The sequence below is a fragment of the Pongo pygmaeus genome, chromosome 1, assembly GCF_028885625.2.
Source record: "Pongo pygmaeus isolate AG05252 chromosome 1, NHGRI_mPonPyg2-v2.0_pri, whole genome shotgun sequence".
Classification (NCBI taxonomy): Eukaryota; Metazoa; Chordata; class Mammalia; order Primates; family Hominidae; genus Pongo; species Pongo pygmaeus.
Genome location: NC_072373.2, coordinates 92,458,790 through 92,573,070, shown reverse-complemented (window position 1 = coordinate 92,573,070; position 114,281 = coordinate 92,458,790). Strand labels below are relative to the sequence as shown.

The following is a 114,281-nucleotide window of genomic DNA, read 5'->3' as shown; positions in this document are numbered from 1 at the left end:
TGCTTTTGGGGACTTAGCTAAAAATTCTTTGCCAAAGCTGATGTGGAGAAGGGTATTTCCTAGGTTTTCTTCTAGGATTTTCATAGCTTTGGGTCTTACACTTAAGGCTTTAATCTATATTGAATAGATTTTCATATATAATGAAAGACAAGGGTCCAATCTTATTCTTCTGCGTATGGCTAGCCAGTTATCCCAGCACCATTTATTGAACAGGGAGTACTTTCCCCATTGATTGTTTTTGTTAGCCTTGTCAAAGACCAGGTGGTTGTGGGTGTGTGACTGTATTTCTGAGTTTTCTGTTCCGTTGGTCTATGTGTCTGTTTTTTACAAGTACCATGGTGTTTTGGTTACCGTAGCCTTATTGTATAGTTTGAAGTTGGGGAGTATGAAGCTTCCAGTTTTGTCCTTTTTGCTTAGGATTGCTTTGGCTATTTGGGCTCTTTTTTGGTTCCATATGAATTATAGAATATATTTTTCTAATTCTATGAAGAACAACATTGGTAGTTTGATATGAATAATGTTGAATCTATACATTACTTTGGGCAGTAAAGCCATTTTAATGATATTGATTCTTCCAATCCATAAACACGGAATGTTTTTCCATTTATTTGTATCATCTTTGATTTTTTTCAGCACTGTCTTGTAGCTCTCCTTATAGAGATTTTTTGCCTCCTTGGTTAACTGTATTGCTAGATATTTCATTTTCTTTGTGGCTATTGTAAATGGAGATTGCATTCTTGATTTTACTCTCAACCTAGCCATCATTAGTGTATAGGAATCCTACTGGTTTTTGGACATTGATTTTGTATCTAGAAATCATTTATCAGTTCTAGGAGCCTTTTGGCAGAGTTGAGGGTTTTCTAGGTAGAGGATCATATTATCAACTGAGAGAAATAGTTTGACTTCCTCTCTTCCTATTTGAATACCCTTTATGTCTTTCTCTTGCTTGATTTCTCTGGTTAGAACTTTTAGTACTGTGTTGAATAGGAGTGGTGAGAATAGGCATCACTACTTTGTTCCAGTTCTCAAGAGGAATGGTTCTAGTTTTTTCCTATTCAGTATGATGTTGGCTGTGGGCTTGTCATTGCTCTTACTATTTTGAGATATGTTCCTTTGATGCCTAGTCTGTTGAGAGTTTTCTTTTTAATTATGAAGGGGTGTTGGATTTTATCAAAAGCTTTTTCTGCATCTATTGAAATGATTACATGGTTTTGCTTTTAATTCTATTTATAGGGTGAATCACATGTATTGATTTGCATATGTTGAACCAGCCTTGTGATCCAGGAATAAAGCCTACTTGATGGTGGTGTATTAACTTTTTGATGTGCTGCTAGATTCAGTTTGCTAGTATTTTGTTGAGGATGTTTGCTTCTATGTTCATCAGGAATATTAGTCTGAAGTTTTCCTTTTCGGTTATGTCTCTCCCAGATTTTGATATAAGGGTGATACTGGCTTCATAGGAAGAGTTAGGGAGGAGCCCCTCCTCCTTAATTTTTTGACATAGTTTCAGGAGGATTGATACCAGTCATTGTTCATATGTCTGGTAGAATTCAGCCATGAGTTCCTCTGGTCCAGGGCTTTTTTGTCAATAGGTGTTGTATTACTAATTCAATTTTAGAGCTTTAATTTGTTTATTCAGGGTTTCCATTTTTTCCTGACTCAATCTTGGAAGATTGTGTGTTTCAAGGAATTTGTCAATTTCCCTTAGGTTTTCTAATTTGTGTGCAGAGTTGTTCATAGTATTCTCTGAGTGTGTTTTGTATTTTATGGGATCAGTTGTAATTTCATCTTTGTATTTCTGATTATACTGTTGATATCTTCTCTTTGTTTTTCCTTTGTTAAGCTAGCTAGCAGTCTATAAACTTTGTTTTTCTTTATTTTTATTTTTTTGAAGATCTAACTCTTGGTTTCACTAATCTTTTGTATGAAATTTTGCATTTCAATTTCATTCAGTTTTTTCCAATTTTAATTATTTGTTTTCTTCTGCTAGCTTTGGAGTTGGTTTGTTCTTTTCTCCAGTTCCTTTTGGTACAAACTTAGATTGTTAATTTGAGAGCTTTCTAACTTTTTGATGAAGGCATTTAGTGCTATAAACTTTCCTTTTAACACTGCTTTAACTTCTTCCTAGAGTTTTGGTGAATTGTGTCTCTAGTTTTTTTTTTGTTTGTTTGTTTGTGGGTTTGTTTTGTTTTGTTTTGAGAAGGAGTTCCTCTACCACCCAGGATGGAGTGCAGTGGTGTGATCTCGGCTCACTGTAACTTCTGCCTCCTAGGTTCAAGTGACTAAAGAATATTTTGATTTCTGACTTAATTTTTATATTCACCCAGGAGTTATTCTGGAGCAAGTTGTTTAAGTTCCATGTGTTTGGTTTTTCTGAGTGATCTTCTTGATATGTATTTCTATTTGTATTGTACTGTAGTCTGAGAGTTTACTTGGCATCATTTCAATTTAAAAAAATTGTTGAGACTTGCTTTATGTTCAATCATGTAGCTGATATTGGAATATGTTCCATGTACAGATGAGAAAAATGTATATTCTGTGATTGTTGGGTAGAGTGTTCTGTAGATGTCTACATTAGTCAAGTGTCAAGTTTAAGTCCAGAATTTGTTAGTTTCCTGCCTCAATGATCTGTTTAATGCTGCCAGTGGGGTGTTGAAGTCCCCCACTGTTATGGGCAGCTGTCTAAGTATTTACATAGGCCAAGAAGAAGTTCTTTTATGAATCTGAGTGCTCCATTGTTGGGTGTGTGTATATTTATGATTGGTGTCTTCTCGTTGGATTTTACCCTTTACCATTCTGTAATGGCCTTCTTTGTCCTTCTTAATTTTTATTGGTTTAAAATTTGTTTGATAGAAGAATAACTACTGCTTCTCTTTTTTTTGTTTTCCATTTGCATGGTAGATCTTTCTTCATCCCTTTATTTTGAGTCTATGAGTGTCATTACTTATGAGGCAGGTCTCTTGAAAACAGCTGATGTTTGGGTCTTGTCTTTTTATCTGTCTTGCCACTCTGTCTTTTAAGTTGGGGGAGTTAGCCCATTTACATTCAGAGTTAGTATTGATATTTTGATTCTGTCATCATGTTAGCTGGTTGTTATATAGAGTTGATTGTTTAGTTGCTTTATAGTGCCTGTGGGCTATGTGCTTAAGAGTGCTTTTTCAGTGGTAGGTGCTGTTCTTTTGGTTCCATGTTTAGCACTCCTTTAGAGACCTCTTATATAGCTGGTCTAGTTGAAACAAATTCTCTCAACATTTGCTTGTCTGAGAATGATTTTATTTCTCCTTCACTTATGAAGCTTAGTTTGGCAAGATATGAAATTCTTGATTGGAATTTCTTTTCTTTATTGACATTGAAAAGAGACCCCAATCTCTTCTCACTTGTAAGGTTTCTGCTGAGATGTCTGCTGCTAGCCTGATGAGCTTCCCTCTATGTATGACTTTACCCTTCTCTCTAGCTGCCTTTAACATTTTTTTCTTCTGACAAAAGGCTAATATCCAGAATCTATAAAGAATTTAAAGACATTTACAAGAAAAAAACAAACTAGTCAATCAAAAAGTGGGCAAAGGATTTGAACAGACACTTCTCAAAAGAAGACATCTGTGCAGCCAACAAACATATGAAAAAAAACTCATCATCACTGGTCATTAGAGAAATGCAAATCAAAGCCACAATGAGATACCATCTCATGACAGTTAGAATGACAATCATTAAAAAGTCATGAAACAACAGATGCTGGAGAAGACATGGAGAAATAGGAACGCTTTTACTCTGTTGGTGGGAGTGTAAATTAGTTCAACCATTGTGGAAGACAGTGTGGTGATTCCTCAAGGATCTAGAACCAGAAATACCATTTGACTCAGAAATCCCATTACTGGGTATATACCCAAAGGATTATAAATCATTCTACTATAAAGACACATGCACATGTATGTTTATTGCAGCACTGTTCACAATAGCAAAGACTTGGAACCAACCCAAATACCCATCAATGATAGACTGGATTAAGAAAATGTGACACATATACACCATGGAATACTATGCAGCCATAAAAAATGATGAGTTCATGTCCTTTAGAGTGTCATGGATGAAGCTGAAAACCATCATTCTCAGCAAACTAACACAAGAACAGAAAACCAAACACCACGTGTTCTCACTCATAAGTGGGAGTTGAACAATGAGAGCACATGGGCACAGGGAGGGGAACATCACACACTGGGGCCTGTCAGGGCGTGGGGGTCTAGGGGAGGGATAGCATTAGGAGAAATACCTAAAGTAGATGACGGATTGGTGGGTGCAGCAAACCACCATGGCACGTGTATACCTATGTAACAAACCTGCACGTTCTGTGCACGTACCCTGGAACTTCAAGTATAATTAAAAAAAAAAGATTTTTTTCTTTTGCATTGACCTCGGTGAATCTGATGACTATGTGCCTTGGGGATGGTCATCTTGTATAGTGTCTAGTCAAGGTTCTCTGTATTTCTTGGATTTGCACGTCAATCTCTTTAGCAAGATTAGTGAAATTTTCATGAACTATGTCCTTAAATATATTTTTCAAGTTGCTTATTCTCTCTCCTTCTCTAGCAGGTATGCCAATGAGTCATAGATTTTGGCATCTTTACATAATCTCATATTTCTCAGAGGTTTTGTTCATTTTTATAAATTCTTTTTTCTTTATTTTTGTCTGACTGAATTGGTTCGATGAACTGATCTTTGAGGTCTGGGATTCTTTCCTCAGCATGTTCTATTCTGCTGTAAATACTTCCAATTGTATTATGAAATTCTAGTAGTGAATTTTTAGCTCTAGAAGTTCAGTTTGGCTCTTTCTTAAAGTTACTATTTCTTCTTTCAGCCCTTGGATCATTTTACTGGATTCCTTGGATTTCTTGCATTGAATTTCAACTCATTCCTGAATCTTGATGAGCTTTCTTGTCATTCAGATTCTGAATTCTATGTCTGTCATTTCAGTTATTTCATAATGGTTATGAACCATTGTTGGGAAGCTCCAAGTGAGTGGACTCATTTGGAGGTAAGGAGATGTATTAATCTGTTCTCACATGGCTAATAAAGACACACCTGAGACTAGGCAATTTATAAAGGAAAGAGGTTTAATTAACTCACAGTTCCATGTGGCTGGAGAGGCCCCACTATCATGTCAGAAGGTGAATGAAGAGCAAAGTCATGTCTTATGTGGCAGGAAGCAAAGAGAACATGTGCAGAGAACTCCTTTTTATAAAACCATCAGGTCTCGTGAGACTTATTCACTATGACAAGAACAGCACAGGAAAGACCTGCCTCCATGATTCAATTACCTACCATCAGGTCCCTCCCACAACACATGGGAACTATGGGAGCTACAACTCGAGATGAAATTTGGGTGGGGACACAGCCAAACCATATCAGGGGATATTCTGGCTTTTAGAATTGACAGAGTTCTTGTGCTATTTCTTTCTAATCTGGGAAGGTTGGTGTTCCTTTAACTGTGGTGTAAGTTGGATATAGTCAGTTTGGCTTCATTTCTGGGTGCTTTCATGGGGGCAGGGCTCTGTATAGGATCTTTATGCGTGGTAAAGTCTTGCACTTGGTTTCACAAGTGTATATATAAGCAGGGTAATTTTTGGTCTTGTCATTTGAGCTGCAATTCAGTAGATGGCACAGAGAGTAACGGCTGGCAGCTAGGATAATACCCAGCCACAGGGCTCTTTGGTACTTTCTCATATTCGCAGACATGCTCTGCAGTGGGAGGTGGGGAGAGATCGCTTGCTCACTAAGTACATTCCTGGGCTTTGGGGGAGCCCCCTCTTGTCACTGGCACCATGTGACATTTCTTTTGTTAAGTGTTCCAGGCTGTGTGTGCTCTCTTGGGCAGAGGCCCTGACAGGAAGATAGGCTATACCTTTTCTGAACCAGCCCTGTGAAGGGAGGCATGCCTTATTCCTGACTCAGCCCAGGGACTCATGCATCTTGCCCCTCTCAGTGCTCTGAGAGTGGGAACTCCTCCCCTACTTCAGTTCCAGCCAGAGATCTTGGCTTGGTACTCCTGAGCTGTGCACCACAGCCCTGGGGATGCCAGGACATCCTGCAGCTTGGGGTCAGGCTTCAGCTGCACTGGAGAATCCAATGTGCTCCCAGGTCACTGGAAAATTACTCAGGTGGAGCAGCACACTCAGGCTGGGCTATAGAAGCTGCAGCATACACCCACTACTGTGAGGCGGCTAGTGGGGCATGGCCCCTAGAAGGAGCCACTGGACACAAGGGCTTGCAGAACAAACATACCCTGGTCCCAGAGGGTCACTGGTCTTACTCTCTCCCTGGCTCAGCCATCAGTTGAGGCCATTGCCTGCTGGAGGGTGATGGGGAGCCCAGAGAGATTGGAGCCAATGGCTATGCTCTGCTGGAGTTGCCCAATACACAAAAGCTGCTCCCAGGCTTTGCGACATCTGAAGTCTGTCTCTGCTTCCTGGGGAGATCCCCCTGCCAGTTCACATGTAAATGGGGGACACAAGGCCCCCTGTAACTAGGGACCCAGAGGTCCACGGTGAGAGTGAGCGATCTCTCAGTTCCCCTGCTTATCCATTTCCCAGGAGCCACTGGGGCCAGGAGCTAGCTCTGGTGTTCAGATACCTCACACAGGGTTCCCAGCTTCCTCCTTCAGCATCTGCTTCAGTGTCACCTCTTTATCCACTCGACATTTTCTCTCCATAGATCTGACCAAATTATGCTGATTTACTCAATAATTTGTCCTCTCTCCATGGCAGTGGTGCTTCTTGGCTGAGTCTATTAGAGAATCTTGTCCAAAAACCCAATTGCATATTCTTGAGCAAACTACTTAATCTCCCTATCCCTCAGTTTCCTCAACTATAAATGGGGGAATAACCCATAGAATAATTATAGAGATTTAATAAATATTTGTAAATTGCCTAGCCCCTGGCATATAAGTAGCACAATATAAGTGGTTATTACATAAAATATGCACAATTATTACTCATACTTCAAATTTAGTATAAGAAGTTTCAAAAAGCTGAGAAATGAGGATCTCTAATCAAATAACTTTCAGAGACAGCAATCAGAATTTTAACCACAATGCCTCTTTGCTTAACCATTGTATAATTCCCTCTCCTGACAAAGATAGTTCACCAATGGTAATGACATAGGTGACTGTGGGCTTGGGTTTGATATTTAATTTGCCCAGAAATAATTTAGTATGCTGTACAAACTACATAGAATAACTTTAAAGTTCATCAGAAAAAAATATAATCTAGAATGGTTATAATTATTGTAAATATTCAAATTTTTATATTGAAATGATTCTATACACATAGGAAATTGAAAATAATGTACAGAGAGGCCCTGTGTAAGCTTAATTCAGCATCTTTCTATGAGAACATCTCAAATAACAGTACAGCTCTATCAAAACCAAAAAATTGGTATTGTTACCATCCACAAAATTTTCTTCAAATTTTACACGTTTTTAAAACTCTTGTGTGTGTGTGTAAGTTTGCATGCGTGTGTGTGTGTGTGTGTAGTTTTATGCAATTTTGCCCCATGTGTAGCTTTATGTAATGACCACCATAATGATCAGGAGAAATAACTGTCATCAACAGAGGACTACTCTCTTTTGCTACATGTTCACAGTCATGCTGGCCTTCTTCCACTCTTAATCTCTGGTTTCAACAACTGATCTCTTCTCCATCCCTATAATTGTGTTATTTAAAAATGTTATATTAATGGAAGTATGGAAATAAATGGAAATCAATCTTTTTAAATAGATTTTTTTCACTCAGTACATTCCTTGAGAACCATCTTTGTGTATATCAATAATTTGTTCCTTTCTATTGCTAACATTCCATGGTATCAATGTACCAAAACTTGTTTATTCATTCAGTGAAGGACTTTGAGGTTGTTTCTAGGTTTCAGTTATTACGAATAAAGCTTCTATAAACACACATATACAGATTTTTTATGAGCATAAGTTTTCATTTTCTCTGGGATAAATGCTCACGAGTGTGATTGCTGGTTCTTATGGTATATACATGTTTAAAAAGGAAATGCCAATTGTTTTCCAGAGTGGTTACCATTTTACATTCTCACCAGAAATGAATGAATGATCCAGATTCTTTGTCTCCTTGCCAGTATCCCTTGTATGCCAGCACTGAGAAATCTTATTCATGAGAATAGGTAGATTGGAATAAAATGACTTTTTACTTAAAAAAAATAAAAATTTTACACAATTTTTCTAAGGATCATTAATGTATCTTTATCACTTAAAGACACCTTGGTTTAATCCAAGTATACAGGAAACATTGAGAAAAATAAGAATACCCCAACCTGCTTGACTGTCCTCCTTAGAAGCACACTTAAACAGTGATCTCCTTTAACTGGCCATTGGTCCTGTCCAGTGATGGCTGTAGGTAGGCACCATGGCCATGCCTTCAGTGTTCTGATAGCTGCTGGCTCCAGGGTTAATTGTAGGGATGAGGTTACCCCATTTTTTTGATAATCCCATGGGACATCCCAACTTTCAGTCCTGGATGCTTAGAGAATGTCATATCTCCTTGTTAGGCGACATGATTACCATTTTTCATTTTAGCCATTCTGATAGATGTGTAATGATATCTCATTGTTATTTTAATTTATATTTCTCTAATGGCTAATGTTGAATAACTTTTCATGTGCTTATTATCTATTTTCCATATTTAAATCCTCTTTGGAGAGTGTTCACATTTTGTCCATTTTTAAATTGGATGTTTATTTTTACTGTTGCATTTGATACCTCTTGATAATGTCTAGTTACAAGTCATTTGTTGGATATTGGATACAAATATTTTATCTAAACCTTTAAATTGCTTTTTCATTCTATTAACAGGATCTCTTACAGAGTAAGATTTTTAATTTTGAAGAGATCCAATTCAGTGTCTTTTTCTTTTATAAATGTTTTCTATGTTTTAGTGTCAACTCTAAGACCTCTTTACCTATTCTTATGTCATCCCAAGTATTTTTTCATGCGTTTTTCTCTAAATTTACTAAATTTTTACGTTACACTTAAGTATGTGATCCATTTTGAATTAATTTTTATATAAGATGTGAGACTTAGATTAGGTTCATTTCCTTTGCTTATGGATGTCCAATTTCTTGAGTATTATTTATTGAAAAGATTACCCTTCCTCCTTTCAATTGCTTTATAGACTGTCAAAAATCTTTTGAGTATATTTGTGCAGGTCTGTTTTGGAGTCCTGTGTTCTGTTCCACTGACCTATGTGTCTGTCCTTCCACCAGTAACATCCTGTCATTATTACTGTAGCTATATAATAATCCTTAACATCAGGAAGAATAATTTCTCCCACTTTAGTAATTTCTCTCAAAACTCATTTTACTAGCTATTATTTTTAACAATGGCTAATGAGGAAATATCAGCTATAATATAATAATACATCTTAAACTCTAAAAATAAAATTAGCATGATAGCTGCCAAGAATGGATAGACCAAAATAATGGAACAGAATTATAGTTCAGAATAGACAGTGAAGATGAGAAAAAAAGTGATATTTATATAAATTTAACAAATTATGACCATGAACACTGGCTCATGTCTATAATCTCAGCACTTTGGGAGGCCAAGGCTGGAGGATCACTTGAGGCCAGGAGTTCAAGACTGGACTGACCAACATTGTGAGACCCTCATCTCTACAAAAATATTTTAAAAATTATCTGAGCATAGTGGCATGTGCCTGTAGTTTCAGCTATTTTTAAGGCTGTGGCAGGAGGACCACTTGAGCCCATGAGGTCAAAACAGTAAGCTATGATCATGCCACTGCACTCCAGCATGTGTGACAGAACAAAACCCTGCCTCAAAATAAATAAATAAAAAAGCCATAAAGAAAGTATCATAAAGAAGAGAGATATTTGTTTCCAGATTATTATCATCCTCATTATTATTTTTATTTTCATGCTGAATTTCTTTTCATATTAGCATTAAAATGACCAAAGAAACAAAAATTAGGAAAAATGTGTGTAAGCACAATGACACATATAAAACAGAAATTTTGATAAGATTTCATGTAGATAGAACCAAATAAATGGAAATACCTTTGAGTGTCCCTGGGAAAGACCTTCATAGGAATTAAGCACCCTAAACATCCACCACCTAATTTCTCATCTCTGAGCATCTGGGACTGAAAGTTGGGATGTTCCATGGGGTTATCACAAAATGGGGTAACCTCATCCCTACAATTAACCCTGGAGCCAGTAGCTATCAGAATACTGAAGGCATGGCCATGGTGCCTACCTACAGCCATCACTGGACAGGACCAATGGCCAGTTAAAGGAGATCACTGTTTAAGTGTGCTTCTAAGGAGGACAGTCAAGCAGGTTGGGGTATTCTTATTTTTCTCAACGTTTCATGTGTATTTGGGTTCAACAAGGTGTTTTTAAGTGATAAAGACACATTAATGATCTTTAGACAAGTCTTAAAAAAATTGTGTAAAGCTTCTATTTTTAAAAAATAAAAAGTCATTTTATTCCAATCTGTCTATTCATGTGAAGGTTTCTCAGTGCTGACGTCTGTAAAAAAGAAAATTAAAATAGAATAGAGGGTTGAGATTTTTGCAGACTTACATTCTATATCCCTAACACTTGGTTCTTGTAGATTTTCAGTAAATGTCTGGTGAATCAGTTGACTAAATTTATTCATGGATACATGTTTCAATTCTAAAATGTTAAAAAGTACTCCACTGAGTCATTAAGAGGTGGATTTTAATACAATTTATCTTTCTATGTTGAATAATTTTTGAAAAAATTTGTAATTTATTCCCATAGTTTTGATCAGTTTTGTACCTATAATAATTCTAAAGATAATTCATGCAGAAGAAATGTTTTAACACAGAGCCTTATGATCACAGAAATTTTTTTAAATGAAAGTGATCAGTAAAATATTTTCAGAAATAAAGATGAATTACATTGCACCTAAAATTTTGAATGAAAAAATACCAATGAAAATGTGCATTCACAGCCATAAAATTAAAAAAAAATCACATGCACACAGTGAAGGGAACAATGGGGGCAAGGTGGGGATGGTTAATAGGTACAAAAAAATAAAAAGAATGAATAAGACCTACTTATTAATAGTAAAATTATAATCAGCAATAACTTAATTTTATATTTTACAATAACTTAACGTAACTGGATTGTTTTAAATGCAAAGGATAAATGCTTGGGAGGATGGATACCCCATTCTTCATGGCGTGATTATTACACATTGCACGCCTGTATCAAAACATCTCATGTACCCCATAAATGTATATACTTACTATGTATCTCATGTACCCCATAAATATATACACTTACTACATACCCACAAAAATTTAAAATTTTTCTTTGAAAAAGAAGAGAACAATAGATGCTGGGGCCTACTGGAGGGTGGAGGGTAAGGAGAGAATGAGGATTGAAAAATTACCTATTGTGGGTGGGCGTGTTGGCTCACGCCTGTAATCCCAGCATTTTGGGAGGCCGAGGTGGGTAGATCATGAGGTCAGGGGATCGAGACCATCCTGGCTAACACAGTGAAAACCCATCTCTACTAAAGATACAAAAAATTAGACGGGCGTGGTGGTGGATGCCTGTAGTCCCAGCTACTCGGGAGGCTGAGGCAGGAGAATAGTGTGAACCCAGGAGGTGGAGCTTGCAGTGAGCCGAGATCGTGCCACTGCTCTCCAGCCTGGGCAACAAAGTGAGACTCTGTCTCAAAAAAAAAAAAAAAGAAAGAAAGAAAGAAAGAGAACAATTACCTATTGAGTACTATGCTAATTACCTTGGTAACAATCTGTACCAATCTGTAATCTGTACACCAAACCCCTGTGACATGCAATTTGCCCATATAACACACCCACGCATGTACCCCCTGAACCTAAAATATAAGTTGGAAGAAAGAAAAAAAGGAAAATGTGCATTCACAGAAAAAAGAAAATATGATAGTATCAAATCCATAGATTATTTATATTTTATTCTATACACTTACAAAAGTAATATCATAGTTTATTGCAAATACTCATATTTACTGTGTCAAAAGTCATATTTTTGCCACTATATGCATACTTTGGTGATATTGCAGGTTCAGTTCCAGACCACCAAAATCAAGCAAATGCTGCAATAAAGCAAGTCACACAGATTTTTTGGTTTCCCAGTGCATATAAGTTATGTTTACACTCAACTCTGTGCACGTAAAGAAGAAAATCTGGAGGAAACAGCTAAATTCCTGGAAACACACAATCTCCCAAGATTGAACCAGGAAGAAACAGAAACCCTTGCTAGACCAATATCAAGCACTGAAGTTGAATTAGTAATAAAAAACTTACCAACCAACACGAAAGCCCTAGATCTGATGGATTCACAGCTGAATTCTACCAGATGTACAAAGAATAACTGGTACCAATCTTGCTGAAACTATGCCAAAAAATCAAGGAGGAAGGGCTCCTGCCTAACTCATTCTATGAAGCCAGCATCAGCCTGATACAAATATTCTGGCAGAGACACAGTGGAAAAGAAAATTTCAGGCCAATATTCCCAATTAACATATTTGCAAAAATTCTCAATGAAATATTAGCAAACTGTATCCAGCAGCACATAAATAAGTTAATACACTATTATCAAGTGCTGTTCTCATCACCTTACAGTAGGTGAAGGTGAGACCTTGTATCTCTTATTCATTCTTCCCTCAAATCTTTACACACTGATTGCTGAAGAGAAGGTAGCAGAAATAATTTCTTTGCACAGTGTCAGGATGTAGCAGCAGTTCAATGAATATTAACAGGTAAAAGAAGATATTGGAGAAGAAACATGATCAGAACAAAAATGATGACAGGAGGTGCCTCCTGAAGCACTTTCTGGCTGTGGCAGGTGATAAGCCTTAAGCATTTTCATAACGTTTTATGGCAAGTCTTAATGATGCCCCATCCTTGTTGTTGATCTTCCCTTCTGATTCCTCCAAGTGTTATGATTTCTTCACAGAAGAGTAGATGACTTGGGAGTCCTGGGAGAGACATACAGGAATAAAGACCGAACTGATCAAGAAAATAAATAGGGGGGAGGAAGGAAAGATGAAGAACTTCCAAGGAGTCTAGCTCACCTTTTTCTCCAGAAGAGTCCTGATGTTTGCTGTTAAGGAAAAAGTAATAGTTCTGAGCTCTTGCATTCTTACTTAGGCCTCACTGCCAGACTTTATGCCCCAGGGCATAGAACTACTATGCTTGGTATGTGGAATCCCATTTTCTCCTGTTCTGTAAAATCCTTTCTTAAAGTTGTTAATACTGAAGTCCTTCTAAGACTCTATCCATCTTCCAAGCCCTACACCAGCACTTACTAACAAAGCGCTTCCTTTCTCTAATGCAACTTCCCATAGGTCATTGTCTTTATAATTTTTTCCTCTTGACTTCTCTATTACAGCATTCTGTCAGGGCTGTTTCCTGTTCTTTCTCACATTCCTGAGATAACCAACCATGTGTGGTTCACCTCACCACATAGAAGGAAATTGGAGTAGAAGCATAGATAACAGAAGACAGACTCTGAATCACATAGTATTTTGAGTCTGGTTGCAGGAGCTGCTTAGTGATGTCTGCTTCTTTTCCCCTTTTTCCAGGTAGGCATAGTGGGATGACATCCCTTTCCTTCCCTTGAAGATTTACAGCTAGAGGGCTTGGAAAGTGACTGCACTTTTTTATTCTGCTAGGCTGTTCAGATAGAGAAAGGGAATGATAGGGTAATCAACTCCCTATAGGAAGTTGAAGGGGCAAATCTAAGTAAGGCAGACAGAGGACCCACCTTCAGAGGCTCAGAGGAGAGTAGCTAGATGACCACTGACCAGGAAATCAGCCAAGCTGTCAACAGCCACTGGCTCCATCAGAGGCAACCAGGAGCAGAGAACAAAGGATAGCTTTTAGGGTTGTTGGTATAAGGGTTGTAGTTTTAAGGGCACTGGAGCAGAAGCTTAAAGAACACTCCTCTGCACTGCTGCAGAACTCAGCAGTTCCTGCAAAGCTACATGTTGAAGTGAAAATTCTCTAGGTCATGTTGATTTATTCAGTTATTCCTCCCATCCCATATGAAGACTACAGATCCTTCAAAAGAGACACTTTAATGACCCTGTTCACCTGAGACAATTCCTCTTGGACTTTAGACATGCTCACTCTTGCTTGATTTCCTTCTTTTGGCTTGAATCTTAGATTCTCCCTGACTATCTAACCCCATTCAAATGAAGACTCATTAGACCATCTCCCTATTTTTTTTTTTTTTTTGTTTGCTTTATTCACAAGAGCCTACCTCCAGGTGTCTCTTGCTCCCTCCTGGATCAAGAGATTTCCTATCAAGGGCAAGCGATGTATTAAAGCCTCTATTGCTGGCCGGGTGCAGTGGCTCACACCTGTAATCCCAGCACTTTGGGAGGCTGAGGCGGGTGGATCGCTTGGGGTCAAGAGTTTGAATCCAACCTGGCCAACATGGTGAAACCCTGTCTCTACTAAAAATACAAAAATTAGCTGGGCATGGTGGCACATGCCTGTCATCCCAGCTACTCAGGAGTCTGAGAGAGGAAAATCAAGCAATTTTCCTGTATCAGCTCACAGGCAGAGATTGCAGTGAGCTGACATTGCACCACTGCACTCCAGCCTGGGCAACAGAGCAAGACTCCTCAAAAATAGATAGATAGATAAATAAATAAATAAATAAAGCCCCTATTGCATACAATGCATCACTTTCCTGTGAATATGCATCTGACAAGAACCACTTTGCAGTTTCTCACCTGAGCCTTCTGGCTGCTGGATGCTCCAGACCTGAGAATAAACCACATCCACATCTACAGAGCCCACTGCAGGGAGAAGACAAGAGTTCACAGATGTTGGTGGCCAAGGGTTCACACTTCATACACATCTTCCCAGTCCCTGGCTTAATGATTATATCCTTCCTCTCAACCCCAACATGATTCCCAGAGAGTCATTTATTTATTGGGAATGGCTGGGCCTCGGGGGTTGGGATGGCTACACCACCCACCTAATAATGGTCTCTGCTCCTGTCTCCTCTTTCTTTTTTGCCTCAGCCTCAGAGCCCCTCCCAGTGGAGACACTCACCATTGACATACACTGGCTGCAGCTCCTCCATGTCTGGGGTTGGGCTTGAATAGGTGAACTCTTGAGGATTTGACCTGGAAGTCCCTCTGTGAGAAGGTGAATTAACTGCATGATAGTCCCCAGGGCAGTGAGTGAGAACAGAGGGGAGACTGGCTGAGAAGAGAGCAGGTAGGAGCCCTGCAGCCATGGCTCTCTGCTTGGGTGATTTTATGGCCCTTTGTATAGACTATCTGCTTTGACACGGCCAAAACTTCTGTTCCTTATCTTTGGCTTTTTCAAAAGTTATAAATAAGACAATGATATTGCTCCAGAATCATTTTTTTTTATAAACTGTCATAAAACTTTGCCTGCCTTTTTCTCATTACTGTATCTCTCTCACTCCTTCTTGTACTCTGGACATATACTACATACCTATAGCACAGTATGTCCCTGGAGGAAATACACATTTTGTGTGTATGTTCATTCCTCTAAATATCTAACGAAAACTTAGTTATACATTATAGGTATTCAATAATCTTGAATATATGAATTTATATATTAATTTAAATGTATGTAATCCTATACAAGATAACACCAAGGGTCATGTGGACCACCTTAAGACAGTGCCCTGGTGGCATAAATGTAATGCAGTAGAAACAAGAGTAAGTATTATAGAAAGATACCATATTAATTACATAGCATCAGTCTCAACGTACAAGCAGAGTACAGTAGGTATTTAAAATTGAATGAAGGAGACCTCTAGAATTAAAATTTTTACTAGGAAGAGTTCTCACCTGGGTTCATTAGTGGCAGAACTTTCTCCTGAAATGCAAATAAAACAAAATTCATTTCAGAGAAAGAAGCTTTATCTCTTAAAATTTTGACATGATTTAACTACGTATAATCAGCTGATAAGACATAGGATATAGAAGAGTAATCCAATTGTATTTCATCTAAATGGCTACTTATTTATTCCAACACAACTAGTTGTTAGTAAAATAATTCATTCTTTTTTTCCCACTGATTTAAAATGCCACTTCAAATGGCAAACCTTTCATGCACTGGTAACTGTTTCTTGATTTTCTATTCTGTTCTATTGTCTCTTTGTCTATTCATGTACCTGTACAATGTTGTTTTAACTATCCTAATGTATAACATATTTTAACCATTGATGACTAATTTTATTTTATTGCTCTTCTGTATTAGATTTTATGCAGCCATTCTTAATTTTTAAATGTTCGATATTTGCAACACTTAGTCTTTAGGAGTGATCTTGGGACTAAGCTGGATATTGACATTCGTAAGGCAAACTAGGCCATCTCTTGCACCATTTTGCTTTGTGGAGAGATGTAAAACAAGAAACACAGCATATTAACGTAGATGTATCAGCTGTGTCTTTAAAGAGAATCCTCATAGTGATCCAGGAGATATTTTCTAGTCCTCCAATTAATACCTCAGGAAACAATGCCACATAGATGTATATAGACGCCATCCTAGCTCAAAAGCTTCATGCTTCGTAGAAATCAGTATCGCTTGTAACACCCATGAGTGTATGCATGTAGCTTCCAGAGGTCACCACTACAAGAGACATGCTAAAATTTCAAGAGTTACATTGCACTTGGGGATACCCCTGTTGTGCTTCCCATCAGGCTTATATAATCGTGGTCAAAGTCCTCCCAGTTTAGATGCAGTTTGCCAATCATGGAAAATACTGCTAGTAGCTCAGCCAATATTTCAACTTCGTTAGGCTTTACAGAAAACAGTGCTAGAAAATTAACTTTGATTTAGTTTGCCAAGGAGAAGGTAAAACTTCTTTATAATTAGCTTGTTTAGTCTTCAAGGAAAGGAATGACCTCAGAATTGTCTACCAAGCCAAACTGTCATTAAAGCATAAGTCAGGGGCAGTCGGTCTTATTCAAACGTGTATTAAATTAGTGTATATGTTTCCAGCAATTCCTTCTTAAAGAAATTATTTTAAAATGGACTCCAAAAATAGTTCTACTATCTAAGCACTTTTGAATAATAACAAAATCTGATGATACATTGGTTTACAAAGAAAACCTCCAAAATATTCCAAAAATCGACATGGTACAAATAATATTTCTTGATCATAATGGAACTGGTAATTCATAACAAAACTATGAAAAAATTGACATATGTCTATAATTTGTCAATGTAAAGGAAACAAGTCATAAGCAACTGAATACATATACAAATATATAAGAAAAAAAGGAAGACTAAATATTCAATTTGTTCAAAAGAATAAAACTAACAAAAATAGAAGGCAATAGCTAACAAAGATAAAAGCAGAATTCTAGAATTAGAAAGAAATATTGGTAGATCAAATAATAAATTCTAAGAGTTTTACCATATGAGAGATAGAGGCACTATCTTTCTAGATGATTACATTTCAAAGGGATGGCTCCCAAGTCTTAGAGATAGACATTTCTGGGTTGTAAAACTGGCAAGAGGCTAAGAGAAGATTTATATCTCAAAGAGGCAGAGAAAGAATTTACAATTGCAAGTTTTCTAAAGTAAATGCTCTAAGAAAAGGGAGATGAGGAGCCTATAGTCAATCAGAGGACAATATTAAGGCCAGCTTGGTGTGTGGAGGAGTGTCCTGTGTGGACACACGCCTGAGGAATCTTAAGGAGCTTTGAAAAGCAGATAAAGGAACATTCACTTCAGGGGAGATATGCTCATCTGCCTGAGGCAGGAGCTGCATATTTACAGGTGGGTGCAATGGTGTGCAAGTGTTTCTTGTGGATGGATCTGAGCCCTGTGGAAGAGATGCATAGCTTGAAGCCATCTCAAAATCTGGCCAAGAGGACTTCCTGAGGAGGTATAGGGTTCCAAAATAAGGGTGGAGGGGAAGAGGAAGAAGGCTTTAGATTCTTAGAAACTGAAGAGAGATGTTAAGTGCTCAGCTGGAGGAAAACGAATCACCTGCATCACAAGATGCAGTTAGGTAATGTTAATAGTTGAGGGGCTCTGGAGAATCCAGAAACACACCCCCAAAATAGGAGCTGATTTTCTCAACCCAGCAAACCAGGAGAGTCAGCTTTTTTGGAGCCAGAGGAAATCAATGCCAACCATGGGGGTTTCAAAAACAGAAGCAAGTTGAGGAAAGAGAGAAACATCTGGCCAGAACCCTTTCCATATTGCGGAAGGCTGGCCTGAAGAGGGTCTGAGCTGAGTGGGTGGGAGGTGAGTGCTTTAACTTTGAGATTCAGAAAGCTGCTTAATGAACAAGCACTCTTTGGAGAAACTATGTTTTTGTTGTTGTTTGCCTAAAATTATATAGAAGTGATATGGTGTGGCTGTGTCCCCACCCAAATTTCATCTGGAATTCCCACATGTTGTGGGAGGTACCCAGTGGGAGGTAACTGAGTCATGGGAGCAAGTCTTTCCTGTGCTGTTCTCGTGATAGTGAATAAGACTCACAAGATCTGATGGTTTTAAAAAGAGGAGTTTCCCTGCACAAGCTTATCTCTTTGCCTGCCGCCATCCACATAAGATGTGATTTGCTCCTCCTGGTTTTCTGCCATGATTGTGAGGTTTCCCCAGCCTTGTGGAACTATAAGTCCAATTAAACCTCTTTCTTTTGTAAATTGCCCTGTCTCAGGTATGTCTTTATTAGCAGCATGAAAACCGACTAATACAAGGAGTAAGTGGATAGACTATGGGCCTGCCTGCAATTTCAACCAGAGTCAGGGAAAATATAATCCTCTAAGACTGAGTGTGAATGGGCAGTAGGAAGAGGAAGATAAAAAATTAAATTTTATGGTTGCACTCTAAGAGTACCCTTGTTCAATGAATCAGTTATCATAGCAAAAATTAATCAATATCTCAGGAGTAAACTTAGCAAGAAATGGTGAAAGCCTATATAAGTAAAATTCTAAAATACTATGACTCAAAATTTACCAAAAGTAGACATACTATTGGATAGAAACATTTCTCATTATAAAGCTGTCAATTCTTCCATAATTAATCTCAAAATTTAAGAGAATCCTAACAAAAATACTTTCTTGAGAGACACTGGTTATATTGTTTGTGGGGAAAATAAATAAGCAATAATATCCAGAAAAGTTCTGTAAGAATAACATAGTCATGATGGGAACAATCTTGATGCAAGAAAAAAATGTATTGTTATAAAGCGAAGGCATACAAGTCACCCACACAAACACACGTATTCACATACTGACATACACACAAACAGAATAAGGCATCACAGTTAGAGCTGAATAGTATCAGATATTTAGTATAGCTGAACTGCTTTTATCCATAACATTTCTGTCGCCATGTGTGTGTGGGGTTTTTCTTCCCCATACCAGTCAATTTTCCAACTCTTAGGACATTAATTACAATTAAACTCAGTTCTGACACTACTCAGAGTTAGTGCAGACCCCACAGGTAAAGGGGTGTGTCCTGCAAAACTGCCCCCAACTCCAGATGCCAATAATATGTCATGGGCCTCGTATCCTTCTGACCAAATGGCTATAAATTGGGGATTCCCAGGACTCTTTCCTCAGTTTCAATAATTTGCTATATAGAACTCAAAGAAACACTTCAGTTACTCTTACTGGTTTATTACAAAGCATGTTATAAAAGATACAAATATACAACCAAATGAAAAAGTTTAGGTAAGACAATGTCTGGAAGTGTACTGAACACTGGAGTTTCTGTTCCCAAGGGAATGGGGTACTCTACCCTCCCAGTACATTGATGTATTCACCAACTGGCAAGCTCGCCAAATCCCATTGTTTAGAATTTTTATAGCGGTCCCATTACATAGGTATGATTGATTAAATCATTGGCAATTGGTGGTTAGATGAATCTTCAGTCCCTTTCCTGTCCTCAGAGGTCCAGGAGTGGGGCTCGAAGTTCCAACCCTCTAATCACAAGGTTGGTGTTTCTGAAAACCAGCTCTCACATTGAAGCTATCCAGGAGCCCCTCTGTTGAAAGTCATCTCATTAGCATACCAAAGACACTCAACACTCAAGGAATTCTTAGAGTTTTAAGAGCTCAGGGGTCAGGAACTAGGGACAAAGACCAAATATATTAAAGAATTTCTTCTTATATCACAATACCATAGGCTATTATAAAGGCATCACTTTACTTAGAAAAGATAATTAAATAAATCACATAGAAATAATGAAATAGCTATCTGAAAAAAAAGATTAGATTTTAGTTCAGTACCTATTCAAAAAGATTTCTGGATGTGTCACAGGTATTTGAACCAGAGCAACTCCATCTTGAATAGGAGTTGGGTAAAATGAGGCTGAAACCTACTGGGTCCCATTCCCAGACAGTTAGGCATTCTAAGTCACAGGATGAAATATAGGAGGTCAGCACAAGATACAGGTCATAAAGACTTTGCTGATCAAATTGGTTGCAGTAAAGAAGCCAGGAGAAACCCTCCAAAACCAAGACAGAAACAAGAGTGACCTCTAGTTGCTCTCACTGCTACACTCCCACCAGTGGCATGATGGTTTACAAATGCCATGGCAATATCAGGAAGTTATCCAATATGGTCTAAAAAGGGGAGGCATGAATAATCCACCCCTTGTTTAGCATGTCATCAAGAAATAACCATAAAAATGGGCAACAAGCAACCCTTGGGGCTACTCTGCCTATGGAATAGCCATTCTTTTATTCCTTTACTTTCTTAATAAACTTGCTTTCACTGTACTGTATGGACTTGCCCTGAATTTTTTCTTACTTGAGATTCAAGAACCCTCTCTTGGGATCTGGATCCAGACCCCTTTCCAGTAACAGATGGATCAAAAATTTAAGCATAAATATAAAGTGATACAATTCTAGAAGAAAATATGGGCCTGGCACAGTAGCTCACACCTGTAATCCCAGTACTTAGAGAGGCCAAGACTGGTAGATCAAGACTGGTAGATCACTTGAGCTCAAGAGTTCGAGACCAGCCTGGGCAACATGGAGAAGTCCCATCTCTATAAAAAACACAAAAATTAGCCAGTCACGGTGGTGCATGCCTGTGGTCCTAGCTACTCAGGAGGCTGAGGTAGGAGTATCACTTGAGTCCAGCAGGTTGAGGTTGCAGTGATCCGAGATCGCACCACTGCACTCTAGCATAGGCGACAGAGTGAGACCCTGTCTCAAAAAAAAAAAAAAAAAAAAAAAGAAAAAAGAAAAAAAGGAGAACTTTTTTATCATCTAAGAACGGGGAAGACCTTCCAAAATAGGTTACCAAACTTAGAACCCATAAAAGAAGATACTGATAAGTTAGACCACATAAAAATAATTATTTTTATAGTAAGAATTTCAATATGAAAGGCAATGCAAACTGCAGACTGGGGACCCTTTTCACTATTCATACCTCAGACAAAGAGCTAATATATTTAGTATAAACAGATCTTCTACCAATCACTAAGAATGAGATTAAAAAACCCAATGTAAAATGATGAAACTATGTGAACAAAGAGCTCACCATAAACAGAAACATAAATCAAAACTACAGGGCAGTAATGTTTCTCAATTGAGAAACAGGCAAAAAAATCAAAACTTACAATACTTTGTGTGGCTGGTGTGTCATAAACAAGCATGTTTATGACATGTCCTTACAGGAGTATAATTTTGTACAACTATGAGTAATCCTTGACAATATCTATCAAATTAGAAAGGTATCTAATTTGAATATAGAAATTTTATGTATAAGAATTAGTTCCACAGGCATACTGTACATGTAAGAAATGACATCTAAAGGAAAAATTGTTGTAGCATTGTGTGTCATGGAAAACAACTTGAGATCATCTAAATCTCCATCAATAGGTAATCATTAACATTAAGATAACTATTGCAAATCCATGAATAGAATGCTTTGCAACCATTAAAAAGATGTTACAGTTCTATGCATATTTATATCAAACAGTTCTCAAATAATATTCATAGAAAAGTGAAGTGTAGCACGTAGTATGTTATTATTTGTGTGAAAATAAAGAATATGTATGTATACAATGACATCATGTAAGTCTAAAATATCTCTGGAAAAATAAATGAGATATTGCTAAGAGTGGGAGCCTCTGAGGAAGGGAACCAAGAGATCCAGGAACAGGTGTGAGAGAAAGGATTACTTTTTACTGTCATATTCTCTGATATTGTTTGAATGTTTTACCAGATGTATTTGTAACATATTTATTCAGTTATTTATTTTAAAGAAAAAATAAAAGATATTGGGCCACTCTGAAAGGGGCTATGTTAATAGTTTATTTTAGGTAGACATAGAGGTATCATGGTCCTTATGATAAGAGATTAGCCAATGAAAGAAAGCATTGCTTTCATTAGGCAACAGCCACTGCCTTGTCCTTATATTTCTATGCTGTGCAAACCTCAAAAGTTAATGATTTAGGGTATGGTTAATTTATGTAGGGGTCTGAGGAGCTTCATGGAAGGAAAGGGATCAAGACGCTGACTTTCTTTAGTCATTAGATCATCTTTTGATAAATTGAGGTGATCCCAATTAAGTCATCTACTTGAAAGAAAGAATTGTCTTAAATGAAACTCACCATGAAATAAATTGCCAGTTTGGGATATCTGGCTGGGCATGGTGACTCATGCCTGTAGTCCCAGTGCTTTGGGAGGCCAAGGCAAGAAGATTGCTTGAGTCCAGGAGTTCAAGACTAGCCTCGGCAACATATAAAGTCATCTCCAGAAGTAATTAAAAAATTAGCAAGGCATGGTGGTGCATGCCTGTGGTCCCATCTACTTGGGAAATTGAGGCAAGAGGATCACCTGAGCTTGGGACATCAAGGCTGCAGTGAACCATGATCATACCACTGCACTCTCGCCTGAGTAGCAGAGTGACACTTTGTCTTAAAAAAAAAAAAAAGGTTGGATATCTGAAGGTCAAAGCCATGACCTGAGATTGAAAACTTCTGAAGTGGCCTAATTTTGGAAGCAAATTTAGTAAAAAATAATTTTGTGTGGTTGTGTGTTTGTAAACTCAAAAATTATAGGAAGACAGTATGTGAGGCAATACATATGTTAATTAGTTCAATCTAGCAATTCCACAATGTATACTTATTTGAAAACATCATGCTGTACATAAATACATGCAATTTTTATCTGTCAATTAAAAATCAATTAAATTTTTTTAAAGTTACAAGAGTGGAAGTGCGGGTCAAAAACCATGTGGTAGATCCATGCAGTAAAGGCTCCCAATTTGTTTCTATCTTCTTATATACATTGTTTTGCAATGTGGCTCTGTCATTTGTCAGCAAAGAGGTAGACACTATTTCTCTACCACTTGCATTTGGTTATGACCATATGACTTACTTTTTGATCAATGGGACTTTTTGATCAATAACAAAAGTGACAAATTAGGAGGCTTATATTAGCACTTGTCCTTGCTTGGGCACATTTATAGACTGAATGTTTGTGTCCTGCCCAAATTCCATATATTGAAGTACTAATGCCAAATGTGATTATAGTTGGAAATGGAACCTTTATAGAAGTAATTAATTTTAAGTGAGATCATAAGGGTGGAGCCCTGATACAATAGGATTAGTGTTCTTATAAGAAGGGACGGGTTGAAGGGTACAGCAAACCACCATGGCACGTGTATATGTATGTAACAAACCTGCACGTTCTGCACATGTACCCCAGAACTTAAAGTATAATTAAAAGAAAAAAGAAGGAACAACAGAGAATTTGCTTTTTCTCTCTGCATGTACACAAGAAGAATTCGTGTGAGCACATAGCAAGATGGTAGCTGCCTGCAAGCTAAGAGAAGAGGCCTCAGAATGAAACTTATCTTGCTGGCATCTTAACCTTAAGCTTCCCAGCCTTTAGAATTGTAAGAAAATTAATTTTAGGGACCGGGTGCGGTGGCTCACACCCGTAATCCCAGCACTTTGGGAGGCCAAGGCAGGTGAATCACGAGGTCAGGAGATCGAGACCATCCTGGCTAACGCAGTGAAACCCCGTCTCTACTAAAAATACAAAAAATTAGCCAGGTGTGGGGGCGGGTGCCTGTAGTCCCAGCTACTGGGGAGGCTGAGGAAGAAAAATGGCATGAACCCAGGAGGCAGAGCTTGCAGTGAGCCTAGATGGTGCCACTGCACTCTAGCCTGGGTGACAGAGCGAGACTGCGTCTCAAAAAAAAAGAAAATTAGTTTTTGTTCTTTAAGCCACCCAATCTGTGGCATTTTATTGTGCTATCCCAAGAAGACCAACACAGACACCCTACACTGTCTTCACGGGAAAGAACAACTATTGTCTTTTGTAAGTATAAAACAGTTGAAGATGGGCTTGGTGTATCATGGCGTAGATCTGAGGTAACTTTCTCATTTTGTTGGTGAAGAAACAGAGCAGAGTTGGTTACCCAAATAGAGGGTGGCCATTTCACCCCTGAATGAGCAGTGATGAGGCAGGAGGCTCTATAAAAGAATGAGGAACTGGCAAAGATATTTTGGGAATAAAGTAGCACAGAGGTGTGAAGAAGTGTAATATCAGACTTACTTAGATCATCTGTTTAAAAAATAAAACTTCCATTGAACTTGAGAATACTGGCTTGCACAAAAGTGAAAAAATACCTAGGAATACAACTAACCAACAAGGTGAAAGAACTCCACAGCAAGAATTACAAAACACTGCTGAAAGAAATCAGAGATGACACAAACAAATGAAAAAACATTCCATGCTCATGGATAGGAAGAATCAATGTTGTTAAAATGGCCACACTCTTCAAAGCTATTTACAGATCCAAGGCTATTCCTAGAAAACTACCAATGACATTGTTTACAAAATTAGAAAAAAAAATCTAAAATTCATTTGGAACCAAAAAAGAGCCCAAATAGCCAAAGCAATCCCAAGGAAAAAAAAAAAAAAAAACCAAGGTAGAAGGATAACACTATACAACTTCAAACTACATCACAAGGCTACAGTAACCAAAACAGCATAGTACTGCTGCAAAAACTGACACACAGACCAATGGAATGGATTAGAGAACACAGAAATAAAGCCATACATCTGCAACCATCCGATCTTCTACAAAGTTGATAAACACAAGCAATGGGGAAAGGACTCTGTATTTAATAAATGCTGTTGGAATAACTGGCTAACCATATGCAGAATATTGAAACTGGACCACTACCTTTCGCCATATACAAAAATCAGCTCAAGATGGATCATATTCTTAAATGTAAAACCTAAAACTATAAAGATTTGATATGGTTTGGCTGTGTCCCCACCCAAATCTCATCTTGAATTGTAGTTCCCATAATCCCAACTTGTTGTGGGAGGGACCCAGTGGGAGGTAATTGAATCATGGGGCTGGTTACCCCCATGCTGTTCTCGTGATAGTGAGTTAGTTCTCATAAGATCTGATGGTTTTTTCCCCCTTTCCTTGGCACTTCTCTCTCCTGCTACCCTGTGAAGAAGGACATGTTTGCTTCCTCTTCTGTCATGATTGTAAGTTTCCTGAGGCCTTCCCAGTCATGTGGAACTGTGAATCAATTAAACCTCTTTCCTTTGTAAATTACCCAGTTTTGGGTATTTCTTTATAGCACTGTGAGAACAGACTAATACAAAACTCTACAAGAAAACCTAGGAAATACCATTCTGGACATTGGCCAAAGAAAAGACTTCATGATGAAGATGCCAAAAACAATTGCAATAAAAACAAAAAATTGACAAATGGGACCTAATTAAACTAAAGAGCTTCTTCACAACAAAAGAAACTAACAAAGTAAATAAACAATCTATAGAATGGAAGAAAATATTTGCAAACTGTGCATCCAAAAAAGGTTTAATATCTAGAATCTACTAGGAACTCAAACAAATCAATAAGCAAAAACCAAACAACCCTATTTAAAAATGGGCAAAGGACATGAACAGACACTTCTCCAAAAAAGACATATATGCAGCCAAAAATCATATGAAAAAATGTTCAATCCAGGACCAGATGGATTCACAGCCGAATTCTACCAGAGGTACAAGGAGGAACTGGTACCATTCCTTCTGAAACTATTCCAATCAATAGAAAAAGAGAGAATCCTCCCTAACTCATTTTATGAGGCCAGCATCATCCTGATACCAAAGCTGGGCAGAGACACAACCAAAAAAAGAGAATTTTAGACCAATATCCTTGATGAACATTGATGCAAAAATCCTCAATAAAATACTGGCAAACTGAATCCAGCAGCACATCAAAAAGCTTATCCACCATGATCAAGTGGGCTTCATCCCTGGGATGCAAGGCTGGTTCAATATACGCAAATCAATAAATGTAATCCAGCATATAAACAGAACCAAAGACAAAAACCACATGATTATCTCAATAGATGCAGAAAAGGCCTTTGACAAAATTCAACAACGCTTCATGCTAAAAACTCTCAATAAATTAGGTATTGATGGGACGTATCTCAAAATAATAAGAGCTATCTATGACAAACCCACAGCCAATATCATACTGAATGGGCAAAAACTGGAAGCATTCCCTTTGAAAACTGGCACAAGACAGGGATGCCCTCTCTCACCACTCCTATTCAACATAGTGTTGGAAGTTCTGGCCAAGGCAATTAGGCAGGAGAAGGAAATAAAGGGTATTCAATTAGGAAAAGCGGAAGTCAAACTGTCCCTGTTTGCAGATGACATGATTGTATATCTAGAAAACCCCATTGTCTCAGTCCAAAATCTCCTTAAGCTGATAAGCAACTTCAGCAAAGTCTCAGGATACAAAATCAATGTACAAAAATCACAAGCATTCTTATACATCAATAACAGACAAACAGAGAGCCAAATCATGAGTGAACTCCCATACACAATTGCTTCAAAGAGAATAAAATACTTAGGAATCCAACTTACAAGGGACATGAAGGACCTCTTCAAGGAGAACTACAAACCACTGCTCAAGGAAATAAAAGAGGATACAAACAAATGGAAGAATATTCCATGCTCATGGGTAGGAAGAATCAATATGGTGAAAATGGCCATACTGGCCAAGGTAATTTATAGATTCAATGCCATCCCCATCAAGCTACCAATGAGTTTCTTCACAGAATTGGAAAAAACTATTTTAAAGTTCATATGGAACCAAAAAAGAGCCCGCATCACCAAGTAAATCTTAAGCCAAAAGAATAAAGCTGGAGGCATCACACTACCTGACTTCAAACTATACTACAAGGCTACAGTAACCAAAACAGCATGGTACTGGTACCAAAACAGAGATATAGACCAATGGAACAGAACAGAGCCCTCAGAAATAACGCCGCATATCTACAACTATCTGATCTTTGAAAAATCTGAGAAAAACAAGCAATGGGGAAAGGATTCCCTATTTAATAAATGGTGCTGGGAAAACTGGCTAGCCATATGTAGAAAGCTGAAACTGGATCCCTTCCTTACACCTTATACAAAAATTAATTCGAGGTGGATTAAAGACTTACATGTTAGACCTAAAACCATAAAAACCCTAGAAGAAAACCTAGGCATTACCATTCAGGACATAGGCATGGGCAAGGACTTCATGTCTAAAACACCAAAAGCAATGGCAACAAAAGCCAGAATAGACAAATGGGATCTAATTAAACTAAAGAGCTTCTGCACAGCAAAGGAAACTACCATCAGAGTGAACAGGCAACCTACAAAATGGGAGAAAATTTTTTGCAACCTACTCATCAGACAAAGGGCTAATATCCAGAATCTACAATGAACTCAAACAAATTTACAAGAAAAAACAAACAACCCCATCAAAAGGTGGGCGAAGGACATGAACAGACACTTCTCAAAAGAAGACATTTATGCAGCCAAAAAACACATGAAAAAATGTGCACCATCACTGGCCATCAGAGAAATGCAAATCAAAACCACAATGAGATACCATCTCACACCAGTTAGAATGGCAATCATTAAAAAGTCAGGAAACAACAGGTGCTGGAGAGGATGTGGAGAAATAAGAACACTTTTACACTGTTGGTGGGACTGTAAACTAGTTCAACCATTGTGGAAGTCAGTGTGGCGATTCCTCAGGGATCTAGAACTAGAAATACCATTTGACCCAGCCATCCCATTACTGGGTATATACCCAAAGGACTATAAATCATGCAGCTATAAAGACACATGCACATATGTGTTTATTGTGGCACTATTCACAATAGCAAAGACTTGGAATCAACCCAAAGGTCCAACAATGATAGACTAGATTAAGAAAATGTGGCACATACACACCATGGAATACTATGCAGCCTTAAAAAAGGATGAGTTCATGTCCTTTGTAGGGACATGGATGAAATTGGAAATCATCATTCTCAGTAAACTATCGCAAGAACAAAAAACCAAACACCGCATATTCTCACTCATAGGTGGGAATTGAACAATGAGAACACACGGACACAGGAAGGGGAACATCACACTCTGGGGACTGTTGTGGGGTGGGGGGAGTGGGGAGGGATAGCTTTAGGAGATATACCCAATGCTAAATGATGAGTTAATGGGTGCAGCACACCAGCATGGCATATGTATATATATGTAACTAACCTGCACATTGTGCACATGTACCCTAAAACTTAAAGTATAATAATAATAAAATAAAATAAATTAATAAAAAAAGAAAAAAATGTTCAATATCATTAATCATTAGGGAAATGTAAATCAAAACCCCAATTAGATACCATCTCACACCAGTTCGAATGACTATTAAAAAGTCAAAAAATGAGATGCTGGTGAGGTTGCAGAAAAAAGGGAACACTTAACACATTGTTGGTGGCAATGTAAATTAGTTCAGCCACTGTGGAAAACGGTCTGGAGATTTCTCAAAGAACTTAAAATAGAACTACCATTTGGCCAAGCAATTCCATTACTGGGTATATTCCGAAAGGAATATAAATCATTCTACTGTAAAGACACATGCATGCATATGTTCATTGTAGCACTATTCACAATAGTAAAGACATGGAATCAACCTAGATGCCCATCAACAGTATACCAGATAAAGAAAATGTGTTACATATACACTAAGGAATACTATGCAGCTATAAAAAAATGAGATTATGTCCTTTGCAGCAACATGGATGGAGCTGGAGACCATTATCCTAAGTGAATTAACACTGGAACAGAAAACCAAATATCATGTGTTCTCACTGATATGTGAGAGCTAAATGTTGAGTACATATGAACACAAAGAAGAGTACAACAGACACTGGGACCTATTTGAGAGTGGAGGGAGGGAAGAGAGTGAGGATTGAAAAGCTACCTATTGGGGCCAGGTGTGGTGGCTCACTCACTCCTGTAATGCCAGCACTTTGCAAGGCCGAGGCGGGTGGATTACTTGAGGCCAGGAGTTCAAGACTAGCCTGGTCAACATGGTGAAATGCTATCTCTTCTAAAAAAAAAAAATACAAAAATTAGCTGGGCGTCATGGCAGGCGCCTGTAATCTCAGCTACCCAGGAGGCTGAGGCAAGAAAATCGCTTGAACCCGGGAGGTGGAGGTTGCAGTGAGCCAAGATTGTTCACTGCAATCCATCCTGGCAGGCAGAGTGAGACTTCATCAATAAGAAAGGAAGAAAGAAAGAAAGAAAGAAAAAGAAAGAAAGAAAGAAAGAAAGGAAGGAAACGAAGGAAGGAAGGAAGGAAGGAATGAAGGAAGGAAGGAGGGAAGGAAGGAAGGAAGGGCTGAAGGAAGGAAGGAGGGAAGGAAGGAAGGGCTGAAGGAAGGAAGGAGGGAAGGAAGGAAGGAAGGAAGGGCTGCCTATTTGGTATCATGCTGATTACCTGGGTGACGAAATTATCTGTACACCAAACCTGCAAGACAACCAATTTACCTATGTAACAAACCTGCACATGTACCTCTTGAACCTAAAATAAACGTTGGAAGTAAAAAATAAAATAAAATACTGGCTTAAATGTTTACTATGTGGAAGAAAATTAATGAGTTCCAAAATTTATTTCACCTGTTGTAGTAGATAAGCGTAAGAAAGCATTTTACAAGAGCTTCAAAGCTATCACATTGAGATTCTGATGTGCCCCATGTTTGTCCTGTATTTGATAGGTTAAAATAAATAACACCTTACTGACATAGGTGAAACTTATGGGAGGACAATAGGTAAAGCCAAGAGGTGCAAGTTAGGTTTGAGGCTTAGTAGTCAGGCAGGTACAGGTTCTGGTCTGCCCTCTACTGGCTGAGTGAGCACAAAAAAAAAAAAAAAAACCACTTAAATTCCCCAAGATTGTTAGATATAGAAAACAGACACTTAGGCTGGGAGTGGTGGCTCACGCCTGTAATCCCATCACTTTGGGAGGCTGAGTCAGGCAGATCGCTTGAGCTCAGGAGTTCGAGACCAGCCTGGGCAACATTGTAAGACCCCATCTTTACCAAAAAATTAGCTGGGTATGGTGACATGGGCCTGTAGTTTCAGCTACTCAGGAGACTGAGGTGGGAGGGTGGTTTGAGCCTGGGAGATCAAGACTGCAGTGAGCCAAGATTGTGCTACTGCACTCCAGCCTCGGCAACAGAGCAAGACCTTGTCTCCCCAAAAAGGCACACTTAAAAATAACTTTTGATAATTACAGATAATATATGTAAACCTGCCATATGTGGTTGACACAATAATTGGGTCATTGGTAATTTTTTTTGACTTGTGAAATATTAATAGGGCTCAGTATGACAAATCACTCTGACTTGTCTAAATTCTTGACAAATTAGAAATAATATGTTACAAAAACATATAGTCATGCTGAAAATGCCAAAAGACACGGCAGCTTAAGGAATATGTTGGTTGTAAAAGGTAGATGCCTTCAAACTTCCAGTAATGGTTAATGAATGCATTTGAACCAATCTTCTACTAAGGACAACTAGAAAAGCTGGGCAAAAGAGTTTTAAAGTCTGTTTATAAACACTGAAGTGGTAATAAGATAGTGAAGAATTGCTGAGAAAAGAGAGCAGAGAGGATCAGGGAGAGTGAGGATAAGCCCACCCAGCATGGTTTTGCCCTTCCCCTGACCATGCCAGAGCACACAGCCTGGGGGCCAGGGAATTACCCAGCCCAGTCCACCACAACAGCACCTAACACTCCTCCAGGGGACCTGAGGTTGGGCTTACCAATTCTGCCACTATCACCACAACTGATACCTGCCCACATGCACCATCCGCAGGTCTGGAGTCTGACCTGCCCAGCCTATCACAGCCACTACCAACACCAGTATCCATTGTTGGGGACTCAGAGGGTGGACCTGCCACTGCCACTGCCATTGCCCAAACCATGCTGGCTGCCCAGGGGCCTGAGAACCCTTTCACCTGCCTGGCCCAGCATAGCCACTTCGGGTATGTGATTAAGTCACTTGGAGGACCAAGAATTGGCACATTTTTGAATACTTTTAGAAAAGTATTCAAATTATTGGGGTCCCAGATGGCAAAGACAGAATGAAAAGGTTAGAAAACCTAATTAATAAAATAATAGATGAAAACTTCCAAAGTCTAGCAAGAGATTTGGACATCCAGACACAAAACCTCTGAGATCCCCAAGCACATACAATGCAAAAAGGTCTTTTCCATGGCACATTATAATAAAACAGTCTAAAGTCAAATACAAAGACAGAATTTTTTAAATGGCAAGGGAAAAGCCTCTAGTCACCTATAAAGAAAAACAAAACAAAACAAAACAAAAAATACACTCCAACCTTCCAGGTCTAGAGAGAATGATATGAAATATTCAAAGTGCTAAAGTAAACAAAGTGCCAGTGAAGGAAACTAAATCCAGCCAAATATCCTTCATAAATAAGGAGAAATAAAATCTTTCCCAGATAAGCAAAAGTTGATGAAGTTCATCACCACTATCCCAGCCCTGTAAGAAATGCTCAAGGGAGTCCTAAACCTGAAAGTGAAAGGACAATACTTACCATCATGAAAATGCATAGGTAAAGCCAGGAGGTGCAACAATGTTAGGTTTGAGGCTTGGTCATCAGGTACTGGCTGAGTAAGCATTGCAAACCACTTAAATTCCCCAAGATTGTTAGATGTAGAAAATACACACTAAGAGAAAAAACAACAAGGAATACACAAAACAACCAGACAACAATTAACAATATGACAGGAAGAAAACTTCACATATCAATAACAACCTTGAATGTAAATTGATTAAATTATTTACTTAAAATATATAGACGGGGTGCTGTGGTTCATGCCTGTAATCCCAGCACTTTGGGAGACCAGGGCATGAGATCATTTGAGGTCAGGAGTTCGAGACTAGCCTGGCCAACATGGTGAAACCCCATCTCTACTAAAAATACAACTAAATTAGCTGGGCATGGTGGCAGGTGCCTGTAATCCCAGCTACTCAGGAGGCTGAGGCAGGAGAATCTCTTGAACCCGAGAGATGGAATTTGCAGGGAGTCGAGAACACACCGTTGTGCTCCAGCCTGGGTGGCAAGAGTGAAAACTCGGTCTCAAAAACAAACAAACAAAGAAAAGATATATCTATAGACTGGCTGAATGGATATTAAAAATGTGACCCAACTCTGTGTTACCTATAAGAAATGTACTTTACCTGTAAAGACATATATAGACTGAAAGTAAAAGGATGGAAAAAGATAGTTCACACAAATAGAAACCAAAAATGAGCAGTAGCTATACTCATATCAGATAAAACAGACTAAGTCAAAAACAGTAGGCTGGGCACGGTGGCTCATGCCTGTAATCCCAGCACTTTGGGAGGCCAAGGCGGGCAGATCAGGAAGTCAAGAGACCGAGAACATCCTGGCCAACATGGTGAAACCCCGTCTCTACTGAAAATACAAAAAATTAGCTGGGCAGGGTGGCAGGCACCTATAATCCCAGCTACTCGGGAGGCTGAGGCAGGAGAATGGCGTGAACTCGGGAGGCTGAACTTGCAGTGAGCCGATATAGTGCCACTGCACTCCAGCCTGGGTGACAGTGCAAGACTCTGTCTCAAAAAAAAAAAAAAAAAAAAAAAAAAGCAAAAAATAGCTGGACGTGGTGGCACGTGCCTGTAGTCCCAGCTACTTGGGAGGCTGAGGCAGGAGAATCACTTGAACCCAGGAGGGGGAGGTTGCAGTGAGCAGAGATTGCGCCACTGCACTCCAGCCTGGCGACAGAGCAAGAATCCGCCTCAAAATAATAAATAAATAAATAACAGTAAAAAAAAAAAAAAAAAAGACAAAAATAAAAGGATCAATCCAGCAAGAGAATATAGAGGATATATATGTACTCAACACTTGAGCACCCAAATTCATAAAGTAAATATTACTTAAATAAAAAATAGAGACAGACTTTGATACAATAATAGTGGGGTAATTCAACACTTCACTCTCAGCATTAGACAGATCATCTGAATAGTAGATCAACAAAGAAACATTGAAATTAAACTGTACTTTAAACCAAATAGCCTTAACAGGCATTTACAGAACATTTTGTTCAACAACTACAGAATTCACATTTTTCTCACTTGTACATGGAACATTCTCCCAAATAGACCATATGTTAGGCCACAAAACAAGTCTCAACAAATTATTAAAATCAAAGTCATATCAAGTATCTTCTCAGACCACAAGGAAATGAAGCTGGAAATCAATACCAAGATAAATTTTGAAAACTGTACAAATAAGTGGAAATTAAACAACATGCTACTAAACAACCATTGGGTCAATGAAGAAATTAAGATGGAAATCAAAAATATTTGAAACAAATGAAAATTGAGACGTAACATACTAAAACCTGTGGGATACAGCAAAAGTAGTGCTAAGAGGAAAGTTTATAGCAATAAACACCTACATCAAAAAAGTAGAAAGAATTCAAATTAGCAATCTAATGAAGCACCTCAAGGAACTAGAAAACCAAGAACAAACTAAGTTAAAAATTAGCGAAAGGAAAGAAATGATAACGGTCAGAGCACAACTAAATTAAATAGAGACTAAAAAAAATACAAGGGATCAATAAAACAAAAGCTGGTCCTTTGAAAAGATAAACAAAATTGATAAACTGCTAGCTAGACTAACCAAGAAAAGAAGACCCAAATAAACATCATCAGAAATGAAAATGCAGACATTACAACTGATATCAAATAACAAAGATCATCAGAGATTATTACAAATAAACAGGAAAATCTACAGGAGATGGATAAATTCCTGGAAACATACAATTTACCAAGATTGAATCAGGCAGAAATAGAAAACCTGAATAAACCAATAATGAGCGGCAAGATTGAACCATTAATAATCAGCTTCCTAACAAAGAAAAGCCGAGGACTGGATGGATTTACTGTCAAATTCTACCAAATGTATAAAGAATTAATACCAATCCTCCTCAAACCATTCCAAAAAAATTGAAAAGAAGGCAATTCTCTCTAACCCATTCTACAAGGATAGAATTACCCTGATACCAAAATCAGACATGAATATAACCAAAAAAGAAAACTACTGGCCAATATCCCTGATGAACATAGACACAAAAATCTTCAACAAAAGACGGGGAGGGGCTCAGGGAGAAAAACCTAACTTCTGAAATTACTTGTTCCATGGAGCATTTGCTGATTCCGGAGAGGACAGCCAAGAAGCTTGTGCTTTTGACGGTGTTGTGGGGTTTGGAGACATAGCAGATTCAAACTCATGGTGTTATACGTGGAAATTTAAAAAATATGGCTTAAAATTCTTTGACAGTTCTCCCATTTAGAGGTGAAGTCTGTGCCCTCTCCACTGATACCTAGGCAAGTTTGAAGCACCAGGACATAATAAAATTGTCATAGAAGTGACACAACATCATACTTTTTGAAATTCATTGATTAAATGTATTGCAGCTTCATTATCACACTTGCTTTTTGGAGCCTGAATCAACATGTTAAAAGTCTGACTACTTTAAGGTCATCATGCTGTGAGGAAATTCAGGCCATGTTGAGAGGCTGCGTATATGTGCTCTAGTTGACTCTCAGCTGAAACTGCAAACTATAGCCAGCATCAACGGCCAGACATGTAAGTGAAGATGGCTTCTTACGGTCTATATCATGGATCCAAGAATTCAAGGAGTCATCGCTCTTTTCATAAAGAAGATGGCTAAAAAGAAATGGATAAATAAAAAGAAAAAAGAGCACATTAAATTGTCTGTGTTCCTGGCCAGGCGCTGTGGCTCACGCCTGTAATCCCAGCCCTTTGGGAGGCCAGGAAGGGCGGATCAAGAGGTCAGGAGATCAAGACCATCTTGACTAACACGGTGAAACCCTGTCTCTACTAAAAATACAAAAAAATTAGCCGGGCGTGGTGGCAGGCGCCTGTAGTCCCAGCTACTGGGGAGGCTGAGGCAGGAGAATTGTGTGAACCCAGGAGGCGGAGCTTGCAGTGAGCCAAGATCGTGCCACTGCACTCCAGCCTGGGCAACAGAGTGAGACGGTGTCTCAAAAAAAAAAAAATTGTTTGTGTTCCTTTAAATCTAGCTCCTTACTACATTTTGCTCCGTTGTACGTAAGCTAATTATATCTATTGAAAATTACTAAATGGCAATTAAGAATTAGACTTTTTAGTTTAAAAGTCAAGCATGGAAAGAATGTGTAAATAATTTAATCTCAAGTGACTATGCACAGGGAACAGTGACATATTGTATAATTAGCAGTATGACCACATTGAGCATTGCACAGAGCCTTGCAGAATTATGAAGCATAAAAAGAAATTATTGGATTTTGGAGGGTTTTCTTTTCTCTCTTCTTTTTTTGTAATTTCAATCTATATCAGTAGTGGAAAGGTCATGGCAAAATATGGAGAATCCAAATAGTAGATACAACCTGATATCTTGTGGAACAAGGCATACAACAGCAAAGCAACATTAGTGAAACCAAGGACACCAAACAGTCCCCAGAGAACTCCGGAGGTCATGAGGTCTCTTCTATAGTCATCAGGTCCTGAGGAAAGACAACAGTGCTTCAGCCCCAGAGGTTAAAGACTTGGCCCCTTCTTATAAATGCTATATAGGGATGGTAAATACAAATTCATGTAAGAGATCATTGAAGTGTAGTCTGTACTCTTCAGGTTAGTGTTGGGAGAAGAGAAGCAACTGGACACTGAGATCACCTTCCCCCTCTTCACACACGGCAGACATCTCCAGGCTGGTGAGACACAGCCATTGTCATCAAACTCTGTATCCAGGTAACACCCACCCACCTGAGATGGAGACTGGCACTGCCTCACTGCACTGGGCCCCCAGGCCGTTGTTGGCCTCACAGGAGTAGTTTCCAGAATGTTCTGCAGTCAAAGAGAGGTTGAAGGAGGCCCCTCCTCCAGAGGGGGCCGAGCTGTTCCCCAGGGTGACATCCTCATGATAAAATTGGTACAGGATTGGGGGAGAGCCTCTCAGGGCCTCACAGTGAAGCTCCAGCAGGTCCCCCACTGCAGCCTGGGCCCCAGGAAACCTGAGGGTGAGGACAGGTCGAGACACTGGAACTGACAGACACAGAGGGGTTATCAGAAAAGATTTGTGATGCTGCAATAGATTCACAAACTCCCATTCTGCAGGCTCAGCAAAGGGCCTGGCCCCATGGCTGTTGCATACTTTCCATTCCCACATTCCCACTAGAACAGTTAGAGATAATTTTCTCAACAATATGTTTAGACGTTTGAGGGGAATATCAGTTCTGGGTGCTGCCTACAGACACGGTCATCTGTTGTTCTCATCTGATTGTTTTCCTGTGCCCATCCAGCCCTCTTCATATTTCTTTTTTTCTTTTGTATCCTATAATTTTTTATTGGGAAATAATTTTAAGATTTCTATAATATTATAGTTGTTCCTGGGAAAACTGATACATAGGAGCATTTCTAAGCATATATTTAGGTATGTTTATTCAGCCCAGTTCAGGACTCTAGGACTGGGTTAGAACGGAAATGACTACTTGGCTACAACACCAGGTAATTTTCCACACCAGTAAATCACCAATAACATGGCTCCAAATGTCTCCCTTTGGGTGCAATTTCGGCAAGCTGGAAACACTCTAATCACTTTGAAGGAGATGACATAAAATGAAGCAGGCTGTTACCACTATGAGCCTTTTAGATCCATGACACTCCCTGGCCCAGAGCCCAAAGGTTTCATGTAATAGATGTTTTATTATCCTATCATAGGATTGCAAGAATGCTTATGCTTCATAATCAATTACAGCCCTCTTTATATTTCCTTCCACAAAAAGAAACAGGTCAGCAGTCTAACCTACAAGGGTAACCCATTTTCAAATTGCTTTTGGTTCTCCACAGCACTAATCCCTGGGGCCTCCTGAAATTTCCTCAGGACTCCTGTGTATCATGACCTTGGTTTGGGAATTTCTGGAAGATATGAATGAGAGTGTCACTCACTTCTCACAGGGATATTCACCACCTTGCTCTGGATAGGCACATGGCCGTTGTCAGCTCTACAGTAATATTTGCCGGCATCACTCTCTTTCACAGCTGGGATCTCCAGCTCTGCTGACAGGGAACGCTGGGTTTTCTTCCCCATACTGGTTCCTGTGGCTTCTCTGTACCAGGAGAATGTGACATTTCCTGTACCCCCAGCCACTGAACAGAGCAGGATCAGTTTTTGTCCTTCAGTCACCTGTCCCCCGGGGGCCCGGATCTCCAAGCTTACGTTAGAGATGGGGATTCCTAGATGGATATAAGATAACAGGTGAGAACTCTAAGGGAAACTCTGGGAACAGGGTTTGACTGATTCCATTCTCTAATGCAAAATGTGGGAATGTGGAGATTGTATAAATAATCCATTATAAGCATTCCTATGGAGGTAGGGAATCTATAACAATTATCCTTCAGGAATGTGGATAAAGACACTTGAATGTCCTAACCCTGGCCAATTTCATGGGTAGTAATATTTAAAGAATTTGTGATGGATCATCCACTCCATGAGACAGGAAACTGTTCAATTTTTTGGATGAGTCACAGACACATTTGCACAGAGTATAGAGGGGCACTGATATCTTCAGTCTTGCAGTGGAAAAGTCATTATTCCTAACAACGGTCCCAATAATAATTCCTCTATCATTCTTAATTTCAAGGTTCAACCAAATACAACTTCTCCTCTGACCACTCTGTTCATTCACATCTGCTTTTCCTGATGCTACATTGCCTTCTAATAAGTCAATTTGTGTTGCAATCTCATCATGTGGAGACATTTGGAGAGCCATTAGACAGCAGGTGGTTTGCCTTTTGAAGTGTCCCACCCACTACTAAATGCCAAGGCATACAGTCAGTGATCAATGAAGGCTTGATCAATGAATATTACTTAACTAACAAACAAAAGAAAGATTATAAGGGGCTTAGTGCATTTCTGATTCTTTTGAAATGGGAAGCCAGGAGCAATCTGGAGGGTATTTCGTTTCGTTTTGTTTTGTTTTGTTTTGAGACGGAGCCTCGCCCTGTTCCTCAGGCTGGAGTGAAGTGGCACGATCTCGGCTCACTGCAAGCTCCACCTCCCAGGTTCACGCCTTTCTCTTGCCTCAGCCTCCCTAGTAGCTGGGACTACAGGCGCCCGCCACCAAGCCCGGCTAATTTTTTGTATTTTTAGTAGAGACGGGGTTTCACCGTGTTAGCCAGGATGGTCTCAATCTCCTGACCTCATGATCTGCCCATCTCAGCCTCCCAAAGTGCTGGGATTACAGGCATGAGCCACCGCGCCCGGCCGCAACCTGGAGGGTTTTTCTAGCTTAATTTTCACTTTCCTCAAGGACAGGAGTTGAACAAAGAAACAAACTAGTAGTCCAAGCTGAAGCTATAGCACTCCTATCTTTTTTCTCCAGGCTTAGCCTCACTGATACTTGCTCTGCACGTGAATCTGGGATTGGAGGCTCTGTTTTCTGATCCTGTAAGTCACCGTTTCTGCCTCGCACCAGTAAGACCCTGTGTCTTCACTCCACATGGCAGAAATCTGGAGCTCCGGAGAGCTGCTCCAGCCTGACCCCAGGACCTGGTTTTCTCTGAAGAAGCAGAACTGGAGTTGAACATCCAGCCTCTGTGGAGAGCGCCGGGTCTCACATTTCAGGCTCACTGGACCGCCTTCGATGGGCTGGAAGGAGCTGGCAGTCAGCACAGGATGTTGAAAGAGCTCTAGAGAGAAGGATCACAATAGTTCGCAAAGCAGTGAGAGCTAAGATTCCTGCTGAAAAGCCTCCGGTAAGAAGCAACCCCAGCAAACAGGACATTCAGAGCTAGACACCTCTCACCCATCATGGCTCCTTTGATGGTCAAACCACAAGCACTCCCGTCTATATTTGGCCCGTGAGCAGCTTTCCCCTACCCAGTACCCACCCTGCCTTGCTGCCGTGGTCTGTTACCCAGCCCATCCCACAGAAGTGAGGGTTTTACCTTGGACTTTTATCTTTACTATATTTGAATTTTTATCCCAGGAAAAGAGTTTTCCTTTGGTACTACAGAAATAGTTACCACTGTCACTTAAAACTGCACTTTGGATAAGGAAATCTGAGACTTTTTTGAAAACAGATAACTCTTTGTTATCCTTGTGGTAAGCCATCTTCTGAATTTTCCAGTTCTGTTCTCCCCGGCATTTCAGAACTATGCTGTCTCCTTCGAAGACAGAAGAGGGCGCCACAAGGGTCAGCGAATCTGCAAGAGAAGGAGGGAAACCGGATTTGCCATTTCTGCAGAGAACCCAGACAGACTCCATTGGCAGTGAGGTGGTCTCAGGCATAGCCTCTACTTCTTTAGACAAGATGGAGGTTCCAATCCATGCCTTAATTACCGAGAGTTTCATCTCATGTTTCCTGAGGGGCTATCTTAGCTTGTGTTGCTATCACAAAATTCCATAAACTGAGTGGCTTATCAATAACAGAGATTTATTTCTCACAATTCTGGAGGTTGAAAGCCTGAAGTCTGGGTGCCAGCATTGTCAGGTTGTGATGACGGCCATCTTCTGGGCTGCAGACTGCCAACTTTTCGCTCTACCGTCACATGGTGGAAAACTAATCAGCTAACTCTCTGGCCTCTTCTTATAAAAGCATTAGTCCTATTCATGAGGGTTCCACCGTCATGACCTTATTACCTCCCAAAGGCCCCACCTACAAATACCATCACACTGGGATTAGGGTTTCAATATATGAATTTGAGGGAGATACATTCAGTCTATTGCAGGGGTGTCAAGGTAAACATGGTTTTTTAATGTTCATGAAGGAGTGTTCTGATAAACGCCTCATCTTCAGCTTTCTCCATCAGTGACACCACACAGGGAAACCATTGTCCTTAGTGGGCACTTTATTTTTTCATCCCCCATGCCTTCATCCAGCCCTCAGAGCTCTATACAGTGTTATAAATTCAGGTCCCATCCCCTCTTCTTGCCTCACCAGATAAAACCATCAAGTGGCGTAGATTATTGGGAATACGCCAGTTACTGGAATAAGATCCAGTATCTTTAATTAACTACTTGAATTCTCTACTTGAATGCCTTCAGAAAATTTTTCTCATCCGTTCAGTGAAGTAGAGATTATTTTTAATCCAAGGCTCAGTTCCTAGAGACTGATCATATAAAGAAAAAAGCTATTGCCAAAGACAAATGTCCTCCCCAGAGGTTGCTTTCCTTAGACTGGTCACAGGTTCTCTAATTTTGACCCCGTCACTTCATTTATTTATGGTACCAGACTATGTTTTGTGTCTATGACATCTTCATGATATTTTATGATTATAGTAGAGAATTCTGACCACAAAGTAAGGAATTAAGTTATATCTCAAATAAAAATCTTTCCTATCACTATTCAATTGTATCATGACTGTCAGATGTGTAGTAGAAGGAAGCAAAAGTCAGTAAAATAAGAGATGTGATGACTCATAAAATACTACTGCAGAGCTACAGCCAAAAAGCCACAGGAAATCTGTGGCATTTGGAAGTATAATTTTTGGCAAAATGTATGGTTTGCTACTGGCTATTTCAGCAGAACCAGAATTACTTGTTGGACATTGGGGAACAATCTGATTATATATATATATAAAATTAGCAGGGCAGAAAAGGTTGGTTGGAGAAACAATTAACTTAATTCAAGACTTGTGGCCTCCTTCACAAATGGATACTAGATCTCATGGAAACTCCACCGTGGGACTCGGAATCAAGCCAACTTTTAAGCCACTGATACAGTCTTCCTCCACAAACAGGAAAGATTCCTGTAGAGAACATCACTGGGGATAGGAGGAGGAGTCATGATTAGAGACACTGTTGAAAAGGGCATGACAGGAAGCCTCACTGGCTCTGGCTGCCGCTGACAAAGTGAGACTTTGAGTTGGTCATTAGGAATTATTCATATCCTCAAACTGCTTGGTAAGAGGCAGACTGCCCCAAGAGCAAGCCAAAGGATGGAGAGCAGTGAGGAGTGGATGATCCTGAGTCCATAACAGCAGACCTGCAAGTGGGAGCAGCAGGGTGAGCCGGCCTGCAGCTCTGAGAGGAATCCGCTGGGGAGAGATGTTAAAGCTCGGAGGCCTGGAAGTGAAGATGCGGCCAGAGAGAGTCATCGTTACCACCAGGAGATACTGATGGATTTCAGTTCTCACAACGTTTAACCTAGTGGTGAAGAGCCAGATCACACTGTTTTGAATCCAAGTCTACTGTTATTAGCTGTGTGATACTGGACAAAGCACTTTACTCTTTGGACCTTGGTTTTGTAACCAAGTATCCTGTTTTTCTAAGAAAAAAAAGAAGTATTTTTACCTTTTTCATGCAATTATAATTTTTACCTTCTCTCCATCACCCACTCCTTGCACTGAAAGCATATCTAGCTGTGTGTTTACTTAAGAGGTTCCAGAGACAGAAACTCAAAGCAAACCAGGTGCCTCTAGAACTCTCTCCCACCAGAAGATTGCCTCAGTTTACAACCTAGTTCTGCCCACACTGGTGCCAGCCAAATCACTTGACAGATGACATCCAAAGCAAGTTTTGTAGACTTGTGCCACCTCGCTCTCTCCTCTGCATGCTGTTCATACCAAGTCCCCCTATAAAAGCCCTTGCCTTCTGCCCCAGAAGTAGAAGTGGTACCCTCAAGGCAGAAGCCTGTACTACTTCCCCTCAGCTAAGTTTTGGAATTAAAAAGTCACTTTCTTTCTACCAGATCTCTCTCTTGTTAATTGGACTTTGCAAGTAGTGAGCAGCTGGACCTGTGTTCAGTTACAGTTTCTCATCTGAGAAATGGAACAACAAAGAACATTTGCCTCTCATCAGGCTGTCTTAAGGATTCTGTGAGAGAAGCACACAATGGTGCTGGCATTTATGGACCACTCAGTGAGCCACGAATCTCACAGTCTTAATGGGGGATGTCTTTGTTGCAGAAGCTAACGATGGCTGAGGAGGAATAAGAGGTCAACATAACTGCGCTTCAAGAGCAACCAAAATAATGGGTTTCAGGTCTGTGAGACGGGGTGGACTTGGGGATACTGAATAAATGAAGGTGACTTGAAGTCAAACCCTCTGAGAGTGATGTCGTACCTATGGGGTAGACATAAGTTGATCCATAGTTTCATATCAGGGAACCCCAAAGAGTCATAATGGGTTTGTGTGACAGTTTGTACCCACTTGCTTCTGGCGTGGCTGTGATGGCTCCAATGCCAACCACCTTGCAGTTTGGAGGCCTCAGCAGAAGTGTGCTGGCTCTACACTGGCTGTCATTGTGGTGCAACCTCAAGAGTTCTAATCTGTGTGCACCATTAGCAGAGTGCAAGGAGTCAGAGGCCCTAGAAGAGGAGGGCAACAAGTCCCAAAGCTGACTTGTTCATCCTCAGGGAGTTCCAAATCCTCCAGCAATTGGCTGAGAGTGGCTCTACCCACAGAGGTGCCCAATAGAATTGTGCTGACCCCCAGAGAGTACAGAGGAGAACTGCAGTGGAGGGACAGTGGTAGGGGGCAGGGAGAAGGGTAAGTTGTGAACAGAGAAGTTCTTAGGTAGAGCAAATAAATAGGAGGACAAAGATTTAACTCAGGGCAAGATGTACAGGACTGAATAATGTTTTTTCACAAGAATTTCAGTGAAAAATATCTTTACCAGAGCAACAGCAAAAACTAAAAGCAAATGGTATTTCTCAGAGCTTTGCAAGGGCAAGGTCCCAGGTGGTGAGTGCAGTGTATGGGTGGGGCTGAAAAGAGGAAATGGGGTAGAAGACTGCATTGAGGCAATGGATGGGGACAGAAAGACCTTTTAAGCTGCTCTGCTGAATAGCATTTTCAAACCTTGCAAGGGATTGTAATTCTCAACAGGCCAGAAACTTTTCCCCAGAGACAAGACTGGGGTTCAGTCTTGGCCAAGTGACTGCCCAGCCTGCATAGCAGGTATATAGCAAAGCCATGATTTCAATTTGGTCTTTCTGGCTATATAAGTCCTGCTCTTTCCAGTACATCATGCTGGACTAAGGTCTCTCTTACTCTTTTTAAAAAGAAAAGATCTCAAACTTCTGAAGAACATCTTAGTTTTCTGAGAAACTCTTGCTAAAGGAAAGGAAAGAGAATGAAGTGGCTGTTGCCCTGTTCTCTGAATGGTTGTAGGTGATTCACTTCAGGGAGCCTGCTGTCTTGGCATGATTCCACTAATGGTCAGAAACCTCCGGAGTATTGATCAAGGTTTCCTCTAATTTCCATCCAGACAGACAGTGGAGTGATGGGTATCACAGGGTGGGACTCCGGGACCTTATGTGGGACAAATGAATGCAAGAGACCAGACTTGCTCCTGAGCAAGTTCCAGGTAGGACCCCTGAATGTCTCCCTGGACATTCCTGTTCCATTCAAGGTGAGAGCGGGATCTGCTTTTCCCACACTGTTCCTTAGAGCCCAAAGAGCCCCTTCCACTTGGTAGCCAGCATTTAATGGGCAAGGGAACAATTCTCCCTTTCTTTAGATTTTGTCTTGGCTCATGTGAAGATTCTGTATATAGAATAAAATATTTTTCCCATTGACTTCCTTCACTGAGCACAGATTTAACTCAGAAAGAGTGAAATAAAAATAGCTTTATTTCACTCTTTATGATTAGAACAGTAATACATGCATTTTTTAAAAATCAAAACTAAATACTAAATCTAGAGCACACGTTGGCAAATTATGGCCTGTGAGCAGGCCAACACTGTTTTGGTAAATAAAATGTTATTGGAACACGGCCATCCTCATTCATTTACATATGGTCTATGGTTGTTTTCCTGCTACCACAGCAATGCCATTGAGTAGTTACGGCACACACCTGAAAAGCTTAGCCTGTTTACTCTCTTGCCTTTTACAGGAAAAGCTTGCTGACTCCTGAGCTAGAGCTAGAGAAGCAATGAGGACACATGTTTATTCTGACCCTGCAGAAGTTTGTAGTTCTGACACATTCCTCTACAAATAACTGTTTTCAGAGCTGTGAAAACATTCAGCATTCAGCCAGACAATAATGAGGCATTACAGTCCCATGGGCAGGAAAACAATTCTCTCCAAATTGTTCTTCTCTTCAATCTGCATGTTACTGCCCTTCTTAAAGCCAGGCTTTTAAAGAAGAGGCAAGCATGTGGGGTCTTGAGAAGGCTAGGTGGTACCTGGTCACCCAGACATGCAAGCGGTGTTGGAAACAGGCTGCGTGACCTCAGAACATGTCAGCCTAGAGGGCAGTAATATTAGGAGATCTTCACAGGCTTTCCAGAGCCACCTCTATAGAATCCTGGGGTAGCTGACTAATATGCCAGAGGCCAAGAACAGTAAAGACAAGGAGGACTCACCTGCCTGTTCAGTGACTGCAGCTGTGAGGAGATCAAAAGCCAGAGATTAGCACACAGCATTTGCCCTCATAATTTATAAATTTATATTACTCTGGTAAATTGCTCAAAAACTTCTTTCCATTTTCCCTTTCTTTTCTATTTCCCCTATCTCTCATTACTAACGATTCAATCTCCCTTGAGCACACATCTAACTGTGATTCATTGTAGTCAAAAGGCAAGTTGCAAACCCAACGCTTGACTAAAGGGATTGTCGAGAATACCCATGTTGGATATTTAGTGACTCTCCTTGATTTCATTTTCCTTCCACCATCCCCACCACTCTATCTCACACTCAGACTTTTCAAGTGGTAGATAGACATGACAACATGATCACAAAGGGCTCATCAGGAAACATACATTGTGAGAGTTCTAAGAAATCAATAAATCAGTCTCTTTCCTATGGCCATATTTCATGTTAGAGCCCTTTTATTCCAATAACAAATATTTATTTAGTGCCTACACAGCATAGAGAAAGGGATCTTATTTACTCTCTCACCCAGGCTGGAGTACAATGGCGTGATCTTGGCTCACCACAACCTCCACCTCCTGGGGTCAAGCAATTCTCCTGCCTCAGCTTCCCAAGTAGCTGGAATTACAGGTGCCCACCACCATGCCTGGCTAATTTTTGTATTTTTAGTAGAGATGAGGTTTCACCATGTTGGCCGGGGTGGTCTCAAACTCCTGACCTCAAGTGATCCACCAGCCTTGGACTTCCAAAGTGCTAGGATTACAGGTATGAGCCACTGCACTCACCCAGGAATCTTATTTTCTAGCAGCAGCTGTCATCTTCCTCATTGTCCACGATTAAACAGAGGAATATTAGCAAAGTGTCTCAATGCATCTGCTGAACCCAAATCTTATAGATAACAATTGAATAATCAGTGTTCATGGAGGAGAAGGGCAGTGCTAAATGCTAATATTATGAACATTTTACTATGAGAACATTATATTACTCAATGAGATCTAAGATATCAAAATAGCAATTCATGACCAGCAAATGGTAAAGTGGTCCACCTTGAACATTAAGCATTGTGCTTAATGCTTAATGGAAGTGCTGCAAATTCACTGTCCTCAGCCTACTTCTTTGCATCTGCCTCTGAAGCCCAAGCTGCAGGCAGGACCTGAGCATCCCCACCAGTCCCTGGGCTGCGATAAAACCTCCGACCATTTGGGAGCAGTGGACCTCATTCGGCTGCCACCTCAATTCTCAGTCAAATTATTGAACTCACCAAAGATGACCAGCAATGACCACAGCAGCATGAGGACCTAATCCAGCTATTTGAAAAGAGATGTACTCTTGGCCACCAACTGGAGCCTCTGAGCAGGTGATGAAATGTGCTTTTCAGAATAGGTTTTGTATAATTAGCAAAAAAGGAAGTAGAATAGTGCCACAATGTTTAACCATTATCTTTGTCCTGGAAGGGCTAAAACAATTATAGCTGATCCTCTCAATGCCAGAGAAATTTTGTGTCTTTACCCTCATGATGATACCTAGCATTTACATATCGGTTGCAATGAGTCAGACACAGTTCTAAGTGCCTCGTGCTTACAGAGTTATTTATTACCTTCAGCAAGTTTCTGAAGTTGGCACTATCCCCTTTCACATGACTGAGGAAATTGAGGTACTAGTAAAGGTAAGTGTCTTAGTCCATTGGGGCTGCTATAAAGAATACCTTAGACTGAGAAATTTATAAACAACATAAATTTATCACTCATAGTTCAAGAGGCTGGGAAGTTTAAGATCAACGCACCAGTAGATTCAGTGTCTGATGAGGGCCTGTTTCTCACAGATGGTGTCCTCTATGTGTCTTCACATGATGGAACAGGCAAACAAGTTCCCTCAAGCCTCTTTTACAAGGAGACTAATCCTTTTCATAAGAGTTCCACCCTCATGACCCCTAAAGGGTCATGTAATAAAAGGTGGGTACCTTTTATTACTATTGCATTGAGGATTAAGTATCAACATAAGAATTTTGCCAGGACACAAACATTCAGACCATAGCAGCCAGTAAAATGACCAAGATAAGCTTAATCAATTTCTAGTAGTAACAGATCTGGGATTCAAACCCAGGCAGCCCAGTTCCACAGTCTGGCTCTTAAACTTTGTGCCCTATTATCTTGACATATTGCTTCTCAAGGTTCTTAAAATAATAAGGCCATTGTTTCAATAGCTCATATTTCTTAAGTAAAATTTTTCTTAGTCATTTGCTGACTTTCTAGAATGAGATTTTACTAAACTTCAAAACACTTGCACTATATTGCTGAAAACATTGCCATCTTTCTAATCTGTAATCACAACATTGCCTATTTCTAATCTGCATTGCTTTTTGTACCCCAGGCTGATCCTAATACAGTTATCTCACACAAAGCAAAGCATGTGTTATGTGAACACCTATTATCAGGCTCACTTTGATTAGATGTAGTCCCGGTGGATGTTGTCTCATAAATGAACCTTATGCAGGATGAAACTCTAAACCAAAAAATCACAGGTGCTTATAAATGAGGGACTGACTGAAAATATTCATAGACTCAATGTTACCTGTTCAGGTACTTAACATTTACCTGAATACTTAACATTGAATTTTTAACAATTGGATACTTAACATTTTATTCTCACTATTATCATAGTTTTACTTTGAGAAATGCTAATATTTATATGTGATGGTCATTAAAGCCTTGCTTATAATAATGTAAAAAGAAAATACTAAAAATATATCACAAGGAGAGATATGTGTTAAAAATAAGTTATGTGTCAAATGCTGTGGAAAACCAAACAGCCATTAAAATAATTCTGTGGAATAGTATTTAATAGCAAGATAAGATGTCTAGGATATATGATTAAGAAAAAAGTGGGCCGGGTGTGGTGGCTCACGCCTGTAATCCCAGCCCTTTGGGAGGCTGAGGCGGGCAGATCATGAGGTCAGGAGATCGAGACCATCCTGGCTAACACGGTGAAACCCTGTCTCTACTAAAAATACAAAAAATTAGCCAGGCGTGGTGGCAGGCGCCTGTAGTCCCAACTACTCAGGAGGCTGAGGCAGGAGAATGGTGCAAACCCGGAAGGCAGAGCTTGCAGTGAGCCAAGATCCTGCCACTGCACTCCAGCCTGGGTGACAGAGCGAGACTCCGTCTCAAAAAAAAAAAAAAAAAAAAAGAAAAGAAAAAAGTGGCTGCAGAGTGCACTTTATCTGCTGCACATCATCCCCTGCTCTCCAATAAAAAGTGTCTGAGACGATTAGCACCACAGAGTTACTGTAATTATATCCAAAAAATCTAATTAAAGCTGATTTTTATTTTCCTCATTTTGCTTATCTGTGCATTCTAATATTCTTACAATAAACATATGCTATTTATGTACTTTTTAAAGATTCATTAAAAGAAACTAGGTTTTATGGCCTCTCTCATCTTAAAGTGTTGAAAACAATACTACTTTAACTTTCTGCATAGACAAATGGTTTGTATGTGTTTGAAAGTGTAAGTTACTCTTTCCCAGGACCAAAGCTGGTCACTGGTCTTATCATCAAATCTTGCCTACTGAATGGGTTTCTAGGTGGCCTATAATTCCTTCCCATTCTGACCAACCTGGAAGCTATAGAAATTTTGTGGATGGGAGGGAATTAAGGAAAGGAGTACAGAGAGGATCATGAAAAAGATGATGGTGGATTGGTGGTAGGTACAAGTTTTTCATAGATATCAAGGAGATTTTTCAAAATAATCCGTATCCCTTCACTGATTTCTATATACCCTCTATGGAAATGTGGCCTCTTCAGTTAAGAATCAATATTTCTTAAGGTGTTACCAAATGGTATGAGGTAAAATTCACAGTTGGTATAAAAGGTGCAGGTGGAAAGTAGCAATAATGAGGTGGGTAGGCCACAGAGGTGGCAACAAATCCTCTAAGATGGCTAACATGTTTCATGTGGGTGCTACTCTGTATTTGACAGATGGCAGTAATTTACACATGAATAGGCATATCCTGGAAGCATAGCTAAACTTGAATGCACAGTAGGCACTGTGACCAGAGATTAAGAGGCTTAATAGATACTTGGTGGGGGGCGGGGGAAGTAACTTAAAAATTAAGGCAATAGTGGCAGAAATAAAATTATGTGCCTGTAGGTTTGATCAAAGTGAGAGATAACAATACTTTTTGTGCAAGGATATTTTGCCACCAACAGGATGGAGTCCCAGGTATCAGAAAGAAGCAGCATTAGACATACATATAAATGCCTCTTGGATCAACCAGGTAAACCCTTAACATGGAGATTCCACAGGTGGTAACATACTGAAGCCTATTCTGCCAGATGCAGAGCAAGAGTCATCTGTGTGAACCGTGTTCAATGTCTTGAATGGAATACAAAATACAGTGCCAAGTTGGGGCATGCCAGAACTGAGACAGAGACAAACAGAGTCTTCATAAAATATTTCAGAATAAAACAAATCACACCTCCTACTTGATGAATTTGATTACTAGGACAGTTAGAGTGGGAAAATAAAAAAATGAAACAGGTTAACTTCCAAGATCCCTACATATAATCTTTTGAGCTTGGGGTTCCAAGGTCACTATGAGAGAATTAAATGTCATAATATACATAAATTACTTGTCATAATGATTGCTGCATAAATGGCAGTAGAAGTAGTCATAGTCATGGTCATCATCATTGTTATGGCAGTAGTGGTAGTAGCAGTTTTAATAATTACAATAATTACCTTGAGCAGCATGATATGTCTTTGTTGAGTGGGGCTTTCCCTAATAATTTCCTGTCCAAGATAGTAACTAGATACTTTCCGAGTTCTATGGAGGTGATGTTGTTTGTTGAAGAACTTCTGGGACAGAACTTGCTAGACCAAATATTGTCTATGCAGACACTCTCCAATGTAATTTAGACAGAGCCAGGCCCTTCTGCCCAGAAGATTTTTTACAATTAAATTTATTATATCTAGAAGTCCAATAGGGCTCTGCATGGACCAAATAGCATGAAAGAGAATTCAGACTGGGTATAAATGCTTGGAAGCTAGTGGTCATTACCTCCATGGAAGATATGAAGATAGTGAAAGCCCAGAGAATCAGAGAAGGCCAAGAGTAAGTTGAAGTTTTAGATAGTGTATCTCTAGGGGACTGGAGTTTAACAAAGTTTGATTTTTTCCTTCGTCATGAAGATTATCAGTTCCTTTAGTAGCAATAGAAGGTATGGTAAATCCTTACTAAAGAAGGTATTACTATTCCTACAGTGGAAGTGGAGGGGAACCCAGCCTTGGCGTCTGAAGGGAGGTAGAGACGCAGAAAGACTTAGGGAGGCTCATAGAAGACATCAGAGCAGCATCTGTGGTGAGGAGCAGTCTTCTCTCCGTGTATGAAAATACCTCCTGGCAAGTGGCCTGGGTTCTCTGAGAACAACAGGTGGGGAGGGATGTCTAGAGGTCAAATTGAGTTCAAAGCTTTCTACTTCTTGTTTTAATTGTATATGTGTGGGTTTTCCAGAAGGTGGATGGGTTATGCCTTTTCAGGCCAAGGGGAGCTGTGAACCATGGGTCATCAACTACACCAGCCGTTAGTAGAATCACCCACAGCAGCTTCCTGTTGGTGTCTTTCTGACAGGCTGGTGAGCATCAGTTGTAGTAGAAGAAAAAAGCAAGAACCAAGATCCAGATTACACTGATGGCTTTCTGTCTTGTTTTACCATGTCTTTTTTTTTTTTTTTTTTTTTTTTTGCTCACTCTTCTGACACACTCTGCTAATAACTTTTTCACAGTTCATAAAGATATGATTCCCAAGCAGAATCATTATTCATTCAGTCATTAATTCATGCATGCATGAAGCCATGCATTCAGTTACTCAGTAGAGTTTTATTCAATGTCCCCTACTTGATGGGCAATACACTTGGCACTAGACATGCCCATATAAAAAGATATGGTCCCTACCCTAATGGAAATTGCATTCTAGCATCAGAAGACTAATAGAAAGGAGTAAACATACTTGTGTCCCACTGCTGTGGTGGAGCTCTGTACAGCATGTGAATGGACACAGTGGAGATTAAGGAGTAAAGGCTTCCAGAAGAAATGAATATTGAGAGATAGGTAGATTTTAATCAAGCAAATAAGACTTAGGAAGATGGAGAAGTTCCAGGCCTAGAAAGCATCAGGAGCATGGTAAGAGGTCAGGGACCCATTCGGGCTGCTCAGGTATCCACAGGCACTTTAGAATGGCAGATCCAAAGGTACGAGGAAGAGCATCACAGGAGGTAAGGCCCAAAGGTGGGAAAATCTTTATATTTTCATAGGGTGGAGGAGACACCCACTCCATTCTCAGGGAAGAACACCACTAGATAAAACTCTTTTGGTCCTTTTACCATTGTCCTTTTATTCTTACTATTTGTTCCTCTGCATGGGAGAAGAGGCTCATCTGATTGGTGAGTTGGGCTGAAGATGTCAGCTCATGACCTTGTTCTCTCTCTTCACTTGTCCTCAAACAGAAAATAATCTCTTCCTGCTTATTTTCTTATGTGTAATTATCTCAATGAGTTGTCACAGAAGCCAGGGTCCTCTGTTGGCTAAACACAACTCTCCTAACACTAAGTCCCACAGCCTATTGATAGAAAAGTAGAGAAAATCTCCATTTGGCCCAAATATAAGTCACATGATCTAGTCTAGTATGGTCATTATTAAAGCTGATATTTTGTCTCCAATCTGACTTTGTCAACTTAGTTCAAAACCTGGAGAAGAGACATAAGGTGAGTAGCACCCATAAACCCTAAATATTTCAAGACTAATGGTGGCATTTCAACCATGATCAGAACATGATCATTTTGAATTTGGACAGCAGGGTGTATGTGGACTAGAGGGAATAAAGCTAGAGATAAATAGAAGAGCTGTATGGCCACTGATACAGTCCAGGATAGAAAAGATGAAGGCTTGAACTAAGGTGGTTCTGATGAAGAGGAGGAGATAAATTTTGGCAGAGTCAAAATCTACAGAGCTTCATGACTGACTAGGTGTGGGGTGTAAGAGTGGAGCCAGAATCCAGAAAGATACCTAGGTTCCTGGACTTTGTTTTTACTAAGTTACAAATCTGCTTTGATTTTATTTACAGCACCCTGCTCTGCTTCTTTGGATTGAAGTCCTATTTTTTTCCCTCATAATCCTTTATCCCCAAGATTCCTCTTAGAAGCTATCCCATACTTCCTGTAACCAAGCTCATTGCAATCTCATTATATAAATTTTTCAGGGTTCTCCCAGATGAGCCGCTTCCTCATATTTTGTCTCAGCTTTAGCCTCCTTTCTTCTTTCTTCTCTCTTTAACCATCTCACTCAAATTTAGCATTGTCATTTCCTCAATGCCATAGTGTTAGATTTGTCTGTGTCTTACAGGAAACTTACACGCCTTGTGACAAGAAACCACCATTATTGACCTGTCCAGGAAAACTAGTCATAAGAAGGTATATGGCAAAGCTATAAATGGCCCACTGGTGAAGGAACCCAGAGCTGAGACCAGGATAAGGCAAAGAGTGAGATCAGTTCTAGAGCTAACGTCTAACAATTTCAGTGTTTGTGCATAACTAAAAATAGAATTTTCTTCCAGTGTTTCTCAATTAATTAAATTTTTCACTTTTATCTGGCATCAGATACATAGGAAACTATAAAGAAAAAAAGTTTAAAGATATAATTGTGGTATTGGTGGACACAATATTGGGAGAATGAAAAAGGTTTTGGTTGCAAGGGAAAGATGATTATAGAATAATAGAACTCCACAAACACAGAGAAAATTAAGGGTCATCAATATTATCAGAAAGCCTCTGACTCCAGCCAATTGGATCATCGATTACTTATAATGGAAGACATGATCCAAGATGGCAAACTAAGCACTGGTATTTAAATTTTCTTACTTTCAAAAACCCCTTAGATGATGAAAAAATTTAAAAATCAAAATAAAATCCACCACCACTTGGAAAAGAAGAAGTGGGGAATACTAGTTCTGGCAGGTTTGGGTAGACTAAAACGCCTGAAAATTCTCCCACTTTAAATTCTCCCACTTAAATGCTTATAAGTGATGAATAAATGTTACATAATTTTTAAATACATAACGATATATGTAAGAAAGAAGAGAAATTCCCCCATTGTAGATAAATGAGGAAGTGAAAGCAGAGTGTTAAACATGTAAATTGGCATTACTGTTCCCCTGGGAGGAGTAACGGAGGAAATTAAACAGTAGCTACTTTTTTTTTTTTTAACATGGAGTCTTGCTCTGTCCCCCAGGCTGGAGTGCAGTGGGGCGATCTCAGCTCACTGGAACCTCTGCCTCCCAGGTTCAAGATATTCTCCTGCCTCAGCCTCCCAAGTAGCTGGGATTACAGGCGCAAGCCTCCACGCCCAGCTAATTTTTGTATTTTAGTACAGACGGGGTTTCATCATGTTGGCCAGGCTTGTCTTGAACCCCTGACCTCAAGTGATCTGCCAGAGTTGGCCTCCCAAAATGCTGGGATTACAGATGTGAGCCACCATGCCCGGCCAACACTAGTTACTTTTTATGGGCTTAGTGTTTAAAGTCCATGTGGAACTAGGAAACAAAACCTTAAGGCTTCAAAAGGAAGAAACTTGAAATTAAAACACTGGCATAAAGTGTGGACCCTCAAAAGACTACCTTTTAATAAATGAATGGTGGGTGGGGGAAAAAATCCACCCATTAGCACAGATGGATAAGCAAGTTTGTCTTTGTATGAGTTCTGGGAAAAACATAAAATTTTCCCTGAAATAACTAAAGCTCAGGACCATGCCACATTAATGTGTGTGCTCTGGGAAAGCCCAAATAAGGAATTACCATAAAAATTTTTCCTAGGCCAATGAAATTTTCAGGGCTTAGCAGAAACAAATGCAAAATGGATTTTGAAGGATGCAGCAGAAGCCCAGGCCACAGTGACATCAGCAAGATGGCAATCTAAAAGATATTAGCCTTCATCCTCCCCCTCACACACAAAAAAATAGTTATCTATGAATGATAATAGCCTTAAGAGGGCTCTAGGGTCCATTTAAGAATTTACAGCAACACATTAGATTTAAAAAAGAGAAGAAGAATGACTATACAGAAATAATTTCTGGGGAGAATGGTGTACCTAAGACATCTAGAGATGGCTAGAAACAAAGAAGGGCAGGGGCTATTCAGATCAGCCAGGCAGCAGGTGTTATTCACAGTCCCCAGTGGCCTGTGCTGCAGAAAACATGCGCATCTTCCTAAGGCAACCAACAGCCATTCCTGCTGCAGACTCCCAAGGAGGAGATGCTGCTGCATGCCACCTTGCACACCATTATCAATGCAGCAATGAGGATGCATGTGCCCTGAGCACACCATGCCAGACTCAAGCCATGGTTCCTCCACATGTGAACATGCTTCAGACCCCAACTCTGTGCCTTTTTTCCATGGACACTATACATCAGACACTGGTGCCACTACCACTGCAAGCATGCCCTCAAGCTGAACCTGGCATAAAAGGAGAGCCTCTTGGCCATGACTTCCCCAGTGGAACAAAAAGAGATCGGAAGGACCACAATAGCCTTCACCACTGAAGACCCTAACAGCTCTCACTATTGCTGAGGACACCCACAGCCTTGGCCACTGAGAACATCTGCAATCTTTGTCAACACCAATCTCAGCTGACAGAGCTGCATGGAGACTAAACTTCTGCATCCTCACTGGAGCTAGAACTTCTGCATTCCTTCACTCCCAGCTGGTGTCTTTAGTCCTATCTCAAGAGGACGATTTTTCTCTGCTAAAATCAGTCTAAAAAGTATAGAGGAGATCAATCCATCAATGTGCAGACATCAAAGAAAGGCAACAAGAAAAAAACAAGGAAACAAAATACCACCAAAAATTGCATGCCTGTAATCCCAGCTACTCGAGAGGCCAAGGCTGGAGAATCACTTGAAACCAGGAGGCAGAGGTTGGAGTGAGCTGAGATTCCACCACTGCACTCCAGCCTGGGCAATTTAATGAGACTCTGTCTCAAACAAAACAAAAACAAACAAACAAACAAACAAAACCAATGATTTTCCAGTAACTGACACCAAAGACATTGAATTCTAAATTTACCTGACAAATAACTCAAAATAATTGTTTGGAGGAAGCTCAGTAAACTACAAGAAAACACCCAAACAATTTAACAAAATTAGGGAAATAATATATGAACAAAATGGAAAATTTAGCAGAAAGATTAAATCATTTTTTAAAAAGATAAATTCTGAAGTTGAAGAATATGATGAATGAAATGAAAAAAGGCAATAGAAACATTAGTAGCAGAATTGAGAAGCAGAAGAATTTGTGAATTTAAAGACATATTATTTAAAAATATCCAGGCAGAGGATAAGGAAGAATGAAAGAAAATGAGGAAAAATTCCTGTGGAATTTATGGAAAAGCATCAAGGGAGCTAACATTTGCATTGTAGGAATTTAATAAAGAAGAGATCAAGAAAAGGACCAAAAGTTTATTTGATGAAATAATGTCTGGAAACTTTCCAAATCTAGGAAAAGATATAGACATACAGGTACAGAAAGCTCAAATATCTCCAATCACATTCAATCCAAAGAAGGCTACACCAAGACATTTTATAATCAAACTGTTAATAGTCAAAGATGAAAAGAATCTTGAAAGCAGCAGGAGAAAAGAAGATCTTATTATAAGGGGATACCTACAAAGCTATCAGGGGATTTCTCAGCAGCAATTCTGCAGGCCAGAAAACAATGGGATGATATATTCAAAGTGCTGAAAGAAAGAAAATGTCCAACTGGCTAGGCGCAGTGGCTCATGACTGTAATCCTAGCACTTTGGGAAGCTGAGGCTGGAGGATTGCCTGAGGTCTAGAGTTCAAGACCAGCCTGGCCAACATGGTGAAACCTCGTCTTTACTAAAAACACAAAAATTAGCTGAGTGTGGTTGTGGGTGCCTGTAATCACAGCTACTCAGGAGGCTGAGGCAGGAGAATCACTTGAACCTGGGAGGTGGAAGTTGCAGTGAGCTGAGATTGTACCATGGCACTTTAGCCTGGGTAACAAGAAAAAAACTCCATCTCAAAAAAAAAAAAAAAGAAAAAAGAAAAAATATTCAACTAAAAATTCATACAGCAAAGCTGTTCATCAGAAATGAAAGAAATACTTTCCCAGATGTGCAAAAGCTGAGAGAGTTTATCATCACTACATCCACCTTACAAAAAATGCTCAGTGGAGTTCTTCAACCTGAAAGAAGGGACACTAACTGATAACATGAAAACATGTAAAGTAGAAATCTCACTGGTAAATACTAGTACATAGTCAATTTCAGAATATTCTAGTACTGTCATTGTGGTGTGGAAGTCATATCTCTAGTATAAAGGTTAAAATGGAGAAGTATTAAAAATAATTATAGCTACAATAATTTGTTAATAGATACACAATATAAAAGGATGTAAATTGTGACATCAAAAACATAAAATGTTTGGGGAGGTAAAAAGTATAAAGTTTTTGTATGCAATCCAAATAAAGTTATTAGCTTTAATTGCTATAACTACAAGATGTTTTGCATAAGTGTCATGGTAACCACAAATAAAAACCTGTAATAGGTATATGAAAGATAAAGAGAGAAATCAAAGAATACCACTACAGAAAATCATCAGATTACAAGGGAAGACAGCAGAAGAGGAGGAAAACAAAAAAGCATCTATAAAACAATCAGAAAACAATTTAACAAAAGACAGTAGTAAGTCTTTACCTGTCAATAACCTTGAATGTGAATGTATTGAATTCTCCAATCAAAAGATATTAAATGGCTGAATAGATTTTTTCAAAGACCAAACTATATGCTGCCTACAAGAGACTCACTTCACCTTTAATGGCACACATAGACAGAAGGTGAAAAGATGAAGAAAGGTAGCCTATGCAAATAGAAACCAAAAGAGAGGAAGAGTAGCTATACTTATATCACACAAAATAGAGTTTCATTCAAAAACTATAAAAACAGACAAAGAAGATTATTAATAATAAAAATGGGTCAATTCATCAAAAGAATATAGCAATTATAAATTTATAACCACTCAATATCAGAGCACCTAAATATATAAAGAAAATTGAATTGACATTAAGGGAGAGATCAACTGCAATATAATAATAGTAAAATTATTGAATACTCCACTTTTGACAATGAGTAGATTGTCAAAATCAATAAATCCTATAGGCTTTCTTTATTCCTTTTCATTATTTTTTCTCCTCTGACTGAATATTTCAAATAACCTGTCTTTGAATTCACACATTCTTTCTTCAGATTATCAGTTCTACTGTTGATGCCTCTATATGCTTCAGACACAAAAGCAGTAAAGAAACATCACACTTGAACTACACTTTAGACCAAATTGGCCTAATGAACATCTACAGAACATTCCATTGAACAGTAGCAGAATAGGTGTTCTTCTCAAGTACACATGAAACATTCTTCAAGATAGATCATATGTTAGGCTACAAAACAATTATTAATAAATTTAAGAATATTGAAATCATATTAGTGATTTCAACCACAACATTCCAACCACAATGTTATGAAACTAGAAATCAAGAACAGGAGGAATATTGGAAAATTTACAAATATATGAAAATTAAACAACACATGAACAATCAATGGTTTGAAGATAAATCATATAGAAAATTAACAAACTCTCAAGACAAACAAAAATGAAAATACATTCTAAAACTTATGATATGCAGCGAAAGCAGTTCTACAAGGAAAACATGTAGCAATAAATGCCTACATTAAAAACATAAGAAATACCTCAAATAAACAACCTAACATGATACCTCAGGAAACTCGCAAAGAAGAACCTATTAAGCCTGAAAATTAGTAGAAGGAGGAAAATAACAAAGATTGGAGTACAAATAAATGAAATAGAGACTAGAAACAAATAATTGAAAAGATCAATGAAACCAATGGTTGGTTTTTGAAAAGATAAACAAAATTGACAAACTTTTAGCTGGACAAACATAAAAATAGACAAAACTCAAATAAATAAAAATTATAAATGAAGGAGGAGACATAACTGATATCACAGAAATATAAAAGATTATGAGACTACTATAAACAATTATATTCCAACAAATTGGATAACCTTAAAGAAACAGATTAATTCTTAGGAACACACAATCTACTGAGACTGAACATGAAATAATAGGAAACCTGAATGGGCCAAAAATGAGTTAGAAAGTTGAATCAGTAATTTAAAGAATCTCCCATCAAAAAAAGCACAGGACCTGTTACCTTCAGGGCTGAATTCTACCAACAATTTAAGAACTAACACCAATCCTTCTCAAACTATTGCAAAAACTTTGAAGACAGAATACTTCTAAACTCATTTTACAAGGCCAGCATTACTCTAATACCCCAACAAGACAAGGACACTACAAGAAAAGGAAACTACAGGCCAAAATCCCTGATGAACATAGATACACAAATCCTCAACAAAATTCTAGCAAACCAATTCAACAGCACATTAAAAGAATCATTCACCATAATATCAAGTGGGATTTATCCCTGGGATGCAAGGATGATTCAACATAAGCAAATCAATAAATTGATATATCACATTAACAAAATGAAGTACAAAACTACATAATCATCTCAATAAATGCAAAAAAGCATTTTAAAACATTTAGCATCTTTAGCATCCTTTTATAATAAAAACTCTCAATGCATTAGGATAGAAGGAATGTACCTCAACGTGATGTAGGCCATATATCACAGCCCACAGCTAACATCATACTCAATGGTGAAAACTTAAACCTCTTTTTCTAAGTTCAGGAACAAGGCAAGGATGTCCACTATCACCACTTCTTTTCAACATAGTACTGGAAGTCCAAACCAGAGCAATTAAGCAAGAAAAAGAAACCAAAGGCATCAAAATGGAAAAGGAAGAAGTACAATTGTCTCTGCTTGCAGATGACATGATCTTACACATAGAGAACCATAAAGACTCCACTAAAAAACTGTTATACAGTAATATAAAGGATATAATTTTAACATACAAAATCAGTAGCATTTCTATGCACTAACAACAAACTATCTGAAAAAGAATTCAAGAAGACAATCCCATACTATAAAAAATAAAATAAAATGGAATAAAATACTTAGGAATAAATTTAACCACGTAAATGAAAGGTCTGTATACCAAAAACTATAAAATATTGGTGAAAGACATTGAAGAAGACACAAACAAATGGATTGAAAGAATTAGTATTGTTAAAAATGTCCATAATATGCAAAGACATCTACAGATTTAATGTAATCCCTATTAAATTTTGAATAATATTTTTAACAAACATAGAAAAAAATCCTAAAATTTGTATGGAACCACAAAAGACCCCAATACAAAAAGCAACTTCGCAAACCAATTCTGCTAAAATTTAATGCCATTTAATTTAGCATAGTGAAATTTGTTCTTGAGCAGAAATGACAAGGCTAGAGGCATCACATTACCTAATTTCAAAATGTACTCAAAGCTTAGTAATCAAACGAGTATGACAATGGCATAAAAACAGAAATATAGAACAGTAGAACAGAGTAGAAAGCCTGGAAATAATTTCACAAATTTATGCTCAAGTGATCTTTGACAAAGTACACACAAGAACAGGAACAAGAACACACAATGGGGAAAGGGCAGTCTTTTCAATAAATGGTGTTGGGAGAACTGGATATCTACATGCTGAAGAATAAAATTGGATCCTTATCCTACACCATACACAAAAATCAACTTAAAAACTTAAATGTTAAAACTTGAAACTGTAAAATACTGGAGGAAACATAAGGAAAAACTTCTTGACTTCAATCTTAACAAAGATTTTTTGGATCTGATCCCAAAATTATGGGCAAAGAAAAAGACAATATTTGCAAACCATATATCTGACAAGAGTTAGTATGCCAAATATATAAGAACCTCGGGTCAACAACAAGGAAACAAATAATTCAGTTAAAAAATAGGCAAAGAACCTGAATAGATGTTACTCAAAAGAAGACATACAAATGGCCAGCAGATATATAAAACAGGCATATGTTAAACATTACTAATCATCAGGGAAATGCAAATTAAAACCACAGTGGAATAGCACCTCATACCCGTTAGAATGGCTATTATCAAATAGACAAAAGATTACAAGTGTTTCCAAGGTTGTAGAGAAAAGGGAACTGTTAATGTAAATTAAAACATTCATTATAGAAAACAGTATGGAAGTTCCTCAAAATATAATAATAGAGCGACCATATGACCCAGCAATCTCACTACTGGATTTATATCCAAAGGAAATGAAATCAGTGTGTCAAAAAGATATCTGCACTCCCATGTTCACTGCAGCATTACAATAACCAAGATATGGAATCAACCTACGTGTCCATCAACAAAAGAATGGATTTTTAAAATGTGGCATATAAACAAAATGTAATACTATTCAGCCTTTAAAGAGAAGGAATTTATGTCATTTGTGACAATGTAGATGAACCTAAAGAGCACTCTGTTGAGTGAAGTAAGTCAGGCACAGAAAGACAAATACTGCATGATCTCACTTACTTGTGGAATCTAAATAACTCCAATTCATAGAAGCAAAGAGTACAATGGTGGTTGTCAGGGTTTGAGGGGGAATGGGGAAATATTGAACAAAGGATGTAACATTTACAGCATGGTGTTATAGTTAACAGTAATTTATTCTATATTTGAAGACTGCTAAAAGATTACATTGAAAATGTTCTCACTATAAAAAATGGCAAATATGCAAGGTGATGCATATGTTAATTAGCCAAATCTAATCATTTCACAATGTATACATATATCAAAACATCACATTATATACCATAAATATATACAAAAGTTTGTTCATCAATAATACCTTAATAGCCTTCACTTAAAAAAAAAAGAAAAAAAAAGGAACCTAGGCCACATAGAATCCCCACATTGCACAGGATGCTGCACAATGTAAAATCACAAAATCTATGAAACCACCATAAACAAGATTTAAAATATGTGAGAGGAAGAAAGATTGCTAGAGGCCAGGAGTTCAAGACTAGTCTGGGCAACATAGTGAGACCCCATCTCTAGAAAAAGAAAATGAAAACTTAGCTGGGCATGGCAGTGCACATCTAGTTCCAGCTACTTGTGGGGTTGAGGTGGGAGGATTGCTTGAGTTCAGGAGTTCGAGGTTGCAGCAAGCTATGATCATGCCACTGCACTACAGCCTGGGTGATAGAGTGAGATTCTGTCTCTAAAAATATTTAATAAATATAAATAAAATAAAATATGTGATAAACTCAGGATTAAATGCCTAAAACTTCAATTGGTAGATTTATCTGAGAATTACAGTGTATTTGAACTATTTTAAGCTTGTTAAAAATCATAAAATCAAGTGTTAAACCAATAACAGTAAAACACAACAAATAACAAAAACACTCTGTGAAGGAATGATAGTAATAATTTATTTTTTGAGGACTCAATGTCATTTCAGGCCCTGTCTTAAGCATTTTATGCAAATAATTTTAATTAATTGCCAAAACAACACTATATTTATATACAATTGTTACTTCAATTTTACACACCAAGAAGCACAAAAGGTTAATTAATTTAACCAAAACTGGAAAGCTAGTAAATAATGGAGGCAAAATGTAAATCCAGGTAATCCTCTGAAACCATGCTTTTAACCATTTTGCTAATAAAATCTCAAAAAAAGTAATCATTGAAATAGAAAATAAATAGGTTAAACAATAAAATAGATACAGCTGAAGAAAGAACCAGTAAACTGGAAGATAGAGATTAAGAAATTACCCAAAATGCAATAAGTGATAATGAAATGAAAATTTTGCAAGACTAATTAAGAGTCATGAGAATAGAATGAAGTCTAGCAAACTTCTAATATAAATTTCTGAGGGAAAGAATTCAAATAATGCTGCAGCAGCATAATAATAAAGAGATAATAGCCAAATATTTTCTAAACTTGAAAAAAGACATGATACCTTAGACTTGAGTTATTAATCTCTAGCAAAATAAATGCACATTTAGACAAATCATAGTGAAATTGCATAATATCAAATACAAAAAGTCTTAAAGGCAACTGGAGAGAAAAGATAGGTTAATTATAAAGAAAGAACAATTAAATAGATTTCTCAAAGAAAACAGTAGAAGCTAGAAGACCATGGAATAAAATATTACAACTGTTGAGCACAAAGCTATGCTATCAGTCTTAAACTCTGCTTTTGGGCTTTTTGGACAAATAAACTCACAGACCCTATCAAAAATGATGGGAAAGTTTAAGTTCATGAAGAAAGAAATTGATTAAGAAGAAGTGGACTGTAAGAAGCCATAGATAACATTTAATGTGAGTATTAAGGTAAAGGGATGATCATACAATACAAACAAGTTCAAACTTCTGATCACATGATACTCCAATTTCATCCTTTGAGGCCCTCCCTGAGCTCCAAGCACATAGCAATGGCAGGCAAAATATAAAATGTAAAAAAGCTGTGTTTGTTCTACAAAAAGAAAATAAAAATGTCCATGGACCAGAAACAGAAAATCAAAGCAGAAATGCAAATGAAGAAAATAAGAAAGCAAGGATATCAAGAGAAAGAACACTAAAGCATGGAAATAGAAAGTACAGAGTTCCTGAGCTGGGACTAAATTTGGTGTGCCTGAGGAACCCTGAGGCTAATGTGCTTGAAGTGAATTATGCAAGGGGAAGAGTGGTAGGATGATCTGTAGTATTAGTTGGAGTCTAAAACAGGCTTAGGTTGAATTCAAGTGAGATAAGATAGCATAATAATAAAAGGGAAAAGAACAGACTATTTAAATAAATAGTAGTGCACAATTTATATGTGTTTGAAAAAAAGTTAGATCCCTACCCCACATTTTAAATTAAAAAAATACATAAAGATAAAATCAGTAAAAGTTAGATTCTTACCTCATACCACATAGAAACATGATGTATTGAGTGAACATATAATAAAACTATGGAGGCATTATAAGAAAATATAAGAATATTTTATAACATGGCAACATGGTCTGATAGAAGAAGACAGAAAGATAGGAAAGTTAGAAACCAAGATTTAAAAAAATTGAGTTTAGCTGTGCAAAAACTAACCTTCTATATTTTAAAATTCACTGTAAACAAAAAGTGAAGTGAAAAATTGCATAAAAACATTGTCATCACATACAATGGAGAAATGGTCAAAAGCATAATGTTCAGTAGTTGTTTCTAGAGTGGCATAAATAGACTGGACATGAGTATGAGGGAACTTTCTGGAGTGATGAAAATACTTTATCTCATGATAAGGGTTTGGATTACTCAAATGCATGCATTTGTCAAATTGATGGAACTATGCACATAAAATCTGTGCATTTCACTGTTATAAATTATGCCTCAATAAATCATTCCTATAAAAACTGTAAGAAAAACACAAATGACATAGAAGATGTGCAAAGGCTGAACACAGGACAGTTTCTCTCTCCTGCTGCCATGTGAAGAAGGACATGTTTGCTTCCCCTTCTGCCATGATTGTAAGTGTCTGGAGGCCTCTCTAGCCATTTGGAACTGTGAGTCAATTAAACCTCTTTCCTTTATAAATTACCCAGTCTCGGATATGTCTTTATTAGCAATGTGAGAACTAACTAATACACCACATAAACTGATTTCCCAGACATTGTTAGTGAAGATATAAATTGATACAGCCTTACCTGAGAGACATTGAAGACTATTTAACAAGAATATTTAATATGCATAATCTAGCAATACTAGATTTACAAATTTATTCTTCAGATAATCCAGCAGGAGTGCCATAATATGCTTGTACAAAGACATTTGTTTGAACTTTGTTTTTATAATATGAATTTTTTGAGAGCCTCCTTAATGTCCACCAGTGGTGAGAAAGATTAAAATATATTATGATAGTACTTAATGCCACTGAATTGTACACTTAAAAATGGTTAAAATGATCAATTTTATGTTGTGCATATTTACTACAATAAAAAAGAAAAAAGTTATGATTTATCTATATAACACACTACTATAGAGACTTTTAAAATAGTATAATAGATCTATTTACAGATTTGAAAATATTTCACAATAGTTTGTTAGATAGGTATATACTTCTAAATGTTTATATACTTACATGTATGTATAAGTATGTATACAAAAATAGAAAAATATCTAGAGAGCTACCTGTAAAGTTTTTAACAGTAGTTAACATTTGTGTTAACTTACAGGAAAGACTTTAACTTTTTACTTTATATACCTCAAAATGTTTATTAATTCGTAAGAGTGAGTGACTGGTTGTTTTAAAATTAAATACATTGCTTGATCCCAGGAGTTTGAGACCAGCCTGGGCAAAACGGTGAAATCTTGTCTCTACGTAAGACAAAAAATAGCCAAGTTTGGTGGCATGTGCCTGTAGTCCCAGCTACTCAGCAGGCTGAGGTGACAGGTTTGCTTGAGCCTGAGAGGCAGACGTTGCAGTGAGGCAAGATTGTGCCACTGCATTCCAGACTGAGTGACAGAGTGAGACCCTGTCTCAACTTAAAAAAAAATAATAATTAAGATACAGACTTCAAGCCATATTACCATGATTTCAAAAATTTTGTGAATAAAAGAAGACATACTTTATTCATAAAGCTTCTAGGGGCTGTAACAGATACATAATTTTGGATGTGGTATAGGTTGGCCTATATATACAAAAATATGTCACTAAAATTAAGTGTAGTCACAATAACTTTTTATGTAACTTTGTTTTAGTTCTAATTTGGTAACAGTGACTCAAAATAAATAGAATCATATTTTAAGTGGAAACTCGATGATCCATGTAAGTGGCGGGGCTGGAGTTCTGTGCTGTCTGGGTAGAGAAAGCACTTGGACTGAATGATGGGCACAGCTCTCTCTGTGAAGTCCTGCAGAGTCATTAACCTTGAGTTCATGTGCTCTAAGCTTCACTGTCCCTCCACCCCAAGATCCTAATTTCTTTGATTCCATCTTGTTTCCTCTTGTAAACAGAAGAGCACAATTTGACCTATTTTCAAAGAAGCCAGCAGGAATCTGGTTCTGATAACAGTCTCTGTCACTCCTGTGTCTATTAGTTCTCTCCTAGGTTGTTTCTTCAGGGCTGCGCCAACTTCACTTCACAGTAGATGAAGGAATAGTGCCATGGAGAATGGCATCCAGAAGAGGCATACTGGAAAGCTACTGCCCCAGGATCTCTGAAGAACATATCAGGTCTGAGGCTTGGGGTCATGGATGGTTTTCAAAGAGCAGAATCTTCCATAACCTTACATAGCATCTTCATAGTCCACATCTGTAATGTTTGCTTTCCTCAGCCTGGAATAGATGTCTAAAGAAACCTGGAAGCAAAGATTAGGACTAGAGCAGGGAAGACAAGCAGAACATGCCTCCACTGGTCCAGTTCCCCAGTTAGCTTGGGTGCATCTTATCATGGCACATCACACAATGCAAAAATCAGGGCCTCTTGGAAAACTGTGGTCCAAGGCCAGCATTTTCAGAGTGCCTGTATCCCATTGGTGGACTACAAACATGCTCCTGATAAGCTGCAAACTGATGCAAACATACAGTGCCTTCCCTCATTCTTATGGGCCATTGTTAGGCAGCCCCATGGGCTGTCATTTTTTAAAAGGTTGTCAGAATTTTATATTCATAAATTAAATGCAGCATGTCACTGGACTTCACCAAGGATTTGAATTTTGTCCTGAGATATCTGGCTGCCACACTACACTAGACAAAACTGCAAAGCACCTACTGTTTTTGCACACATGCACAGAGCTGGAATTTCTGCAGTTTTAAGAAAGTATTTTCGTATCAGTGGTGATATCTTGAATTATTCAAAGTTTACCAAATGCTAATTTTTAGTGACACAAATTACTATTAGCTTAGGTTTGTTCAATATTAATTTAGTTGCTGTAGATTGTTTGGTTAACCTTATAGTACAAAGTGATGGATGTATGGCTCAACAATATTTTAGGATAAAGATTTTCCAATAAATAGAATTTTAGACTAGGTATGCATTGCAGTTTAGCTAAAAATCATTCATGTGTCCATTGCTAAAGTAAATGTATTTGTAAGCCTTCAAACTTTCATTGTACAATGACCCCCTATTGTTGTAACTATGTGTTTTTACCTCCATTGCTTTGGGAGGTAGGTAAGAGGTAGACCATGGGATTTTTGCTCTTTCTAAGTGGCTATAATTTAAGAAGTTTGAGAACCAGTCCCCAGAGGAAAGAAAGAACATGGAAGAAAGGACAATAGAGACTGTTACCTTGTCCTCCATATGTGTCCCTAGGGTTTCTGCTGTGGAGAAAAGGCAAGTGCTGTGAAATTCCACTTATATTTAAAGTCCTTCACTAAACTTGTGTTAAGAAAAGATTCTTCCTCTCCCATCTATTTCCCATGAATTGATTTCCATTAATATTTTCTGTCTTGCTTTTCTGTTTATCACAAATATGATTCCCTTAGTAGCCAGAGGAAAATTGGCAGCCTGGGGGTGGGAGGGTAAGTAGACCCCCTATGCCAGGAGGGGCTTAATACCTCTCAGCTATTCTGGGCCCACCATGTGTAGGATGGGACAAAAGCACCACCTAGGCAGCTGTGATGGGGTTATGAGGAGTATGTCAGGCTACTCAAAGAGGGCAGGCAGAAGCCATCACCTCTGATGCTGCCACATGACTGGGGAGTGAGGCATAAAATGTAAGCCTTACAATGACACCTTATTGTAACTACATGTTTTACCTCCATTGTGTTGGGAGGTCGGGAAGAGGTAGGCCATGGGATTTTTGCTCTTTCTAAGTAGGTATAATTTAAGAAATTTGAGAGCCCATCCCCAGAGGAAAGAAAGAACCTTAGTGTTAGCTCTGGGCTCTACTCAAGGTAGCTCCTGACCCAAGGACAGCCATTAAGTACACACAGCGATGCTCACAGCCTTCTGCTCTGAGGAATGCTGTTGTCTGCCATGCACAGCCACTGATTGTTTTCTTGGTTCTGGGAAAGACAAAAGTCAGAGACAACTTTACTCCCCCATGTCTCACCTGCTACTGATTCCTGCTCCGGCTGGTTATAGTACGCCAATGAATAAACCTCATCCCCACTTACAACATTCACTGCAAGAGAAGGAAGGAGACTTCATGACACAGCCCCTGATTCCTGTCTTTCAAATTACTCCATACCTTCCACCTGTCACAGCCATGAAGACAGATGAGTCATTTTTTTGTAGCAGAGGCTGGGGCACAGCAAAGTCAGGTTTGGCTGGCAGATGTTATCCCATTTTCCCTTCCCTAGCTTGCTGTACCAACGTTGGCCTGGGTCATTTGGGAAGGCTCACCATTTTCATATATAGGCTGTAGCTGCCCTGGGGTAGGTGAGTTGAGGTAGGTGAACTCTTGGGGTACAGGGCTGGGAAGTCTCCTGCAAACACAGAGACACATGTTATTTATCTGAAATTGCATCCCAGATCTTGCAGATATCACACTGAAGGAGAGAAGCCTGTGACAAATTGTCCTGAGCAGAATACTAAGTTATGAGGAAATCAGCAGCTAGAAGGCACAGCAGTGTGGTATGAGTCACGGCCCTGTGCACAGGCTGAGTGGGGCACTGCAGAGCATGCACCAGCAGGTAACTCCATGAGCATAAAGTGTGGTATTGCCCATTCCCAGAATAGTGTCATTCACATCATGAGTGCTCCCTAAATATTAAATGAATAAATATTGATTCACTCCAGATGGAAAACACTTTGCTGGGCAGAACAAGCAACTTGAGGAAGGGACAGAAGAAAATGCCCCTTCATGTGCAGGTACCAGTGAAACAGTGCTACTCTCATTTGAAGAAAAAAGAATATCTGTTTATTGTTGGCATAAATGATAATACATTATATTAAAAAGAAAACTAAACATTGGGATCTCTAGATGGAAGTATTTTAAAAAATATTTTCTTCCTCTAAACATCTAAAGAACTTCACCAATAACTGTTCAGTATGTTTATTCCCGTCTGTCTTACATTGCAGAAATGTACATGTATCTTACCTACCCTAAAATACTTTAAAACTCTCAAGAGTTTTTTATATTTTTATACTTCTCAGCACTCAACAGAATGACTTACAGATCCTCAAATATTGGTTGACTGATTGAATGAATGCATGATCCTGGTGAAAGCTATGTGATTATTTATTTATTTGTTTATTTATTTATTTATGAGACAGAGTCTTGCTCTGTCACCCAGGCTTAAGTGCAGTGGTGCCATCTCGGCTCGCTGCAACCTCCACCTCTCGAACTCAAGGGATTCTCTTGCCTCAGCCTCCTGAGTAGCTGGGACTACAGGCGTGCATCACCACGCCCAGCTAATTTTTTGTATTCTGGTACAGACAGGGTTTCACCATGTTGTCCAAGGTGGTCTGGACTCCTGGGTTTAGGTGATCCGCCCGCCTCAGCCTCCCAAAGTGCTGGGATTACAGGTGCGAGCCACTGTGCCCAGCCACAATGTGATTTTAATATTCTGCAGTGGTATTGAAGGGGATCAATAGGAAAAATAATGAAAAGATTTAAAATCATTAATGTACGAAATCTAGAAGAAGGGAAGTGACAATGAATTGTTCAAAGTTGCCAGTGGGAGAACTCAGGAGTGAGTTCTGGGTATAATAAAGCAGAAAAAAAAAATGCTCAGGAGAGAACAAATCTAAATCTATTTTTAAAAGAGATTTTTCTGCATTGTTGGCACTTATAGTGAAAACAGGCCTCACCTGAGCGGATCCCTGGCTGAACGTCTTCCTGAAAGAAAAACAAATGAGCATACACATAAATGGAAGAACCTTCACTGTTAGTGTTTTCATACACCCTGCACAGGGATATGCCTCATGCTCAGATGCCCATTGTGGGTGCCACTGTGTGCTCAGCGAACATCCTGGCAATCATTTACAGAGCCTTCATTTCACAGATGGAAACTCAGGTCCTGAATAATTAAGTGAGATTCCCAAAGCCAATTAGTACCAGCTCTAGGACTTGGGACCCAAGTCTCTAAACTTGCACATTTATTGTATGTTTCGGTTTTGTTTTACAACCACACCACCCAATCTTATTGTGACAAAAGTCCTTGGAGGCAGGTGCTGCCACAACCATGATATAGATGGTGTGACGTACCCAAAGATGTCAGAAAAGCTTGGAATTTAAATGAGAATTTCACAGTGTCCTCTCTTGCCTTGTCTCCAACTTCCTCAGTGAAGAGGAGACCAAGGTTAAATATATAAATAAATATGTAATTACCAATTGTGATAACGTGTGAATCTAAATAACTTGGAACTCATAATAGGAGAGAACAATTGCAGGCTGTGCAGGCCAGGTGAAGCCTCTTGGAGAAAATGTCATTTCAGAGGAAAAGCAAGAAAGTTCCAGCAGTAAGTAGAACATGTGGACGTGTGAATGTGCATTTCAGAGAGAAGAAAAAGCATGTGACAATACTTGAAGGTGAATAAGAATTGATGCACTGACTTTAGTACTGGGATATAGTCAGGATAGCTGGAACTGCTAACAGTATTTCTCTTCTGTGGCGGATTATTTTAAAGTTATATTTGTTTGTTTGTATGTTTGAGACAGAGTCTCACTCTGTCACCAGGCTAGAGTGCAGTGGCATGATCTCAGCTCACTGCAACCTCCAACTCCCTGGTTCAAATGATTCTCCTGCTTCAGTCTCCCAAGTAGCTGGGATTACAGGCATGCACCACCATGCCCAGCTAATTTTTGTATTTTTAGTAAAGATGGGGTTTCACCATGTTGGCCAGGGTGGTCTCGATCTCCTGATCTTGTGATCTGCCCACCTCAGCCTCCCAAAGTGCTGGGATTACAGGCATGAGCCACCAACCCCTGCCAAATCATTACATTTTTGTATAAAAATTAAATCACAGAAGCACAAAATATCACTTGAACTTCAATTGATAGCACATGAGGGATGGAGAACTTTATCAAAAATGTTACACTGTGTTAATAGGCACTGTTCCTACCTGCTGGGGTTGTGGGCAGATTTATAGGCAAGGTGTTAACAGCATATACATCTTTTGCAGTATACATGTCACAATTTCAGCCTGTTTTAGTGAAAACAAAGATCACAGTAACAAAATGCCACTCTCTTTAAATACTAACCTATTTTTCTTTTGAGGCCATAGCAAAATAATAAGGCCACAGTGGCTGGACCAAGGGTGCCGAGCAGCCCCTCAATGACTCCTGAGGTAAGATGATTGCTTCTGGCCCCAGTAGGCACTAGAGGGAGAGACCCGTGCATGATCTGCTTGGAGGAAGGGCTTGGGGCTTACAGAGCAGACATCTTGGGTGTGGGTTGTGCCCAAGGTCTGCTCTTCCAAGTGGTGATTTATTTATTTGTCTAGGGACTTGTGGCTTATCATCTTTATGAAAAGAGAAGAGATGCACCCAACCTTGAGTTCTCCATGCCCCTCCAATACATCACTCATGACAGCACCTCACACAGAGGCCCCACCATTGGTAGCACACCCCCGGAAGCATAGTGGCACCAGCAAAACTCTCCCAGGATGCTGGGAAGGAGACATTGACCAAGACAGTTCCATAGCCTGAGCTATACCTGTGAAGTTGAGTTTCACTGTCTCACTGCGCTGGGCCCCCAGGCCATTGTTGGCCTCACAGGAGTAGTTTCCAGAATGTTCTGCAGTCAGGGAAAGGTTGAAGGAGGCTCCTCCTCCAGAGGGGGCTGAGCTGCTCCCCAAGGTGATATCCTCGTGATAAAACCAGTACAGGATTGGAGGAGAGCCTCTCAGGGCCTCACAGTGAAGCTCCAGCACATCCTCCACTGCAGCCTGGGCCCTAGGAGCCTTGAGCATGAGGATTGGGCGAGACACCGGGACTGAGGGAGATAGTAGAGTGTAAGAGACAGTCTCTGACAATGCAGCAAACTCATAATCCCTGCCCACTGATGCTCAGCCCCATTGAACTTCCTCAGCATGCCCCAGGGAAACTTTGTGTGCCCCAGGGAAATGTGGAGCCCAGTTTGTGACTGACTGGCTGAATGGAGGGTAGTGGAACTTACTTCTGACAGTGATGCTTACCAGCCCACTGGGGCTGGGACCATAGCCATTTTCAGCTACACAGTAATATTGCTCAGCATCACTCTCCCTCGCTGAAGGAATCTCATACTCTGCTGTCAGTGAACGCTGGATCTTTGACTGAAGGTTTAAACCTACAGCCCCTTTGTACCAAAGGAAGGTGATGTCTCCTGTGCCCATAGCAACTGAGCAGATGAGGACCAGCCTGTCTCCCTCCATCACTTGTCCTCCTGGGGGCTGAGTCTCCAAGCTCACATCAGCGACAGGGACCCCTGTTTGAACACAAGATGACATAGGAAGACCCTGAGTAGGGAGAGTTTCAAAGACAGTAAGTAGATGTGACAGTCCTGAAAGCAAAGAGCATGAGTGAAGTCAATAATGTATATAGCTTAATTTGGGTGAGGTGGGAAGGGGTCTGCTGATTGGTTGGGTGATGGTGGTAGGATAAGAAAGACAACATAGTATTACCATACAAGGTGTAACATCACCTCTCTCCCTAGAACAATGTGACTTCCACTATCTTAATCTCTCAAACTTTCATTTTTTCAAGAAACAATAGTATAGTGAAGTGATTATAAGTCTAAATTGTAAATTGAACTGCCTTATTTGAAGAGTGGTTCCAACTCTTTTACTCGTTGTGTGTGCTTGATCAAATTACTCAACTTCTCTGAAGTACAATTTCCCATACGTAAAAGAGAGCTGGTAATGATAGTTATCTCCTGCAGTTGGAGGGTTCAATTACACAATATCTGTGAAGCATTAGGATAGGGACTGCCATGTATAAATTGCTCAATGATTATTGTGGTGGTGGTGGTCCAGTTTCACCAGTGTTGAGTTTTTAGCAAGTGTGGGAGAGCACAGCCTTTTGGAGGTATTAGACATTTGCTTCATGGCACGATAGAATGGGAGAGGATGTTAGAAGTGTCAACGCTGACATGGAATAACAAGATGAATTACGAAGCATTCTTTTCTTTCTATTTTTTGGAAATCAAGCTCCAACTGTCCTTCCATAAGCCCTGCTCCAGTAACCTATTCTACACACTCCTTCAGCAAAGCCTTCTCTGAGCACCTCAGTCCTTTATCCCCCTTCTCTGTAGTCAACAGCCAGTCCTACACAATGCAGCATCACATATTTAACCCTAGTTATTCAGAGTGCTGGCTGAGCATCAGCTTCGTGTAGTCAGGGACCAAATATTATGCAGCTCTTCCCCCCACACCCTCCAGCACAGTGAAGACACACAGTAAGGGTTTCCTAAGTACTCTCTGTTTGCCTGAATGGAAACAGAGTGAATAAGGGAAGATCCCTTAAGGATCCCAATAATGAGAGAAACTCAGGAATATCTTTCAAACAGCTCCTACTCTTGCAGAGATAGAACCCATAACAGTGAGGATTAGCCTCTTGCCACTGCCCTTCTCAGCCTATCCTGGCAGACCGACCCCACTGACACTCACTGTGCACATTTATCTGGGATCTCCTGCTCCTCAAGACTTTGGACACCATTGTCTGTGCCTCGCACCAGTATGACCCTGAGTCTTCTTTCCACATGGCAGCGATCTGGAGCTTGGGGGAGCTGCTCCAACCTGGGTCCAAGGCCCGGGCATCTCTGAAGAAGCAGAACTGGAACTGGGCATCTGAACTCTGTAGAAAGGGCATCTTACACATCAGGGTCACTGGGCTCCCCTCTGTGGGGTGGGAGGGGCTGGCTATCAACAACAGCTCTAGAGAGAGGAATTAAACACAAATGATTAATGGGGTTCAGAGTTTCTGGTAAGAGGCACTTTGTGTCTCAGCAATTCCCAACAAGACTCAAAAAAACAGCCAGTTGGACACACAGGCCACCCCACATGTCTCCACCACCCCTCAGTGGCCCATGGGCCTTCCTTTGCCATGAACTTACCCTGCTCACCCCTGGTACATCCTGCCCCTGTGCAGTGTTATCTTTCAGAAGGCAACCCTTACCTTTGACTTGGATCTTATTATTTTTTGAAGTTTCTATCCATAAACTAAAAACACCTTTCTTGAAGCCAGTACAATAATATTGAAGACTGTCACTGGAGTTGGCATTGGAGATGGTGAAGCTTGAAGTTTTATTAAAAGTGAATATGCTTCTTTTATCCTTGTAAGCCATATTCCTTATCTTTTTCTGTTCCCTTTCCCCTGGCATCTCAGAACCACACTATCTTTTTCAAAAACAGAATATGGGACCTGCAGGGTCGATCTGTCCAGGAAAGACATAGAAGAACCCAATCCTCTCATTGCTGACTCTGTCCTGCCCCTATTATTGCTATTTCTATTAGAAGAAATGGGGTGTATTTGCTTGGAAATGCCCAGTACCCACTATCCACACAGCTTCTATACAAACCTCTGTAGAAACCATGATCTAAAGAGGTTTCTATCTGAGGCTTCTATACACACTTCTGAGGCTTCTATATAAACCTCTGTAGAAACCATGATCTAAAGAGCTAATTTAATTCATATCTTAATTCTCAGGGATGTGTCCTTTTGGGGTGTTAGGAGCTCTTTTCTTTTTCTTTTTTTTTTTCCTTTTTTTTTTTATTTTTTTTATTTTTTTTTTGAGACAGGGTCATGTTCTGACTCTCAGGCTGGAGTTCAGTGATGCGATCTCAGCTCGCTGCAACCTCAACCTCCTGGGCTCATCCCACCTCAGCCTCTCAAGTAGCTGGGACTACAGGCACATGCCACCAAGCCCAGCTAATTTTATTTATTTTTTGTAGAGGTGAGGTCTTATGCTGTTGCTCAGGCTAGTCTTGAATTCCTGGGCTGAAGTGATCCTACCACCTTGGCCTCTCAAGGTACTGAGTACAGGTGTGAGCCACCACTCCCGGCCTGGGGCTCTTTTCTGGTGATAAGATGATAAAATTGTGCTCTGCTCTCTCCTCATCTCCCCAACTTGCAGCAGCCCATAAAAATGTCACAACCCCTAATAGCTATGGGCTGTGTGGGCATTTGTTTATCCAACCCTCAGAGCCTCTGCCCCTTGAAAAATATTATACTTTCCCTAAGACAAAACTTTATTCTTTCCTCACCAGATGAAAATGACAAGTGCTTTGGATTACTAAGGGGTGAATTACTAGGAATTCAGCTTTTTGGCTGAAATGTGTGTTTTTTTTTTTTTTTTGGAAACTTTTAAACATCAGTTCCATCCATAGTACCAGAATATTTGCTTTGTCCTGAGGCATGGAATATCTTAGAGTCACTGTCTTTCCTTGGAAAACTGTGGTCCCCAGAAGACTGACCAGTAGCACAGCTCTTGGAGCTAGGCAGGGCAATAAATAAAAAGGCATTTAGGCCAGGCATGGTGGCTCACAGCTGTGATCCCAATACTTTGGGAGGCCAAGCCTGGTGGATCACCTGAGGTCAGGAGTTCAAAATCAGCCTGGCCAACACGGCAAAACCTCTCTCTACTAAAAATACAAAAATTAGCCAGGCGCGGTGGCGTGCATTTGTAGTCCCAGCTACTGCAGAGACTGAGGCAGGAGAATAACTTGAACCCAGGAGGCAGAGGTAGCAGTGAGCTGAGATCACACCACTGCACTCCAGCCTGGGCAACAGAGTGAGACTCTGTCTCAAAAAAGAAAGGCATTTAGCATTTGGGCATCTGTAACCCACTATTCTCAATGGGGCTAGGGTGGTAATGAAGTAGGAAACTGGACAGGGTGGATTGCAAGGGTCTGGAGCTCAGTCTTACAGCTCAGAGCTTATTTCAGATAATTCTTAGATAGCAGAGACTATCTGGAAAATACCTGGTGACAGAAACTTGGTTTCTTCATCTTTGATATGGCTTTGGATTTCTGCTTAGGCTGGGATTGGGCACTTAGGCTTAGGGGTAAAGATGAGACCAGACACAAGGCATGCGTGGTATTAACACAAGTCATCAGTTAGACTTGGACAAACATTAGATAAGGAACCTAGAAGGCTAGATTGACTCTGAATCTCTCTGAATCTTTCTAGTCACAGGAATTCCTAGGGAACTTGGGAATTTGTGTTCCCTAGTTGCACTTGCAGCTGATGTTCTTGAGGTAGCAGGACAATCTCTTTTAACTCTGTGGCTAGTATTTTCTGCACAAGATAGCAATTGTTACATTTTATCATTAAGCATGATCTAGTGAAGAGTCCTTGGTGGGGAAAGGAATTTCTTACTCTCCTTCTCTGGTAAAGGTAAGACTTTGAATCAGGATCAGCGCAATGAAGTAAGTTTGCATAAGCCAGAGTCCAAAAGAGAAAATGAGCTGAGGTTAACAGGTGTGGCTGCAGAGAAGAGCTAAAAATAGGAAGGAGGCAGAAGTACTACTTCATTCCACACATGTCTGGAGGATTCACTCTAATGTTCTCCGTGGATGTGTGATTTTGGCATTTCCTTCATCACCCATGGTGACAAACCCAGCCGAGAAGCACAACTGGAATTGGAGCTCCTGAGGCTGGGAGGACAGAGATGCTTCTAGCATGAATCTTCAGCACCCTTTTCCTTCCTTGGGCAAACAGTGTCTCCCTCCCTGTGCTGGGACTTCCCGGAAATAAGACTGTGTTCTTGAGAAGGTCAGAGCAAGACCTCTTCACCCCACTGAGCAGACACGTGTCAGGTGCAGAGACTAATGTGAAGACAGAGCAGCCCAGGCCCAAGGGAGCCACTGATGTTTGTACACCTCAGCAGGTGTCACCCTGATATGTTTTGGGCAGGAAGGGGCTGCTAAGCAATCCGCAGGCCTCCTGTGCTGACCAAAGTAATAAAATACCCACAGACCTTGAAGAAGAAAAGGAAGTGCAACTCACCGGCAGGTTCACAGAGTGGAGCTAGGAGAGAATTCAGCAGAGATCAGTACAGAGCAGCAAATCCCACACATCTCCAAAGTTTAAATCCTCTGAGAGCTTCCCCAACACCACACCCTCCATCCCCTGTACCCTCCCTGCATCTCTCTCTTCCTCCCTCTTTCTCTCTTTCTCTCTTCTCCCCTTCCTTCTTTCATCTTCTCTTCCTCCCTCCTTATCTTACTCCTGCTTCTTTTCTTCTTTCTCTCTGCTCCTTTTCCCATATTCTGCATCACCCACAGAGCACTTGCCCACAGAACAACACATGGTTCGTTTTTATGATCATAAAGTAATTGCCAATGACCTGTGTCGTCTGTGATTAGGAGGTGGCTTCTTTGCTAACTACTTAGCAGCTCCCTCTTCAAGCTCCTCATTCCCATTCCCACCACCTCCTTTCAGAAGTCTTGAGGATGCAGCTTTGGATTGACTGTCTCTTGGGAACAACAGAGTCAGGCAAGGAGAGTGAAAAGCCTCATACTCAAGTCATAGAGACGCTTTGTTTACCAATTTCAGATCAGAGGAGGCTTAGGTCCAGAAAAGGAATTGAAATTTCTCCAAAAATTCTCTTCTATCCCAAGGATTTGAGCATAATATTATGGTTCAATGATCAAGAAAAAATAATTCTGGGGAAAATGCAGGCTTTGTAGCTGGATGACACAGATTTGAGTACTGGCTCTTCCTCTTACAAGCTGTGTGACTGTGGGAGAAATGTTTCGCCTCTCTGTGCTTTAGTTTCCTTGTCTGTAAAGTGTAGATAATTGTAGTACCTACCTCATAGAGTTTCTGTGAAGATTAAATAAACTGATATTCTTAAGGAGCTTAGACTAGTGCCTGGAATTTACTTATTCAGTAAATATTGTGTCATTACTATTATCTATTTTAGCCAAGCTTGGTTTGAGATACTTACTTTTTCTTAGGTTAAATGTTTACTTGAATAATTAGTTCCTTAGGTAGGAGAAAAGTATCAATAGGAGATAGCATAAAATCATATTCTATACATTTGTCCGTACAGCAAATAATTTGAAGGGCTCACCGTATGCCAGATGTTGTGCATGGCCCTGGAGTGATGGGAGTAAACATGAATGGCAATCTTTGATGTCAAGAAATTTATATTATAGTGGTAGAGAGCCAATTTAAAAATAAGTATATAATATTCTTTCAGAGGGTGATTGGTTCTCTAAGAAAAATAAAGCAGAGAAATAAGACACAGAACATCTTAAGATGGTCTTAACTGTTTAGATAGATTTAGATAGATTCAGTAAAAACCTAAATGAAATCAGGAAATAAGTCTTCTGAATATTTGGGAAAGAGAATCCCTGGCAGAGAAAACATCAAATGCAAGTATCCTGAGGAGGAAATACGCTTGTACAAGGAGGAATGAGAAGGCAAGGGCGCCTGGAGCTGACCAAGCAAGGGGGCAGGGGTTAGTTATCGGTGTCTGAGAAATAGGAAGGATCTAGTCACAGGCACTTTATGGACTTGGCAATAGTTTTGGATTTCATTCTAGGTGTGATGGGGAGCTATGGACAGTTCTTACTTAATTTACAATATCACTCAGACACTGTGAGGAAAACAGTATAGAAGTGAAAGAAAAACAGGGAGAACGTTAGTGGGAATTTAGTGTAGGAGAGTAAAGATAGTGGCTAAGATTAGACAGTGCTGGTGATATGAAGTGGTCAGACTTTAGTATAAATTCTGAAAGTAGAATTAATAGGAATTGCTTATGGATTAAATAGAAAGTGCAAAAGGAGAGAGAGGGGAATTAATTATGACTCTTAGATTTTTGGCCACAGCAACTGGAAGAATGGTAGTGACATTTCCTGAATTGGAGAAGTTGTGGGGGAAAACAGGTTAAGTTTTGTGGTGGTGGTAGTACAGGTGGAAGATCAAGAGATCTGTTTGAGTTTAAGATGCCTGTTAAACACCTGAGGTTAAGTCTAATATATTTATTAAGATGTCTATTAGATACCTGAATGCAGTTAAGTACATAAGAGATATTTAAAACAGAGGTGAAAGCTGGAGAAATAAGCTTGCATTTAAGCTTAAAATGGCACATGAAGTGACATAATTATATAATTTGGGGAAGTGAGTATGGATGAAGTCTAGGTATCAACTTTGAGGATGTTCAACATTTTGAGGTCAGCAAAGGATCCAAGCCAGATGCAGTGGCTCGTGACTGTAAATCCCAACATTTTGGAAGGCTGAGGTGGGAGGATTGATGGGGGCCAGAAGTTTGAGACCAGCCTGGGTGGCAAAAAATAAATTAATTAATTTAAAAAAAACCCTGTCTGTTAAAAAAAAAAAATTGGTGGGGGGTATGGACTTTCACTCTTCTTGCCCAAACTAGAGTGCAATGGCACAATCTCGGCTCACTGCATCTTCCACCTCTTGGGTTCAAGCAATTCTCCTGCCTCAGCCTCCTAGCTGGGATTACAGGCATGTGCCACCACGCCCAGCTAATTTTGTGGGTTTTTTTGTTGTTGTTTAGTAGACACTGGGTTTCATCATGTTGGTCAGCTTGGCCTGAACTCCTGACCTCAGGTGATCCACCTGCCTTGGCCTCTCAAAGTCCTGGGATTACAGACATGAGCCACCATACCTGGTCAAAAAATTATTTTAATTAGCTGAGTGTGGTTGCATGTGTCTCTGATTCCAGCTACTCAGGGAGCTGAGGCAGGTGCATCACTTGAGACCAGGAATTCAAGGTTGCAATGAGCCATGACCATACCACTGCACTTCAGTTGGGGCAACAGAGTAAAACCCTGATTCTAAAAAAAATTAAATAATTTAGCAAAGAAACTGAAAAGCAGCAGATACTGAATTAGAAAGAAAACCAGCAGAATATGATATTCCAGAAGCCAAGTTAAAAGTGTTTCAAAAAAAAGAGTGATCAAATGCCCCTGAGAAATTGAGTAAAATAAAAAATTAAAATTGACCCCTGGATGCAGCAACATGAAGATGGTTGATGCTATGTGCAAGAACAGTTTCAGTAGAGTGGTAAGGATGAAAGATTGATTTAAGTGGGTTCAAAGAAGAATGAGGAAGAAGTATAAGGACTTCAGTGAGTTTACCAGGGGTTAGGAATGGGAGAAGATTTAACTATAAAAGGGATTGAGGGCATAAGAAAAATTTTTTTTCTTTTCTTTTCTTTCTTTTGAGACAGAGTCTCACTCTGCCACCCAGGCTGGAATGCAGTAGCGTGATCTTGGCTCATTGCAACCTCTACCTCGCAGGTTCATGCAGTTCTCCTGCCTCAGCCTCCTGAGTAGCTAGGACTACAGGCTTGCACCACCTCACCTGGCTAATTTTTGTATTTTTAGTAGAGATGGGGTTTCACCATGTTGGCCAGGCTGGTCTTAAACTCCTGACCTCAGGTGATCCACCCGCTTCCGTCTCCGCAAGTGCTGGGATTATGGTTGTGAGCCACTGCACCCAGCCAGGAAATTTCTGAAGGGATGAAAATGTCCTGTATTTTGATTCTGCTGGTGGTTATATGGATCTAAATCTTTGTCAAAAATTATAGACAGTGTTTCAAAAAAGTAAGTCTTAATGTAATGTAAATTAAAAATAAATATTAAATAAAGGATGAAAGGAAGTGAAGCAAAGACAGCAATGCACTGAAAACTTTATTTTTTGTTTTATTTTATTTTTTTGAGACAGGATCTGGCTCCGTCACCAAGGCTGGAGGTCAGATCACTGCAGCCTTAACCTCCTGGGCTCAAGTGATCCTCTTACCTCAGCCTCCCAAGTAGCTGGGACTACAGGCATGTGCCACCATGCCAGGCTAATTATTTATTTTTTATTTTTCGTAGAGACAAGATCTTGCTATGTTGCCCAGGCTGGTCTCAAACACCTGGTGTCAAGGGATCCTCCCGCCTCAGCCTCCCAAAGTGCTGGGATTATAGCATGAGCCACCACACCTGGTGCACTGAAAACTTTAAAAAGGGAGACAGAAAACTGGTGTAGTAAATGGAAGCCATATTTTTATTATTTTAAGAGAAAAGACATTGCCGGTGATGTTGGCAAGATGGCTGACTAGACGTGTCTATTACTTATCCCCCTCCCCCCCTAAAAAAAGACTGAAACAATAAGGAAACAACTACATTTTGACTGGAGTGTCTAAAGGAGAGCACTGAAGTACAGCAGGGGAGTGGCAGAAACCTTGTGGAGCACAGAAACTCAGGATGGCTACATAAAGAAGGGAATGGAACCCTGCAACCTGCCTCTGCAACCCTGTCTCCTCAGTCAGGATCAGCTTGGAATGCAGGCTGGGATTCAGGCCTAGGAGGGGCTTTTCCCTGAAAACAAAAGGTAAAGAAGTCCCCAGAAACCCCCATTATATCTGTGGACACCGGCAGTCTTTGTTGCTGGAGAATCCTGCAGTTCTCACAGGACCTAAGTCCAGTTTTGGAAGTTGCGTGGAGTTCATACGGCTGCATTATTCTAGAGTAAGAGCCCATACCGTGGCTCCTCCCATCCCATGACCCAAGCTACTTGCACAGCACCATCCTGAAACTAGAGCAACTACTAGAGTGTATTCTGTTCTTGGGGGCAGTAGTCACTGCATCCTTTCATCCTTGAGGCTTCACCATCATTGCATCATGCCTACACACGGTTGTACACCATTTGCTAGCCAAGCTGCCCCGCTTCCTAACCCATGGGAACAAGCTGTCTAGGAAGCACTCATTTTCTCCATCCTAGTGGCTTCAGTGCCCCAACCCCAGGGACTCAAAACCTAGGCTCAGGGAGACAGCTGTGATCCTGTCACTTGAGTCCACATGACACTCTGCCCTGCCAAGGAACAGGCTGTCCTGCCCAGTGGGGAAGTCAAGCCTTATCCAGAAGACCAGCCATGTGCCTGCCTCCTTGGCATATGACCCAGTCAGGCATCCTGCCCCTAGGGAAGCCACAGCTGAGCCAGCAGACCAACTGCGTGCTCCCTTGATGTGAAAACCAGCCTGGCACCTCACCCCTGGGGAAACACAGCACCTGCCTATCTGTATTACTCTGCCCTTCTCAGCCAAACAGCCTAAGTGTCCTGCCTGGATCTGGACTAGCCCTCTGAAGCCTGAGATGCTGAGGCACACCATTTCCTTGTTGTGATGGTGTGATATTGGGGAGTGAACCCACTATTGTACTGTTCCGTGCTCTCCAGAGCCGAAGCCACAACTGCATCCTATCACCATTCCAGGGTCTTTCCGGTCATTACACCTGGCATCACAGAGCCGGGGTGACTACTGTGTCCCACCACTCCAGGGTCCAGAGTCACCACTATGTAATACACTCTCTCCTGGTGCCTAAGTTGCCACTGTGTCTCATTGACTCTGGGATTTGATTTGTAGTTGTGATCTGCTTCCCAGTATCTGAGCCTTTGGAAAGCCCTTTATCCTTAGAGCCGTGATGGTGCCGTATCTTGATCCCCAGGATCAAAGTCACAGGTATAACCTTGCCCGTTGTGCCTGAGATACTGGGGAGTGCTTCAGAGTCACATTATTTTTCTTGGTGGAAGAGTTGTGTCCATCTATGCCTAAGACAATGAACCTGCATCCAGGCACAGATGCCATAGTAGTGGCAATGTGTGCAGGACACTGAGTGCAGGACCACAACCATTTCAAGAATCTGTGCCCTGGAACACAGTACTACCATGCCTGCCTGTGACCCATGCCAGGGCCAAACACCAAAAGACACCCTCTCAGGTGTGATTGTCTATGAGGAAAAGAACAGGAAGATCCATAAAGCTCTTGCCACTGAGAACTGTAACAATCTATCTGGCCACCACCACCCTCACAAACTCCTACAGCCTAGGCCACTGAGGCACACACAAGCATTGCTGACATTGATTACTGCTGAAGAAATTACACAGAGACCACACTACTATGCTCACCTGGAACCAAACCAATGAACCTTCCTCAACTAAGGATCCATCGGTGCCCTAGGATCAATCTGCAGGTGAAAGTCTTTTCTTACAAAAGCCACTCTATAAAATTGAAAAAGGTGACTCTTCCACCAGATGCACAAATGGTAAAGCAGGAACACAACAAACATGAAAAAGCGAGGAAACATGACACCACTACAAGAACAAAACAATTTTCCAATAACTAACTGGAAATTTATTAATTGCCTAAAAAATTCAAAATTATAATCTTAAGGAAACTCACTTATAAGAGAATACAGATGAAAAGTTCAATAAAATCTGGAAAACAATTTATGACCTAAAGAGGAAATTTGAAAATATATAGATATCATGAAAATAATCCAAACAGAAATCATAGAGCTAAAAAATTAAATGCATGAAATAAAAATTACACTTGAGAGTTTCAACAGCAAACCAGATAAAGAAGAAGAATTTCTAAAGTTGAATATAGATCTTTTAAAATAACCCAGTTAGCTGAGGAAAATTTTTTTTCAAAAGTGTAGAAAGCCTACAGGAGTTATGGGACACCATTAAGTGAGCAAATATTTGTATTTTTAGAGTACTAGAAGAAAAAGATATAGAGAAAGTTTTGGAAAGCATATTTGATAAAATAGTAGCTGAAAGTGACTCAAGTATTGGGATGGATATGAACAACCAAATCCATGAAGCTCAAAAATCCCCAAATAGATTTAACCTGAAGAGGTCCTCTCCAAGGTTATTATAGTCAAATTGTTAAAGGTCAAATACAAAGAGAATTCTAAACATAGTAGAAACATCAAGTCACACATAAGAGAATTTCTATAAGAGTATCATCAGATCTATCACCAGAAATCATGCAGGCCAGGAAAGAATAAGATGATATATTCAAAGTGCTGAAAGAAGAAAACTTTCAGCAAGAATACTATACCCAGAAAAACTGTCTTTCAGAAATGAAGGAGAAATAAAGTCTCACCCACACAAGCAAAAGCTGATGGAATTCAAGACCACTAGACAAGGCTTAAAGTAACTGCATAAGACAGTGTTCCAGCCAGAAGTGAAAGGACAATAATTACTCCATGAAAACATGTGAAAGTGTACAATTAACTAATAGAGTTAAATTGATCATTAAGTTCAGAAAATCTCATTACTGTAATGGTGATTTGTAAATATTTCAAATATCTACTATGATGGTTAAAAGTCAAAATGGTCAATAATAACTATAGCTGTGATAAGTTGTTAAGAAATACACAATACAAAATATGTAACATAAGGCAACAAAAATATAAATAATGGGGGCAATGATAAATGTCTAGACCAAAGTTAAGTTGTTATCAGCTTAAATTAGTCTATTATAACTATAAGATTTTTTATATAAGCCTCATGGTAACCACAAAGAAAAAATTGACAACAGATACGTAAATGAGAGAGAGAAAAGAATCAAAGCCTAGCGCTACAAAAAATCCACCAAAACACAAAGATAAACAACAAGAGAGAAACAAAGGAATGAAAGATCTACAAAACAATTAGGAAAACACTCAACAAAATGGCAGGAGTAAGTCCGTACCTATCCATTGTAACCTTGAATGTAAATAGATTAAATTATTCAATTAAAAATATAGAGTGGCTGAATGGATTTTAAAAAACAGGACCCAACTATATTCTGCCTACAAGAAACTCTGCCTGTAAGGACATACATAGACAGAAAGTAAAAGGTTGAAAAAGAAATACCATGAAAATGGAGAACAGGAATAGTTATGCTTATATCTGATATAATAGAATTTAAGTCAAAAACTATAAAAAGACACAAAGAAGGCCATTGTATAATGATAAGGAGGTGAATTCATCAAGAAGATATAACAATTTTAAACATATGTACATCCAACACTAGAGCACCCAAATATATAAAGCAAATATTATTAGATCTAAAAGGAGATATAGACTGCAATATAATAATAGTAGGGGACTTTAACACTCCACTTTCAGCAATGGAAAATCATCCAGATGGAAAATCAACAAAGAAATATCAGATTTAAACTACACTCTAGACAAAATAAACCTAATGGACATTTATAGAACATTTCACCCAATATCTGCAGAATTCACATTTTTCTCAACCGCACATGGAACATTTTCAAGGATAGATTATATTTGAGGAAGAAAAATGTCTTAACAAATTTACAAAGATTGAAATTATATGAAGTATCTTCTGACCACAATGGTATAAAACTTGAAATCAATAACACAAGGTACTTCAGAAACTTCACAAATACATGAAAATTTAATATCATGCTCCCAAAGAACCAATGAGTCAATGAAAAATAATTAAAAGAGAAATTTTAAAATTTATTGAGGCAAATAAAAATGGAACAACAACATACAAAAATCTGTGAAATATAGCAAAAGCAATTCTAAAAGGGAAGTTTATAGCAGTGAATGCCTACATCAAAAATAGAAGAAAGATCTAAAATAGGTAACCTAACGTTTCACCTCAAGGAACTAGAAAAACAAGAACAAACTCCACCCAAAGTTAGTAGAAGGAAGGAAACAATAAAGACTGTGGCAGAAATAAATGAAATACAGACTAGAAAAACAATACAAAAGATCAATGAAATGAGTCAGTTTTTTAAAAAGATAAACAAAATTGACAAACTAGCTAGACTAAATAAGAAAAAGGAGAGAAAATTCAAATAATAAAATCAGAGATAAAAAGGGGACATCACAACTGACATCACAGATTATAAAGGATAAAGGATTATAAGAGACTATTGTGAACAATTATATGCAAACAAATTGGTAACTTAGAAGAAATATATAAATTCCTGAACACATATAACTTCTCAAGATTTAATTATGAAGAAATAGAAAATCTGAACAGACCAATAACAACTAACGGAATTCAATCAGTAATAAAAAGTCTTCCATCAAAAAGGAACCTAGGACCTGATGGCTTCATTGCTGAATTCTACCAAACATTTAAAGAACTAATACCAATTCCTCTCAAATGATTTCAAAGAAATTAAAAGAAGAAAACACTTCCAAACTCATTCTAAGAGGCCAATATTACTTTGATGCCAAAACCAGACAATAACACAACAAAAAGAAAACTACAGGCTGATATCTCTGATAGACATAGATGTGCAAATTCTCAACAAAATAACTAGCAAACAAAATTCAACAGAACATTTAAAAAATTAATTTACCATGATCAATGGGATTCATTTCAGGGATGAAATAATGGTTCAACATGCAGATCAATAGAAATGATACATCACATTAACAAAATCAAGAATAAAAACCACATGATCAATACATGCACAAAAAGCATTTGACAAAATTCAACATCAATTTATATTAAAAACTCTCAGAAAATTAGGTGTAGAAGAGATGTACCTCAACATAATAGAGGTCATATATGACAAGTCTATAGCTAATATCATACTGAATGGGGAAAAGTTGAAAGCATTTCTCTAAAATCTAGAACCACACAAAGATGCCTACTTTGGCCACTTGTATTTAACATAATAATGGAAGTCCTAGCCAAAGTATTAGGCAAGAGAAAGAAAGGGCATCCAAATTGAGAAGGAAGAAGTTAAATTGTCCCTGTTGGCAGATGACATAATCTTATATATAGAAAACTCTAAAGACCCCACCAACAAAATTTTATCTAATAAATGATAAAGCTCTAGGTCACTGATTTGGGCAGCAACTTCACTGATGAAGTTGCTGGATAATAGATAGATAGATAGATAGATAGATAGATAGATAGATAGACAAAATATATAAATCAGTAGTGTTTCTATATACTAATAGTGAACTACCTGCAAAAGAAATTAAGAAAACAATCCCATTCACAATAATTATAAAATAATAAAATACTTAGGAATAAATTTAACCAAGGAGATGAAATATCTGTACAGTGAAAACTATAAAACATTAATGAAGAAATTGAAGAAGATGCAAATAAATTGAAAGATATCACATGTTCATGGATTGGAAGAATAAATACTGTTAAAATGTCAATACTACCCAGAATCATCTACAGATTCAATGCAATCTCTATCAAAATACCAATGACATTGTTTTCAGAAATAGAAAAAGCAGTCCTAAAATTTGTATGGAACTAAAAAACAAATAAACAAACAAAAAACCCTGAATAGCCCAAACAATCTTGAAGAAAAGAAAAACTGGAGGTATTACACTACCTGACTTCAAAACTCTAATAATCTACAAACCTATAATAATCAAAACAACATGGTACAGGCATAAAAACAGACACATAGACCAATGAAACAGAACAGAGAGCCCAGAAATAAATCCACATATTTATAGCCCACTGATTTTCAACAAAGGTGTTAAGAATACACAATGTGGAAAGGACAGTGTCTTCACTAAATAGTGTTAAGAAAACTGGATATCCACTTATAGAAGAATGAAATTAGATTCTTATCTCTCACCACAGATAAAAATCAACTCAAAATGGATGAAAGACTTAAATGTATGACCCTGAACTGAAACTACTAGGAGAAAACATTGGGGAAAGCTCTATGTCACTGATTTGGGCAGTGATTTTTTTTGGCTAGGACCTCAAAAACAAAAGCAATAAAAGCAAAAATAGACAAACAGGATTACACACAACCAAAAGCCTTCAGCATAGTAAAAGAAACAATCAACAGAGTGAAGAGACAACCTACAAAATAGGAAAAGGTACTTGCAGTCAATACATCTGAGAAAAAGTTAATATCCAGAATATATAAGAAACTCAAACAACTCAATAGTAAGAAAACAACCCTATTAACAATGGTCTAATTCTCAAAAGAAGAAATGCAAATGGCCAACAGGTATATGAAAAAATGCCAAACATCACTAATCATCAGAAAAATGCAAATCAAAACCACAATGAAATATTACCCCATAACTGTTAAAATGCCTATAATCAAAAAGACCAAAGATAACTAGTATTGTCAAAGATGTGGAGAAAAGAGAATCCTGACATGCTGTTGGTGGGACTGTAAATTAGACAGCCATTACAGAAAACAGTATGGAGGCTCTTAAAATATAAAAAATGGAACTACTATATGGTTCAGCCATCCCACTACTGGACATGTATCCAGAGGAAATTAAAGCAGTGTGTTAAAGAGATATCTGCACTCCCACATTTATTGCAGCACTATTCACAATAGCCAAGACACCATCAATGTAGATGTTCAGCAAAAAATTAATGGATAAAGAAAATGCAGTATATATACATGATGGAGTACTATTCAGCCATAAAGAAGAATGAAATCCTATCACTTACAACAACATGGGTGGGCCTGAAGGATATTATGTTAAATGAAATGAGGTAGGCACAGGATGACAAGTACTGCATTATCTCACTCGTGGAATCTAAAAACATTGATCTCATAGAAGGACAGTGCAGAATGGTGGTTACAAGAAGCTTGGGCAACAGTGGGGAAGGAGGAATGAGGGAAATGTTGCTCAAGGGATATATAATTACAGTTAGATATGGGGGGGTCCAGAATAGACAAATATAGAGAGACAGAAAGTAGATAATGATTGCATGTGGCCAGAAGATAGAGGGGTGAGGATAAGTGAGGGGTTGGAAAAAAAAATTGGGGATGCCTGCTAGTGGGTATGGAGTTCTTTCCTGGGTGATGAAAACATTCCAAAATTGATTGTGGTGATAGTTGCACCACTCAGTGATTGTAATAAAAAACCATTGGATTGTATAGCTTAAATGGTGAATTGTATTATATGTGAATAATATTTCAATAAAGCTGTTTTTAATAAAAGATACTGTAACATGTTTGTATACTTATGGGAATAATTTAGAATGAAGAAACATATTGATGACAGAGCAAACTTTTTGAGAAAGTAAGACGGCCATGGGCCCAATGCACAAGTGGAGAGTCTTGTCATCAACAAGCTGAGGGGCAATATATTTGTGGTAGGGGAAGAGAAGGCAGTGTATGTGAATGCAGAGGTGAGTAGGTCAACAGCAATAGGAAGATGAGAGAGTTTTCTTCTGACTGCTTTTATTTTCTCAATGAAATATGAAACAAGATTATACAATGAGAGTGAACAGGGAAGTTTGAGGTGACAGGATAAGGTATGCAATAGTGATCATGGAGCAACATGGACTATGAACGTGTAGGATAATTGCCTGGCATTGCTGTTGGCTACCTGAGATTCAGGGGTCCTACACTTAAAAGGGGATAAGTCATCAGGGTTGTGCATTTAAAAAAAAAAATCACATTCAGCTGTTTATGCCTGGGAGTGAAGCATGCAGAAGGATGTGTAAACCAGGAGAGTGCTGTGGGGGAAGAGAGATGAAAGTGTACTCGAGGGAGTGTTGTGGTGGTGAGCTGCAGAATCTGAGCTGAGTACCATGAGAAGTGAGCACATGAAGTGTAGTCACTGATAATGGAAAAGTAGCCCTGGGGTAATTGAAGGCATGTTGGAAATAGAGTGCACAAGAAAGTGAACTAGAAACACAACTTAGTCGGGGTGGGGGATGTATGCTGAAAACAAAGGAGTGATGATAAGTTCTAAGGTTTGACTGTGGGAATGGGGAGTCAGAGAGGGATAAAAGGAAATAATGTTGGTAGTAAGAAGGGCAAGGAATTCAGAGGCCAATTTATTATACAGATTTTTCTTTTGGCAGCTGTTGAAAACACTGAGAACAAAGACAATTATTGATGGACAGGAAGACAGATAGTGAACACTTCCTATGAGATAAAAACTGAAATGATAGTTTTCTTGAAAATTCTGGCTTTTTGAAATATCTACAACTTTTTGCCTGACTCTGAGCCCTCCGTGGAAGTGGAGATCTGAGCACCCCTGAGCATTACCTGACAGAACCTTAGTCCTAAGAAGTCCTTACAGCCCTTCAGGAAGCAGAGCCCAAGCATGATTGCATCCCACACCCTGCTCTGAGTTATCCAACTCACCACAGATCAATAGCAACAGCCTCGGCAGCATGAGGACCAGGTCAGGGATGGTACCTAGAGATGCCTCTCATCAAAAAAAGAATGCACCTCAGAGTCGAGCACCAGCAGCTCATCAGAGGTTTGAGGAAGTTGATATCGGAAGTTAGCCTTCAGCAGAAGTAGAAGGAAGAAGAGCCCTCCAATGACCAGTCTCCATTTCCTTTTCTATGAAGGCTGAGAAAATCAAAGACGCTCCTTTTTAAATATAGTTTGATTCAGTTCCACAAGCTGCAGATAGTACACATCAATATTTGGGGACTTTTTCAAGAATTCAGGTATTTCAAAGGAAGTTTTCTAAAGGCAGGTTCCTGCTTTGATGAGTCTCATCAGGTTATGGTCCTGCTGAAATTCTTCTTTGATACATCTACAATACTTTTCACCTTTGATAGGGATGTCTCCTGGATTGTTTCTAATTGGCACATTCTTCTGGCTCAGCAATATAGTCCCACTATACAAACTTTCTCTAGTATAGTCATATTATGCAAACATGTCATTAAGTCAGGGACTGATGGGGCTGTCACCCCGGTTATGTGTAGTGTCTGACCCTTGCTGCATATGATGACTTATGTACAGGGTTAACCTATTCATACAGATATACGCTTTGATATTCAAACTTTCAGTGTACCAGTAAATGAGCATGAAATCACTGAAAAATAAAACCATGGCAAATTACAATCTGGGGGATATTTGAAAATGAAATACAGAAAAGAAGTATATGCAAATTAGCTTCAGGGCACTTGAGAAGGGTTCACCGTTAGTACTAACTCTGGCATTTGTAAAATTGCCTCTCTTTTCCCTCAAAATCAGGGCACCTATAATCTCTCCCATTGCTACCTTTAGCACATGAGGGCTACCAGTTCTAGGCAAGTGAAGCCTAGATCAGGGATTGTAGGAGAACAAGCTATCTTAATTTTCAACATTTCTTAAATCTGTGAGTGTCTAGAATTAAGAATAACTAGAATGTGTGGAAAGTAACCTATTAGGGGAAAGATGCTATCAGGCAATGATGTCTAAGTCCAGGTATCCAGCTCAATGAGTATGACTGAGAAAAGAAACTAGTCAGTGATACGCAAAACCAGAGGGAAAAGGGAGCAATGTTGGTAACCAGGCTAACAGCGAAAGTGCTGAAAACAAATAGGTATTCCATAGCTTTATTTATTGGCTTGGGAAAGCCTGTGTGGGGATAAGCTTGGCTTAGTGTAAAGTTTCAGGACCAATGCAAAAAAATCTCCTGAATGAGAATGTAGAGCCCTCTAAATCCAGGGTGTAAAGCTGTTTTTGCATACACTGTGCTGTTTCATCTCTCTCTTTTTCTTTTAATCTGTTGGTTTTTTTAATGTTTTAATTGACACATTGTAATTGTACATACTTATGGGGCACAATTTGACATTGCAATATAATACATATATATGTTGTACAGTGATGATCAAATCAGGGTGGTTGGCATATCCATTGTCTCATGAAGTTTTCATTTCTATGTGGTGAGAACATTCAAAAGCCTCTTTCCTAGCTATTTTGTAATATATAATACCTTACTAGTAACCATAGTCACCCTACTGTGCAATAAAACACCAAACCTTATTCCTCCTATCGAATTGGCACCTTGTACCTGTTGACCAGTCTTTCCCTCTCTTCCTTCCCCATTCCCTCCTGTCTCTGATAAATGCTATTCTATGCTATACTTCCATAATATCAACTTCTTATTTTTTTCAGATTCCATATATAAGTAAGTTCATGTGGTATTTGTCTTTCTGTGTCTGGCCTGGTTCAATTAACATGATGTCCTCCAGGTTCATTCATGTTGTCACAAATGACAGGATTTCATTTTGTATGGCTGAATGGTATTCCGTTGTATATATACACCACATTTTCTTTATGGATTCATCTGTTGTTGGGGTCTTAGGCTGATTCTCATCACATCTCTTCCTGTGTGTCCTGCTCCAGTGCCTTCACAAGCTGTTCAGATTAAAATGTGTTTCCTCCTCCACAGATATAAAGGCTATAACATTTTATTTGTTAAGCTCTCTCACACTTTTATTTTTATAATGTGATAGTTCATGCATGCATACAAAAAAGTAACATGAATATAAATTATGAAATACTACGATGAAATGAAAAACCATGAGCCTATCCCCAGACTGTTTAAGAACTTGAACATAACTGATATGATACTATTGCATCTACTTGAGTGTGCCTTTTCTAACCCACTCCTCGTGTACTCTCCAGAAATAACTACCACTCTGAATATTTTGTTTATAGTTCTCTTTCTTAAAAATCAGCTTATTGAGTTATAATTAATATACATTGAAATGAACCCATCATAAGTATATGATTCAATTATTTTTGACATACACACTGATATAAATGCAATCACTGTCATGATCTAGAACATTTCCATCATCTCAACAGGTTTCCTTGTGTGCCTTCCCAGTCACCCCAAACCTCCCGGAACTAGGTAACTCTCCATCTGCTTTCTATAGATTTGATTTGCCTTTTCTAGAATTTCCTATAAATTGAAACATATAATATTTACTCTTGTGTTTCTAAGTTCTTTCCTTTGGCATAATATTTTTGAGATTCATCCATGTAGTATGAATAAAGCTGCTATAAACATTCATGTACAAAATTTTTGGTGAATATTCCAGGGTGGAATTAGTGAGTGAGAATATGCTTATCTTTTCAAGAAACTTAAATTACTTCCCTACTTGATTTTTACTATTTTACATTCCCACCAGCAGTCTGAATTCCAGTTTCTCCATATCCTCTCCAACTCCTTTTTTAAAGCCAATTCAATGCATGTGTAGAGATATCTTACGAGTTTAATTTGCATTTCTTGGAGGCCAATGAAGCTAAACATTTCCACGTGTTTATTAGCCCTTTGTATATTTTCTTCCTTGAAATGTCTCTTCATGTTATTTTCCTATTTATTCATAAGGCTGCTTGTCCAATTTTTGTCAAAAAACAAAACAAAAAAAGAGATCAGAATTATCTAACTTTGGTGAAGCCCAATTTATCATTTTTTTCTTGCATGGTTAATGCTTTTTTTTTTTTTTTTTTTTTTTTTTTGAGATAGGGTCTCACTTTGTGACCCAGGCTGGAGTGCAGTGGTATGATCATGTCTCACTACAGCCTCAAACTCCCAAGCTCAAGCAATCCTCCTGCCTTAGCCTTCTGAGTGGCTGGGACTACAGGAGCGCACTATCATACCTGGCTAATTTTTTAATTATTATCTTTAATAGAGACAACATTGTGTGTAGTAAAGACAAATCTATATCCAGAGTGTCTACTCCAGTAAGAACAAAACACTACCCCTTCCATGAGGGAAGTGGTCCCATGTAATCAACCTGCCACCTGGTAGCTGACTGATTACTCTGGGAAGTAGTGTCATATTAGGGACTCAGCATGGTCTCCACTGCTGGCATATTAGGCACTCCAAGGTGGCTGTAGCCAGGTTGCCCTTGGAGAGTGCAAGTTCATGATGCTGAGCCCCTGCATTAACTCCGTCTTTCCACCATGGACACTTTGTTCATAAGCCCATTGGGCCACAACAGGGGTGGCTGGGGAAGTGGGCTGACCCACTTTCACAGAATGGGTCATTTTATCCATTTGATTATTAAAGTCCTCCTCTGCTGAGGTCTCCCTTTGGTGAGCATTTACATGGAACCCAAATATCTTCACATTTATTTTGCTCATTCAAAGAGGTCTATCTACGTATCCCTTCCCCAAATTTCTTTATTCACCAATTTTCCAGTCATCTTTCTTTCAAGTCTCTGACCATCCAGCCAAACTATTGCCCACAGTCCATGAATCTGCATAGAATTGCACTTCAGGTCATCTCTCCTTCCAAGCAAAAATGCACAACCAGGTGCACTGCTTTAAGTTCTGCTGACTGAAGATTTTTTTTCACCACTGTCTTTTAGGAATGTCTCAGGAAGATGCTGCAGCTGTCCACTTTCACGTGGTGACTGCATATTATGTAGAACCATCTGTAAATCAGGCCAGAGAGTCTTCTCCTCCTCTGTCAACTGATTGGAGGGAACTCCCCATGAAGCCACAGGTGCAGGCTGGGAGAGAGAAGGCAGTGTAGCAGGAGTAGAGATTGTGGATATTTTAACCACCTCTTCATGTAGTATCACTGAGGTACAGGGCCCCTAAATTATTTTCAGATTTATTTCCCATCCTCTGAAACAAAAATGCCTTACCAATAAGTCTAGAGCTGCTGCTACTTCTCACACACTAGATTCAATCAGCATAATGTCATCAGTGTAATGGACCAGTGTTATATCTTGTGGAAGAGACAGACACTCAAAATCTCTGTGAAGTACGTCATGATATAGGGCTGGAAAATTGAAATGCTCCTAAGGTAGGACGGTGAAAGTGTAGTGCTAGCCTTGCCAGCTGAAAGCAAAATGTTTCTGGTGAGCTTTATTGACAGAGATGGAGAAAAGGGCATTTTCCAGATCAGTAGCTATATACCATGTATAAGGGGATGTATTAATTTGCTCAAGCAATGAAACCACATCTGGTACAGCAGCTGCAATTCATGTCACCTCATGGTTAAGCTTATGATAATCCACTGGCATTCTCCAGGACCCATCTGTCTTCTGCACAGGCCAAATAGGTGAGTTAAATAGAATTGTTGTAGGAATCACTACCCCTGCATCCTTAATGGTGTCACTAATCTCCACAATTCTTCCAAGAATGCGGTCTTGCTTTTAACTTACTATTTTTCTAGGCGGAGGCAGCACTATTGGATTCTACTTGGACTTTACCATCATAATAGCCCTCATTCCACAGGTCAGAGAAACTATGTAGGGTCTTTATCAGCTGCTGAGTATATCTATTTCAATTATGCATTCCGGAGCTGGGGTTATAACCACAGGATGGGTTCAGGGACCCATTGGGCCCAATGTGAGACAGACCTCAGCTAAAATTCCGTTGATCACCTGAACTTCATAAGCTCCTACCCTGACTTCTGGAGCACAGTGATGTTTTGGGTCTTCTTTACTCAGAATGAATTAGGGCTGGAATCCAATAGTTCCCAAGAAGTCTGATTATTTTATTTTCTCCAATGCACAATTATCCTGGAAAAAGCTATAGATCCCTTTGGAGAGGCTTTGGAGAAAGATTAGTAACAAATTTTTGGTATTGTACTAGTGTTCTTCCTCAAAAGGACCTGCCCCTTCCTTCATTCAGGAGGTTCTAGCTTTGTAAATTGGCTCAAATCTAGAAATTGATTGAGGACTGTGACTCTGTTTCTATGATTTAGGTTAGACTGTTGTTTGCTTGACCTAAAATGTTTCTGTTTATATAGATCAAGTAAGAAATTAGTAGGCTTCCTATCTATTTCAATTCCAGAAACACATGATGATCTAGTCAGTGTCATAGATCTCTGTGAGTCAGATTATTCTGATGGTTGCTTTGACTTTGTTGTCCACTTTGATAACCTACATAGCCTTTGGCAGTTGAATGTTATTACTTGGCCCTGCCATCCTGGGATCTAATTACTCCTATTGCATTTTAATTTCCCAATTCAGTGACTGCAATTTCCACTGTAAGGCCAGCCTACAGAGAAGAGTGATGACAGAGTTTTTCAGATGCCAGGGCTCCCCTCAGAAATTTATTTCTCACAGCTAATGATAAAATGTGTGTCTTCTGAACTATTCTAGTGTGTGTAAGTAGGTCTTAAATGATAAAACCTCTTTAACAGTCCACTTTCCCTAAGTCGTTGAATCCCTTCTTCTACATTAAACCAAGGCAGTGTGTGCCATCTCACTCTTTGTGGGCCACCTTTTGTTCCATGTTTTGTCCTACTAACCAAACAAACTGTGAGAGCCCTTTTCACCTTCACGAGCTGCAACATTAAAAAAGGAATATATACTTTGCAAGCCCATATCAATAAATTCTGCCTAATCAAACATAAGTTCTTTTCATCATTATCTTATACCTTTAGTATTCATTCCCACATGTGTTCCCTAGATTTCTGTCTGTTTGAATTAGAAAAACTCAAGCAGTTCTTTTGGAGTGTAGTGTGACCTCCTCATGGGTCACAATTTATATCTTACCTTTAGAGGCTTGTTGCAATGTGAGTATAGTTATAGATCTAGAATCAAAGAAAAGTGGGAGGAGTGGGTCCTGAGGAGAATTGGCATTGTCTTTCATGACTCTGGGGAGGCCTTACAGTTTCCTCAGGCAATGCAAGGTTAGTCCCTCAGATGGAATAGAGAGGCCAATACCTCTGGGGTGTGGATGCCACTCTGCCAGGTGTGGTTAGGCTTCCTTAGAGTTTTCTCACACATCCCCATCCTAACTTACAGGAGCTCATCATTTCCCAATCAATGCCTGCCCTTTAATGGTAGATACGCTGAAGTTCCAGGGGGTTAAATTGCTTTGTAGTTTAGCCAGTTGCATAATTGAGATCCAGCATTTGATTTTCAGCAATCTCAACTCTGTAGCTACAGGAGATAAGGGTCTCCCTTTAGAGCACATATAAAAGTTTTCAGGTGATTCATGTGGTAATTGAGCTGTGAATTCAAATCCCTGAGCTCATCTTTTTCTTTCTCCACTTTGTCCAGTAGTATTAAGAGTAACCAGCCAACCTCATTGTATTTGCTAGTTTTCCAAAAACGTTTGAAAGTATCATAAACATAGTCACTCAGCTTCTTGCTTCTTATGAGTGGTTGATTAGGAATATCTAATGTGGATATTTTTGTATGTTTATTACCAATTCAAGCCATGAACACACAGTGCTATCTTTATTATTGTAAATAAAGTTACCAGCATTTTATATCTAATCAGATTATAGAGCCAATTTCAGAAACCCCATTACCAATTCAGAAAATTTATCGTTAAAATTCCGTTCCTCTAGAATCTCTTTCAGTACCAAAATCTGTATTTTGTCAGAGTTCTTCAGAGAAACAGAACAAATGGTGTGTGTGTGTGTGTGTGTGTGTGTGTGTGTGTGTATGTGCGTTATAATGTATTTAAGTAGTTGGTACACACAATTATGGAGGCTGGGAATCTGCTGTGTGCAATGTGGAGACACAGGAAAGGTGGTGATGTAGTTCCAGACTATGTCTGATGGCCTGAGAACTAGACCTGATGTTGTAAGTTCTGATCCAACTCTGAAGGCCTGAGAATCAGGGGCACCAAGTATAAGTCCCAGTCCAAGGGCAGAAAAGATCAATGTTCATCTCATGCAGTCATGTATACAGTAAATGCTCCCTTCTTCTGTGTTTTTCTTCTATTCAGGCACTCAACAGATTAGATGATGCCCACCTACACTGGGAAATGTAACATGCTTTACTCAGTCTACTGATACAAATGCTAACTCATCTGGAAACATCTTCACAGACACACGTAAAAATAATGTTTAACCAAATATATGGACACCCCATGACTCAGTGAAATTAACATATAGAATTAACCATCACAGGTAGTTTCAGGGAAAGTACTAAGGAGGAGAAAAATAACCAAGACAGAACTCAACCAGAGGAATCTGGGTAGGCGGCATAAGGTGGGGTCCAGAGGCAATCATAACTTAGTTGCAAATTCCCATAGTAGAGTAGTTAAAAGTGCCATTATCACTTCTAGTTTATTATCATTGCAACTTTATTAGCTCTTCCTCCTCAGGTTCCATTTTCTTCCAGAACCCAGAAGAAGGTTTATATTTGGCTTCTGCCTCAACCATTTCACAGTATAACTCAAATTAACCTTTGATGGAGGAAGGGAAGAAATGAGGAGTAAGTGGAGGAGAAGGAGTGATAAATTCCACAAGACCAGTGAATTGAGTGGTTCTAGGTTCTATGTGGAGCAACAACTTGAATGTCATACCCTTGCAATGCCCTAGGAAGACAGTGGGACCTCATAAGGGATTACCTCTAGGGTGCATCTAGAAAATGTAGATGCCATGGTGTCAAACCCAATAGTCAATTCATCTTATTTGGTCCATCAACATAGTCAATACATATCTCCTTCTTGAAACACTTTCTTCATTTGGTTTTAAAGATATCACTCTCATGCTTACTTCTACTTCACTGTCTTCTACACCTGTGATGGACAGTTCTTATGTCCCCTCAAGTGCCCGCATGTCTTAGCTTTTCTACCTGTAATTTTCACTGGTACTCAGGAGATCACTCAGCCCATACACAAGGTTTAACACCAACAGGAGCAACTCTCAATCAATGGGATATGAGATTTGGTAGATAAATACTTCAGCTTACTCATTCCTTGGTGAGAATATTTTGAAATAATTTTTACACAGTGCCTCAGAAGACCCCCAGAGAGATGGAGATTCAGTTGCCCCCAGCAGTAACCAACTCATTAATGCTCACTTTATTGGGTTTTCTTTCTTTCCTACTAACCTTCCTCAGTCTCTCACAAGTGTTTCCTGAAATTATCACCTAATAAAAAATCTGCACCTAAGTCCTTATTTCAAGGGAATGTAAGCTAAATGTTGGATTAAATGTTGGTTCTCTGAGGCTGTGTTCTTGGATCTCCTCTCCTTTTCTGTCTCACTCATTTTCTTGGGACTGAAGTCCTGTAGTCTAATGGCTTTGAATACCATCTATGTGTAATGGTTTCCCAGATCATGTATCCAAGCCCAGACCACCCCTCTAAACTTTTACTTATTATCTCCACATGGAGATCTAATAGGTACCAGACTTAACATGTCTAAACAGAGCTTCTGATAGCTCCTCTCCCAAAAAACCTGCTCCTCTGGAAGACTTACCACAGTTTAGTAAATTTGATGTGTTTGAGGAAAGGAGAGAAAGCCCATGTGACGGGAATGGGTTGTTAGAGAACAAGAGTAGCATGAGATGAGGTTGGAGGAGTAGGCAGGGACCAGATCATGCACAGGCATTTAAGTCAAAGTAAGAAGTTCACATTTAACTCATGTGCAATGAGAAGCTCTCAGAGGCCCTTTGGCAGGGTTATAACCTGATTTAAATTACATTTTAAGAGAGAAATGAGACATTGAGAATAATTGAAAGTTCATCAGGTAACAAAGTTGAAGAGAGCTTTTCCAACAGAGGAAGCAGGAAGCATGAATAGCTGTCAGTTCTGATTTGCCTATCTTCTATAACCCACCTTCACTAGACCTTTAATTGTTCTGTGTTTTAATGTGGAGGCCATGAGCTTTAAATGTCACCTTTGTAAAAGAATTATTGGGCATTTATACAACCAGGGCCACTCAAAAGTAATATCTTGGAGTAATAGAAATAGAAATAGGCCTCTGTTTATAGGCCCTGGTCCTTATCTTTTCAGATCCATAAACATGATTTTATAAATGCAATGAGAGTCTATTCATTAGTAATAACTGGGTTTAGCTACTCAGCCTTACAAAAAATTAGTGAATTATCATTTTGTGAATTTGAAATAAATATATTATCTGGGGTTCTTTTGGTTGGAAGTACAAAAACCAACATAAGTCAATCAAAAACTTCAAAACAAATATTATGTACAATACAACAGTTTGTCACAGAACCCAAGGCCAGGAAAGCCATTTGACCCCAGGAAGAGACAAGGTTGAGAAACCAAAAATACTTTCTGGGGTTTCTGTGTGTCTCATCTATGTTCCCCTCTGAGCATCTGTTTCATTCTTACTCATATATCTCTGTGGAAGGGCTTCCTCTGGTTCTCTGATCCATGTGGTAAAGCATTTTCTTCCCTTCTCTGAAGCTAGGTTTCTCTACCTATCTCCCCCTGCTAGCTTTTAAATATTTATTAAACAAATTGAGCTACAATGGAACCGCGGGTTAGGATGCAGAAACACACTCCAGTGTCATTAGCAGTCATGGGATTCCATAGCCAGTATTCAAGAGTCTAGCTCTTTCTGTAGGCAATCTGTCTCACATTTCATATCTGAATAATGCAGAGTAAACATGACAAAGATGCCCTAAATCTAATGAATGGACAAGTTTGTCAGCAAATAGTATCAGTTCCATGCATTTCCTTAGGGACTCTTTTCAGAGGACCCCATTATTCCATCATTTCAGCTTTGCAATGTCAGAAATTCGTTCTCTCTTCAGTGTTTTTTCATCCTTCATTAAAACCTAGTGCTTTAAGAATGAATCCTCCAGGACAGGCAGTGACTTAGGGAATCACAGTTTTGCCTCCGGACTCCCAGCCGAGTGGTGGGCTTTCTCCCTCCCACTCTCCTCCTGTCCCACTGCACCCCTCCTCCCACTCTCTGTCTTTCCTTGATGGTTGAACTGTTTTGACAGAATTAATTGAGTAAGGAGCCAGAGACCAGTGTGGTTCTGGGTTAGAAACATAAACACACTGGTTAGAAGAAAAGCAAAAAAATGTCAGATTAGAAAGGCATGGCATTAGAGTTGGCTTATCAGAAGTGTGTTAGCCTGAAGTCCAGGAGAAGCGGAACTGTCTTTGGGTACACAGGCTGGAGCAGAAATAGACTGGGAAACAGTTGCACACCCAGAGGACAGCTTTTTACACATATGGTTGTAACTGGAAGGTTCTCTTCTACCTAACCCTGTTTAAGAGACTGCCATAGAGAATCTGACACAGCTGCTTCTCTGTGGGCAGAAAGAGCATATCACACAGAGAGGCAATTGTTGAGACTGTGAAATCTGATTTATTAGATAAGTGTAAATGTGTAAATGTAGCCATATAATAAGTACTCAGCCTAGCCTCAGAGTCTAAAGTTGTCAATTTTTACAATCAAGTCTTGATTCTCTTATTTCTGTCTTGCCTCAAGCTTACAGGCCCCAAAGTCTCAGTTGATAAAGTGAAAATGATATTTTTCACTTTCGCTTGGCATAAGACACAACTTTAGCCTTCCCTGACCTCTTTCTGCCTCTTTCTTGACCTTTTCCCGGTAACCAATATATTTTTCTTTGAATAAAGTAAAATGTATTTTTGACATTCCTCTCATTAAATGTCAACCATGTTGGCAGGTTTTATAGGGATGGACAACAAAGATTTTTATTGGGGCAATCAGGATGAAACATCATTTTTTAAGGGTCATGAAAAGGTCTAGGATTATAGGATGCTGCTCTGCTCCTGAAAGAATTGTCTACCTACACTAAGAAATAACAGAATAGTGAGGTGTTGCTATTGTGGTCACCTGAAGCTTGAGGGGAAAAAAAAAAAGTAGTCCAATCAAAAGAATTCTAAACTTTCCCCAAGTTGCAAGAAATTGTCTACCCACATTTTCTTTCAAATGTTCATTTCATTGTTTCATTCCTTTAATGTTTGCAGACATAGATTTTTCCTTAGTAATGATCTGCACATCTGATCAAAGTGACAGGCCTGAGGATTCCAGGCAGCTTGAGAAGAGGCAGGAAAGGCCAGAACCAGTGTCAAAGGGTCAGGGTTGAGCGCAGGATACATGGAAGCTCATCTTCCCCAGCAAGAGGAAACTCAACAGCTCACATCTACAGGCAGCAATGGGGGCTGCTTGTCCCTGAGAGTAAGGCATAAGCCCAGTGTTCAGACTCCTGAGGGGATGAGGGAGTAGTGGCTCAAGCCTGCGCCCCAGAGTGAGTATGAGTATAATCAGGGCTCAGGAGAACAAGCAGAGGGCCGGCAGGGCCAGTGGGGCCAGATCAAGCATCAAGAACACCAGGATACTGTCCTATAAAGAGAAGAGGAAAATGCAGTAAGGATGGGTATAGTCCAGGAAGGAATTATTCAGTTGAAACTCACATTAGCTAAGGGAGAAGACTGGGGTTCAACACAGGAAAAAGAGCTAAGCCATGTACAGATCCCACACTGATGTGAGCCGGGCCAGAACCTGGTGCAATATCCCAGGGACTTACTCAACTAGCTCCATGTGAGTCACAAACAGTACTGACATCTATTAACATATCTTATCCTCACACAATCACAAAGTCTTTGAGGTAAACCGGACAAGTGTCTTTCTATTTTTACCCATGAAAACACTTAGGTTCTGAGGAGTTAAGTGACTAACATTACACAGCTTCAAAGTAGCAGCAGCCTGGCTCAAACCCTAGCGTCCTGCAGCTGAATTTATTCTTCTCTGGGCACTAACTGCTTCCCACATTCCTTGGTCAACTATCAGTTATCTAGTTCCAAAGTTAGTGGTTTAACCTAGTAGCCCCACATTGATTACACAATGGGGCTTCAGACGGGTGGCTCTTTTGAGTCAGCCACTCAGTGGCTGCACTTGCATTTTCTAACCCAAATTGGGACAGGGCTTCTTCCTTCAATCCTCTGAAAAGGTCTATAGTTCAGGGCTGGTATTGTGGTCTCTCTGATAAGACTCTCTCATGGGCACTCTCAAAAAGGCTCCCTACCATAGTCCCACTCTCACAGACTAATTTAAAATCTAGGAGTAATGACAAATGGAATGAGGCAGAACCATCTTTCATAGTTTAACTTAGAATTTCAAGGTTAGGGTCATCTAAGAGAATAACCTTGGGTTGAGAGTAAAGATGGTTTGTTATGGTTCTGCTATATGATTTGAAAGCAATTTTAATGATTTTGAAGAGTTGCTTATTTTCTCCGACTCTCACTTTATGTTTAATATAAAAATGTTGATGAAATAATTTTCAGAACACCTCTTGTTTTTACATTCAATACCTGTATGTTCTCATGATCAATACCTATATAGTGTCAGCCCTACCTCTACCCACCAGCCTCAGGAATAAAACCTACCACAGGGCCTGGACTTCCAGCCATATCCCTGGAAGTACAGAGCAGGTGATGACTATGAGCAGCTTCATGGCGTTTGTAGAAATACCCTTTTCCCCAGAGTACACCCCCATCATTTCCTCTTCCTTTATCATCCTCCTTGCCAGCCCTTATGAACTCCATCTGTAGGACTTACCTGAGCAGATGACAGCCACATCTTCCTGGTGGGTGCAGTCGTGAAACCCCCAAAATCTGTGCTGGCACTGCTCCAGGGACTGCTCCTCCCCTGAGCAACGAACGTTATCCAGCCAGATGCGGCCAACCCCAGGGCCATAGTATTTCCGGTCTTTGAAGGAGGGAGAGAGGGACTTCCCACAGCCCAGTTGCTTGCATACCACCTGGTCCTCCTTTTCTCCCCAATTATCATCACAGACAGAGCCCCATACGCCCTTGTGCAGCACCTCCAGTCGCCCAGAGCAGAGGTTGTTTCCTCCTACTAGTCTCAAGTCAAAGGGATCTGCAGGATGGGGGAGGAAGTCAGGGGTTGGAGACAGGAAGGGAAAGGAGAAAAAATAAGATCATTTATTTTTAAAATTTTTTCATTTTGTATATTTTGTATGTTTGTTTTGAGACATCATCTCACTCTGTTGCCCAGGCTGGAGTGTAGTGGTGTGATCATCATTCACTGCAGCCTCAACCTCGAGGGCCCTAGTGATCCTCCCACCTCAGCCTCCCGAGTAGTTGGGACTACAGGTACATGCCACAAAGCTCAGCTATTTTTTTTTATTATTTTTTAGGAGACAGGGTTCTCCATATGCTGCTCAGGCTAGTCTCAAACTCTTGGGCTCAACTGCTCCTCCCACCTTGGCTTCCCAAAGTGCTGGTACTATACGCATGAGCCACTGCACCTGGCCAAGAAAATCATCTACATCCTTACCAAGCCCCATCAGCACATTTGAAACTCTCCATATGTATTTTTGTGATTAGAGCTCCTTCTGTAGCTCTCCATCATGTTCTAACCCCTGTTGTCCAGGTCGACTTTCCTCACAAGGATCTTTTCACTTCCCCGTCTATTTTATAAATCTAATACTTATAAACGACATTCTAAGAAGTTTTAAAAATTGAAGAACTTAACAGATACATAGAGAGAGGTACCTTGTTCCTACAATATAGAATTCAAACTAATAAGAGTTCATATTAATATAGTGCTTAATATTAAAAGCATTTTCAGATACAAAGTTGGGTATTATTATCTCCATTTCAAAAACAAAGGAATTAATTATCTGCCCAGTTAAATAAGTTTGCAATCGTCCTTTGGTGCATTAGTAGCTCTTTGTAAATACTGTTTGAATGAGATTCCACATAATTAAATCCATGAATAAACCTAGTCTCTGGACGCACAGGCATTACCTTCACATTCGACCCACGTGTCTTCATCATGGTTGCAGGTGTTCTTCCCCCAAGGCCCAGAAGGGCAATCCTGAAGGGTTGCTTCTCGTCCTGAGCATGACATCTGGCTCAGCCAGATGGGTCTTTGGCCATAGGCATGCTTGTTGCAGCGTTTTTGAGTCAGTATAGCCCTCCCACATCCCAGCTGCCGGCACACCACCTTTGCCGCCCGGAGGCTCCAGCCTGTCTGGCACACGATATACCACTGGTTCTGGTGCTTCACTTCCACGCGTCCCTTGCAATGCCCAGGGCCATCAGCCAGCCTGACACCCTCTGGGACTGGGAAGAAAGAGCTCTCTGGGTCTGAGGGGAAAGAAAGAGAGTGTGTCTGTTCCCTGCCAGAACATGGTCTTCTCAGTAAAGGCGGCCCAATGGACACATCTCTCAGTTCTTGGTGTTTAGTACAAGGCATGCTAAAGTGCTTAACACTGCCTTATAGATGCCTGCTGAAAGAATGAATGAGGGAATCAATGAAGAAAATGTAATTTCCAAATTCAAAGCTGAATCATTATCATTTCTGTAGCATTTTAATTTTTCACATTGTTTTCACATTCAACTTGTCATTTGATCCTCAGAAGAGATCTTGTATAGACTTTTAAAAATAAATACGATAACATACAAGATATATCCAACACCAAATGCTTTTTGGTTCATTGTTGGCATTATGAACTAAGTATCTCAGATTATTGCTCCCAACCCTCAATCTTTCTAAAAAATTAGGACTGAGTCTTCAATGTCAAGGCAAAAGGTGACTGTTTCCCTAGAAACAAATTCTGTGGGGAGACAAAGAGGAGCCATGGACTAGCTCCTCAGTCACATCGCTGTCTAATGAACAAAAGAGAAGAGACTACTTATACACAGAAAGCAAGTATATGGAGGGAAGTAAAGGAACACAGATCTGTTTGTCTATGTATCTTTCTATCATCTATCCACCTGTCTATTATATTAGATTGTGTTAGTTTCCTATGAGTATCTCCTGTCTACCTGACTAGAAGATAAACTCCTGGAAAACTGAAACTATTTTTTAAAAAGCATACATTATACTTTGTGAGCTCATTTCTTCCCCCATAACTCCATGCCCAGCTCCAGATACAATATACTCTGTTCAACAAATGTTTAGTGGTGTGCATGTTGGCATGTGTGTAAATAAGAGAAACAAGTTCTCGTATAGATTGAAACTAAGATAAAAGCATTTGCTCAACCAAGTAGCAATTGCGGTTCTAGGTGAGGATATTGTTTATCTTCAGCACTGACAATTGGGAAAGTATGAGATGTGGGGGGTGAGGGGCCAATTAGCCATTGTGTGAAAGTCTATGGTGGGGAATGAAGACCAACAAGAGTGGCCATGAGGGGTATGGCAGCTGGCAAGTGGTCTGGGACCCCTGCCATACTCACTCTCACACGATGCCCCAGCATCTTCATCATGTGAACAATCATAAACTTCTTCTTGCTCACATTGAGCCAATGTATCTTCTGTTCCTGTGCAACTGACCGATTGGATGAGGACCTTTTGCTCTTTTTCTGCTGGTGGCTCATACAAAATACCACTGGGGGTTCCACTGGCAGCTCCACAGCCCAGCTCCCGGCACACCACAGCCACGTCCTTAATGTCCCAGCCGTCATCACACACGGTGCCCCACTGGCCTTTCTGTTCCACCTCCACCCGCCCTTCACAGCGGTGGAGGCCCCCCACCAGCCGCACTCCAGATGGAGACGCTGCAAAGAGACGGGTTGTTAGCTAGAGGCCTGAGAGGAGCTCAGAGGGTCCTTAGGCATGTACTCAGTCAATTTGGGACTCTTCCATCATTCAAATGGTGTAGAGTGTTGGGGAACTAGAAATGAGGAATCAGAAGAAAAGGGGAGGAAGAGGAGCTTCAGAACTCCGTCTCTGAGTTCTGGTTCTGCTACAGCCTTAATGGTACCCTGCCAAGAAACTCTACTTCAAGATACCTGGACATGACTGCTGGCATTTTCAGATTGAAGATTAAGGAAAAGAGGTTGGTTGAAGATCCAGCATAGTTTTAGATTCTCTGGCGTTCAGAATCAGAAGGCCCTAAAGAGATCATAAAGTCCACCCCATTATTTCACAGATGAGGAAAATCGTCCCCATGAAAGTTGTGGTCCTATGTCTACATTGTCCAAAAGTGGAAACCCCAGGCCAGAACAGAGGTGTAAAGAGAATATCTGTTGCGTTTTTCCTTTTCATGACTCTGTCTCTCTCCATGGCAGCCAGATTGAGGCAGAGTGTGTACAATTCGGGCTGAACAGCCTAACTATCTCTCACTCTCAGTGGCCAATCCATGCCCATACTTGCTGCTTCCTATGAAATTGTTCCTTGTTCGAGCACCCACCTCAGGAGAAATACAGAGCACTGGGAAAGGGAAGAGTCAGAGTCTCAGAGCCCCAAGAGTTTGGTCTAATTCCAGGGACTAGAAGAATAAGAGAGGATTCATGGAGTTTCCAGATAAGTTGTGAGAAATCTAGGACTTGGTTCAGTTTCATGACTAGAACTCTGGAAGTACAAAAGCTAACAGAGGTGGGGTGCGATGGCTCATGCCTGTAATCCTAGCACTTTGGGAGACTGAGGCAAGTGAACTTCTTGAGGTCAGGAGTTTAAGACCAGCCTGGACAACATGGTGAAACTCCGTCTCTACTAAAAAAAATAAATAAATGAATACAAATATTAGCCAGAAATCGCTTGAACTCAGGATTTGGAGGTTGTAGTGAGCTGAGATCATGCCACTGCACTCCAGCCTGGGCAACAGAGTGAGACTCCATCTCGAAAAAAGAGAAAAAAAGAAAAGACTAACAGAAATTTTCTTCCTTCCACCAAGACATGCAAGGAGAGTAGAGATGCCTGTGTAGGGAGACAAGGGAAAAGCCTATTAGACAGCAAACATTTGTTAGGTGCATACTACATTTCTGTTTTGTTTGTTTGTTTGTTAACTCAGAGAACAGTGATGAACAAGGGAGATAGCATTGCTGCCCTCAGGAAGCTTATATTAAGCTTGGCAATCCCACCAAGCCTCCTGCAGCCTCAGAGCAATATAGCAGTGGATGAATTTGCCATGTTTACATGGAGAGAGACGGTTAGCTGAGAGAGTTCTGGTGCAACAGGAGAGGCCACGTTTGGACTGGAAGTCTATGGCCTATTGGAAGATGAACAGCTTAATAGGGGCCAACATGGGCCATATGGGATGACCCAGATTGCATGCATGGATGGAACATGACTGCTGAGGACCAGATTTCCCACAGACTGCCTGGTCACAACTGCACACAAAGTCCCCAGAGTTTAGAATCAGTCCAAGAGAAGTAGTTCAGTGAGAAAACTCTAATCTAGCTAATTTTTTCTTTTTTTTTTTTTTTTGAGACGGAGTCTCACTCTGTCGCCCAGGCTGGAGTGCAGTGGCGTGATCTCGGTTCACTGCAAGCTCCACCTCCTGGGTTCACACCATTCTCCTGCCTCAGCCTCCCAAGTAGCTGGGATTACAGGCACCAGCCACCATGCCTGGATAATTTTTTTGTATTTTTAGTAGAGACGGGGTTTCACCGTGTTAGCCAGGATGGTCTCAATCTCCTGACCTCGTGATCCACCCACCTTGGCCTCCCAAAGTGCTAGGATTACAGGTGTGAGCCACCATGCCCGGCCTAATCTGGCTAATTTTAAACTGCATCAGGAAGCTTATGTTTAGTTCATGCATTTGTTTTTTTGTTTCTTTCCTTTGCTTAAATTTTTTTGGGAAAAAATATAAAAATGGAGGCTAGAGATAACAATTAAAAGTTAATCATAAAAAATAGGGCTTTTATATAAACCATAAAAAAACAAAGAAAAGTTTTCATTTTCACACAACTGAGTTTAAGGCTTATAGATCTGGGTAAAAATATAATTTAAGAGCAGTTATCCAGAAATGTTTTTATCTTCATGAGTAGCATGAACCATAAATAATTTGGGGGTCATTGTATCTGACATTAGAGCTTGGATTGGCATTATTGCATACTCCAAGAAATACTAGCTATCAGGATTAACAGGATATGTTCTTTCCTTGCTGATTGCGAAATTCTCAATTTTTAATCAATTTTCATTTTCTATGGGGTAGAAGACTAAAATAGCCATGGGAAAGAAAAATAAATAAAAAACAAAAAACAAAAAAATAAACAAGAAATTCAGGGAAAGAAGAAATAAAAAAACAAATTATTTTTCTAAAAACAAGAAATTCAGCTTGAGGAAACAGAAGGGCTGAGAAAAGAATAATCTGAATGTCAAGATGAGAACCCAGGAAGGTTGCATCTATCAGGGTATAGGATTCTCGACACCAATAGCAATGTTTCTGGCTGCCCCTCTCTGGTAAAGTCTCTATGATCAAGCAGAAGAGGAGACTGGAGGGATAATATACAAGAAACTGATAATCCACAACCCGTAGCCTCCCTCTTCTATAAACTCATTCTCTCTGTGCACCCTTTTCTTGGGTTTATAATTTGTGCATTACCCAAAGACTCCCTGAACAGGAAATCCAGCCTATACTCTGCTGGTCAAGCTATGTGCTGCAAGCAACAGTGCATTTCTAATTCAAACAAAGATACCATTAAGCCTGGCAGGGGGACCTGGATATGCTGGAAACCAACAGGAAGAAACCAAAAGGAAGTTCATTTTTCAGGTATGCCCATAAGGCAGTGAAGTGCATTCCAGACCTGAAATGAACCTAGGTCTTACCTGGATGCTGGCCAAGTGGCCACAGAAACCAAGTGGGAGAGGTGCCCCTTGCCAGGATAAACCAACCAAACCCCTCTAAATTCTGGAGGTGGAAATCTGCCCACACAAGACTGAGTGGGTGAGGTAGGAAGCCAGAAAGGAAGTCTGCTGGGCCTGTTTTGAACCAGTCTTTCTCTGTGGCTCAAGAAGCTTCAAAATTTCCCCTCTCCTGAGCTTGAGGCCTCCCTCTCAAAAATCCCCAAAAATCTTACCTAGGAATCCAGGTCTGGTGCAAATGGCTGGGGAAGAAAGAAGGAAATGAATGAGGTCAATTTCCAAGGCTTTATTCAAAGAACACAACTCTAGAAGGCCTTCACAGAACTGTGTGAGACAAGAGTGGTAGATGCAGAGCCTCCAATGTCAGTCCTGTTGGGACCTTCTTCTTCCGGGATGACCATCCTCCAAGGACACAGGGACACTGGCTAGGAATCACAGAGACCAATTCTACCACAGCTAACTGGTTCAGCCTGCTTTCTTCACACTTGATGGTGGATAGATTGGTTTTCTATTCTAGTCAATTAGATTGATTGGTTATTACTGCCTGAAGTAAAAGTGTGGTGATACAGCCTCTTGGCTCAACAGGAAAGAGTGCTGGAGGCCACTGGGAAGATGCACTGGCCGGTGGAGGTAAAGATGCCATGGTGGGCAGTGCAGAAATTAGGGCAAAGGGGCAGGATATGCCTGTGTTCATTGGCACAGCATTTAGACCAGGTAAGCAAACTCTTACTGTAAGAGGCCAGACAGTAATATTTTCAGTTTTGTGGGCCATACAGTGTCTGTTGCAACCACTCAGCTCTGCCATTGTAGCCTAAGAACAGCTACATATATGTATGCAAATGAGGATGGCTATGTTCCATTAAACCTTTATTTATTAGACACTGAAATTTAAACTTTTTGTCATTTTCATGTGTCATAAAATAGTATTTTTCTTTTGTTTTTTCCTACCATTTAAAAATATAAACCTCATTATCAGCTTGCAGGCTGTTTTAGCTGATTTAGATGAATAGCTCAGGAAGTAGCTCTATATGTAGTTCCAAACCTCCAGATTCCAGCACCAGCCTGTCTTTAAAACATGGGGTTTTCTTCCTACAGGATCTCTGTATATTTGGACTCCTTTCTCCATAAGGTCTCTCCTAATGCTGTAGAGAGTCCTGGGCCCTGTAACCTCCAGGAGTCCCTGAGGCCTATGCATTTTCAACTGCAAAACACCCACCACCCCCATCTTACAGGATTTTTCAGAAGGAGCAAATATCTTTGGACCTCCAGCCTACAGTTTTTCAGGCAGATTCAAGTAGTTCAGTGGTTTATCCTGGAATACTTTCTTTTCTTGGCTTCGAAATAACTTCTCATTACCCTCATTCCCTTAATCTTCAGAATGTGGACACTCTCAGGCTCAATGAGGCCTTTTCTGCAACTGTGCAAAACTCAAGGTTATATTATACATATGGGAATCATTGCATAACCCCCAACTCAACATGTGTACATGTGAAGGAAAGTGAGCATGGCAAGCCTGATATGCAGGTGCAAAGGTGATATAGCCAGTAAGTGACTTGGAAGCTCTGCAGTAGGGTGGGTAACTGTAGAAGGCACAGGCCAGAAAGGCTTCATGAAGCAGGTGGAAGTGCAGATGAGCCTGGAAGACCCAGTAGTATATCCATGAGGGGCAGAACTAGCCGTTGAGTGATGTGGGGGATGCATGGATGTTTAAGATGTGGTCAGTAGCTTACATTGAACACAAAAGTGTCCAGTTGAGAGGCTTGTGTGGGCTTTGGTGATGCACTAGATCATCAAGACATAAAAGTGGATGTGATTGATTAGCATAGGGATGTACCAGGCATTGTTAGATGCTTTATGTTAGTTATCTTATAAAAAAAAAATACTCCTAAAAACCTCTGAGGAACATAATATTATCCTCACTTCATAGATGAGAGAGCAAGATTTCAGAGAGGTATGGTAACCTATGAATTCACACCACTAAGAAATCAAAATGGCAGGATTGAAATCCAGGTCTCCTTGGCTCCACAATCACCAGATTAACTAGGTTAATCTCTAGATTACTCTAAGCAATGAGAAACTGAAGAAAATTAGAAAAACATTATATGAAACACTTTTCAGAGGAAACCAGACAATATGATCAATGAAAGGTGATTGTCTTGCAGTTCTACTTCCTTTCCTGGCTCTATTTGCTGCTGCCTGGTGCCCATTCATTTGTCTTCTTACTAATAGTACATTTAGGAACACTTATGTAAAAAGAGAAATGGGATAAACTATCATGACTCTGTCATTACAAATATAAGAAAATAGAAAAAAATCTGTTAAAGTGAATTACAAATGTGTATGGATTAAGCGGCTTTTTAAGGATTAGAATAGTTACCAAATGTAGAAAGGAGGAAGAAGCTCATCCTTGAAAAACATCTAAATCGGTTGGCAGGGAGAAAGTTCTCCTAATCAAAGTTCCAGAAAGCTCTGAAGCCTAAACCAACAGGTGCAGAGATACTCACCAAGGATCAAGGAGAATAGCAGAGCCATGACCAAGGCAGCTGAAGATGATGAGCTGAAATTTAAGGCTAGAAGGCGGTCCCCAAGCAGCAATATTTAGTTTTAGCTGCAAGTATGTTAAGAGGAGGGACAAAGACAGGTCCTGAGTGCAGGCAAAACATTATCAGATGATCAGAAGCCAATAGACTCGGGGAGCAGAGCTGACAGAGCTGGACTTGCTGAAATCAGCATGTTTCAGAGGAAAGGAGGTGGCCAGAACTGGCAGAAAAATGCTGAAAACAAAACAGAAACAGGCTATCAGGTAAGTCCAGCTGTAAGTCCAGCTCCATCTGTCTCTGCTACAGTCTCTTTGCTATGTAAACAGGAAATACCTCCCACAAGGAAAGGCAGGTGCCAAAAATATGGCCATCTCTCAGTAGCAGACAAGGCAGTACTTAGTCTCCAAGGATGGTTTGCAAGGGAAATAAGCCAATTTTGATTCCTTTACCCCAGAGGGAAGTGCCTAGAAAATTTGGAAGCCAGAGGCCATAGGATAAATGCAGAGTTGCCCTTGGAGGCATATCCCATAAACCATAATCCAGGGACATGGTGCCAATCTCCACATATAGGCCTGTCTTTATTGTCTTCAAACCTGCTTTCTCAGTGCTAAGCAGAGAGTCCAATATAGAGATTTGTTATTTTTCTATGCTTGTGCTGGTATATGCCCATCTTTGGAAGCTGGATGGAAACAGATCCCTGAGGTGAGGGGCATCATAATCATTGAACTCAAGTTGTCTGTAGGTCTAAGACATGATGGACAGAGATTAAGCAGTAAGACCCTCTCAGGCCCCTCTGCTTTGCTATATTATTAAGTATAGCTATGCTTCATGAGCTATTCTACTCCAGATTGATCAAGCAATCAATTTTGTATGCTGACATAATCCCTGGATTCCAAGCAGGGTAATTGTTCCTCTACAGTGATAATTTTTGCTTCTTTGTAATATTCAGGTAACTCGGCAGAAAGCTTGGTTCATTGTAGGCATTCATTTTTAATCCCGCATTTCTTCGTTTACTTAGTATTGTATTCAATGAAAAGTTTTTAGCACTCACGAATGCCAGGCAATGTGATGGGTGGGGGCAGTACATGAAGGAATAAGGAATAGTTTTGCACTGTAAAAGTATATGGTCTAGTAATTGCAATAACATGTGGAAACCGCTGTTAAGAGAGAAAAGTATAAGAAACTTTGGAGGCCAGGCGAGGTAGCTCATATCTGTAATCCCAGCACTTTGGGAGGCCAAAGTGGGAGGATTGCTTGAGCCCAGGAGTTTGAGGCTGCAATGAGCTATGATCAGGCCACTGCACCTCAGCCTGAGTGACAGAGTGAGATCACATCTCTAAAATAAAAAAAAGAAATGAAACTTTGGAGGAAACGGTTACTATGTTTGGAGCTAATCAGAGAAGACTTCACAGCAATGATGATACTTGAGCAGGGGTTTAGGATGAGTTAAGTGGAGAATCAGAATAGGAAAAGATTTTGCTATGCATATGCAGACAAGTGAAACAGCATTACTTATTTAAGGAACCACAGGTAGTTTGGAATGACTGGATTACAGCCTGCTTAGTGATCAGAGGCCAGGGGTTATTGATGTTGAAAGGTAAAGACACTAGATGATATGCAAGTAGCAACAAGAGCCAGATAATGGAGGGTCTATCATGAATGGGTTTGTAAATGCTAACTATTCACATCCTTCCCTCTCTAGATTCCGAAGTGACACAATAATAGGTACAGAATTCAGAAAAATTTCAAAATATCATCTTTACTGTTGATGAGGCTACGTTAGACTGCCACTGGGATCTAAGGCTCTATGCATTTACCTCCATTCTTCAGGAGCCAGATGTGGACAACTGAGTTTACCCTTGGAAAAGAAAAGACTTTGTGTGGCTTGAGGGCAGACAAACCCATTAGCAAACACAGGCTTCATAATTCAGAAATATATTTTCCCCATTCCATGTGGAAAATTGAGTGAAAGAAGAAGAGAAAAGAAAAAGAAAACTTTTCCCCCCAATATAGTATTTTATGAACAGGCATGAGAACATGAAGAAAGGAAAAGGAAGCTTTTTAGCCAGGAAGGACACTATCCCACAGGACACAAGAAGCCACCGAAGGGTGTTACACATTTAAGGTGTGTATTTTGGCTGCAGCACTGAGAAGGAATTGCGATGGAGAAGACCAGTAATGGGTCATTAAGATCCACTAAGAGACCACTGCACCAGAGAGAGCAGAGGAGGACTTCAATAGGAGGTAGAAGAACGTACCTGAAACCTACTGTGTTTGGAGGATAAAAGTTACTTAATGTGAGCAAGGAGGCTGTATTGGCTAGCAGCTTCTAAAAAGTGGTAAAGGTCTGAAATAATCACTAAAAGGAAAGCGAGTCTGAAAAAAGTTAAGTAAACTATCTGTTTTCAGCACTGGGTAGAAAAACTTGCATTTGTAAGCAGCATCCATGTGCCCAGCTGTGGGATCTTCTCAAGCTGCAGACAGAAGGCTGGGGTGAGAGGCCCATAAAGCCAGAGTTCAAGCTGAGGGGCCCGCCCAACTGGTATATGAGGCTTAGAGAAGATCAGGACATGGGCTGATGAAAAGTGAAAACAGAAATAAGTTCTGGGAAAGGGAACTTCAGTGAGGAAGTGCTGGGGAAAAGCAGAGTGTTAGAAAGTTCAAGGTATAGGAAGTTGTTCAGAGATTTGGAGAGAAGTGCTTGAGGTTTCAGAGAAGCTGTTCTGGGCAATGACCAGGCACAAACCAGGGTATGAGAAGAGAGTGAAGGAAGAAGTTTCAGAAGCTGAGAGGTTTAGGGAATTGAGAAGAGGTTATCAAGAAGAGGACCGCCAAGAAGAGGGAGGTGGAATGGGAGGCACAGGTTGGGGAAGCCCAAAGTTGTGTGGAAGTAGATACCTGTCTGGAGGACGTCAATACATGACACACAACAAAAGCTAGAAGACACTCTGAGGGGTCCTCTCAGGAAGGGCAAGCTTCGTGTCCTGTTGGTTTGGCATCAAGGTGAAACCCCTTGGGTAAATAGTTGAGTATGTCAATTATGGCTCTGTGAGAGTAGAAAACCATCCAAATTGCTCCCCCTTATACATCAAGTTCTTAGCATGCAATAAATGATTGCTGACTCAACAAATGAATGCATGAATGACTGTATTGTGAGATAGAACATCACCGAGCCTTTAGACTCACCAGAAATGCCATCTCTTGGCTCTAGTCCTTGTCCACATTGTGTTTTCTGGTGGCTGGGACTGACATTTTGAGACAGTTACAGAATGACTGGGCCTCTGCAGGGCCGATGTTTTATAAGCAATTGATCTAGAACACAGAGTTCTGATGGGTTTGGTTGCTCTTTCTTGTGTACATCTGCAAACACCTCTAAATAATCGCTTTGATTCCCTTCTGTTGCTCTCACTGTGTCCCTTCTCCCTCCCCAACGGTGACCAAGATGGAGGAGAAGCTCAACATTATGTCATATGAGAAATAGATCCAGGACTTGGGGTTCAGGGAACATAAGCATTGTCTTCAGGCATTTAAAATAAAATTGTTTTGTGGGATTTCTGAGGAGAAAACACCATGTACGTATGGAAACTACAGTTGACACAGATTTGAACTTGGCAGGTCTATCCACTAATACGCAGATTTTTTTCAACCAAATACAGAGGGCAAATTTTTCACATATGCAAGAACTGAGTATCCATGTACAATAAGGAACAACTATATATAAAAAAATTTTAAACCCATCATGAGAAAAAAAAAAGACAGAATAGGTTGCCCCAGAGACCATAAGCTCTCTATAATTGTAGACGCTGAGTCACATCGCCTGTTAATAGATCCATTACTTATGATTGGTTATTATTAATGCTTTTTTTATATCACCAATCTTAGGATTGTTTACGGCAAAGAAAAATCCAATCACTCACAGAAAAGAGGTTCTAAGGACTTAGGACTTAAAACTCCAGCACCCACCTTGTCAGCCTGGGCCCTTGTGGATGCTGCAGGGCGGACAGGACACCTGGACTGTGGCCTCCCTCAGGGTCATGACAAAATCGCAATGGTTTTTCATTCTTCAGGTATCTGCAATGAGGGACCCAAGAGGAGAGAGAAAAGATGATGGCGGCCCAAAGACTGGAGTTCACAGGGAGGAAACTCTGCAAGCTTCTCTGTCTAGGGTGCCCGGGCTGAACCCAGACTGGCTACGCACATCCTGCTAGCAGCAGCAAAATCAGCCCTAGCTGTCCTTGTGTCCCTGGTGTGCTCTGCCCTGGAACTTCTACCTGTGCTTTTCTGGACTTTCCTGGAACCATCCTTAAAAAGCAACATTACAGTG

At 39.7% G+C, this 114,281-nt stretch overlaps 3 protein-coding genes across 8 annotated transcripts; all 3 read right to left on the bottom strand.

Moving 5' to 3' along the window:
* Window positions 1-12,677: 12,677 nt before the first annotated feature.
* On the bottom strand, window positions 12,678-46,125 carry LOC129032757 (Fc receptor-like protein 2). Of its 4 annotated transcripts, XM_054480562.1 has the most exons (12): window positions 46,036-46,125; window positions 44,768-44,788; window positions 39,404-39,661; window positions 38,861-39,145; window positions 37,403-37,690; window positions 36,221-36,499; window positions 35,845-35,961; window positions 15,887-15,914; window positions 15,114-15,199; window positions 14,789-14,854; window positions 13,121-13,149; window positions 12,678-13,024 (listed from the first exon to the last, which is right to left on the bottom strand). In XM_054480562.1, exons 1-12 carry the CDS (start codon window positions 46,064-46,066, stop codon window positions 12,986-12,988), a joined length of 1,527 nt encoding a protein of 508 aa, XP_054336537.1. In that variant the 5' UTR covers window positions 46,067-46,125; the 3' UTR covers window positions 12,678-12,985. The 4 variants fall into 4 exon arrangements, 3 of the variants coding, with proteins under 3 accessions (XP_054336537.1, XP_054336531.1, XP_054336535.1); XM_054480556.1 differs by lacking the exon at window positions 13,121-13,149; XM_054480560.1 differs by lacking the exons at window positions 13,121-13,149; window positions 44,768-44,788 and having other exon boundaries at window positions 46,036-46,116.
* Window positions 46,126-63,399: 17,274 nt separating this feature from the next.
* On the bottom strand, window positions 63,400-88,678 carry FCRL1 (Fc receptor like 1). 3 transcript variants are annotated; one of them, XM_054480635.1, is made up of 11 exons: window positions 88,565-88,678; window positions 75,686-75,706; window positions 72,346-72,612; window positions 70,878-71,165; window positions 70,416-70,694; window positions 69,962-70,078; window positions 68,569-68,596; window positions 67,159-67,241; window positions 66,866-66,937; window positions 66,100-66,131; window positions 63,400-65,170 (listed from the first exon to the last, which is right to left on the bottom strand). In XM_054480635.1, the coding sequence occupies exons 1-11, from the start codon at window positions 88,593-88,595 to the stop codon at window positions 65,099-65,101; spliced, it is 1,290 nt and encodes a 429-aa protein (XP_054336610.1). In that variant the 5' UTR covers window positions 88,596-88,678; the 3' UTR covers window positions 63,400-65,098. The 3 variants fall into 3 exon arrangements, with proteins under 3 accessions (XP_054336610.1, XP_054336619.1, XP_054336629.1); XM_054480644.1 differs by having other exon boundaries at window positions 66,100-66,128; XM_054480654.1 differs by lacking the exons at window positions 63,400-65,170; window positions 66,866-66,937; window positions 69,962-70,078; window positions 75,686-75,706; window positions 88,565-88,678 and adding an exon at window positions 66,757-66,818 and having other exon boundaries at window positions 66,120-66,131; window positions 72,346-72,573.
* Window positions 88,679-95,336: 6,658 nt separating this feature from the next.
* CD5L (CD5 molecule like) lies at window positions 95,337-110,057 on the bottom strand. The gene is made up of 6 exons (XM_054480497.1): window positions 109,922-110,057; window positions 107,633-107,659; window positions 104,066-104,386; window positions 102,632-102,973; window positions 101,418-101,738; window positions 95,337-95,886 (listed from the first exon to the last, which is right to left on the bottom strand). Exons 1-6 carry the CDS (start codon window positions 109,947-109,949, stop codon window positions 95,882-95,884), a joined length of 1,044 nt encoding a protein of 347 aa, XP_054336472.1. The 5' UTR covers window positions 109,950-110,057; the 3' UTR covers window positions 95,337-95,881.
* Between the last annotated feature and the right edge of the window lie 4,224 nt (window positions 110,058-114,281).

Excerpts from the sequence above, each read along its gene's own strand:
- LOC129032757 (XM_054480556.1), bottom strand. The coding sequence starts at position 46,066 with ATGCTGCTGTGGTCATTGCTGGTCATCTTTG. Across the intron at positions 15,915-35,844 it reads CTTGTTCCACAAGATATCAG|GAGAAAGTTCTGCCACTAAT; the intron begins GTTGTATCTACT and ends TTTGCATTTCAG. Across the intron at positions 14,855-15,113 it reads GCAGCCAGTGTATGTCAATG|TGGGCTCTGTAGATGTGGAT; the intron begins GTGAGTGTCTCC and ends TTCTCCCTGCAG.
- FCRL1 (XM_054480635.1), bottom strand. The coding sequence starts at position 88,595 with ATGCTGCCGAGGCTGTTGCTATTGATCTGTG. Across the intron at positions 70,695-70,877 it reads GGTAAGCATCACTGTCAGAA|TCCCGGTGTCTCGCCCAATC; the intron begins GTAAGTTCCACT and ends TATCTCCCTCAG. Across the intron at positions 70,079-70,415 it reads AGTGAAACTCAACTTCACAG|TGCCTACTGGGGCCAGAAGC; the intron begins GTATAGCTCAGG and ends CTCTCCCTCTAG.
- CD5L (XM_054480497.1), bottom strand. The coding sequence starts at position 109,949 with ATGGCTCTGCTATTCTCCTTGATCCTTG. Across the intron at positions 107,660-109,921 it reads GCTATTCTCCTTGATCCTTG|CCATTTGCACCAGACCTGGA; the intron begins GTGAGTATCTCT and ends TTTCTTCCCCAG. Across the intron at positions 101,739-102,631 it reads CACGTGGGTCGAATGTGAAG|ATCCCTTTGACTTGAGACTA; the intron begins GTAATGCCTGTG and ends CCCATCCTGCAG.